At 45.4% G+C, this 144,179-nt stretch overlaps 1 protein-coding gene across 1 annotated transcript; it reads right to left on the bottom strand.

The window, feature by feature from the left end:
* Positions 1-24,519: 24,519 nt before the first annotated feature.
* Positions 24,520-129,858, bottom strand: MON1A (MON1 vesicular trafficking associated A). Its single transcript, XM_085625064.1, has 6 exons — positions 129,598-129,858; positions 112,240-112,395; positions 94,101-94,571; positions 77,992-78,757; positions 48,629-48,776; positions 24,520-31,249 (listed from the first exon to the last, which is right to left on the bottom strand). The coding sequence occupies exons 2-6, from the start codon at positions 112,364-112,366 to the stop codon at positions 31,109-31,111; spliced, it is 1,653 nt and encodes a 550-aa protein (XP_085481190.1). The 5' UTR covers positions 112,367-112,395; positions 129,598-129,858; the 3' UTR covers positions 24,520-31,108.
* Positions 129,859-144,179: the final 14,321 nt, after the last annotated feature.

Here is a 144,179-nt window from a genome sequence, read left to right as displayed (position 1 = left end):
AGGCTGATAGTGAGTATTTTCATACTGCTCCTGACCACGAATTGAGGTAATTTACGAGCACTTGCGCTAGGGATACCACGATCTCCCCATACCTCCTGATTATTTTACCGCACTAATAGATATCCCTCTTCATGACCACAGCGTCTGCCGGCACGGCCAATCATTTCGAACAAAGGGGTAGGCGGTTATGATTCTTAAGTGTGTTGCGAGTGTTTCAGATCGCGCTGAACAATGGACACATCACATTGTGCCGCGAATACCATCCAGTTGTCAACGAAAGTACTACGCACTCCTATTACGGCTAATACACTGCCATGAGCACCATGGCAATATTGCCTTGATTTTACTTGACTTATTAATACCCTGGGTTATAAACTTTTGACAGATGCATGCACCAATACCTGTCACCACTGGCTTTTGCCTAACGGAGGTGACACACTGCCTGTGTGAGGTTATCTTCACCGGATGCAATTGTGTGCAGTTTTCTGGCACACATAAATATGTATGAGTATGAAATTAAGGGCCTGTCACACTGTGCATGCTTCCGTTTGTGTGGATTTTTATACCACCTTCTCAGCATTCTACTGATTGCGAATGCTCCTACCTTCTTTTACCTGACGTATCTGTTTGTGTTCTATGTTTCTCCTCTTGTTTTACCATCACCAGGTTGGGCATTTGGAACGCGACCTGGACGTTCCATTCAGCACTTTGATGCTTTACACCTGATTATAGGTACCATGGGATTATAGGGGGTTCTTTTCCCTGATTCCCATTTGTTTCCATTTCACTTCACTTAAAGGTCATGCAGCACCGAATGCTTCGGTGCTGCAGGTGTCCCCTGATGGGGCAGATGGCACCGCTGACTCCGGGTGATGGGACAGATAATCCGCTGGGTTGTGAGCCCCAGGACGGTAGATTACTTTGAAGTTATAGGCTTGTAACTGCATCGACCATCTTTCGATCCTCGGGGGTGCTAGCCTAGACGAGCCAGCAAACAGCGGGAGCAACGGTTTGTGGTCAGTCACAACATTGAATTCTTGTCCACACAGATACAGGTGGAAATGTTGGCATGCCCATTTGATGGCCAGCGCCTCCCTTTCGATTTGGGCATACCTGCTCTCAGAATCCCTGAGTGCTTTGCTGGCATATGCGACGGGCTTCCACACTTCCGGGCCGTGTTCTTGCAGGAGGACGGCCCCTAGGCCCACCGGGCTGGCGTCAACGACTAGTTCTGTTCGTTGTCGGGGGTGGAAGTACGCCATGACCATCTTGTCTAGTAGCCCTGCTCTAATGTCTTGGAACGCCTTGTTGGCAGCTGGCGTCCATTCCCACTTGTGATCGTGACGCGTGAGGGTGCTCAACGGCTCGGACATGGCTGCAAGATTGGGGATGAACCGTCCACAGTTAGTGGCCATGCCGAGGAAGCTCCTCACTTCGGTGGGGCTTTGAGGTGTGCTGGCCGCCCTGATAGCTTCAGCCTTCTTCGGGTCTACCAGGAGTCCTTCACGGGTGAACGTGTACCCAAAGAAATCTATGCTTTCTTGATAAAAGGAGCACTTGGATTTGTGTAGAGTCAGTCCACAATCTGCCAGCCTCTTGAGCGTGGCCCGGAGGTGGGAGTGATGTTCCTCGAGCGTAGTGGAGAACACAAGGATATCGTCACTGAGGTTGATCACCCCTTGCAACCCTGACAGTGTCTTGTGGACCTCCGCGGCTGACGATACTCCGAAGCTGAGCCTTTTGTACCTCCGGAGGCCAACATGCGTTGAAAAGGTGGGAATATACCGGCTTTCCGGGTCCAGTTCCAGCTGGTGGTAGCCGGCATTCAGGTCCAGCTTAGAGAACCACTTCGCCCCATTAAGATCCGCCACAATGTCGTCCATCGTGGGAGTGATGTGACGTTCCCTCTTCACCGCGGTGTTGGGCAGTCGCATGTCGACACAGAGCCTAATGGCCCCCGGTTGTTTGGGCTTGGGTGCCACGACCAGCGGGGACACCCAGGGAGTGGGGCCGAAGACCTTTTCAATTACGTCCAGCTCTTCGAGCTTTCGCAGCTCCTCCTCCACTTGCGGGCGTAAGTTGAAGGGCACCCTCCGGTGCCTGAGAGCCACCGGCCGTACTGAAAGGTCTATGTGGAGCTTGAACCTCTTGCCCTTGAGTTTCCCTAGGCCGGTGAAGAGCGCTGGGAATTCCTTTAGTATTGCTTCCGCATGTGAGTCATGGACCTGGTTGGCAAAGAAGACAAGTCCTAAGTCCTCTGCTGTGTGGCAGCTGAGTAGAGTTCCTTTCTTGCCTTCGGTGACGTAGAACTGTGCCTTGGTGGAGTAGCTCCCACTAGCAATGGTGGCTCGAATGACGCCACGGAGAGGGAGAGGATCAGTGCCTCCATACATGTATATTTGGTCCGTTGACGGTGCAAGGGGGGTTCGCGGTGACAGGCGGTCATACTGATCGGAGTCCATCACATTGACAGATGCACTGGTGTCAATGAGGGCTTGTACCTCCGTGCCCTCAACTGAGACTGAGCACATGGGAGGTGGTCTTCACCAGGAGACTGTCCGGCTGACATACGACGCTACGAACACATCATCGTCTTCGTCCTCATATATCGGGTGTCGTGCCTGTGGCTGGTCTTCCGGGATTGGAGACGGGTCGACGAGAGAGATCTGGCGAACCCACTGCGGCACGCTTCTGGGTCTTGACAATGGCTGCCTGAAACGCCCGCCACGGCACACTGGGGCATAGTGGTTTAGCCGTCCACAGCGGGAGCAGGTTTTCCCTTTCGCATCGCAGACGGCTGCTGCCGGGTGATCTTCGCCACAGTATCCACACGACCCACTTGGTGGTGGTTTGGATGCCTGGCGAGGCACTGCGGGGCGCCTTTGGATGGCCTCCACCTTTTCTTCTTTGATGTGTGGGGTCCTAAGCACCGACGCCGTGGCAACCGGAGTGTGTAAGGCCGCTTCCATCTCTTCCGGCCGGGCGTCCGATAGTTCATGAGAGCGAGCTAGGACCAGGATCTCGTCCAGCGAGATTCCGGGTTGTCGGAGGATCAGCATTCACTGGAGCTTTGAGCGGCAGCCTAAGATGATCTGGTCCCGGATTTCCTCCCTCTGGTCTGTGTAGGGGCACGTGCTAGCCTGCCGGTGTAGCCGCACGTAGAACATGTCAACCGATTCGGTTTCGTTCTGCCATGCCCTCCAGAACTTGAATTTTTCGAAGTCGGGGTTGAGCTGTGGGTCGAAATGTGTGTTGAGCGCGGCGACCGCCGCATCGTAGTCGTCATCATTTCCTGTGTTGGGGAGCGTCTCAAACAGGTCGTAAATCTCTGCTCCTCCATAGTAGATAAGGAGTGATCGTTTTATGGTTCTATCGGTTTCACGTGTCCCCTTAAAATAATGATTTAGCCGTCCTACCCAGGCCTTCCATCTTGGCGCAGCAGTGGCGGGATCCGACACCTCGCTGAATGGGGGTAGCGGTGCGACTGCGGTGTGGGTGACTACTGGTGGTGGTGGGTTGGCACCAGCGACTGGATTTCGCCCTCCACCTTGCTGGGCGGCCGCGCCTGCGGCTGGTGTGGTACTCATCGCGGCCAAGCAGGGATGCGCAGGCACAAGGGCGCAGCTTGCACGTCGACGTGCAGCTCTGGGGCGTGTGCTCTGGCCCGTGTCCTAGTTGTGCTGACGGTGCCGGGGTCCATGGGACCGCAGGTGGGGGCGCGGCTGATGTTGCAGTGCAGTTTTGTGCGTGGGGGAGAGTGTGCGCCAGGAGGGCCTAAGCGCCACAGCCCCCTTCGGTTGGTGCCCTGTCCTTTCACCTGGTCATAGACGCCCACGTGGCGTAGTCCTGCAGGTGATATCTGCTGCCCACCACTAGCCCAAGCTGCCCTTTGGATGGAGGATACCAAAGCTTGTTTAACTGGGCGAATGCTTGTCTGCGCTGAGTGGTTATCCAATGCTTGTTCGCATGTGTTAACAATGGGCGAATGTTCGTAGGCCTGGAGTAATCTTCTCTCCCTTTTTCCTCTGAGTGTCTTTTTTTTTTCAGGCAGCAGAGAGGGCAGCCTTGCTGAGGCCCCCACAGCACACCGGTCGATGCAGGCAGGGAGCCAGCGCCAGGCAGAGCAGGCGTGGGGACCTCACGCGCAGATCTGCAGCAGCAGTGCCGGTGAGGTCGCTCCACTTACCCCCCACAGCGCGCAGATTTGCCGCCAGCTGAACGCGCTCCCGTAGGAGAGGGAGACGTGTGGGTGGGCGCAGCACGGTCGGGCCAGGAAGCACCGGAGACAGCCAACGGGTCCAACGCACAGTCCAGGCAGCCAGGGGTGAGCGGAGCGGGTGGGCTCCGCGAGCTCAGATTAAGATCAGGTACACAGCGGGAAAGCAGGCGGCCAGGGTGGAGCGGTGCGGGTGGGCTCCGCGAGCTCCGATGAAGATCAGGTACACAGCGGGAGAGCAGGCAATGCGGGTGGGCTCCGCACGCTCTCTGGAGGGAGCCACAGGGACTAGAATGCACGCGTGTGGTGCGACCGGCCTCGTCGCCAATGTAGCGCGGCCGGGCCTGTGTCGCAGTTAGGTGTGACAGCACTCAATAAAAGGACACAGGACCACCAGTTACTCCTCGTGGCCGGAAGACCCCGAGCGGTCTTCGACCTAGTTTATTTATACCCTAGGGACGAGCCCATCCCGAGGGGTGCGTGTATGCGTGTGTAATGCAACATTGTAAGAGAGAGCCCGGATGGCTCTCTACATCACACAGAATCTCATGGTTCTGTTAAATAGCCATCCTTAAAGCGCCACTTCTCTGTGTTACTACATAAGAGAGGTGCTTCCATTGAGTCATTGTAGCGTCATATATCATCCAGAAATATTATTCAGGATAGATCTCTTATTCTCTTCTCAGTTCTCAGCACCCTTCCTTGTTTTAGCCAACGCATGAGGAACATATATTACTCATTTTATCTCAGTCAATTATACTGTATGCTGAGAAAACGACTACTTTCATGTACTCGACGTTCATTGCTCATATACATAACTCGGAGGCCTCATACTTCACACTGATTCTGATGTTTACATTAATGCTTTGGCTTTCGTTTCCTATTGTTTCCCAATTGTGGATTGCAGGTGCATTAAATTTTAATTGGAGATGCATGTAATACCAGTAATTTTAATATGTAATATATATAAGGATTTCCCAATCAAGGTGTTACACAACGTTTGTTTGGCATCTCTTATTTACACCGTGATGTACAATTCGTAAATCCAAACTTTTAGTTGCTAGAAAATACATGACTGCCATCTAGCGTTTAGGAAGATCAACAACACTTGAGGACTCCTATAGAAGTAAGTAGTAACTTAGCCACTGGACTACAGTGAATTCACTTTCTGTGGCTTATATCGTGACCATCATGTTCAATAGAACTGATAGGCCGAGCCACTGAGTCTATATTAAATATGTGATATCTCGCACAACAGAAGACTAGCTGGAAGCTGTATCTAAGTGGCATGAGCTTTTGCCTCTGGCCTCACAGGTCCTGGCAGGACAGGGATTCAAATTTTACCAAAAAGGGTCAGTGCAGAATTTACATCATATTAAAATGTTAAACATTTTTCAAATATAAATATAATTTCTACTTGGAAAAAACAGGAGCAATTTCAGCTATTCCATTTTGCACTAGTCTCTCAAACGCAGAAATGGGGCTCCTGCGGACTCCCTTTCCCCTTTCACTCATTTGTATGTGGCAGAGAAACACCATTATCTTCAATTATATATTTACTTCATTCTTTCCATTGTTTGTTCTTGTATAGGAAAATTACTTGGATGCTCTGTTGAATGTTGTTGTTTTCTCTTTTTGCTGTGACCCAGTGCCTCAGCTGGGTTGGCTCCTGCCCGTCTGTTCCGCTAAACACGAAGGATGAACCTGTGCTCTCTCCAAAAATTCTGGGAACACTTAGGAGCAGACCAAACTCCATTTATTAGGCAGAATAAGAAGTAGACATATTTTATTATTCAAGGAGGAGGAGGCATAAACATCCCCTGTCCTGACCTATGTATATACTCTGACAGGTTAAAGAGAGATTGGGCTGTGGCTTTGGTAGAACCCTTCCTCACTTTCAAGCCACATGGCAATATAATGGAAAGATTGCTACATTGACTTCCAATCCCAGAATATAGGCCTGTCCTGCCAGGACCTGTGAGGCCAGAGGCACAAGCTCATGCCACTTAGATACAGCAGAATATAGGGAAAGTGCACAGAGCTGGGCTGAACTATTTACACACGCCCTCACTTCCTGGTTCTGGAAGCCCATGAACGCTCAGGTTCTGTATAGAGTTTGGTTGCAGCCAATTAGAGTTCTTGCTAAAGGAGGGTGGCTTGACCTTTTGATTGCCAAAACCTGAGCCTAAGAGTAGCTGTCTTCTTTAGAATCCTGTAGAAGACCTTAAAATTGAGGCAGTATTGCAGAGGTAGCTAGTGACCACCTAAGGTCAACTTAAGCTTCTACAGACATCATTTTTATACAACAGCCCTAATCGGAATCCCTATATGATTCCACAGTTGACCTGTAGCATTTCAAGAGGGCAGCATTTTGAACTCCATAGAATAGAGAGGGGCTTATTTACAAGGCCATTGCGCCGCCGGTGTATCACTTTTCTTGACGCACAGGAAGTGCCAGGGGCTTCCCCATATTTACAAGGCCACGTAAAGTCACCCTGTGTGACTTTTCATGGCCTTGTAAATATGTTTCCCTTTCACGCATAACTCTGCATGAAAGGGGCGTTCCATGGGTGTTGCTGTGGGTGTTCCCACACAAAATCCATGGAACTTGACGCATTCCCAGATGAACAACATTTTGTAAACTTGGGAATGCGTCAGAATCCTATGCCTCCCACGGGAGGCATAAGGAGACACAACGAGGAGAAATACTTTTATTTCTCCTTGTTTTTTCCTCTTTGTATGCGTGCTGCATTCTACAGCATGAATGGAAGGAGGAAAATGCCTTTAGAGATTGTTTTTGTGCAGGAAGCAATTATCCCCTCTGCACAGGCACTCTTGCAAAATGCCGCAAGGGTGTATGCGCTGGAGTACAGCGGCTGTTAATGCGCCGGCGAGGACAGAAATGCGCCTTATCTTGTAGATATGCCACATTCCTGTCCTCTTATTTTAATGCATGGTGGCGCAGCAGGAAGGCTTGATGCGCTGCTGCGCATCAAGATATTGTAAATGAGGCCCAAAGCCTTTAAGCTTTTCTGTGGAGGCTTTTCCTGCCACAGTGCTCTGCCCTTTTTTGATGTATTGGGTATTTTGGGCTTAAGGCTTCAGAATGTTTTCCCACAAAAGATATCCAGTTCAAATTTGCAGCTTTTTTTCCCTCCAGATCATGGGGATTTTAAACGTATCCATGGTATGAATTAACAAAACAGGGTACGCTGTTACCACTACTCTATGTGCAAAACCCACGATATCGGCAGTAGTCCATTGTATGTCAATGAGGATGCTCTTGGTCCACCCCTTCAGGTCGCAGAGCAGGTCCAGAATCTCACTTATATCAAAGGACAGGGCTAGACCTCTCCTCACACACTAAATTATTGTGATGTTTGGTATAAAATCAATACCTGGTATGCCAGATGCACGCAAAGAGGCACTAACGGCTGGGGAAACAACTGTACACCAAGCAGAAGACATTCCTGTCCAAACACCTACCACTAAAACAAATAACACTATTCCAGCATGAAACTTTTTTCAGTTGAAAGCTGGCTTAGTTACATCCCTGTAATTTCATTACATGACCGGAGGCTACCATTATGCAAATACTTTTATTTGCTGGCCAACATGCAGCCCTTTAAAGAATGTTAATGCATCACAATAAGTAGAACTTTAACAGGACTGTGTACACTCTAATCTTCCTCTTTTATTCGCTGCTCCTGACACAGTTAAGTACTCCCTTTTGTTATGACAGTTACTTACTTAATTATATTTTGAAACAATACTACTATCTTTATTTTGTAATTAATTCTATAGATATTATGTTTACAGTAATGCTTTACTTGATTTACTTGTATATTTCGCCTTGTTAATTAACCCATTAATGTTTTTTTTCAGGTACCTTTTCCCCTGTCCAATTTATGGCAGGGAATGGCTTATTCATATTTCCCCTTTTGATCGCTATCCGATCGAGTCACTCCCTCCTACGCGCTGATATTATTTAAATAAAGGAAGCCAGTTTTACCTCCTTTCATTGAGGCTCGCCCCGATGCAAGAATTAATGCGCGCCAAAGAGAAAGCGCAACATATATAGAAGTCGCTTCCCAAATCAACAGGAAGCTATTTCTACTAAAATACACCCCTTGCCACTCTCGCGTCTCCTAGCAACCGGTTAGCAACCGGACCGGAGACGCGAGAGCGAGGTTTTATTTCTTAACGCATGTCCCTGACAACGCGTCCTTTTCCTTCCGACTCGGCAGGTTACCATAGTTACGAATCGAATCGCGTAACGGTGCCTGTCGAGTCGGAGCCTCTCTTGCTTATTATTTTTTAACTTCAGCTTACTTGAGATTGCTACACCACCCGGTGGCCTCTTTACATATCGCAGGCAATACTTATTTAAAGGGAGCTTAACATTGGCTAATATATTAATTTAAACTTACCTGAAAACGTGAGTAAAAGGTCATTATACCTTACTGTATCTACTTTTATATATTTCAAGAGATATATATATATATTGAAAGATCCTCATTATAAAATGGAGATTGATGCTTTACTCCCCCAACAGCCCCCTAAGGAGCTAATGGGTGAAACCTTAAAGAAATTTTTGGGGCAAGAACTTAAGTCTTCTGTCAAAGAAGCTGTCAATGCCGCACTAACCAAAAGAAAGAGGACTTCTCCTGTAGAAGAACTTTATTTCTCTCTTTCAGATGGCGACTCACCCTCTAACTCTAAACATAAAAAAGTTTCGCAAAAAAGGAAACATGAATGAAGCATTAACTCATGCCAATGAATGGTAGCCCTTGCGCTACGATAGATCTGGGTGTTCTTAGCAACACAAAAGAGAGATCCCATTCTCTTGGGACTGAGAGAAGAGTTGCCCATAGCGGCATGAGAGATTTGGGTAACCTTTACGGTACAAATGATTTTGACAATCCTCAAATTACTCACTATAATTTTCAAGATTTTGAAAACTCAGACTTTGATGAATTTATTTTTGACCCTCATGATAACCTGGAAGATCTTGATGAGGATCTGGAACAACCATCTACGTCATCTTGCATTGTTAAAGACCCCCTTGGAGGAGAGATGTTTAACCCATCTTCTATTCGCCATCCCCAGAGCACTGAATGGTGGCCTATGGACCACGTGGAGCAATATTTGTCTCAAAGAGTTAAAAAACCATTAGATAGGGAAACTCGTAATTTATTACTTAACGAATGCCCTCGTCCCTCTTCGGAGGATGAAGTTTGCAACACCCCCAATCTGGATCCAGAGTTAATTACCTTCCTATTTAAATCTGGAAGGGACCCAAGAAAAGGGATCGAAAAATGCCTGAAACAATGCCAGGACAAATTACTGGATGTACTTGGACCTCTATCCAAGATCCTGGACATGACGGAAGAGGCTAGGACCAGCAATACTCCAGTGAACATCGAACTACTTAGAGGCTGGTCTCAAAGAGCAATCTGCTTCGTAGGCATTGCTAATGCCAACCTAATCGCTGAACGTAAAAAAGCGGTTCTTTTAAAAATGAACCCTAAACTTGCAGACTTATCTGCTAAGGAAGACTTGAGTGATACCAAAGGCCTCCTCTTTGGAGACATTTTTGTAAAATCATTGGGAAACTGCGTTTCAACTTTTAACGCCTTTAGCAGAGCTCAATCTAGCATGCGCAGAGTCTTCGGAGGACGACCACTTTTTGGAAGGGCTGACAGAAGGGGACAGTCTGTCAGCCGTGGCTTCTATCAGTCCCAATTCTATCCCCAAGATGACAGAGGCTCCTTTCGTTCAAGAGGCTTCCCCTATAATTCAAACTTTTACCCCCAGAGGACAAGGGTGTAAGATCTCGTGGCAGATCCAGAGCCTCTAACCAATACTTGCAAGGTAAGTTCAATGCCTTCTCTCCCCTTAAATGTGTCCGGAAGACTAAAACACTCTGCTCACAATTGGGTGAGGGTTACTCAAGATCCCTGGGTCCTAGAAACTATTGTTGGGTTCAAGATAGATTTCTGACAACAACCATCCCAAAAAAGAATTCCAAGAGAATTATCACTAGACTCGGAAAATACCAAAATTATAGAGTTAGAGATTTGCCAAATGCTAGACAAAGGCGCTATCCGGAAGATCCCCTCTTCCAATATCACAGAAGGGTTTTTAAGCAATATCTTTCTGGCCAAAAAGAAAGAGAAAGGTTGGAGACCTGTAATAAACCTGAAATATTTAAACAACTTCCTAACCTACAGACATTTCAAGATGGAAGGCATCCATCTCTTAAGGGATATTTTACAAGCCAAGGATTGGCTAGTAAAATTGGACCTAAAAGACGCCTATTTTACTATTCCTATGCACGTAGACTCTCAAAAATACCTTTGCTTTACTTGGAAAGGGACTCTCAATCAGTTCCAATGTCTCCCCTTCGGCCTGTTCTCAGCTCCCTGGTGTTTCCCCAAGGTCCTCAGACCTGTGGTCAGTTATCTCAGGGAAAGAGGGGTTCATCTGATTGTATACCTAGACGATATCCTCATTATGTTTATGTTTATGTTTGGGGGGATTTTATATAGCGCTCTATCGCTCCGAGGAGCATCTTGGCGCTAGGTTCAATTTGTGTGGTTCGTAGGCAGAAGGGAGATGTAATAGACCCTAAAGTAGATATTAGACCAGGGTTTTGCAGGTGGAGGCAGTTAGGTTATAAATCCAGGTTTTAATGGCTTTCCTGAATTTGCTCTCACAGGAGATTTCACGAATTTGAGGTGGAAGTGTGTTCCAGGCTCTAGAGCCTTTGACCGCCAGGGACTTTCCCCCTCTAGTGGCCAATCGAAACTTTGGAATGGTCATTAGGTTGGCCGTAGCAGATCTTAGATGACGTCCGGGGTGGTAGCGATTAAATTTGTTAGTCAGGTAGGTAGGGCCTCTTTTATGGAATGCTCTGAAAGAGATGATCAGTAGTTTGAATAGGATTCTCTTTTGGATAGGGAGCCAGTGGAGGGTGTCAAGTGCTGCGGATGCTGAGGATTTTCTTGGCATTTTTAGCACCAGCCTTGCTGCAGTATTTTGCACCATCTGCAGCTTATGTAGGAGGGCCTTGTTGGCACCCACATACAGTCCGTTCCAATAGTCCAACCTAGATGTAATCAATGCTACCGCTACCGTTTTCCTTGCTGGTAGGGGGAGGAAGTCAAAGAATTTCCGAAGGCTTTTGATGATATTGAAACAGGAGCCAGCCACTTCACTGGTCTGTTGCTTGAAGGATAGTGCCTCGTCAATTTTAATTCCTAAATTTCGGGCACTCTTTATGGTGCTCGGCGGGGCTTCAGCATTAGGTGGCCAGCAGGTTTGGGGGGAGAACAGATTATTTTTCCCAAAGGGTAAAATTTCCGTCTTTGCAGTGTTGCATCTCAGGTGGTTTGTGTTCATCCACTCGAAAGTGGCCTTCAGACAATCTCTGAGGGAACGTTCAGCAATTGCCGCGTCCTCATCTAGGATTACAACTAGTTGAGTATCATCGGCGTAGGCTATTGAGCTGATAGCAAAAGAGGAGATAAGTTTCATTAGGGGGACCATATATAGGTTAAACAATATGGGGCTTAAGCTAGAGCCCTGAGGTACCCCAGATTGAACTTCTCTTGCCTCAGAGTAATGTGGACCTAGGAGAATAGTCTGTTTTCTTTGTCTGAGGAAGTTGGTAAACCATTTCAACACGGTGCCCCCTATGCCTGCACTACTCAGACGATGAAGTAGAATATCATGGGACACCGTGTCGAACGCCGCAGAGAGATCCAGTAGGATCAGGACGGCTCTTTTGCCCTGATCCAAAGCGGCCCTGATAGTTTCCGTTGAGAAAATAAGGGCAGATTCAGTTGAGTGGTGAGAGCGAAAACCTGCTTGATTGGGATGTAACAAATTGTTGTTCTCGAGATATGCTGTGAGTTGTTTGTTTACACATGTCTCTGTGAGTTTGCATAGTGCTGGAAGAAGTGATATGGGTCGGAGGTTTGATAGTGTCGTAGGGTCCTGAATAGTTTTTTTCTGAAGGGGTTTGACTACCGCGACCTTCCAGCATGCGGGGATATCTCCTGTTTGTAGGGAGGAGTTCAGGATTGAGTTTATAATTGGGTTGACCTCATCTTTTATAGCCTTGAGCAGTAGGGGTGGACAGGGGTCAAGAGGGGAGCCTGAGTTCAATTTAGAGATAGCTTGAGCAGACTCGGTAGAATTAATCAAAGTAAAATTATCCCATGTGGTAGTACAAGGTGAGTCTATTTGGATGGTAGGGTCAGCTGTATTTAATGCTGGTTGACTGATCTGTGGAAACTCTTTTGTAAAGTTTGTAATTTTCTGTTCGAAATATTCCGCTATTTTGTCGCAGAGGGCTTGGGACGGTGGAATTTCCTGTGATAGTATTTTGGGTTTTCTGAAGCCATTGACTATTTGGAATATTTCTTTTTGATTGTTGTTGGTCGATTCTATCAAGTTGGTGTAATAGTTAGTTTTCGCCAACTTGATGGAGGTATGGTAATTCCTCCTAACATTCTTATAGATTTCCCTATCTTCCTTTTTATAATGGCGGCGCCATTTTCTTTCCAGGAGTTTCACTTCTCTTAGCGTGGCTTTTAGGGATTTAGTGTACCAGGGGGCGGATTTTTTCCTTTGTATTTTGTTAGATTTGGCTCCTCCTGTTGTCAGTTTTTCCCCAATGGATTTCACCCAGTTGTTATAGTTTGCGTAATCAGTGCACACATTTCCCACTGGTGTTGGTTTTGCTGTCTGTACCCAGTTCATTAATTCCGGGTGCTCGATGATTTTTTTCCAGCAGGGGGTGGGATTTGTGGTGGTGGAAATTGACTTAGTTTCTTTATTGTTGTCTATTTTTAGATTAAAACTCATAAGTTTATGGTCTGACCATATTTGGGTCAGAGGAGGATCAACAGTTAGTGTATTGATATTCGAGCATATGCAATCTAATATATGCCCGGCATTATGAGTAGGCTCCTGAGTTAGAATCGTCAAGCCTAGTATGGTCAATATGTCTTTAAAGTAAACCGTGTTGGGGTCATTGGGGTTATCCAAATGTATATTTATATCTCCTAGTAGAGTGAAATTGGCCGAGCGTAGAATTAGGTTAGCGAGAGCTTCCCCAAAGCTGTCCAAGAAGCGGGTAGCTTGTCCGGGGGGTCGATATATTAATAGACCAGAAAAAGTGAAAGAGTCATGGGCTTGCAGACTGAAACTGAGGCATTCAGCTTCTTTTATTTCAGATATTTCCGCAGTGGTGCATTTAAAGGAGTCACGATAAATTATGGCTAATCCTCCTCCACGTTGATGAGGTCGGTCCAATCTCTGAATTAGAAAGCCCGAGGGGAGGGCATTAACTATATCGGGATTGGTCCAGTCTTTGAGCCACGTCTCAGTTACCATTAGGCAGTCGAGATCCATTTCAGTAATGAGGTCATATATATGTTGAGCGTTCTTGCACATGGAGCGTGCATTTATAAGTGCTCCCTTAAGGGTCCTCCCAGTATTTTTAAGGCGTTGTGTCGTGGAGGGTAATATGTGTTGCTTGCATTGTGGGCAAGAAAAGGGTTCAGTCCATTTTTCTACCACGATGGTTTGGGGACAGTTCAAAGAATGGGTGTTCAATGATAATAGGTAATCTTTAGTGGGTGACATGGGGGTAAATGGGACGTAATTTATGGCCCTAGGCCCGGACTTAGCGCGGACGGGCGCAGACGGGCGCAGACGGGCGCAGACGGGCGCAGACGGGCGCAGACGGGCAGGACTTTGGCTTGACTTCGGCGCCACTCCGGCGCCGCTGTTCGCGTCCGCTGCGCGGAGGTGTGCCTATCTCCTTTTGTAGTCTCGGCGCTGGGGACTAGAGCGCTGGGACTGGCTACTTACTCCAATATGGCCGCCACTGATCTAGTATAGCGTCAGGGTCTATGGCAATGTATCCGAGGGTCAGGGGAGTGCAGAGATGCTAGGTTCGCTATTAAAATACGGCGCTAAACAGAAATAACGGGAACTTTCGGATTTGTATTAAAAAGAGAATGCTGCGAGTGGCCTAACACCCGGCTTTCCGCCTCAGGTGTAAACACAAAGAACACAAGTCTCGCGAGTGCTCGCGATGCCTCCTTTTGTAGTCTCGGCGCTGGGGACTAGAGCGCTGGGACTGGCTACTTACTCCAATATGGCCGCCACTGATCTAGTATAGCGTCAGGGTCTATGGCAATGTATCCGAGGGTCAGGGGAGTGCAGAGATGCTAGGTTCGCTATTAAAATACGGCGCTAAACAGAAATAACGGGAACTTTCGGATTTGTATTAAAAAGAGAATGCTGCGAGTGGCCTAACACCCGGCTTTCCGCCTCAGGTGTAAACACAAAGAACACAAGTCTCGCGAGTGCTCGCGATGCCTCCTTTTGTAGTCTCGGCGCTGGGGACTAGAGCGCTGGGACTGGCTACTTACTCCAATATGGCCGCCACTGATCTAGTATAGCGTCAGGGTCTATGGCAATGTATCCGAGGGTCAGGGGAGTGCAGAGATGCTAGGTTCGCTATTAAAATACGGCGCTAAACAGAAATAACGGGAACTTTCGGATTTGTATTAAAAAGAGAATGCTGCGAGTGGCCTAACACCCGGCTTTCCGCCTCAGGTGTAAACACAAAGAACACAAGTCTCGCGAGTGCTCGCGATGCCTCCTTTTGTAGTCTCGGCGCTGGGGACTAGAGCGCTGGGACTGGCTACTTACTCCAATATGGCCGCCACTGATCTAGTATAGCGTCAGGGTCTATGGCAATGTATCCGAGGGTCAGGGGAGTGCAGAGATGCTAGGTTCGCTATTAAAATACGGCGCTAAACAGAAATAACGGGAACTTTCGGATTTGTATTAAAAAGAGAATGCTGCGAGTGGCCTAACACCCGGCTTTCCGCCTCAGGTGTAAACACAAAGAACACAAGTCTCGCGAGTGCTCGCGATGCCTCCTTTTGTAGTCTCGGCGCTGGGGACTAGAGCGCTGGGACTGGCTACTTACTCCAATATGGCCGCCACTGATCTAGTATAGCGTCAGGGTCTATGGCAATGTATCCGAGGGTCAGGGGAGTGCAGAGATGCTAGGTTCGCTATTAAAATACGGCGCTAAACAGAAATAACGGGAACTTTTGGATTTGTATTAAAAAGAGAATGCTGCGAGTGGCCTAACACCCGGCTTTCCGCCTCAGGTGTAAACACAAAGAACACAAGTCTCAAGACAAAGAAGAGATTTTGAATCATCTCCAAATGACCGTAGACCTCTTACAGGATCTAGGCTTTATCATAAATACAGAGAAATCTCTCATGGTCCTCCCTCCAGAACTGGAATTTCTTGGATTTCAAGTAAATACAATCCTTACCAACCTAATCCTCCCTCACAAAAAAGTTACAAAGCTAAAGAAACTTGTCTCTCTTATCTTATCAAAGGATCTTATTTGCCTGAAAGACCTGGCCAGGGTTTTAGGTCTGCTATCTTCTTCTATCCAGGCTATTTCTCCCAGTCCTCTCCACTACAGAGGCCTTCAGAGATTGAAAGCTCATGGGTTGAGAAAAGGTCTCTGGTACGAGGACTCAATTCCCCTATCGAAAGACACTCGAGATAATCTTTTCTGGTGGTTGAAGAACCTCCAGGCATGGAATGGGAAAGCTATTTTCGGGAACATCCCAGACTTTACTCTAGAATCGGATGCGAGCAACCAAGGGTGGGTTGCTCGCCTAAACAATTTAGAGACCGGCGGGAGATGGTCCTTAGAGGAACAATCCCTCCACATAAATTCTCTGGAAATGTTGGCAGCTCTGAACGCTCTTATGAGCTTCAAAGATCTTCTAAAGAATTCCAATATCCTAATCCGCCTAGACAATTTTTCAGCGGTTTCATATATTAATCGCCTAGGTGGCGCGAGATCAAAGAATCTCTCGGATATCCCCAAACGAATTTGGTCCCTTTGTTGGGATCAAAAGATTACCCTCAGAGCAGAATTCATTCCGGGGATTCAGAATTTAAGAGCAGATTGGAATTCCCGCTTCCTTCACGATTCCAGCGACTGGAAATTGAATCCAACCTTTTTTGCTCTAATACAAGAGTTATGGGGTCCGATTCAGATAGATCTTTTCGCAAGCAGATTGACTCATCAGGTTCAGAGATATTTCACTTGGAGACTGGACCCACTTGTATCAGGGGTAGATGCCTTTCTCCAATCTTGGGAGGGGTTCAGAGGTTATGCCTTCCCCCTTTCTCGGTGATTCAGAGACTCCTCTGGAAAGTGAGACTGGAGCACTACTCCATCATTCTAGTAACTCCCTTCTGGAAATCTCAGGTTTGGTTCCCAGGAGTTATGGAACTAACTGTAGATTTCCGCGCCTGATCCCTTCCTCTCTAGGGCTTCTGCTAGGTCCGGATGGAGAAGAACATCCTCTGGTTCTAGAGGGCAAGATGAACCTTCTTGTCTGGAGGATTTCAGGGGTTCAGACAGATATTCTGACCTTTCAGGAGAAGCTAAAAGCCTTCTGGAAGACTCATGGGCACCTGGAACCAGAAAAAGATACAAGGGTGCCTGGAGAAAATGGTCTTGTTGGTGCATGGAAAGGAGTTTGGATCCCGTACATAGCTCTTTAGAACAAATAGCTAACTATCTTGCTCAGCTTTGCGAATTAGGCCTCTCTTATAGAACCATCAACTGTTACAGGTCTGCAATCTCTTCAGGCCATGCCTTGTTTAATAATCTTGCTATTGGCAGCAACCCCTTAATTAAAAGGGTTATGAAAGGTATCCGATTGAAGAGACCTCCCAAGGCTCGTTACGAATCTCTTTGGAACGTTAACTTAATATTCAATCTCTTCATTTCCTGGCCAGTTAATGATTTACTTCACTTAAAAAGATCTCTATGAAATTAACAACTCTTTTGTGCCTGATCTCCTTCCGTAGGGTTTCTGATATTAAAGCTCTAGAAATTTTTAATAGATTCTACTCCTCCAATGGTGTTCACTTCGATATTTGGAAAAGAACTAAGACTATGTCCAAATCTATTTTCTATCCCTTTTTTCATGACTGTGAGAAGTTATGTGTTGTGAACTGTATGAAATGCTATGACAAAAAAATTGAAGGGTTTAGACCTCCTGGTTCTGATCAACTTATCCTTTCTTATGTTAGTCCTTTTAGACCTGTTTCTTCTGCCACCCTTGCCAGATGGGTCAGACTGAATATGTCTGAGGCCGGTGTTGATCTTTCCAGATTCGGTGCTCACTCCTCGAGAGGAGCAATGGCTAGCAAAGTATTTCTGGCTGGGGGATCCCTACCTGAAATACTTAAAAGCCGCAGATTGGTCTAATGCAGACACCTTCTCAAAATTCTATCTGAGACCAACTGAGCATGTTAGCAGTGTAGCTCTACATGGCATTAAACATGCATAATGGTAGCCTCCGGTCTTGTAATGAAATGGCGATTCTCCAATTTTCATGCAGAGAGAATCTTGATTTCATTAAAGACATACGGAGGCTAACATTATCCCACCCGCCTCTCCCTGAGGTTTTGGGTTTGGGAATATTTGTTTAAGTATATTTACCTATGTTGTTATTTTGATACATTGTTCTTGCAAATCTTTATATTTATCAAGAAGTTCTTTCTTTTTTCACTATACAGTTTTTGTTTTGATTTTTTCTCAGATAACAACGTCTAAGAAAAAGTGTAATTTATCGTTTCATTCCTGTGTCATCGCAGCCTAAGAGGAAGATTAGAGTGTACACAGTCCTGTTATCTTACTGTTAAAGTTCTACTTATTGTGATGTATTAACATTCTTTAAAGGGCTGCATGTTGTGCAGCAAATAAAAGTATTTGCATAATGTTAGCCTCCGTATGTCTTTAATGAAATCAAGATTCTCTCTGCATGAAAATTGGAGAATCGTCATTCTTTTATCACTCTGAACTCTGCAAGCTACCTATGAACTACACCTAAATATCACTTCATCTCTGTCAAGTCAACTTTTCCATGGAATAGACTCCAGTTTCATCCTAGATAGATTCACTTAAGCCTTTCTCATAAAACTTTATAGTGCATTTTCCGTTATGTATCCCTAACATTAACATTTCCTTTGCTGCCTTGGGAGTTTTGTGTTTATTTTACTGTTTGACACCTTTCTGGGAGCATCAGCCTTTGCTCTGTTTTTGGCAGGTTGGAGATTTGGCAAAAAGCAGGCAGTGCTGGAATCTACCCTCTGTGTTCCGGAGCCATTTCTCATGTCTCCTTTGAGGATGATGAATTGGCGTATTCCCTGATACGAACAAGCATTCCGCCATCTTTCAGTAGTCCATTGAACAGATGCTTAAGGTTGCTTGTAACTACGCCCTGTGATATCTTGATAACACTGCTGTGTCCATAAGTGATTGAGACTTGCATATGGACATAAGTTGATGGATTTCTAGCAGCCCACTTCTTAAACATAAAACATCAAAATAAATGTTTGGGGTTGTTTACAGACTTCCACAAAAATATTCCCCAGCACACGTCGAGTATAAGTAAAGTTTTCCAGTTAGTCAATGTACATTGTTAGCAATGCATATCAAATAAACAAGATTCTTTCTTCTTTCATATTGGATGTTTATTAGCATGGATCTCCCAACAGCCAACACGTGTTTCGTCGCACATAAGGAGGTATCCCGCGACTTCCTCAAGGCTATAACTCCTCAGTAGAAAACCTTCGATTTGCGGTGATACTTCCAACCCACAAAGGGTTTCTGTCCTAGCGGACGTCACAATCAAAGCTCCTATCGGTATCCCAACTTTCCTCGGTATGGCCCGTATTCAAAAGGCTCAGTTCCTGTTTTTCAGTATCTTTATCCAACGACGCCACTCGTGTCAAACCGAATACGGTGACACAACAAAAACTATCTGTTCTCCCATAAGGCGTGCACATCATCCAGTCCACATAGGCATGGAACGAGGAACATCAAGTCTCAAAGGTAACTATAGCCCTATCTGGTAAACCACTCCACTGGATTTAAGGGGATAATCCTGATTGGGGAACACTGCTCTCTGGATTTTTCTTGGGATGGGAGTCTTTAGAAAGCATTAGTTCTGCAAACACACATGCACCAGAAATGTATAAATGTACAATAAGTGTAAGAAGGGAGTAGTTGAGCTGGTAAAGCTGCGTGAGATTCGATCCAGCTCTTGTAATTTATGGAGAACAAGCACTGTCACCATACAAGCTTCATAATGATAGTCTATCACTCAGTCATTCTATTCAGCTATGTATTTAGGATTATTCTGGCCGGGATTCCTCTGTCTCTTACCTTCTGGCACAGGTGTTGAATCAGTGTTGTGTTTTCCACATTCTTTTCCCTTGAATTGGCCAAATGGCGTTTATTTCATAGAATATAAAGAATGTATAAAAATATAGACACTCAAAAGTGTGTTTTTCAAAAAGTCAACCTTTATTTCTATATATGTATATTCATTGCATCTCCTGGAATACATATATTTGTGAAGCATAGCCATAGTGCCTTTCGGGGAACCATTATCATCTGGTAATGCAGTGCAATTCCTGGTTTAATGGCCTGACCAAGCATCAGTCGGCGTCTAGCACAGACGGATATTCCTCAATCTAGGTTTAACAAATGTATGTATTCAAGAAGATTTAGCAAATATAAATATATGGAAAATACTGAATTAATGAAGGAAACACCTACAGTACTTATATTTTTCTATATTGTTAAATAAACTTTTTTTCCAATTAAACGCTGTACTTACTGCAAGATAGGTGCTCTCTGAAAAGAGTGCGTAAAACCACAATTGTTCCAATCGAGCCCTCAGACTGGAGGGAGCAGTTCTTGCACACAAGTGTTTTAAAATATTTGGGATCAAACACTGGTCGTAGTTAAGCGTGTGCACTGGAAAGCTATCACTCAGGTGATCAAAAGACAGGTGTTGACTCCTCAGGCCTAAGGTCGCAACAGTCTAGTTATCTTTATGTCAGCGAAGTAATTTGGTAAAACAGAAATACAATTATTTATTTCTTTACTTATCATTTATTTATTTACTCTGGTTACTGCTATGTGGTGTGTGACTGGTTCACTGGTGGGAAAGTGACGGAGGAAGGCGGAAGCTCTTTAGTGTTGGGCTGTGGGTGTGGGTAGGAGAAGCACCTCAAGGACCTTGAGGCCAGCCGCGCTGTTTGCGCTGAGGAGGCCTTGCCCATCATCGAGCCCATCAAGCCTGTTTACAAGTCCTACAACAGCCTCAAGGAGAGGTGAGGTCTGTGTGGCCACCCGCGTGACCCGCGCTGAGGCGGTGCAGTGTGCTGTTCCACCATTGAACCTGGTTTCTAGTCCAGTAAGCTCACAGAAGTGAAGTGCAGGTTGAGCGCTTAACTCTGCGTTTAACCCCCCTTCCTTTTTGGACCGCTATCAGATTCCTGCCTCGTTCTTCCTCTTGCCTCTCACTCTGCTGCCCCCGTACCGCCTCTAGGAAGGCCATTCCGTGAAGCTGCGAGCGAGGCTGACACTGGAACACCTGCAGGATGCTCTCTCTGGACTGCAGTGCCTTTTTACTTTGCTGCTTGTTTCTGCCATAGTAGCCCTTTGGACCAGCTGCCAACAAATTCCATTTGGGTTGTGGTGGCATGATATGTCTGGTGGCGAAAGGAGCAGGAAGGTGGAGGAAAGAATTAAGGAGGTGGGGGGCTCATCGAGCATGGTGTAAGCCCCCCATTAGAGGGGAGCAACGTGCGTGGCAGCGGAGGCGGCTGAGCTAGGTCTTGGTGCGGCTTGCGGCCTCGTGTACTCACCCCTATCCACTGCAACCTCGCCTTAGCTGTCTCAGACAACTGTCAAACCTCTGAAAAATAAGCCTCCTGGCAAGATCACTGTGGCTATACTCTTTCCCTCTCCAATGAGCTTTTCTTAAATAATTGGACCTAGCTTGGAGGGATTTCCTAGTGCGCTTGAATTTGTCAGTTAAATGACATATTTTTAGGTGGAGAAGGATCAAAATGACAGCAAGGATACTTCACTCTAGCCACCTAATTATGCCAAGGGCTTGCGTCAAAACTAAATCTAACCCTTTGAGGAACAGATCGACACACATTAATACGATCAAGGGAGAGAATCAGATCTTCTGTTTTGGGGCAAGAGAAAATGACCAAAGGTGATACGAACCTCAACTTGGAAATGCCCATTGGAAAAAGTGCAAGTAATCTTTCTGCCTATTCTCAGCCTCCAAGGATCCCTGCAGGGAAAAGTGGAGTAAAAACCCAAGACGTAGCACCCTGCCTTTTGAAAGAGGACATTACCCTTCTGTGCATAGATCTGGAGTTTAGTCGCAGGTGCAAGGCGCAAGAGAAGGATAATAATTGAAATGCTCTGTTTAAGCCTTCATTGACAACTGGCCTTCGACTTTTCTATCCAAATCTCCGATTCATTACACTGTTTGGAGATCATTTTATCCTCCATTCTAGCCCTTCTAGAAACTTTTGTAGTGGGGTCCGACTCTATTCAAGACACAGTTGTCATGATGCTGAAGGTACTAATTAGTACCAAAGAAGATAGGGAAAAGGGAAATCAAGCGAAATCAAGTGTTCCTTGCCAAGGGACAGCTAATGGGGCTACTCCTGAAGACAAGAATAACGTTTTGCCTCCTCGTGTCCCAAGTCTTTATTTTTGCTTGCAAGAAGGAAAGAACCTTCTTAAGGCACCTGGGAGTTTTCGTAAAATAGGTTCTAAGGTTGAAAGCCCCACCCACACTTTCGATAAGATATCTTTTCTATCTTTAAGACTAAATCTCTGCCAGAGTCAAGCGTGGTGGCTACCCCATCTAGGAAACGTCAAGCAAAAGGGGGGATAGCAATCCTCCAGACCAGTAAAACAAATTGGAACTATGAGAGTTTTAAGGATCCGGGATACCTCTTCTTAGCAATAACATTGTTCCCTTATGGCAGGTGGAATGTATCTGCCCCAATTTTAGTGGTGAATGCCTATATCCCGCCCCATGCCTCATATGTAAGGCTCCCCGTTTTCCGTTTTTACTGATTTTTACAGATAAATACAGTCAGAAAACATGAATTTTCTTGTCTGTATTTATTTTTAAATGTGGATAAAAACAGAAAGTGAGTTGGTTTTCGAGTAATTCTAAATACTGTCTGCCAGGCCAATAGATGCGTGGATTGATAGATAAGTGGGTTAGAAAAGAAAGGAATTTTAGTAATGAGGCTGTAACAGCAGTAGATATGCACAAGTTTGCTACAATTTGCATTTTTTCATATAAGTGCACTGATTTATCTTCTGCGGGTGCTCACAGCACTGAAACCTGGCAGACCTTCAAGCATGAGTGCATATTTAGGCCACACTGTTGTTCCCGGTCTTTAAATTCTAGGACAGTTCCAACCTCTCGTACTGGAAGTATTATTGTCCTCTACAAAAAGGGGGACCGTAATATTTCTGTAAGCTATCACCACATTGCCTTATTAGATGGGGTAGGTAAAGTCTTCTCCAAATGTCTGTTGGCACAGTTATACACCTGGGTGGACGACAATAAAATCATAACTCTGGAGCAAACAGGTTTTAGGATAAAACATGGAACAGTAGATAATTTAGCTGCCCTACACTTAATCAATGAGAAGTATGTGGTCACTAGAGGTTGTGTGGTAAATCCCAATTTTATAGATTTGTGAACAGCTTTCAATAAAATAGATCGCTCTGTGGTGTGGAAAAAGCTGATCGATCTCGACGTGTCAGGTACCTTACTGCATCTAATCTTCGCCCTCCATTCTATCACTCGGTGCAAGATACTATTAGGGGACGATCGTGGTCTTTCAAGGGTAATTCCATAGAAGAATGGCTTAAAACAGGGCTGACTCTATGCCTGCTGCTTTTTTTCTTTATATATCTTGGACCTGCCCTTTTCCCTTTCACAAAGTATAGGCTTATCAGGATTATTGGGGTACTGTCAGTCTCATGTCTCCTTTAAGAGGATAACATAGTGATATAAGAACTTATCCCTAAGATCAACTGGGGGCACTGCCAGATTATGCTGATGCACACTATTTGAAAATTAACACCACTAAAAGAAAAATACTCTGCTTCCATGGTAACAAAAAATCTAAATATGCCAATTTCCCCTGGCATTTGGGTTCTCAAACATTGGAAGTGTTGAAGACTTGTACCTTTTTAGGGAAAATAATGTGCAGCAATCTGAGAGACACTGATCATATTTTAAACAATGCTAGTAAAGTTCAGTCTCAGGCTAAGGGTCTGGGTGCATATTATGGAGCCACAGGTAGAAGACAGTTTTCCCACCTTTTAGCTGTCTATAGGGCTAAAATCCCTGCCACCCGGTTATATGCAGTGGGGTTTATAGATATTGCTTGATGGGTTTTTACAAAAATAAAATTATGGGGCAGGTCTTGAGATAACTCACTTCTTGTAACACCTCAATATCTATGGCAGCACTAGGGTTGGAAATGGGAGTTAAAAGTGGCTATGTCCAAGGTCTGTCGATATCGTTTGCTGAGCTGCTGTCTTGAGGAGAGTGAAGGGGTATGTAAGGCATTACATGAGAAATGAAATCTTTGTGGATAAGAAGGATAAGACTCTATTATACAGGAGTTTCAAGTATGCCGCAGCCCAACTTGGGCTGGACCACAGTTTAGTACTTTCACTCCTGCCTTTCAATTAAAGGACTATTTAAAAAAGCATTGCAGGCCTTAAGCTTTCGCTTGGAAAGAGAGGGTTGTGATAGGAAGAGGAGTTTAAAAAAATAAGAGCTACTATCTCAATAAAAAAGTACAACCATACATAACATAGAATATGCCCCATGGGGTCAGACATCTCTGGATATTGTTGTGTTTGGATTTGCTGCCTTTAAATGGTGTCACATCCAAATGGTATGGTACTTCTTAGGCTTGTAGTTTTTTCCAGAATGGTATTTAACACTTGAAGCATGTTTCATTTGTCTGTCCTGCTCGCATATTGCACCGCTGAAAATGGCTGAGACCTATTTTCCTGAAACTGTCGGCAAATATCATCTTTCGAAGTCTTACAGCTATTAATGACAATCCTAATAAATTGTATTTGTTGTTGAATGTTTAATGTTTTAACATATTTTCTAGATCTATATTGATCCTACTGTGAACACTGGGCTAGTGATGCTAATATTTATTAGTTATAAATAAATGTTATGATTTTTCCCGAAGGATTTTAAAGAAATAGAACGTAGTGTATTAGCTTGTATGAAATTGTTTTATGTGGACCTCTTTGGAGTTCCGAATCATGAATAAACAAACTTGAAACTTGAACTTGTAAGAATTGTTTTTATTAGTTATGACTGCATTGTTGCCAGCGTATATTTACAACAGTGTTGTCAGTACAATTCCTTGCTCACACTAAAGATATCTCAGAAGAAGGAAGAGCTGGTGGAGGGTATTCCACCCTACCTTAGTTTCAGAACAGTGTATTCATTATTCTAATAGAGCGATGACGAAACAGTAGCGTTTCCATATGCATGGTCTAACATTGACTTACAGGTTTGACGTAGTTAATATCCTGATTGAGTCTCATCATTTTACTACTGAGAGGAAATGGATTTCAAAGCTTAATCCTTGGTTCTCCATTCAGAACACCACCCAGGGTTGTGTAATGATTGTTATATTGCACCAAGTATTACAACATAATCTCAATGAATCAAATAATTGATATAACATTGACCGGTTGAATTGCTGCTTATTTTTTTGTTGCCCTTAGAACTATTAATGTAATAAGGAATTCAAGGTGTGTATCTGTCATGTTGTTTGACTAAACACATGAATAGCCACATTTCGACTGTGTAACTTGCATTCAAATAATATGTATACCTTATGTTCCCCTTTGCAGGCTACAATTGCTTCCCCTTCTCACCCACACAGAGGACTCCACTGTCCTGGGGCAGTTGAGTTGCACCTGGGAAATGGGGTTCAGCAAAAATAGTGCAGCTGCACTACAGGGAGGAGGGGTTCGGAACACTATATTTCTCTGTTGACTTTTGTGGCCTCACACAGCAGTGGGGTGGGGCATAGGGCACAACATGGCACTGCAGCTATTTTCAGACAAGCGCACCAGTTCTTCAATCACATCATCTGCAGCACAACCAGGAGGTGCAAAGTAGCAGCTGCTTTGCCTAGATTTACCCGTGCTCTCCATGCCACTGGAGTCAAGCTAGCCTGGCTGATGAGGGGTGAACCCCCGAAACCGGTCATAGGATACTTGTTTCCAGTCCAGGGAGGACCTGGCCTGGCAGTTTGGGCTGGACTGTTCCCATGATGCACAGGGTCAAGACTGATTTGCATATGGCTTGGTCCAAACTGGAATGGCATGGGGAGCAAAAAAACGATGGATTTAGGCCCAGATCTCTGTACTTGGGTGATTGTATGACGTTGTTTTGCATTCTGTTCATCAATTCTTTTTAGATTTATTTTTTAGCATATAATGTGCTGCCTATTTATGTGCTTGCTGTATCACAAATGCAGGTTCAAGTAAGATTGTGGACCTGCATGGTATTTTACCACAATATTGTATTTTAAACTTCACCCTACAAAAATATCTTCAAGGTATAAAGATGTGGAATTTTGAATACTAAATCTACGCTTATCATTATAGTTACCTTTATGATATTGTGGCAGTAGATGTGGGTGAGCTACTGAAGGCTTAAGCCAGATGCCTGGCTCGGCTCTACAGGTCCTCTTGGACACACAAGCCAAAAAGGAGCAAAAGGCTTCTTATGGCTTCTGCCACCCACACTGTTACATCATTCACCAAACACCCATGCTCCACCCTGCCATTTCTACAGAAATGGAGGTGCTGCCCATTGCTGTGGTCCTTTAGTGGATGGCCAGAGCGATGACGCCATGGGAGTGCTGTGAAAGGGCTCTGAGACGGATGTTATGCTAATCATTTGTCAAATAATTTGTTGAGAGACTGGTTGATTTGTAAATTCATTAACATTATCTCTTGAAGCACTTTCACAGCACTCTACAGTGTCTCAATAGCCAGCCCACACAAGCTGCCGCTCCCTAGCCCCAGAAGTAATGGCAACATTGCAAAAAGCCCAAATGCGTGAGCTGTGTGTGTATGTCTGCTACCGGCTTTGCACTTCATTTCTGCGGCGGCTCTGAGCGTCGCCCCACTGTAGAATGAAAAAGAAAACAATGGTATCGTTTTGTTGTTCACTGGCAGCCGATGCTGCAGAGTCTAGGGCGGGGCGGGGCCAGTCAATCCTCTGGTCACAGGCCAGGGACTCGCAGGAGAAGTGGAGGACACTTGTAAGTGTGCATGTCAGTTTGGCCGGCCAAACAGACATGCACACTTAGAATTTCTCAACCTAGCTGTATTGTACAGCCTGGTAGAGAAATGACACAGGCTCCCAGTCCCTTCATGAACACCTAACCATGCTGCTCAGACGGATGTATGATGTTACAACGCATGCTTTTACAACGCATGCTGTTACAACGAAATTTTTACAACGCAAATGCAGTGACAACGCAAGTCTTTACAACGCAAGTCTTTACATCGACTTGCACTAGATGGCGTGCTAACATTAAAAAAGTGTAATTTACTATTCTAACTCCAGTCCACGTAACAGTAGGGAAGGTGTTTGGATAGTAAACTACACTATTTTTAATGTTAGCACGCCATCTAGTTCAAGTCGATGTAAAGACTTGCGTTGTAATGGCATGTGTTGTCAATGCATTTCCGTTGTAACAGTTTCGTTGTAATGGCAGTGCGTTGTAAAAGTTGCGTTGTAAAGGTTGTTCCCCGCTCAGACCAATCCAGACGCTGCCCTCATGCTGTGAGAGTGGGGAGTCCGTGAGCTGTGCTGGCCCAAGGACTTTCGGAAGAGAGGTGAGCACCGAGCGGCCAGCAGACGGAGCGGCAGAAGTAGGTAAGTGGGTTTTTTTAATTTGCCCCAGCGATGTCCCACCACTTTATTTTGGCAGCAGCCGCTGCTGCTTCACTTGTGTCACACGAAAATCTGTAATTCTGTGCTGGACTGTCTCAGAACTTTGTTTTGTCAATGCGTCTGATTGCCATCAGCAAAGGTGTTCAGCCTCTCTCCAGTGTCTTTATTAAGTGGGGGGAAGCAGGTGGTATCAGCATTACAGTAGAGTATCCTGCATTCCCTAAACTTTAATACCTAATTTTGTTTAGAAAGACTTCTTGTTTCAGCGTGATTCAACATGTAATATGTGTTTTTATTTGATACATTGCATTGATGTGTTTGTTCAAAAAATTAAACACAACATTTTAATTGTTAATGTACCATGGGTCAGAGAGAGGAAATCCTGTCTGGTGAAGTAATTGCCCAATGTGAAACTAGGGAACATGGGCTGAATGCCAGCTTCCCTGCTCGACCACATTGTGTGATCCTAGGCAATTACTTTCGTTCACGGTGCCTTCATTTTCTTCAAACGCACATCTGAGATCACCTCGATATATATCAGTTCAGGGTGGGTTGCTCAACAAATTTCTCTTGTGTATATGGTTTAATACATTATATTGTTTATCTACAATAACAACATAGGACACAGAAAATGTACGAATGACAACTGACCTGCCTCTTGGTTCACTCATGGCAGCATCATCAGAGCACGTGGGTGGGGGTGATAATGAGTGTTTTTAAGTTCATGTTTAGAAACAAACACTTCTAATATATGCCACAGACTGTAGTGATATAATCTGATGTTCTAAAGTGAAATGCTTCTGCCTGTTAAAGAAATACATTGTTTTCAATCTGTATGTGTCTTAATCATCATATTTTTGCATGAATTTTGTAGCACGATTTACATGGCAAGTTTGTTAATATCTCTGTCATGTTTCGTCTCTGAGTCAAGTTAGACGGTTGGCTCTTCTGTGTGGTAGTCGATATTCTAGCTTCAATATTTTTGCAGGAGGAGATTTTAAAGATATTTTAAGATGCAAGAACCTGTACGTGTGATACATTACAGCAATGTCTGGGGAGTAAGTACATGGCTGACTGGACAGCGATAAATGCTCAACAGTCATTAAAAGGCAACTGGAACTGGGCACATCATCTTATACAACAATTCTGTCATAAAAAGTGTATGTCTTCTTTCCTTTCCTTTTACTCCGAACGAACAGAAAATGAAGCATTAGACTCAATCTCATACCGCAGTGTGCGACCTCTAGTGGCTTGGGACGGTAGCCTGTAAAAGGCCCAGAAGGGAAACACTTAACTTGAGAGGGACTGGTTTGGACATTTTTGTGTCTCCATCCAGGCATTAAAAATCCGCAAAGGAAGAACCAATTCAATTAACACCAAAGATTTTAGGTACTCCGCTTTTTTGTCAGCTTTCTGAACAAAATGATTTTAGGTTTGCTGGAAGACGCATATTAAAAGGCAACTTTTGCTACCAAGCAACTCAACAGCCTTCATGGAGACCAGTCTAAGTGCTATGAAAGGCATTTCGTTTTGTACCCTCGGCAGGGCCCTTGTTACTCCAGACTTCAAGGATCCTGAAGGAGAAGGACAAAGAAACAGGGCTCTATTGTCTTCCATTGGGCACACAGCCCCAGTCTGCACCGGGCACACCTAAAACGGCGACCCCAATGCAGACCCAGACTGTGGCTAGATTAGTGTCGCCCAGCCCCAAATGTACATTGGACACTATATGTACTTTTTGTGACTGCGTTGAAAATTACTTCTGGTATAAAAAGTTCATCTGTTGGGTCAATACAGCCTTATTTTGTTGAGCAAACCCCACATGAGAGTTTCAGCATTGACTTTCTTACAAAAAGGATTTTGGGAGAAAGTATATGTTCTCATTTCCAAGGGGCCGCAATATGTGCAACATATACTAGGTAGTCTTTCTGTCATTTTTAAGCACACACCCATAACTAAAAATATTACCAATAAACAGGGTCTGACTTGAAAATATTGCCACTTTTTTTAGAAATTATAATTATTTTTAAAATTGTTCATCTTTACAGTGATTTATACAGAATAGGAGCAAAGCTCTGCACAGGCTTGCAGTAGGTAGTTCAGAGGCTCGGCTCTGGAGCATTTCTACTCAGAATCTCCCATCCCTGTCAGAAACTCTACTTGTGAAACCCTCTGGTGGATAATTCGGATGGGCCACCACTTGACTGAGAGGTTCGGACTAAGTATAGGAATTTGGGTAGGGCGTGGAGAAGGGTCTATTGAGATGTCATTGTCTGGCGTTTATCTTGGATTCCTCCATAGGCTTGCAGGGATCTATTAAACAAGGGGCACAGACTCGAAGGCATGCAAGGAGTTGGGGATGTTATATTGATGATGTGTTGATGATTTGGACAGAGGGCAAGGCCCTATTAGGGGAACTTTGCACCTTATTGAACAGCAACCAATGCAATATTGTGTTCCCACATCAGTCCAGCCAGACAGAGATATTTTCTTCTCCTGCGCGCCTGCTGCTTATTGCCAATCCATGCCTGCTCAATCATGGCAAAGATCGACGAGTCAGGAGAGTCTGAAGGTCAAGCTAACACAATCATGAACACAAGGGGTGTAAGGTCTGAAGTGAAAAAGTAAGGATGAAAGGAACAAAGCTTATCAGGACTCATGGTTACCAGCCCCTCAACACTACCAATGTGCATTTTGTTATGTCTAAATAGACAATCTTCAGCCATCAACAGTACATAGAAACTGCAAGTGGCCCTAGAGGTCATGACATCATCATCCAGAGGGACATGCACAACCAAAGTTTGCTGGAGGAACCGGAAACCATGGAGGATTTCTCCAGCTCTGGTTTAATGATCATGAATCCTCTGGTGTTTGCAGGCTGTTCCTCTCGCGATAAACATAATGCACAAATCTTAAACTCTGTTTCCAGGATCCAAATTGAGATATACGAAGAAGGTCCCTGGGACTACTGAAGCTTGCTTCGAAGACTTCCCAGCACCATGGGTCACACTATGCCCAACTTCCTACCAACAATTTACCTTTGACGTATAAAGGAGCCACACTGTATCACTTGGTTGGTCCTTGCACGAGTCATTTTGACTAGGAAGCTATATGTCACTATCCGAGATCAAAATACAACACTCTTTGACACTTGTTTTCTGTTGTTGTCTTAGAGTTACTGCTACAGAATTAATTATTATCATAACACCCTGTTTAAAATATCCACAATGGGTTACAGTAGACACACTTAACTTCATCGTGTGATAAGTCTGCGAAATCCACAGTTTCAAATCCATTAATAATTCTACCAGGTGCCTTTGTACCATGTTTCCCCTACATTTTAACACAGTTCGACAAGGCTGTTTGGCATGGTCTATCACTGGTAGTTTTCACCTTGAAAATTATCCATCACTTGTGTTGTACTTTAAGAATACCTTCTCCGGCTGAGACTTGTTGTGACTCTGTTAATCCATACCAGTGTTCTTCTGGGCAGTTACAGTACTGCAGAGTGCGGACTTGTGGAATGTAGTGCTAAGACTCTGGTCTCCAGTGTAAGGATTGTGTCAGTTTGATTAAAATTTGAGGTCCATAGTACGCGGTTACACAAAACCCAGAACACTGCTGTACGTTGAAGACAAAATGAAGTTACTTTCACCAAATTACCACCTCCGACGGTTGTCCTCAGTTAGAATACAGAAGTGGCCACCAGCGAGGATGTATTCTCAAACCCGGAAGCATGAGCTTCTTCAGGGGGTTTGCAGTTTCATGGTCAAGAAAAAGGAACTCTCATTTTCTCCGGACGTATGTACACAGCAGGTCTAAGGAATGAGGATGAAGAGATGTTCATTGGTGCCTTGATGAAGCAAGAAGCTCTGTTCGTTCGCTCTGTGTACCTCCATTCCATCAAGAAATGAGAGGATTAAAAGGCAGACAACAGAAACAGAGCATCCTCCATCAGTAGGTCTGTGGTGTGAGAATGAAGAGGCGGTCTTCCTCCTTGCGGATCCATCTCATTAGTTTGCTAATGCCACTGACAGCTGAGGCTTTGTTCCCCAAGGGGCTATAACACATATAGAGCTCAAAGGCGTTGGTGACCTGTCGTGGAAAGTTGGGAAAAAGTCGTTATTTTCTCACAAACTCTGAAAAAGGCAAAAAATTTACATTTCACGTTATACTGGATGCTACCTAAAACATAACAGTCAAAAATAGTTCCCGTTGGAGGTCACTCCTCATTCATATGAGCCTACAAACATCAAATCACCTAACATACATTCACCCAGTCTTGAAAGAGCAGAGAACTCCACAGAATATTGAAATATTTATACCTCCAGATTTAATCTCCTTTAATCTCTGTTATCTCTCCTTTTTTATTATTGTATTCTTATGGATCTCATGTACCCGTTTGTATATTGATATTTATGCTCAATTTTAACAAATACATTGAAAAAGAAAAACAAGTTTTGTTAAATTTGGAGGTATAAATATGTCAATATTCCATGGTGTTCTCGGCTCTTTCAAGACTGGGTGAATGTATGTGAGGTAATTTGCTGTTTGTAGGCGGATCTGAACGATGAATGACCTCCAAGGGAACTATTTTTGACTGTTCGGTCTAGCACGGAGCCATGTCTCTTTGGTGTGTGGGGCTCCTCTCTTTGCATTTGATGTGCTACATAAAACAGCCAAATGCCTGCCATGTCCTTGTTTCAGATTAACTTGCTACTCTTAAATATAATTTCCCCTTAAAAAAAGATCACATTCTTGTTGAGAGCTTAGGCATGGCCTATGTTTATAGCACAGGACCAAACACAAGCACTTACTGTAGTTTGACATAAAGCACATTTACATGTCCAGCAATTCACTTAACCATCATCGGATCCAGTATACCCTTTTGTTATTGCATAAGTGAGATAAGGACCTCTGGAGCATCAAAACCATCTGAAGGCCACCGCCTCTACGACCTAGGCACATCTCAACTGAATGAACTGCTGACTCCTAACTGAGTGGTTTATCAGTGAGGCCTAATGCCTTTAATATTCCATTGACTAACTAGAGCAAATAACTCCACTCACCCAAATGTGTTCAAATTGAATAAAGCAAACACCTCAGCTAGAGCACATGCAAAATGGAATACAAATAAGAACGCTGCCACCACAGAGCAAGGTAGAACATCCACATGTACATATTTGTGTTCCCAACCAAAAATGAGCCTTCAGGGGAAAAGTTATGTCGGATTCAGAGAAAGCCATAAGAGATTTGAAATGCATTCACTGACTCCCAATCCCGCAGTATCCCATCAAAATGTACTTTATGCATTTGCACGCTACTTATCATGAAGGCCTTACTTACCCACACTCAGATGGGGAGAAGCAGGAAGAAAATGTCTGTCTGACTGATCTGAATCAGAACTATGCACTATCTGCCATTTTTTGTGAAGAGGACCCGTGTCACATAAAAATGAACTGCTTCCCGCTGGCAATTAGTTTTAAACTTACAAACTAAAACTTTCTGGCACTTAGTGATTTACAAAGAATATATGTAAACCTTCTTTCTACTAAGACAAAACCCATTGTAACGCTTTTCACTGAAAGACCCATCTGCCACGCTACAAAATAATTGTACTATTTTTGAGGGTGTGATTCATCTTGAAGATGAAAACCAATGTTGTAAATTCAGGTTAGGAGGCTCATTGCTGCGCTGGTGTGAGAGGAAATGCGCAGGACTATAGCTTAGTGGGGCATCGGATTGACTAATACCAATGACAAATATTACTTAAGAAGGTTGGACAGGAGGAGGAGCCTAGCGCGCAACCAAGATGCCCGCGTAGGTGCGAGGCTCCCGAGGACCTCCGCGACCTCCTATCACTATCCTGAACATATCCTGTCCCAGATGAGGGGACTGTGTTGGTGAGCCCGAGCTGAGGTGGCGCCCGTTTTCCGCTTCCAAATCGGACCTCGGACACCGACTTTAACACCGATTGAGGTTTGCGGCCTTCTCCTAGCCGAACCCCGGATTTGCGTTGTGGGGCGATCCAGTGACGAAGTGAATAACAGCGGCGGGCAGGGCTTGGTGGCTCGCGGAACCCGCACTTTCACTTTCGCTTTCGTACCCTCCTTGCTGTCTATGCGAGGTTGGGTCACGGGGCTTTGTGTGTTGGTGTGGCCTCGCTGGGGGACCCTGCCTGCCCGCCGGCTGTGATCCGCCCCGCAGATCTGGGGCGGCACCCCCCCGGAGCCCGTGGACCGGCTTGCCCGCCCTTCACGACGTGGCTGGTGCGATCGGGAGACTGGGACCATGGCCACGAAACAAGATGGCGATCGGGCAAAGGTAAAAAAGACCTGATCGTTACTCATCTCCAGCCACGGGGGCTGAGTAAATTCTTTGCTGTGGAGAGGGCCCACAGGGTTCCCGGGGGAAGGCCTAAGGTCGGAGCCGCTCCGAGACCTCTCATCGCCCGGATTTTTAATTTTCGGGACAGAGACGCTATCCTGCAATCCTCCAGACTACAGGGACCGATTAGACTTGATAATATGGACATTAATTTTTATCCTGATTTCACCCCTGCGGTCCAGAAGCAGAGACTGAGCTTCCTTGGTGTCAAGCGCCGTCGTCGGGACCTAAATCTCAAGTACGCCATGCTCTTCCCAGCTAAGCTGCGAGTGGAGGTGGAAGGTCGCACACACTTTTTTGATCGTCCCGAAGCGGCCGGGGACTGGCTGGATACTCTGTCTGGAGATCGGGATCGGGGTGGTGGGGGGGGAGCGGCCGGGGGAGAGGGCTCGCCGGATCAAGACTGAGGGACTAATATTAGGCCTCGCTCGGGACAAAAATGATGCCACTTTTGACTATACGTCGGATTGCTTAAGTTCCCCTCCTATGGAGGTTGTGTGGGGTCTCTTGGGGGTTCTCCCTCCTCCTCTGGGGGTCTAGTTAGTTTAACTATCTATGGGGCGACAGGCACACTGCACTTTGGGGGGGCTGTCTGGGCTCATGCAGGGGTGCAGGGAGGGGGGAGTTTTGTTGGGGTGGGTGGGCAGGGATGGGGCGTTGTTTGTTATTATCACAAGGCAACCCTTTTTTTGTGTAGGCTCTACTGTGCTCTCGGGGGGACGAATGATGGTTTTTGTGTATGATGGGGGGTAGGGAATTGACTTTGTTGTCTTGGAACGTCAATGGACTGGGGGACAGGATCAAACGAGGTGTGGTCCTACAGTATCTGAAGCGACTCTCGCCTGATGTGGTCTTCCTGCAGGAGACACACCTTATTGGCAATTCCTTCTGCGCCATGAATCGGCGTGGCTACCGCCTCGTGGCCCACTCGGGCTTCACGTCGGGCTCGAGGGGTGTGGGTATCATGGTAAAGAACTCGCTCCCGTTAGAAATTGATGAGGTGCTCCACGATGACAGGGGACGTTACACTGTCTTGGTGGGGAGAATGGAGGGCAAAGTGGTTGTCTTTGTGTCAGTGTACGTCCCACCGGGGTTGCAGTCAACCACCTTTGCAGATCTGGGGCGCCTCCTCCTTGGCCTTCCGGGGGGGCTTCTGGTGGTGGGGGGGGATTTCAACGCGGTGGTTTCTGGGACTGTGGATCGTCACCCCCCTAGGGACCTCCCCCGGGCACAGGCGTGGCTATCCGGCTTCTTGGATACACTGGGATTGGTGGACTGCTGGCGTTTAAAACATCCCACGCAGTTGCAATACACTTTCCACTCGGGGGCCCATGGTAGTCTCTCACGGCTTGATTATGTCCTTGTCCCGGCGGCCCATGTCGGGAGGGTGGGGGAGGTGCGCCATTTGGCACGGGGTATCTCGGACCACTCCCCGCTATTGTTGCATGTTGATGTCTTTCCGAGGGCTGAGAGCAGGGTGGTCCCAATCAATTCCTGGTACCTGCGCGACCCCACCATTCGCGCTGACTTGATTAAATCCCTCCAGCGCTATTTTGAGGAGAACGTGGGGTCAGTGCCTTCAGCTATCTCCCTGTGGGAGGCCTTCAAAACGGTACTTAGAGGGGAGGCCCTATCCCTTATTTCCCACGCCCGGAGGCGTGAGCGGGAGGAGGTGACCCGGGTGGAGGCTGAAATAGCGGAGCTGGAGGGTAATCTAGAAGATGGGGTGACGGACGCTGCACTACATGTCCTCCAGCTCAAGCAGGCGGCTTATAGGGCCCTCGTTACGGAGGCGGCCAGGGGCCTTAGTAGAGAGCAACAGGGGCGGCTGTATGATGTGGGTGATAAGGCTGGTAAACTGATAGCGTGGTTGGATAAAAAGGAAAGAGCGAATCGTGTGGTCCCGCTGATTGAGAAAACGAATGGTGTGTGTGTAACTGAGCCAGAAGAAATTGTCTCCTGCTTCGCGGAGTATTTCCGCGAGGTGTATTCCCCGGTCTCTTCTTGCTCGGAAGAGGATTCCCGTGCCCTGCTCAGAGATATCGCGCTGCCTTCCCTGTCCGGGGAGGACAGGGTGTCGCTGGACGCCGCTCCCACCTCCGACGAAATCGCCCTCGCCATACGCTCGGTCGCTTCTGGCAAGGCCATGGGCCCGAATGGTATCCCTATCGAGCTGTATAAGCTGCGACCGGATACATTGGCGCCTCACCTCCGCGCAATGTTCCTCGCGGCCCACTCGTTGGGCTCCCTCCCGCTTGACCAGCGTCTGGCTACAATCGTGGTGATTCACAAGGAAGGGAGACCTCGGGATCGGGTTACTTCTTATCGGCCTATCTCACTACTGAATGCGGAGCCCAAAATTCTCGCTAAGGTACTCGCCAATCGGCTGGTCGGTGTGGTGGGAGATCTGGTTCATCAGGACCAGTCTGGCTTCATTCCCCATCGCAATACAGCCCTTAATCTGCGGCGTTTGCATGGGGTGCTTGCGCGCGTCCCATTCATACAGGAACCGGCCATTTTGGCATCCTTAGACGCCACCATGGCGTTTGACACGCTTGAGTGGCCATACATCTGGGCGATGCTTGCTAAGTTCGGGTTTGGCCCAGGATTCATCAGTTGGGTCAAATTGTTGTATGCGGGCCCATTGGCACAGGTGGTCGTGAACGGAAGAGTATCGGCCCCGTTTGAGCTGGGCCGGGGCACGCGGCAGGGCTGTCCCCTGTCGCCGCTTCTTTTCGCGCTTGCCTTGGAGCCCCTGGCGGAGTGGCTGCGGTGGGAGCCTTCCATCCGTGGTCTCCGTTGGACCCCCGAGTATGAGGATCGCGTATCCCTATACGCTGATGACATCCTTCTGTACCTAGCCTCCCCACGCAAATCACTTATAGTCCTAGTTGATGTTTTACACTCGTTTGGTCGTAACTCCGGTCTCGTCATCAATTGGGCTAAATCGTGTGTGTATGTTCTCTCTGGGGAGGCTCCTATTCTCCCGCGGGGCTGTCCGATCCAGATCGCCCCGCTGGGATTTCGGTACCTGGGTGTCTTCATTACTCTGGACCCGGAGGCCCGGTATGAACGTAATCTGCTTCCCCCCCTCCAGCGTTTGCGGGTAGATGTCGCACGCTGGCGGCGCCTGCCGCTTTCGCCGCTCGGCCGGGCGGCACTGTTCAAAATGATGTCTCTGCCGCGTTTTCTGTACGCTCTGCAGAACACTATGGACTTGGTCCCGGCGCGCTACTTCCGTGAGGTGGAGAGTCTGCAGCGCCGCCTGTTCTGGGACGGGAGGCCGCGTATTGCTCTCGCTAAGCTGACGCTCCCATGGTTTGACGGGGGGATTGCCCTCCCGGATATTAAACGGTACTATTGGGCCTCCCAGCTCGCTGCCATTAACCATGGCCTCTACGGGCTCGCCTTAAACCCGGCATTTGAAATGGACAAGATGCTCCTGCCAGGTGGCGATTACAATCGAGCGCTCTACTCTAGCGCGCCCGACGCTCGTCTGACGGGCCCCACGCGTGTCATGGTGCAAGTCTGGCACGCGGCCAATGCAGCTATGGGGTGGAAGGACCGTTTGACCCGGGCGTCACCGTTATACGCGTCTGAGCGGTTGGGTTCCCTGTGGACCTCTAAGGGCTTCGAGAGGTGGGACATAATAAGTATCAGTAAAGTGGGGGATCTTTGGACGAGGGGAGGATTTAAAACGTTCGATATGCTGCAGACGGAATTCCAGTTGCAGGGCAGTGAATACTTCCGGTATTTGCAGGTCCGTCATGCGCTGGGCTCCGTCTTCACGGACGTTGCCTCCATCCCGGAATATTCCCCCCTGGAAGATAGAGTGCTGGATGGGCACGTCCCGGACAGCACGATCTCACTTATATACAAAAAGCTGATAAACGACCGCTCGGGCCTGTTGACTGCCCTTCGTGCGGCTTGGGTTGCCGACGGGCTGGAGTTGGACGACGAGGACTGGACCTCCGCGGTGGCCTCCCCGAAGGAGGTGGCCATACCGGCTCGCCTCCGCTTCGTCCAGCTCAAGATACTCCACCGGGTCTACATGACGGGGCCAAAGCTTCTGCGTATGGGCTATGCCGGAGATGGGTTATGTAAGCGTGGGTGTGGTGCTTTGGGGACCTTTATGCATATTTTGTGGGAGTGCCCGGAGGTAGAGGGGTTCTGGCGTGGTGTACATGAGGTGCTGCGTCTGGTTACGCATGTGGCGCTGTTGCCTGAAGCGAGGAGATGCCTGTTGAATGTGTGGGAACCGACTGATTACTCAGCGCCGCAGACGTGGTGGGTGACTCTGGGATATATGGTAGCCAAGCGTGATATTGCTCAACTGTGGGGATCCCAGAGGCCCCCGACGGTCTCGGCCTGGAAAGAACACATGGACTGGTGCATGTTTCGCGAAAAAGTGGTGTATGTGGCGAGGGGTAAGCCTGGGACATGGGTGAAAGTATGGGGCCCCTGGAACGCCTACCGAGGGGGTATCTGCGCGCCACCGCTGCTGCCTGATCCCTCGCCAGCCCCATCCCCTTAGCCGACTCATTCCCCCGCTGCCGGGCATTGGGTTCCCCCCAGTCCTCGCTTTGCTCTCTTCCCCCTCTTCACACTTCTGTGTATAGTTGGGATCCCCCCTCTTGGGGAGCACGTGCTGCTATTTTTGATTGTGGGTTGCCTTGTGGGTGTGGTTTTAATTTTTGTTGTTCTTAATTTAAAATGAAACCGCATAATGGGGCCTGGATGATGTGGTTTTTGACATTGTTATCTACTGAGAAATGCTCCTCATGTAATACCACGTGTTCCATGAATGTATGTCGTATGTTCCTACCATTGCTAGCGGCCGGCCGGAAGGTTGTGGGCCCATACTTGTATACTTTTAAGACCTGTAATAAACGGTTTCAAATAAAAAAAAATAATAATAAAAAAAAAAAGAAGGTTGGACAATTGTAAGTAGTTGGAGTTGTCATTATCTTCATCAAATGGTCGGTAACACCTTCACTAAGATCTCACACAGAGATTATGTGCAGATTTGAAGTTTGCATTGAGGAGATAATCAGTGCTCCAATAATCTAATGTCAGAAACATCCCTGTGCAAGAGGTTACAAACCCAGTGGAAATGAGGAATCAATAATTATGTCTGTAGTACACTCTGAGTATAGGGTACAGTCCATCTTTGCCCAACCCTGTAATTCACAAATTAGAAAACTGTGCTCCAGATTGAACTTGAAGCCGAATCTTGGCTACTGGACAGTTTTAGATAAAAGGATATGGCCGTACCACTTATTAGCGGCTCATCCAGACTTCTATAAAATTAGATCAATTGAGTTCCTTCTAATTTATAACCAATGTTGCAAGACTTTAAGGTTCATAAGAGCTTATCAGATCCACAAAGTAGGCTTTAGTAATATTTTGAAACTCAACATTTTTCTTGCCATTTCGATTTTGCTCTAAGAAGCATCTCATATAGATCACAAATAATAACATAAAAGATCATCCTGGGTCATGAGACCAATGGGATCATGTAAAGAAGAGAAAGTTTATAAATGGATTCTAAATTGACTCATTAATTTAGCATGGTAGTGAGAAGGGGAGAGGCAGATCCTTGCCTCTGGCAAATACACTGTGTACAGAGCAAATGCAGAAATCTAGCTCTAAAAGCTACCTATCTAGTAAGAGTCGGAATATACAGTTATGTCTGAGAAAGAAACTACTAGGGGGAGAACCATATAAATTAATATTTCATTTGTATATTCCTATAAGTGTCACAATCTGGTCTGGCTTCAGATGAAGGACCGTGTACTAATACTGTTCCTTTCACAACTTCTTTACATCCAGTCTTCTGGCTTAGAAAGCCACACCAATGCATTATGGTCATTGTAGTACAACAAATATATGTAGTGCAATTCCTGATAAGTATTTAACGTTTATTAGAGCTCTTCAAATATATCTATCAAAGCCATGTGTGAAAGCCGTTCAAATTGAAACATTTCACAAAATAATGTGAGTACCAGTTTAATAGCAGCCTCTCTGCATGGCATCACCTTTCCTGGTGCGCAGCCACATTTTGCCCCAGGAAGTCACAATGGGAAATACAAAAACAACAGAATGGGATATGCACACCATCAGGCCAGCAAATGCATCACAGGTGCACTTCACAGCTTTATTTCTAGTCTTGCTTTGGATTATGAACCATGTAGTTCTATAGTTAATTTTTATCAAGTCATTTGGGTCAGAAGCCTATGCCAGTGCATTATGATCATCACTGTAGTAGTAAAATTAATACAAGGCGTGCAATTTACGATACACAATTTACTCTTTTTGAAGCTCAGCAAAGGATCGTAGCAGAGCTGTTCTGAAAGCAATTCAAATTTCGACTTATCATAATGCCCCGGCATGGGTCACTGAGCCAAAAGGCTGGATGTAACGAAACTGTGAAAGATAATTTGTATGATCCTTAACCATATGGCCTACAATTCACGCAAGTCTAGAAAAAGAGAACGGCTATTTAAGCCACGAAGAGCACCTGTATGTGATAATGGTTGAAATGCTCCAGCGCACTGACAAGACTACATTGATGTTGAATGATGAATTCCATCCCATGCAAGAGACTTTCTTTAGTGATCCTGCTTAAGAGTCCCACAGCTTGAGGAATACTCACTGAAATCCCCACTGAATCAAAGAAAGTGATACTGATATTTACAAAGCGAGGAAGTAATAGTAAATGTTCTGAATCTCCCAAGTTATACAGGAAGATAGTTAGAACCGATGGAGAACTCCCACAGAGCTTGGAAAGTGAGGACACTTGATGTCCCAGAGGAACCTGGAGGTGAGGACCGGACAAGCATTTTGGTGACCTAGGTGGAGGAAGCTTTGGGTGTTCCCAACAAGGCACTCACAGAAGGAACTCAACAGTGTTTTCAGCTGTAGACTTAAAAAGTATCCTCATCTGAGAGGACTTCGAACAATACAATCATGTTTGCAAAATTAAGATTTGAGAGATGTAATACTAGAGGAAAGGCAAAGGGAAAAAACACAACTGTAACACAGTCTCATAAAACTCTTCCCCAGTGCTTTTTGAGCCACAAAGGCAAGGAGAAAATAACCTAAACCTGTATGAAAAGACTTTGTGGTCGAAGGGGACTAGTGAGAATATTTTCCCAGTTAAACTATCAGGAGTGGTAGATGGCAGGAGGTACCTGGTTTTGGACCTGAAAGAAGTAAGAGTCCCATAATTCGCACAAGAAAGTTCTCACAAGTGGCACATGTGACGGCCATCAAACAAAACTCCTCCAACTACACTTGAAGGAGCCCGAAGTAACGAGATGCAGATCTACTTGAAGTCTGTGTTACTTCAAGATAAGTAGCCTGATTGGATTCAAGCCGCTGGGAGCCACTCAATGGTACACACAGAGACTCACAGGTGGACTGAAGAATGTGATGAATACCCGCTGCTTCCTTCCATCCATCTTCTTCCCCTTTTTGACCTACCCTAATTTGTTCCCCTAACTTACCAGACTTACTCCAGTATTGAACCAATCCCTTTACTTTCATCCACACCCAAAAATGGAAATCAGCAAGACTCCAGGTATGGAAAGCTTAGAATGGACCGCCTCACCTCTTGCAGGAGGGATAGGAAACGGGAAAGAACCGCACTCATTTAGCTGAACGACAAGCAATCACAGAAAGAACGAAAATAAATAATGACTATGCATGTAACATGGTTGGCATAAATATATATCTACATTATATGTAAACTTGGTCCCCATCACGGTACTGCATTTCTGATGAAATATTTATTTTCGAAAGAGAAAAAATGTTTTGTAAAATAAATTCTGTCACCTGTAAAAGCATATCTATATACTACCTATAGCTGGCTGGTTTTGAAGAGAAGTACTACCAACAATCCATGTTAACGTTCAATAACTTTATATAGATTTTTAACATCCGTGCTAACCAAAAGGTAGTTTTCTTCCCATAGTAAATCATATATTGTTTCAGTAGACGTATGGAATCTCTGGCGTGAGAGGGTAAGATAACTACAAGGGGGAAGGAAGTGAAGTGGGGAGCTGAGGGTTTGATATTGGCCATGTTTAGAACACTAATTTGAACCAAACACAAACAATTATTAGTATTAACTTTGTAATTTTACAAATTGTAGTACACAGACACACACACACACACACATATATATTTTTGGACTATTGGATTAACTACAAACAAACAACATTTTGATGTTGGTGTAGCAAAATGATGCTAATAGAATTTGTTTATAATTTGTAAAGACTCATAGCATGCTTTGAGAGATACATATGTTAGAGAAGGTGTTGTTCTCGCAGGTAATGTAGCTAGATATTTATGCCAAAGAGATTACATCCATAGTCATTCTTTATTTTGCCCTTACTCAGATCTGTAAACGCGGACGATTCCACAAAACGCATGTTGGCTGGCTGTGCCATCAACTGTGATCTCTTGCCCTACATATGAATAGAATGACTGGTTGGCTGTGAAAATATTTGTGATCTAATGGCTATAACTGAGTGCAAGGACTCGAATAGAAGACACTAAACGTGGTGATAATCAAAGGAAATAGAAGAGGTGCAATTTAAAACAAATTATGCTCTGGAAAGTGAAACTATGTATAGCTGTTTGAAACTGATGAAAACAATTAATATAAAGCTGAGCTTTTAATGTTTTTGTGTCAAAAAACTGTTTTGCACTTTCGTAATATGAGAATAAATACATGTTTTTCATATGCAATTTGAACATTAGCAATTTTTGCTCCATGAAGTAAACCCCTTTCTTTTTGAGTGAATGGCTATATTCAACCACAGAAAGAACTTGAGGTCTACAATGACAGTGAGAATAGAGTGGTCCAGCAAAAACGAGGGAAATAAATGTTTTGTGTTGGAATCCTTCCTAGTTTCCCCACTTGAATTCTTACAAAAGTAAGAAAAGTTAATAAATGAGGTATAGTAGAGCTGGGATACGTGCCAGAAGTTTTTTATGAACTTAGAAAAATGAAGGTCCATGTACCAAAATGATATACATAATTTCTCCCTATACAGATGAGCGGCCAAAGTGTTGTGTAGAGAAGCAACATTCAGATGAAGACCCAACTCTGGATAAAGGGAAATATTGCAATATTAAATTCATGTTACAGTAGGTAAAAATAATTTACGGAGCACAAAAATACAACATAATAAATTTTAGAAACCAATGCAAAGGTGTATAGCTAGATATATAATTTTTAGATATTTATAAACATAGCAGACTTCATGGAATAGTAGTACATGTACTGTATTACGTTTTTTACCATTCCAAGATGGCTACTTCGTTTATAATCAATTCAGTGAATTGCACCACAGCATTCAGTGGCGGCTGGTCCATTAGGGGCGTTGGGGCAGCGCCCCACAAAAGAATCGGCCAGTGAACAGGATGGAATGTAAACAGACGAATTGACAGCTTACAATTCGTCTGTTTACATTTCCGGGCCGCCTGTGCGCTTCATTGCCGGTGAAAGTGCGCTGTGCGCATGTCACGCACAGCGCACGCAGGCAGAGACGAGCAGGAGTTAAAAAGATGGTCTGCGCATGTGAGAGAGGAGCAAAGCCCCTCACTCACATTCACAAACCATTAGGTTTGCTGCGCATGCCCTGTGTAGAGCAGGAGTTTGAAGATAGGCTCCTGCTCGGGCGGTGATGCGTTTTGCGCAAAGTCGCCCCATGCCCTATCAAATACCAGGAAAGTAAAGAAGGTTCAGCCGCCCGGCCCCCCAGTCTCCTCCTAATGGGCAAAAGAAAAGAGCGGGGAGAAGTTACTTCCACCATGTTGCAGAGCAGCAGACGTGATGCGACACGGGACCGGAGAAGATGGCTGGTAAGTTCTTTTATTATTGATTAAAAATAAATTAACTTCCCCCCCTACCCTCTCCAGTCATGCCGGCCGCGCCTGCTTATATTCTGTCCTTCTGTTTCTTCTATTGTATGTCACAAGGGCCCGCCCAGTCACTCTGAGCCCTACGGGAGGCCCCGACAGCTTCTCACGTGTGGGCCTGTGGGGCGATCCCCCGACCCGAGGGCCTGTCTCTTTTCCATATGGCGATGGTTTTACAAGCCAGGAGCTGGCAGCTCCCACCCCAGGCTGGCCCCACTGAGGAGCAGGCCGAGGTCCACGAGACCACAGCCAAACCCCACGCAGCTCACTTGTTTGCCGCAGACGGGGGCTGAGCTCACTTGGGCATCTGTGCAGCAGGGCCCGCCCAGGCATTCTCTCAGGCCAAGGTTCACAACAGGGGCTCATTACCTCAGGTCCCGGAGGCTCCCCTGTTCAGGCCAGGTGCAGGGCCGGCACCTAGGGCCTACAGGCTGCAGAGGTCCTCCCTCTGACCAGGAGCTCAACTGCCTCTTCAAAAGACAGGTCAAGCACTCAGCGACCTTCCATGCACAGGTCACGCTACCCCTCTCCACAGACCAGCTTGAGGCAGGCACCCCAGTCCATACTTTCCTGATCCTCTTTTGCAGCCCAGCAGGTCAGGTCACACCATGTCAGGGCCAGGCTGGGTCCTCTCCACTGCGTTCTTTCTTGTTTCTCCATATTTGCATGCAGGATCGCCGTTCAAAGGGTCAATCATCTGTCACCTGGCTTATAGTATTCGATCCCATGGCATCTACAGCTAACAGCTAATCAGGCCACCAGTCTCTTCAGGATGCTGCAGGATGTATTCAGTGGGGTGGGAGCACAATCGGAGCATGTTTACACAGCCATCTTGTTAGGCCACGCAGCCTTATAGTGCATAACATTGTCATTTTTGTTTTGACTTGGTGTATAATACTAATGTATACTAAGATTGTTATTTAAACATGTATATTACATTTATTTAATTTTTGTATTCATGAGTAACTCCCGCGAGTGAGTCAAGCACACAACCCCTTGCATGGAGTCTGAGGGGGCTGTAATTCCCATTTGTCGCTTACAAATGGCTTGTGAGATAGTATATTTTAAATTTTGTTGATAATAGCGTTTTACTACAATTTTGAATTAAGTATGACACTAGAGATTTTGTGAAACTAACAAAAATGTATTATGTATTGCACCATTAAAAACATACAATGATGTTTTTTAAGGTCCTGCGAGACACTCGCAAGCCCCTCGTGAGAGGTACCGGATAGCAACGACACACCCATGAAGCACATTATGATTGGTTCATACATTGCCATTACTTGAAAAATTAAGAATCCATCCTATGTGTCTCATTTGTGTTTTCGATTTTGGTGTGGGTACACCTTCCACTTTGGAAATCTATTTTTGGAAAACTTAGAATGTCTTTCTCTGACTCAGATAAGCAGACAGGAGCAGTTCCACCACGTCAAGCTGCTCAACCTGCCAAAGAAGCTCTCATTTGGCAATTTTTTAAAATGAGACAGGAGGGCATTCTCCTCCTTCACAGTATCGACCCACATGTAATGATACCGTGAAGGAGGCAGGACGCCATTCTAGAAAAACGTGGGCTTTCGTATCATGGTGATTGTATGAATACAAAGGGAGAACTTTTGTAGATGCTTGCAGTGACCTTACGTCTGATACCTGTTGACTGGATAAGATAAGATGAGGACCAGGGAGATTCTGAATATTTACTCTCTATGATTCCATCAGATGAATGAACCATTCATAGCCTCTCACTTGAGAAATTATTTGAAAGAAGATTGTCACTTTGCAATATCAGACGACTACAGGCTGGTCTGCCTGGAGTGGGACCAGACGAGGTTGCTCAGTGTTTGGCAAGAAGAGTTGGATTGGTTGGGTGTGTAGGCTCTGAGAACTGAAATCACTGTGGGGTTGTCACGCTTTCGATGGCACTTGTGGGTGCCTTTGAAATGTTGAAAAGTCTACATTTGGCGTTGGCTGGCTCATCTATTGGAGACTTGGAGGAGAAGGCGGGGGAGGCTGGGGGAGACCGGAGGCTTGGAAGGAGGGAGACAGACTGAGGGAGAGCAGAGGCTTGAGGGTGGAGAGGGAAGAGACTGAGAGGGAGCGGAGCCTTGGAGGTGGAAGAGAGAGAGAGAGGTTGAGACTTGAAGATGGAGAGAGAGAGAGACTGGAAGGAGAGTGGAGGCTTTTAGGTGGGGGAAGAGAGCGGCTGGGGGAGAGCAGAGTCTGAGGTGGATGAGAGAGGAGCTGTGGAGGAGTTGAAACTCAGAAGTGCATTGTTGACCTTCTTGCTTTCTCATGTTTGCTTGAAAGTGCACCATTTGCCCACTCTAAAAAAAGAGTTTTCTCAGGGTTGCTCTCTCGCCTCAGGGCACTCTTCCCGAGCTTTTACGCCTCACCACTTTCAAATGTTACCAGCCGCCACTGACAGCATTGGGTAGCAAACGCTGACTAAAGTGTCTGAAAAATGGATGCCACAAACAAATAAATCAACCTTTTTTTTTTGTACAATCAATTCATCATGCTTTGGTCTGCACTCAAGTACATCTGCAACAGCATACAGACACCTGATCCGCATATCACACAAACATCAAAACAACCTATGGCTCACATAGAAACTAAGGCTTTTCTTTCAATGGCGGAATAATGGCTTTCATGTAATCTTTATTTACAAAAGGTCTCCATGTTCTTTCTGTATTTGCACCTGCTCCTGTCCTAAACCCAAGAGCTCACATTAACTAAGGTTACACAGGTTCTTTCAAAACACAAGGCTTCAACGCAGGTGCCTCCGCAATCATCTTTCGCATGATCAATATGTTACTCTTCTCGCCGACTCTACACAGCCCCTTTATATAACAATTTCTTCAATGATTCTGTGAGGCCTGAATACCAAAGCATGAACTTGTTTTTAGCAAACTTCCAAAAACGACTGGAGCTGGTCTTTATTCCTGGAGAGATTCCATGCATGATGGCCTTCAATAGATGAGTTCTGGGTTCCACTCCTCCACGCATTAACAAGTAATACAAAGACTGCACTTCAGTAGAGTGAAAGGTGCACTTGTCTTTCAACAGTAATTTCTCGCTCCATATATAGCTAGCATTTTCTCTAATTCCATGTAGTGCTGAGAATCATTGGCCACAAATATTAAAATATCCTGGAATGCTGTTGCGCATAGAACCCTTTGGACCAAGTTGTAAATCCATTCCTAGAACATAAGAGGATGCAGATACCAGCCGAAATGGCAATCTCACATATCTAGATGCCCCCATCTGATGGTACAATCATGTAAGTGACCATAACTCCAGGATGCACTCCATCTGATGGTAATGCCATCCCTCAGTGGTTGGGAAATACTTAGATGATACCCACTTAAATCTTTAATTTTAGCTAATCAATGGCAATCCATATGAACGTTTTTGTTCACAGAGCACAAATCTTTGCAGATATGTAAATCATCACCAGGTTTTCCTTGCCTATGCCAACTGGGGAAACCCACAGAGAAGATTCAGCTTGCTCAATATTCTTGTCTTTTCACATTTGTTCTAAAGGGTCGGATAACTATCCTCTGATGATTCTGAGCGGTTCGATGCACACTTTAAGACAAATATGACAAAGCGGAATGCTATTTCTTTTAATAGATTTAATCATCGACAAGCCCATACAGCAAAACAGTGCAACGTCCAGCGAAGGACAAAATGCAAAAAGGTACTAAGTAGAGGACTATTATGGGGCGTAGAGGACCAGGAAGACGGTCACCCAGGCCCTCGTCATCAGCCGTCTGGACTACGGCAACTCCCTCTACGCCGGCACCACCGCCAAACTCCAGAAAAGACTTCAGCGGATCCAGAACGCCTCAGCACGACTCATCCTGGACATCCCCCGCCGCAGCCACATCTCCGGACACCTGAGAGACCTGCACTGGCTCCCGGTCAACAAAAGAATCACCTTCCGACTCCTCACCCACGCACACAAAGCCCTACACAACCAAGGACCAGGATACCTCAACAGCCGCCTCAACTTCTACCCTCCCAAACGCCAGCTTCGATCGACCGGCCACGCCCTCGCCACCGTCCCCCGCATCCGAAGAGCCACCACAGGGGGACGACCCTTCTCCTACCTCGCCGCCAAGACATGGAACTCCCTCCCGACTCACCTCCGCCTGACCCAGGACCACCTCGCCTTCAGGAAGCAACTCAAGACCTGGCTGTTCGAGCAGTAGCGGACCCCCCTCCCCAAGCGCCTTGAGACCCTCTGGATGAGTAGTGCGCTATATAAATGCTTTGATTGATTGATTGAGGAGGCCTGAGGAGAAAGCTCTGGGTGTGGCAGCCTGATCTAGTAGGTGAGTGGATGGAAGAGCTAATATTTCTGCACTCATGAGAATTATCCAGTGTGCTGTAGTAGGGACCTGCTGTTTGATTGGGTTCCAGGAGCCACCGTTGTGAGCAGCAACTTAATATTGGAGAGTAGTTCTTTCTCTCTACTGAAGTTTTATCCAGAGAGCGATGGGAGCTTTGTGTAATTGATGCTAACTCAAAGGCAAACAGGTGTAAGGCATACATGAGCTGACAAAGGTGTGGTGTTTAGTTTGGTCTGTGCTTGGGATACAGCAGGTTTGGCCTAAATACACAAAGCTGTGGCTGGCACTGGCTGCAGTAGTGGCAAAGTGTAACATTGCAGGAATTGAGAAAAGGATCTTGATTGGTGTTGGCAAGCAGAACACACAATGTATTCGAGTAGAGGTTGCCTGAAGAAATGGAGGAAGATTTGGGGGAATGGAGGAGAGGGGAATGAGCAAACACTGTTTCCCCACTAAGTGGACTTATCATTCACTACCTAATGCAAAACTAAATGTAAAACCAAGGTACGAAAGAAGATGCGTTGACATTGTATTTTGATATATTGTTGTTCAAATACACTGCAATAAAACGAATTTAAGAAAACGTTTTGCATCCCTGCTGTTCAGCACAAGCATGTTTCCTCAGGACTGTAGTACCTCAGCACTATTTGCTGGACGAGTTCCTTATTGTTAAAGTTTAAATATTTTAGGCAATCCTTAACTGCTTTAAAAATCTAGGTTTCTCTGACCATATAAAGAATTACTAGCATGCTTTAACAATAGATGGAACTGCTTGCTCCACAGCAGAAGGATTCATCCTTACCCATGCCAAGAGATTTTCACTGGGCCCTGTGTAGTAGATGTTCTTTAACGGATGTGAAGAACTGTGGGCTCGACTGTGCAAATACTGGTACAATCCCAGAAGCCTCTCCTTCTCTTCTTCGGTAACATATGGTGCCTCTATTTCAGGGCTGGTAAAACAAAAACGTAATCAAGTTATAATGATAGCCTCCACATTTTGAAACTCATGCAACCCATTTAGTTAGTCATTGCTTTCTCCCTGGTTGAATAACAGCTTGCTCAACAGAACCTTCCAATTATCACCATAAGAGTTACCCAGTGGCAAACGAACAGTTGAGTATAAATGCCCATTTAATATGATAACTCTTTATTGTGAATATACCCACTGTATTGAGACCATGTCCTGAATGATGGAATCTTTCACTCCTGAACAATTAAGTAGTGCAATAGTGAAGATGTATCTAAATCTAGCCACATCTCTTTGCATGCTTCATCAAAAGAGAAGACATGGGAGCTACTTCTTCACAGTCAATAGTTGACCTTCCAAGGTAATATCCTGCAAGAGACACAAAAATATAAAATATCCAATGCAAACACAAAACAATCATCCTTAGCTTCAAAGAGTTTAATTTAATGATAAAGCGCTGAGATGCATTGGTGACCGCTATAGCTTGGCCTACATTGAAAGTAAAACAAGTTGTCCAGGTGAACCACACAACTCTTTTAGGCATGAAATCACTTGATTTACAAGGTGCTTGAAAATGGCAGAAGCCTTCCTCAGGCCAGATGGCATAAACATTAAACGGGTAGAGGCCACCTGGGTTGAAGTGTACTGTTTTAACCATGGCACCAGATGTGAAGGCAATCTTTGCTGCACCTAACTTGTCTACCTGAGAGGGAGAACAGATGGGTAGCAACATTTTTTAGGACTTTCATTTATGCAACTCCAAAACGTGCTACGCCTTGTTGCTCATGACTGATCCCAATTACTGGGGATCTGGTTTAATTTAGCAGTTCTCTATGTCTTTACAAGCAGTTTCAAAAATTGCAAAATGCTGTGCTTCAAACTGAGTTTGGTCTCAGACACTGGTATGGCATTATGGAGGACTGGTAACATTCTCACTGTGTCCTAGCCGAGACATGAATTCACCTAACGGCATTGTGCTCCAAGCACCTTGCAATGTAGCCCCCTTTTGTGCCGTCACATTTTTGGTCCCTTCATGTCAGGACATCAACACTCCCTTCATTACAATTGAAACTCTTGGCATCCTAAACGTGTTCGTCACGCTTCACATTCTATTCAGATCTAGCTTTCTCATTAACCTTTTCCATCTTGGTTCATGATCGCCCAGATGATCACTGAAAAGTTCCTTCTATAGACACCCGTTTCCACCGGTGATAAGATTTACAGGATGCACTATATATGTTGAAGCCCTCACATGCATTAGCGTGTGAGTTCTGTAACATATGGTGTGTAGTAGTATGTAGAGGTGCTTCTGATTGGTTGTTCTCTGTGTGGCTACTTCACTGTGTTTTTATGTGGTGCTACATGTCAGGGTGAGACAACTTCAGACTCCTTGTTCCTTCACGATGACATGGGCAGCTTTCTTTGCTGGTAAGGTGACCACTACAGAGAAAAATCAATGATGTGGGTACCAACTTGTCAAGTCCAAGATCAATTAATAAATTCGTACACATCACTATACATCTGAAATAGCTGGTAATACCATAGATTAGCCGTGACATTGGCTTGGTATATACCAAGTAGGACAAATCCCACATGTAGCCTAAAATTTAAGGTTCTGTTTCAAATTGTCAACTACAAAACGACACCAACTCTTGCAAGACAGGTAAACCCACCAGTCAATCGTCTAGAAATTGAAATCCAATAGCCAATGAAACTATTGAGCCATCAAATAACACATACACTGACAACCTGTGTATGGATAACAAAAGTGCCTGGGTTGTCAATTTCCTCATATCTTAGTACTGTAGGCGGTAATTGAACGACCGTGCCTCATTGAGACATTCTGATCTAGATGTCATGGACTGTGTTTCTGTGCAAATACCAATCACTTAAGCATAGAAGCCACAGCCTCTGCATCTCTACCCCAGTTCCTGGAACCTATAATTACAAAAGTGAAAATGCTCTCTATATTTGTGTCAGTTGCATGGACCACCCACTTCTAGTGGCAATTATCATGTGCTCCTAAAGTCTTTCAAGGAAACAAATCAATCATCTTTGCCAGTCCACTCTGGCAACAAGACCCAGCATCTGTCCGCCTCGAGGAGTAGCGCCGGTTTGAAGAGGTCTCGGATCTCCATATAATCCTCGGGAAATCTAATCTGATCCCCATTGGATGACTAGCCAACGTGACGCATAGGGAGTTGCCACAGGTAGGGTTGCCATGGGTAGGAGAGGGAACATGTTATTTGGGGATAAGACTGGCAAATACAGCCCCAGTTTACTTAGATTTAAATATTGGGAGAGTGATCGAGGGAAGTAAAGGTTCCGTACGATTTGGCGTGAACGACCGCTCTCCTTAATGGGTCGAATAGCACTGGTGAAAATGATCATCCTACCTCGTTGCCTCTACACACAACAACACTCTATATATATGGTACCATGACATTAATGCAAAACATTAGATGCCATAGTGTCGGGCCTCTTATGGGGCAATCGATGTAAAAGAGTGAAACTAACAACACTGCAAAGAACATGGGCTAAGGGGGGGTTGGAGGTGCCTTGCTTGGAATTCTACTATATGGCTTCCCAACTACAACACGCAATACATTGGCTGGACAATAATGACAATTGGGAACGATGCCCGTTGGCGGGCACACATGAGAACCGCCCACTGCTAGAGATAACAATGCTTGGGCGGGGTGCCCACCCCTCAACCTCATACAGGGATGTGGAATTCCTATAGCTCGACGCCCAGGACATATTTTTAGGGCTCAAGGGCAACAACCCCCTGCAGCACAAACCATTTGGCTGCCAGTTTGCAGTACCACATTATGGATCAGGGAAGAGCACTGTCTGCTGTTACGTTAATATTTTTGTCCATATGTTAATGCTGTTCACACTTGTATTCATGGTTCATTACTTGAAAGTCTTTATTACTAGGGTGAGCGCTCTAAGTAAATGTTGAAAGCTCTGATTGCACTACTAACAGTGGTTCCAGTATAAAATTGTATACACACATTTTTAAAGGTTAGCAGTATGAGCCTATGTATAATGCTCTCAGAATGCTCTCTGGTTTGATGCAAATATTTGCAGAAGGTTGAAAGCAAGAATGATGAATCATTGCTTTATTAAAAAAAAAATCATAAAAAATGAAAGCAGGAAAAAAACATTTTGCTTTACTACTGTAAAATTTCAAGTACCATTTCTTTGCAGCATCATTTAGTAACATGTGTTGATCAATGCTAGTAGTTCCCAAAAATATTCATAATGGAAAATCAGTGTAACAAGTTTGAATAGGAATGTGGGAAACAAACATAAACAAGCATTGGCAAAGCCAGTAGGTCTGAAATTGGTGGTCAGCTTTTTAGTTTTGTGTGACTTGTTTTGGCACTGCTTCTTTAAAACCTTATTGGTATGAGAGCTGGAGGGCCCTCGCCATTATAACCAACATTGACAAAAGCAAAAAGTGTTTTTTGCTCATGGCAGTCTTTCAAGGCTTGATTATGTTCTGATGCCAGCGGCACAGGCGGGGAGGGTTGGGGAGGTACGACATTTGGCGCGGGGTGTTTCGGACCACTCCCCGCTCCTGCTGCACTTCGACATTGTCCCGAGGGGGGAGGGGAGGGTGGTCCCGGTCAATCCCTGGTACCTGCGTGACCCCACAATTCGCGCAGATTTGGTTAAATCTCTTGAGCGGTATTTTGAAGATAATGTGGGGTCTGTATCGTCTGCGGTCTCTCTGTGGGAGGCGTTTAAGACGGTAATCCGGGGGGAGGCCCTGTCCCTTATTTCCCATTCCCGAAGGCGCGGGCGGGAGGAGGTGACCCGTATTGAAACTGAGATAACTGAGTTGGAGGGTGATCTGGAATGTGGGGTGACGGATGACAAATTACATGCTCTCCGACTCAAGCAGGCGGACTATAAGGCCCTCGTCACGGAGGCAGCCAGGGGCCTCAGTAGAGAGCAGCAGGGGAGACTGTATGATGTGGGTGATAAGGCTGGTAAATTGATTGCGTGGCTGGATAAAAAGGAGAGAGCGAGTCGAGTTGTCCCGTCGATTGAGAAATTGGATGGTGTGTGTGTCACTGATCCGGGTTGAAATTGTTGATTGCTTCGCAGAATATTTCCGCGGGGTGTATTCCCCGGTATCTTCCCGCTCGGAAGAGGATTCCCATGCTCTGCTCAGGGACATTGCGCTGCCTTCCCTTTCGGAAGAGGATAAAGTGTCGTTGGACGCCGCCCCTACATCTGAGGAGATTGCCCTCACCATACGCTCAGTCGCTTCCGGCAAGGCCATGGGTCCTAATGGCCTTCCCATCGAATTGTACAAGCTGCGACCGGATACGCTGGCGCCACATCTCCGTGCTATGTTCCTCGCGGCCCGTTCGGCGGGTTCCCTCCCGCTGGACCAGCGTCTGGCCACTATCGTGGTTATTCATAAGGAGGGGAGGCCGCGGGATCGGGTCACGTCTTACAGGCCCATTTCTCTGTTGAATGCGGAGCCCAAAATTCTCGCCAAGGTGCTGGCTAATCGGCTGGTTAGCGTGGTGTGCGATCTGATTCACCAGGACCAGTCCGGCTTTATCCCTCATCGCAACACCGCGCTTAATCTGCGGCGTTTGCATGGGGTGCTCGCGCGGGTCCCGTTCATACGAGAGCCGGCCATTTTGGCGTCCTTGGACGCCACTATGGCGTTCGACACGCTTGAGTGGCCATATATTTGGGCGATGCTGGCGAAGTTTGGTTTTGGCCCGGGATTCATTGGTTGGGTGAAACTGTTATACTCCGGACCTCTGGCGCAGGTGGTGGTGAACGGTAGAGTTTCGGCTCCGTTTGAGCTGGGCAGGGGTACGCGGCAGGGCTGCCCGCTGTCGCCGCTCCTCTTCGCGCTTGCCTTGGAGCCCCTGGCGGAGTGGCTGCGGTGGGATCCTTCCATTCGTGGTCTCCGTTGGACCCCTGAGTATGAGGATCGCGTATCCCTTTACGCAGATGATATCCTTTTATACCTTGCTTCCCCGTGTAAATCACTGATTGTATTAGTGGATGTTTTGCATTCCTTTGGCCGCAATTCTGGCCTAGTCATCAACTGGGCTAAATCCTGTGTGCATGTCCTCTCCGGGGAGACTCCTATCCTACCGCGGGGCTGCCCTATCCAGGTCGCTCCGCAGGGATTTAAGTACCTGGGTATCTTTATTACCCTGGACGCTGAGGCCCGATATAAACAAAATTTGCTCCCCCCCCCTCCAGCGCCTGAAGGAGGACGTGGCGCGTTGGAGGCGCTTGCCGCTCTCATCGCTTGGCCGTGCGGCATTGTTTAAGATGATGTCGCTGCCACGTTTCCTATATGCTTTACAGAACACGATGGACGTTGTCCCGGCGCGCTACTTTCGCGAGGTGGAGAGTCTGCAGCGCCACCTATTCTGGGATGGGAGGCCGCGTATCGCCCTTGCGAAGCTGACACTCCCGTGGTATGACGGGGGTTCGCCCTCCCAGACATCAAACGGTACTACTGGGCCTCCCAGCTGGCCGCGATAAACCACGGCCTTTACGGGCCCGCTTTAAACCCGGCCTTTGAGATGGATAAGCTATTACTGCCGGGTGGTGACTTTAATCGGGCGCTTTATTCTCGATCGCTCGACGCGCGTCTGACGGGCCCTACGCGGGTCATGGTACGGGTGTGGCACGCGGCAAACTTGGCGATGGGGTGGAAGGATCGATTGACCCGGGCGACGCCACTGTATGCCTCTGAGCGGCTGGGCTCCCTGTGGACCTCGAAGGGCTTTGAGAAGTTGGACATTATAGGCATCAGCAGGGTGGGCGATCTCTGGACGAGGGGGGGATTCAAAACGTTCGATGTGCTGCAGACGGAATTCCAGTTGCAGGACAGGGAGTACTTTCGATATCTACAGGTCCGTCACGCGCTGGTCTCCGTATTCCCGGATGTTGCCTCCATCCCGGAGTACTCCCCTCTGGAAGATAGAGTGCTAGATGGGCATGTGCCGGATGGCACGATTTCCTTGATTTACAAAAAGCTCATCATTGATCGCTCGGGACTGTTGACTAGCCTTCGTGAGGCGTGGGTCGCCGATGGATTGGAGCTGGACGACGAGGACTGGGTGTCTGCGGTGGCCTCCCCGAAAGAGGTGGCCATACCGGCCCGCCTTCGCTTCGTCCAGCTCAAAATACTCCATAGGGTCTATGTTACGGGGCCGGGTCTGATGCGTATGGGATATTCCGTGGATGGGTTGTGTAAGCGTGGGTGTGGTTCATTAGGGACCTTCGTCCATATTTTGTGGGAATGTCCGGAGGTGGCGCGATTCTGGCGTGGTGTGCATGCGGTGTTGCAGGCGGTCACACATGTGCCGCTGCTTCCTGAGGCGAGGAGGTGTCTGCTAAATGTGTGGGAGCCGACTGATTACTCAGTGCCGCAGACGTGGTGGGTGACTCTGGGCTATATGGTAGCCAAGCGTGACATAGCGCAATTGTGGGGCTCCCAGAGGTCGCCAACAGTCTCGGCATGGAAGGACAACATGGATTGGTGTATGTTTCGGGAAAAAGTGGTGTATGTCGCGAGAGGTAAGCCTGGGAAATGGGTGAAAGTGTGGGGCCCCTGGAACTCCTACCGTGGCGGAATTTGTACCCCGCCGCTGACGCCTGATCTGGCACTGGCCCCGTCTCCCTAGTCTCCTTGTCTCCTGGGTTCTGGGTACTGAGTCCACTTTGTCTCCGCTCCGGCCTGTCCCCCCCCCGCTTTTCCTGTGGATCGGTAGGGTCCTCCCCAGGGGAGCTCATACTGCTGCTTCGACTTCTTGCTGCCTTGTGGATTTGTTTGTTATTTCTTACATAAAAATGGAACCGCCATCTGGGGGGTCCGGACGGTGTGGCCGCCAACGTTTTTTCTTTCCAACTCCTGTGATCTCTCTCACGCTGCAGCGTGTGTTTCCCATTTGTATTCTATGCTCTTATTGTTTGCTAGCGGCCGGCCCGAAGGTTGTAGGCCCATTTTTGTATCTCTTTTGACTTCTGTAATAAAGGTTTCAAAAAAAAAAAAAAAAAAAAAGTGTTTTTTGGTGTCAGAAAGCACACACTGCCACAGTAGTTACTGGCACTGAACAAAACTACTTTGTGTGCCGATTTGCTCCTTGTGAAAGAACAGAATGCTGTCACTCAGTGAAGCCAGCCGATACAGAGAAAGAGAGAGACAGAATTTTAATAAACACAAAAGGTTGCAGTCAACGCCAGACCACATTAGGGTGCCCAATTATTAAAGAAAGTCCCAAAAGTGCACCCATAGTATATGTCCTTGCCTTAGGTGCAGCTATACGGCTTTCGTGAATTCCAAAGAATTTACAGTAGTAGGACAAGAAATAGTACTCCTTGAAAATATTTGTGAGCTGCATTTTAGGTTGAGCACATATACATGTGTAGATTTGCTCACGCGAAAATCTGAGTGTTTGCAAGTTCACTTTCCCCTCCAACCACTTTTTTCCGAGCTCTGGAAGAAGGTTTACGTCTGCTATTGTCGGGAGTAAATTTATAACATTGCTCAGTATGGGAAAAGATTACAGAAGAGGTGTTGAAAACGCTTACAACATGCATGTTAGGTTTGCACAGACTCAAAATGACATTCTAACCCTGGAACTATTGCTTACCACTACCTTCAGCCCAGTATGTAGATCTGCGGAAACGTGGCAACATAAGGGGATTGCAAGTATTCAAACACTACTATGGTATGAGCCCTGGCATAATCAGAAAGGTTATATCAGAGCTCCTATATAATGAGATTGCTGCCATAATGTGTCGCTGCACTACATGGAACCAAAGGGACAAGTGAATTTTGTTAGAATACAAGTAGCTAAATGAAGCAACCTGCCCCATGGACAAGTAGATATTTTATTAAATTCCACACCCCTGCCCATATATCGTGCGTCATGTGGCCACGGTATGGGACACTGTTGTGTGACGTGTGGTACGACGGGCACATTTTGCACAGCATATGCCCGTGTGAACTTTGCGTCCTTTCGCCTGTATAGCTGTCTCTATGTCGGTGAGACGGCAGAAGGAGGAGGGCTGCGATACGCTAGGTGACTTGTATGTAGAGGGAAGATTCATCACACATGCAGAAGCAGAGGTTGCCTTTAACTTGGGGACAGGTCAATTCCTACAGTACGAAAAAATCTCGAGTGTGGCGATAGAGATCTGGCCAACATTCCCCAACGAACATCCTAAGACTAACACGCTGAAAGTGATGCTATACATGGCACAGGGCAGAAGACTGATATTGCACCTTTATAAAGCCATAAGGGAAGAACTGCTGGGAGGGAAGCTTCCGATAAAAGAAAAATGGCCCTGGTTCTTGGAGGAGCCTCAGGGAATGGGAGAAAATACATGAGGGGCCGCGAACAGTGAGCTTCAATGCACGCTTTAAACTCCTTCAATATAATATGGTCCACCAGATGTATCTCTGCCCTCGCACCATCCCTTTAATATATCCCGCTCGTGCTGATGAATGCCCAAGATGCAAAGAGAGTGCAGCAGACTTCCTACATACGGTCTCGGCCTGTCAGATGTTTCGCACCTACTGCTGCGACTTGCTGACATGTCTTCAAAGAGCCACGGGATGGACGATACTTGGGAAGGCTGTCAGATACTGTTAGGTTTACTACCCTCACCCAAGAGAAAGAAGTAGACGGTTTCTTATGCTGGGACTCGTGCTAGCAAAAAGGCGAATTGCTATAGCATGGCCCTGTCTTAGACCCCCACAGAGTGAAAGCTGGATGAGAGATATGCACGAATGGGCCACAGCGGAGAGGGTTTGAATGAAGTTTGTAAGAAGGGATTAATAAAATCGAGGATGACCTACAGGCATAGTCCCAAATGATTGCAGAGATAAAGGTGGACATGTCGAGCACCTCAGGTAGCAGAGAGGCCGATGCCGAGCCGCCTAGTGTCCATTAAGTAAGTGTGAAGAGTAACAGATGGGGAATACTACGTGACCTCAAAAGACCATGTGAATTGGTATAGAGCCCTCTTATTATTCTTGGATTCAGCACACGACACGGAGGAGGGGTGAGGTGGGAGGGGAGGTAGTTAACAGTTTTTTATGGCATAATAATGGGAAACATCCATTACCACGGGGGGAATTGCATCGCAATGCCTTTACATCGCGGGTATTACAAAGCAAGTCGTTACAACGACTAGCACTGGATGGCACTCTAACCTAAGGAATAGTATGATTTACTAGTCCAACACCGTCCCTACTGTACGTAGACTGGTGTTGGAATAGTAAATCATACTATTCCTAAGTCCAGCGCCCTCCAGCGCAAGTCGTTGTAAAAACTGCAATGTAACGTTCCGCAATCATTTTGATCGCGTTGTGACGTCACATATTCCATAATAATCGTTGGCAGTCTATGGCAGGGGGCGTGTTGTCCTAAATGCTATTAATAGGAGAAATGACAGTAATTTGGTTTTGGTGCACATGTCAAAACTTATGTAAAGCTTTAAAATGTCAATATAACTGTTAAAAAAAACAACAACAAAAAAACAAGACCTAGCATCGAGAAACTCAGAATCGCTGTGCCAAAACCTTAAGCATCTCAGTCCTACAGAAGATAAGCTCTATAAACCCCCCTACTTGTTCCCTGAGCTTTCCAATATGAGAAGGGGCAGGCTTTGTAACCTGTGCTAGTTCTTAAGGCCAATGGTTTCTTGGAGTAACAGTTTTGAGTACAGTGCAAGCCCAGAAACCATCCATTCCTAAAGGTCACAAGCTCTAAAAACTGAGCTACTACCTTGAGCACATTCATTCCCAGAGGTGACAAGCTCTGTGTACTGAGCCAATTCCCAGACCATTTCAGTCCTACAGACGTCACGCTTTGTTTCCTGTGCTTGTTCTCCGCACCTTACAGGCTTTGAATGCTTCTGTCAAGCCACTGCTTCCCTGTAATAATAGAGACCAAAACCTGATTTGAGCCACCACTGCCGGTGTTAAAATATGACAACATTTACACAACATGCACTTTTAATACCAGCAGCAGACTTCCGTGGTGAGCAGTAGCTTTACTACAGTGATCTAATGAGCAACTAGAGTGCTAACATTCAGAATTTATGGCAAATGTGTGACATATCTGAATACCTTCTTGATGGAATCAAAGTAAAAAACTGAAAGCATTTCCTACTGAGGAGACTGCAGTAAATGAGGAAATTAGGAAACTTCATAACAAATCTCCCAAGATGGCCACCAGAGACAAAAGAGCCCAAATGCAGCACAAGTATCACCCAGATGTAGCCCAATGACAGAAGTGTGCAAAACACTTTTTATTTTTTGTGTTTTTGCAGTTTTGCAGGTTTATATAGTGCAGACTTGTCAAGTATTGGAGTGCTTTACATGAGCATTGGTTACATCACACAAGAACAAATTCATTTTGGTTGTAGACATGAGATTAAGTGATTTGACCAGAATCACAGAATGTCGAGCTGAAGCAGAAACTCCAACCTGGTTCCCCAGTCGCAAAGTCTGCAGCTCTGGAAGTAACACCACATCCTCTCCCCTAAGTGCAACATTTAATCAAGTGGTCAACTGGATAAAAAAACATAAAGATAACAAATAATTTAAAAGTGCTTTGTCGCAATTTGAAAACTCAGAAAATATGTCATCATTTTAGTTTTTTAGAGCACTAACGATCATTTTGATGCAAATAAGACCCTCTCATATATGTAAATTCTAAAGGAAATGCTCTAGGAATTACAGTTTTGATTACATCAAGATGATGCCAGGCGTTCCACACTTTTGTAAAAAATATAGAATGTTAGCAATCTAGTTGCTCATGAGGATACTGTTGAGAGGCAGAGGCCAGGGGCACAGACTCTGAAAATTGAAGGCAGGTAGGAGGGTGCAGAGGCAACAATTTGACCACACTGGGCAGGCAGGAAGGGCAGTGGCAGCACAACAGACTATGGATGGAAGTGGAAAGGGGTGCAGGGGCAACAAACCAACAATACAGGACTGGCAAGAGAGGCTGTGGCAATATAATAGACCATTGTGGGCAGAAGGAAGAGGCAGTGGTAGTACATACATGCCAACAGACCCAATTCAGCCAGGAAACGTCCAATGTTTTTAAGCTCAAATGGGCTTTATTCAATCTGTCTCCTGTCTACAATCTTTTTCACATGTAACTCAAAGGGGAAAATCAATACCCCAGTTTTTTTTCCAAATCTCCCTCTTACCAAGTTCAAAATGTTCGCAAGTATGGTACATTGGATCATGGAAGGCAGGAGGAACTGGGGTAGGGACACGGATAACAGAGGACAGGAGGGACATGGAGAGGTGTACCAAACTGACCCTACAGGGCAGACATCAGGGTTTGCAGCAGCACAATACACCACACAGGGCATGCGGGACGGGAGTGCAGCACAACAATCCATAGAAAGCAATAGGGAGGGGACAGAACCATGAACATGGACAACAGAGAACAGAGGGGAAAGAGGCAATGGTTGCTAGCTGACCATAATGGACAGACTGGAGAGAAAGCTGCAGCATAACACACCATAAAGGGCAGGAGGGATGGATCAGGGGCATTACAATGGAACAGACAAGCCAGGAGGGAGGGAGTAGGGGTCTGCACATGGAAACAGAGGGCTGGGGGCAAGGGGGCAGGGCAGGAGCAGCAAGATGACCATGGAGGTCAGGCAGGATGGGTACTAGAAACAAGACACACCATGGAGAGCAACAATGAGACTATGATGGCATACACACAGACCATGGAGGGAAGGTGGGAGGGGGTCAGGGGCAGCTAGCTGACCACACAGGGAAGGTGGGAGGGGCCATGGCAGCACAGAAGACCATGCATGGCAAGCGGGAGGGTTAGTGGCAGCACAATCTCTATGATGGGCAAGAAGGAGGGTGCAGGGGCATGCACAAAGGACCATGGAGGATAGAAGGGAGGGGCAGGACCTGGGCACAGACAAGAGAGTTCAGAGGAAGGGGCCTCACAACAGACCGCACGGGGCAGGCAGGAGGGGCAGATGCAGCACAACAGACCAGGGAAGGCAGAAGGGTGTGGCAGTAAAATGGACCATGGAGGACAGGAGGAAGGGGATAGGGGCATGGCATGTGGACAGGCAGGGTGGAGGTGGCAGGGACAGGTTACAGTCATCTGACAATGCTAGGCAGGTGGGAGGGGAGTGGCAGCTCAACAGAACACTCAGAGTAGATAGGAGTGGCAGGTCCATGGAACATGGTGGGCAAAAAGGATGGAGCAGAGGCATGCACAAAGACATCGGAGGGCAGGGGGAAGGAGAATAGGGGCAGCAAGCTAAGCACAGAGGCTAAGCAGGAGGTCAATGATGGGCCATAGAATTGGGCAATGGAGGGCAGGAGGAGTGGATTGGTACATCATGCTAAATGGAGGGCAGTGGCAGCACATCAGACCATGCATGGCAGGAGGGAGGAGGCTAGGCCATGGTTTCAAACAACAGAGGATAGGGAGGAAGGGGATGGGGCAGCAAGCTAACTGTTCAGAGAAGGTAGGTATTAGGAACTTTATTGTTTTTAAAATGTGTGTCTGTGCGAACTACTTAAAATATGAACAAGTATGCAGCATAATCTCACTTTTATTGAGGTAGAAGGGGACGTTTGTGACTGTGACTCTGGGCTCACTTGGCAGAAACACCCCCTGACCCTCCACCCCATCGCAAAATGTAATGCCCGTGAAAAGGGTAGGTGGAAGCAGTGTTATATAGAACATAGTCCTGAGAGCACGATTGAAAATGAAAACTAGATATAGTATATGGTATAAACTATGCACCAAAAAGTGTGATATAAGATGAACTGGGCGTGAAATAGAATATGCAATACATTGTGTGCAATGACAGATTCATTGGAGAGCGCGAGATAGCACAGGCACTAGCGCGTGCTATGCGATATGCGCCTTGGAGTGTAATATGCACAGGGCAGTGTTGTGTAACCTAACTAGTCTCTAAAGTTTTAATATAAAATATGTGCTGGGGAGTGTAACGTTGCATATGCACTGTGACAAAGATATGGATCCCAGATTGTAATATGTATGGCATAGCGCTGTGCGTTATAACATAGGCATCGAGGAAGGCACGTTAGATGGGGCAATATAACCCGTGCGAAGGCAAGTGTGGCATGACATATTCACGGGGTGGTGTTACAGTGCACATGGGCTAGAGAGTGTCATAGCATACGCACTAGCTGGTGGAATACAACACAAAGGTGTGTGGCACTCGGCGGGCACTGGTGGGTGTAACACAGCATTGGGCTCAGCCAGGAGCACGCTGTGACTCTCAAGTGAGGTTTGTCTCCTTTCCAGAGAGTAAAATAAAAAGTATTACACGTCTGGTGGTGGATGTGTGTTTTATTAACCGTGAGGGGGGGTTTCTTGCATAGTTTGGTCGCATTTTTTGTCGAATCCCCTTTGAATGGCTTGGTGTGCGTGTGTATTAAATGTGCCCGTCAATAGCTACCCATGCTTGTATAAATAAACGACAAGGGTGTCTACTTGGAGAGTACCCACCGGCAGGGGCGCTGGGATTAGGCACGGTAGGGCGTCAGACACGTCAGAGCTTCACTAGCGGTGTAAATACATTCCACATGGATTCATTGTATGCAAAGTCGCCTTTTAATGAATATCACGCAAATCGTCATGGTTATAGGTACATACGGTTTGTCCATCATGTCCTAGGTGTTTCTATAAATATATATTTTTTTTAAATAGTAAAAAACAAAGGCCGGCCCCGGGGGATGTGGTCCCCGGGGCCATAAGTGGCCTGAGGAGGGGGGCAACGCAGCCCCCCTCCTCCGGTCCCCGGGGCCGATTAAGGCCTTGGAAGGGCCAAATTAATTTTTTTCAACAAAAAAAATTAGGGTGCAGGCCCTTGGGGATGGGGTGCCCTGGGCCAATTAATTAGAAAAAGAAGGGGGGCCACACAGTCCTCCTTCTTAAAAAAATAAAAGACCAGCATCACGCCGGAGGCCACGCCCCCTCCTTGCAGCACTCTGCAAATGCGCCCCCTGGCCAGTTGTAAGTTGGGGAATTAATGCCCCTTCAATACTGAGGGTCCCTGAGGGCCAACTAGCCCAACAGGTATCTCCAGTATGCGCCAGGGAGCTGCGTTGCAGACAGGTCTTCTGAGGCCATGCCACTTTTTACACCTCTATGCAACACAGCTCTGTGGCACTTACTGGAGGTGCCTAGTGGGCTAGTTTGACCCTAGGGACCCTTAGGATTCAAGGGGACTTAATCTCTCAACTTAGAACGGCCACAGGGCGCGTTTACACAGTGGTGAAGGGAGCGGACGGGGCCTGAGGTGACGTGTGCAAACACGCCCTATGGCGCGTTTTAAGTTGTGGAAATAATTCCCCTTCAATCCTGAGGGCCCCAGGGGGCTAACTAGCCCACCAGGTGCTTCCAGTAAGCACCACTGAGCTGCATTGCAGAGAGGTGGTCCAGGCCGTGCCACTTTTTACACCTCTCTGCAACGCAGCTCTGTGGCGCTTACTGGAGGTACCTAGTGGGCTAGTTGGACCCTAGGGACCCTCAGGATTCAAATGAACTTAATCTTCCAACTAAAAACGGCCACAGGGCGTGTTTACACAGTGGTGAAGGGAGGGGACGTGGCCTGAGTTAACGTGTGCAAACAAGCCCTGTGGCGAGTTTTAAGTTGGGGAAATAATTCCCCTTCAATCCTGAGGGACCCTGAGGGCCAACTAGCCCACCAGGTGCTTCCAGTAAGCGCCACTGCACTGCGTTGCAGAGAGGTGGTCTAGGTTGTGCCCCTTTTTATATCTCTCTGCAACGCAGCTCTGTGGCGCTTACTGGAGGTACCTAGTGGTCTAGCTGGACCCTAGGGACCCTCAGGATTCAAGGGGACTTAATCTCCCAACATTAAAATGGCCACAGGGCGTGTTTACACAGTGGGGAAGGGAGGCGACGGGGCCTGAGGTGACGTGTGCAAACACGCCCTGTGGCGCGTTTTAAGAGGTAGTTTTAATCCCCTGCCCTATTATATAGTAGGGGCTTACAGAGGAGGTCATGCTAATCACAGGGGGACCCCAACGCATAGTGTTCCCTAGTGTATGTAGGTGTTTTCACTGTATTCTGAGTGTCTTTTAACATAGCACTGGCTCTAGGACTGGTTAGTCAGACTCAGTTACCACCAGTATCCGTCTGAAAAAGTTGAGGGTACTGGATGATTTTGCAACAAGGCTTCTTTCTGCTCTTCTGTTTGTTCTTTCTGCACGTTATCCTTCTTCCTGCACTGTTCTTCGTCTTTGAGGACTTCTGTTGCTTCTTTCTGCATTTCTTTTTTTTTTTCTGTGCGTTTTTTCATCTTTCTTCACATGTCCTATCACCCTAAAATACAGACTACCATTCTCGAAACCATAGACACACCAATACTAGTAGAGCTACAATATTCTGTGCACTATGCATGCAGACCTCTAACCAGCTACATAGCTTTGATACAGTCTTTTAATTACTCAGTTAGTATCTATGCAGTCTAGGAATCCTTCTGTCTGTCCCATGCACTTCGCTATTCAACCACCCAGCACTATCTACGTATCCTATCACTCTGCCAATACCTATGCATTAATACATTTAGCATGCACTCTCTTTGCAGGCCTGAAATTACTCCAGTTATTAGTCATATACTTAAGGAATGGCCTAGCCACTAACACAAGTGCAGGTACAATATTTTGTACACTATGCATACAGACCTCTAACCAGCTACATACTATTGATACGCTCTTCTAAATAACCAGTTAGTACCTATGCAGTGTAGGAATCCTCCTGTCTGTCCCATGCATTTCTCCAATCACCCATCCAGCACTATCTACTTATCCTATCACTCCACCAATACCTAAGCACTTATAAATACACTATACACTCTGTTTGTAATTCTGTAATTATTCTAGTTACTAGTCATGAACTTATGGAATGGCCTAGCTACTAACACAAGTACATCTATAATATTTTGTGCACTATCCAAGCAGACCTCTAACTAGCTACATACTATTGATACACTCTTCTAAATACCCAGTTAGTACTCATGCAGTGTAGGAATCGTCCAGTCTGTCCTATACACTTCTTTAATCACTTATCTACCACTGTCTACTTATCCTATCACTCCACCATACGTAAGCACTTATAAATTAAGTGTTCACTCTGTTTGCAGCACTGTCATCATTCCAGTTACTAGTGGTATTCTTATAAAATGACCTAGGCACCAACACAAGTACACATAAAATATTCTGTGCATAATCCCTACAAATCTCTAGGCAGATACATACTATTGGTCCACTCCATTAAATACTGAAGTAGTACCCATGCAGCGTAGGATACCTCCTGTCAGTCTCATGCAATTCTTCAATCACCCATCCAGCACTATGTTCTTATTGTATCAGTCTGCCAATACCCAAGCACCGAGTGCTCACGAAAGCATATAAGTTTCTTACACTTCACGCAGTGTTGCTCGAGAAAGGCGAATTCTGGCCTAATGTCCATTGCAGGTGATCCTGAGGACGCTCCAGATGTACTTGCCACAGCAGGTGAGGGGTTCAAAGCAGCTCGCCTCATTTCCTCCCGAGCAAGATTGAGAAGATGTGTGGTCCGGAGATGCTTGTACATAGAAGCAGTGCCACAAGAGTATTTTTTTTCACTGCCTCTTGACAGGACTCGGTCACAAATTTTGCACGTCACCTTTCTCGCATTTACTTTCTTCTCTCCAGGTGGAAAAGTGAAGAATTTCCACACAACAGATTCCGGCCTCTGTGGACGTGGTGCCTCCTGCAAGAATTCTTCTTCAGAAGATACTTCCTCCGGCTGCTGCTGCTGTCCAGATGCCATTTTGTTTGATATCTTTTGAAAAACACCAAAAAAAAACAAGCAAAAAGGGTTCTTGTAGGAAAAGAGATGTCTCTATAAAGATGCTCCAACAAGAATGATTAAAATAGGTGGGGTCCTTCAATAGTTACAGTGGGAAATGTTATGAACCAATGAAATCTTTTTTTTTTTAGGTCACATGGGATCCGCACACTCTGCGCTCACGAAGCACGCACCCGACGTGACTTTGCAAAAATATATTTAAAAATAATATACGTTTATATAAGTACAAATATATTATTTTTATGAATATCTTAGATAGTCTCTTGCCCTAATATGTATATTAAACACACATACATATCATTTTAGAACATAAAAAAATTTCGCGGGAGTCGCGCACCCAGCGCACCCCAGCACGTATATGACGTCACGCGGGACCTGCCACCGCGCAAGCTTCGCGTACCGTAATGCGCATTTGTCGCGAATGCGCGGGAGAAGGAGTTGTGGACTGGTCGCATACCAATCACGGACATAACATAATATTAAATGTTTATGATGTAACTGAAAAACACGCAGCCATCGCACAACGTACCCGGATCCTTCATGACGTTTCTAAAATGGCGGCTAGAATCCGCGTACCCACCGTGATGTGTATGCTTTGGGTGCACGACTCCGGAAAAAAATTGGAATTTTGTTTTTTTTAAAGAAAATAATATAAATATATTAAAATAAAACAAAAAAATTAAACAATATTTCAGTTTTAATTAAAAAAAAAAATTGTTGCAAGTTTCAGAAAAATATATGTTATTTAATGAATAAAATATTTATAAATGAACAGTTAAAAAACTGTAGAAAATCAGTACAAAAAAAAGGTATAACTACTATTACACTTAAAAATTAGCATTTAAAAAACCTTTGAAATTCACTGAAAAAACCATAGGTTTCAGAGACGTTATAGTTAAAAATTAGCATTTAAAAAAGCTTAGAAATTCACAGAAATAAACATAGGTTTCAGGGGTGTTATAGTTAGCTGGACATTTCACTCGTACAAAACCATAGAAATTCCTCCGTTATAGTTAGTTCTGCTAACTATAACTCGCGCGCCCGCAATGCACTGCTGATGATGTCACATATTACATCATTCATGACATGGTCAGTGACATCACTGATGACATCTCAAATGACATCACTGATGATGTTGTAATTCATATAAATCGGACAAACATTCCACTGGTTAGCAGCTTATTACCAATAAGACATCAGATGCAAAACATTGACGAGAATGAGAGCATGGCTAAAAGTCAGCATTCAGAAACAGATACATCATGGTAAGGTGTTTATTTCTTGGTGGAATTCCCAGAAGCTGCTGGAATAAGTGATCATTTACTGGATCAGCCAATACCACTTTAAAGAGAACTCTCTCCATGTTTGATTTGTAAATAGTGAACATCCACTGTAGCCAATTGTTAGAAATGGTATTGCTGGTTGGCTGAGATATGCACCCAGACAGAGTCTTTCCATCAAAGTCAGGGAGCAGCAAGCAGCTGGGTAACAAGCAGAAAAGCAGTCTTTCCAGAAAATCAGTCCAGCTGAGTCCTTTAAGCAGCACAGCAGTCCTAACAGAGGTTTAATTCAAGATCTAGAAGTGTCTGATTTTAGGGGTCAGAGACCCAGTACTTATAATCAAAAGAGCTTTTGATGTAGGGGGTGACTTCAAAAGATCTCTCTGAAGTTCACAAGGATCCCTTTTAACCCACTCCAAAATACCAGGCTACTTGTGGGAGGTATATCAGCAATTTCTGTGTGGACAGAACACTACCCATTGAAGTGTGTTAGCACCTCCCATTCTTCCCTGCCCAGGAAGACCCATCAGAATACAGATGGATGTAGACGGGTGCTCAGAATGCAGATGAGCATCACCTGCCTGTGTTTGTGACTTTCTACAAGGAACGCACAAAGTGTAGCTGTCATCCAATCCAGACATATATTGGAGACAGCCTGGCAGGCACAAAGAGCAGTAAATACAGAGAAATGTCCCCTTTCTAAAAGTGATATTTCTAAAACAGTAATGTTAAATCCAACTTCGTCAGTAAGGACGATTTATCATTACCATTCAAATATATCAAACATGAAAAAGCTACTCCACTGAAAAGGAATTACAGCTTAGAAGTGTATTAAGGAATTCCCAATGTTGGCCTATGAAAGGGGTAGGCCTCACAGTAGTAAGAAACAAAATAGGCTGTTTATCACTACCAGGACATGTAAAACAAAAAGGTACATATCCTACCTTTTACTTACATAGCACCCTGTCCTTAGGGTTACTTAGGGCCTACCAATGGGGTGACTTATATGTAATAAAAGGGGAATGTAAGGCTTTGAAAGTAGTTTAAATGCCGAGTCGAAGTTGCAGTAAACTGCACACGCAAGCACTGCAGTGGCAGGCCTGAGGCAGGTTTGAAAGGCTGAAACCGGTCCTAGGATGCTTGTTTCCGGTCCAGGGAGGACCTGGCTTGGCCGTTTGGGCTGGACTGTTCCCATGAGGCACAGGGTCAAGACTGATTTGCATATGGCCAGGCCTAAACTGGGGTGGCATGGTGAGCAAAGGAATGATGGATTTAACCCAGATCTCGACTGGGGGTGAATGTTTTGTTTTGTTCTGCATTCCGTCTATCAATTGTGTGTCTTTTGCTTTCTCGCTCTAAGTGCGCCAGGCATGCCCAGACATGGCTCCTGGGCTGACTGTGCCACTGGAATCAAGCTATCCTGGCTGAAGAGGGGTGAAACCCCGAAACCGGTCCTAGGATGCTTGTTTACGGTTCAGGGAGGACATGGCTTGGCAGTTCAGGCTGGACTGTTCCCATGAGGCACAGGGTCAAGACTGATTTGCATATGGCCAGGTCTAAACTAGGGTGGCATGGTGAGCAAAAGAATGATGGATTTAACCCAGATCTCTTGACTGGGGGTGAATGTTTTGATTTGTTCTGCATTCCGTCCATCAATAGTGTGTCTTTTACTTCTGTGCTCAATCAGTGCTGCAGCCCACTAGTAGCATTTGAAGTACAGGCCCTGGGTATATGGTTCACCACTTTACAAGGGATTTACCACACCAGTACAACAAATATTTCTAATCAGGTATACACCAATGTCATCATGTTTAGGGAAGAAGCACATGCACTTTAGCACTGGTTAGAAGTGGTAAAATGCTCAGAGTCCTAAGGCCAACAGAAAGAATCAGCAAAAATGAGAGGCAAAACTCAAAAAGTTGGGGGAAAGACCACTCTAAGGATGACAGGTCTAACACCTATGTAGCTTTGAGACCTCATGGTCTAATCGACATGTAGGGAGAGAGACCAACCATTTATGAGAAACGTCCAGCAAACTATGGCAGTTATAGGATATGGTGGTTTAACTCTTTGAGAAAGGCTAGCTTTCACTGCAGGCACACAGTATGTCTGAAGTTTCAGTATTAAACCCTAGTCAGCCCAACCCTATATGGAGACCATCTAGGGCCCACTGAGCAGGTTCTTGTATTAACGTCTTATACTATCCACTGCCCAGTCGATTTGTGTTGGGGCAGCATGCCATCTATTTCACCACAAGTCCATCTTCCTATGGATATCATATACTGCACAAGAGGTCATTGACATAAATAGTGTATGGGGGTAGTCACTTGCTATTCGCAGCCCAACAAGCTAATCCTTTTCGGTATGCCAATCACCATCTACATACAGCGAGCCGATCTTGCACAGGCTGAAGAAGCTATGAAAGCACATATCATCTAATGCGAGTGATTTGACTTTTCTATAGATCACAGATGCAACCCCTGTGTAGTCAAGAGATCCATGTACGACAGCCACATATAATTCAATGCCCAGTGAATGCATACCAGATGCCATTTACTCCCAAGCAACTTGATTCTTGTATCAATGTCCGATGGAGAATAAATAAAGATCTTTTGACGGCAATGATCCAAGGACAGAAGCAATCCGTCAAGACATCACTACAGTTCCCAATATGATTGTCAAGTAATTATTGTGCTCTTAGACACCCCTATTTCAAGCATTACACATACTAGAGACTCTGAATCATAACAAGAACATATAGCTTAAGGCCTCTGGTCCGCACCCAGAAGATTCCAGAGCACACTGAAAAAGACTGTTCATGATGTGTTGCTTGATGGAGTTGATTCTCAGTTGTAGTTATTGCTCCAGTACCCAAAGAAGTGTGGAAATGCCTTGATTAGGGGCTCATCAATGGACATGTACAAATCAGAGTTCGACTCACATCAGATCACGAAGCTTGAGTGCGCACTGAGTCATTGTTTGCCTCTGCAAGACCAGATTTATAAGACCAGAGGTAATCACATGCTTAGAGTAGAAGTGTTATCTTGAAAGTATGTTAAATGGCCTTTTACTCCCTTCAAATCTAAACATGGCTTACTACCTTTGCTGGTAAGACTTTGATGCGTTGGCAGATAATGACCAGCTGACAGTGTTGTTTATAATAATACTGATCAATTCTACAGCGCACAAAAGAGACTGAAGTGCCTCCTGGTGCTCAAATATCAGAAGCTCTTATTAGCCCACTGAGGGGTATTCATATACTGAGCTTGACACCATTTTCCGACAGACCTGGTAAGGTCAAAGGTGTTTTTCAAGCAAATGGGTAGCTCTAAAACACACAGAGGAGGTTTCAGGGGGCGGCAGAAGTGTACGACCACGGAGAAGTGGGGCTTTGAATCCTTAGATGTCAGTAATCACTACCAACAGGAGTCGTCAAGTGAAGGATGCTGGTCTCTGTTCCTTCCATTTCCCGGTTTCAGTTTTGAGAGAGCCAGCACCTTCATCCTGGAATCTTTATTGTGCAGTCTGCTTATAGCAGGCGGAACTGTGGCACATGGTTCTTTATAGCCTTTAAGAAAGGATCTGTAGAATATCAAAGCAGGACCATGGAGACCATCACTAAAGAAGCTTATCTTCGTTTAGCACATTTTAAGGAAGACGCTTCTTATATCATATTATTCTATGGGCATATTTATGTGATACAATAATAGAAATATGTTACATTCATGGCTATAATATAGCAATATTTTGGTTAATTGTGAAAATGTACACCAACCAATGGAGAAGAATAGTTCTGATTGAGGAAACAGGAGAAATGTCTTCTAGCCTCAACCATATTCTAACATAAACTTCCCATGTATCTTCATCTTTAACGTTTTTTCAATGGGTGGGCATATTTCCACAATACCAAACACCAACAAAGAACACAGATGATGCTATTTAGAAGTCTCTATGAAACCTTTCACTTATTAGTCAAAGATGTTTGGAAAAATATCCTTAAAAAAATTCACATTTTCTCCTTTGTTACCAACCATCAGGGAAAACCCAAAAAAGCCCTCCTCAGAATGTTCAGAATCACTGCAACTAGGAATATTCATAGCTCATATGAATTTGCATAATTATTCCTACATTAGGTATATCTGTTTTTTGAGTCAAATCTGGATTGCAAACAATTAAAATTCTGCAGTAAAATAATTTGATAACAACCGGTTAGCTGGGACAGGCTCTACACCCCACTGGAACAATGTTTCATTGGGAAGAACTGCACCCATTCATTACGTATTCGGATTACTCGAACAAAATAATTGTGACGTGGACATGTTAATGTGGTACTATGGAAAAATTTTAAGCACTAGTAAATTCTCAGCCTCCCACTCTGAACATTTTAGCCATTTTTATTTTGAAAAACGCACTTCAGATAAATACGAAGGCCAATTTTTAGTGACAATGGTTTGTTTGTCATTTGTTTAAAGTTTATACGACACATGCGAGCCAGCCTTGTGGTGCTGGATTTCAACTAGCCTGACTATGAGACAACTAAATAAAATAATTAGATACACAAAGATAGCCATCCCAGAGTAAAAACATGGATGCCATACCAAATACCTTGGACCACCAATTATTCAAGGGTAGTGTACCATGTTAATTATTACTTTGCCAAAATTGGAAATTACTTACTAGCAAGTCTAGTCCATACACTATTTTTAAATTATATGATATGAAAAACGAATAACGTTTTGTAATCCCAATTCTATCCTTAAAATATGATTAATTAAAAAGCAATTAAATAAACTTTATTAAATTAATCCTTATCCTAGCTCTAAATTAAATTCATTATAAACCTTAATGTAACCCTAAAGTCAATACTAGCATTACACTTTAGTAAACACATTTCATTTTGATTCAATAGTATTATTTTAATACAAACTCTAAATGTAACAGAATTAATTTAACATTGTTCCCACTTGCACACAATGTACATTGATGGCTCTTTACATGATGTTAAAGTCTGGATGACTGTCGACTTGCCAACGACAGATCTGGAGACAGGCTGTGCGTAAAGACTAACAGGTTTGTTCATTAATGTCCATGCACAGATTTCACCCCTTCATGCCTATCCCATTATCATGAGTCATTTCCTTGCACTGTTAATTTTCACATTCGGGGTTGTCACTGTTTTCTTGCTTATGAGTCCCAGTTCATAACTCTCATATTCTTAGCTTGGGCTTCCTTGGGGTTAATGATTACCCTGCACTTGAATTGCAGTTCCACTCCTCCTAACCCAAAGGAATTGGGATCCTCCTCCTGGCTTCTCATTTTCTGTATTCCTCCAATTCCTGGCAGGCTCTACCATCTTTCTCCTGGAAGGAAATAGGACTTATGGTAAAGGACAAACAATTTCCCCCCCACCCTTCTCTTGTACTGGCCTGGAAAGAAGAAGGGCCTATGGTAAGGAAGGGTATTGCTGTGTAGGCAATCGCGATCTCTACCGATAGAAACATGGCTTTTATAGTCCCGGGCACAGCCCCCCCTCCCCTTCCATATTGCTAGGTAGAGGAACTTTTTGGCAAATTCCTGCCCCTCCTCTATTGTCCTGCTCTCATGAGACTCCACCCCTACAAAATTCCAGCCCTGCCCCTTTCTCCTCACCAACAGTCCAAGACTTTCTCAGCATTTTGATGCTTCCCCGCTGTGGGGATTATTACGCTCTCATTAACATGCCTGCTCTACCTTTGCAGGTAAGTATGTTTGCTCTCCTCCTTCTGGAACAGGAGTTCAGGTGAAAAATTAACATAGCTATTTTGTTTTGACATAACTAAGGGGCTCTTAAGCTGTCGGGCGGGGAAATTGAAACGCCTGACCTTAGGTCGGCGATTTCGAATGAACTATTACGATGCAACCACCCATAGGGCAGTCACAAGCCTCCATTTGTCATTGGAAGCTTGTGCGGCGGGTGGAAAAGGCCCACAGCACAAGCTTCCACTTACAATTGGAGACTTTGAAACATCCCTGCACCATGTGGCAGGCACCGTGCGGTGCCTGCCACACAGTGCAGGGACGTTGAGGGGGGCACCATAGGTGCCCCCCAGGCCCCAGAGCAGAGGTGCGGAGGGATGGGGGCCTTTCTAGGGGCCCCCAAAGACACTTTCCAACAGCAGTTCCATGTTGGAAAGGCCGACACTGAACTGCTGTCGGAAAGTGCCAGCATAATCCGGACAGCGGAGCTGAGGTTGGCTGCACCATAATTGTGGATTATGGATGGCTTCCAACGCACCAACGGGCCCCTTGAGCCCATCGGAATCACCACAGATGATCCCAAGGCCCAATGCCTCCGCCTGCAGCATCTTAATCCGGCGGGCGGACCACTGTGTGAGATGTTGGTGAGGCCGACACCCACTTGGCATCGGTGACGGACTCACCGACATCATAATTAGGCCATTAATGTTCTCGTTAGTTGATGGTAATCTACTATCCTCCCACTATACAGTGGCGGCTGGTGCATAGGGGCGAATGGGGCGTTGCCCCACTAGCCTCGAGACGAGGATCGGGGAGGAAGACAAGAAAGACACCACACGCAATGCAGCAGCCTCAAAAGAAGTGCTCACTGCCCCGTGCGTCGATCACAATAGACAATACAAATTACATTCTGTCTGACTCTGACTCTGTTTTGTTTTCTTCAAGGGACGGACGACGACGAGGTCACAGCAGGTCAAAGACCTCCTGCGCATGTGCTGGCCGGGACGAGGAAGCACATGCGGAAAGAGTGATGTCATCAAGAAGGGAGTGGCCAAAGAAAGCGGAAAATGCCTGGTTTCAAATGGGGCGCATATGCTGCGCCCCAGGCGTCTTCAGCATCGCGCCACTGATATCAATGGCAAGGGGCAGGGCAGTGGGTGGCCACAACCAGAGCACTCCCCTTGCCTTCGCGCTAGTCCCAGGCCTCCTGATTGGACAATGGGAGGCGGGAGCTTGTGCATTGCTCAGGACGGACACAGGCACCGGCCACAGTCACAGCACCGAACTGCAGAACACTCTCCCTCCAACCTTTCACACGCCACAGGCCCGGATGTGTTTCTTGAGCAGAGGTCGATGCCAATTGTTAAGTGGATCGTGCAAAATAAACAGTGCAGTGGGTGGCGCTCATGAACATTCATGAACGATGCAGGTTGTGTTGAAAAATGATTAATCGATTCGGCAGCTAGGAAAGCACAAGCAGAGTGACGCCAGGTAGGCACAAAATTAAATACTCCATGTTTCTGTAAAATATTATCTCAATAAAACCTTTTTGTGCTATTTTTATTATGTTTTTATAAGCAGGAAGGTGATAAAAATTGGTATTACGAACAACAGTTGAAACTTTCTTGGAATTATGGCTTTAAATGTAATCGCCGGTACCTGTTTGGGAGCTGTAACTTACCTGCACATTATGCAACAAACGGGTCATAAATGAATTGCCAGCACAGTCTCTCTCTACCTAATCACAGATTGCAGCATACAATCTCCCATGAAGGCCAATATTTCTCTCCACCGCCACCTCCAATTAAACTCCTGCTTCGCTGAGGGGCTGGCGGTGTTGATTGGATCATCATGTCATCCTCGAGCCTTGGGGAATGGCGATCCATAATTCAGCTGGAGTAAATTATCTTTCTTTATTTTCTGGGCTACCTATATAATAATCAATTGCAGAGTTGTCACTTGGCAAAAAGCGAGCTCGTTCCAGGCTTCCCTCCCTGCCTGGATTGGCTTCACATTGCAATCAGCGTGCTCCTCATGGGAATAGAAACATTTTCTTGTTTTTTACGGAAGTCCGTGGCACATTAATAAAGAGACATTTTAATACAATGCTTTCCTGTCAAGGCTGTAATAATATTCTTTCCGCCTAAAAAATGCTTACGGGGCGATGGGTAAAATTTGAGCCAAAGAGAATTCTAAAATGTTGGGTTCCTCTTGAGGGAAAGCGTCATAACATTAATGTAGAGGTGCTGTCAACACTCGAAACAACAGTATTGATGTGGCATAACATTCACAGTTTCAATTATGTTTTAACAGACATGGCATGCCTGCATGGGGAAAATTACAGCCTCAATGCCAAGCATGCCCTCTTCTCTCATTAAATTACGATTTATATGATTTACTTCCTCTGCGCTATTACATTCTCGCGCTAGTCAGGCTTTAATTAGAGTTTTGAGAGGAGGTGCGAATGTGAAAGATCGACTGTGGTGGTGACTGCAGTGCAGAAGTCTTAGAGTAGCGCGCGTGTACAGTACTTGCAGAAATTCCCGAATGTGGCTTGGGTGGTTTAATTTATAGATTTGTGTGCGCGCGGAGTTGAGCTTTGGCTGCCGAAAGGAGGCATCAGGCATTGTTTCTGTTTGGCATAAGTCAGTTGAACCCTCCCGAGCCCCCCTCCCACCACCGGGCACTCAACTCGGACCTCCACGCCTCACCACCTTCTAATGTCACCAGCCGCCCCTGCCACTATGGGTCCCCTTCCCAACCACAGAGGTTTCTGGCTTGGACACTTCTGCCTTTAGGGGTTATCTCATCCTTCTCACAACCACAACAACTATTTATATTTTAATACGGGATAGACACAAAACAGTTTAATTGGATATGTTAATACAATGCGACTTGGTTTCTATTAGCGGCAGTAGCTGAAAGATCACCAAATGGCTGGATAATCAATCAGGGGTCATATTTGATTCAACCTTCTTTGCAACAGTTAAAACTGCTAACTTTCCTCTTTCTTTATTATATCCAACATAAACCCAGACCCTCTTCTGACTACGATATCCTTAATTCAACTGACTCAGGCAGTTGTATTTTATAGATTATTTCACGGTGCTGTGGTGTAACTGAATATTCCCGAGCTATATTCGAAACAATAGTCTCTTGAGTAAATATTGTGGAATACCAAGTCATTAACAAAGGGCAGTTCACAATAGATACCTATCATATCACAGGGCTACAGTCCATTACAGAAAAAGGGAGAAAACTACAGAAAATTGGAATAAATAGTTCAATTTTAATTATTCTATAAAAAAAAATGATAGTCTCAAGTATATTGTGCCAATGTGCTGGAATCAGCTAGCTCCTCTGACGTTGTCAAAGGAGATTGCTATGCTCCAGGAAGTTTAAAAGTAGGCCAGAAGAATTATATTCGGATTAAAGAAAATAATCATATCTCTGCCCTTTTGCACTCACTATAAAGGAGCTTATAAAAATTATATCTTTAAGTGCGGTGCATACATTGATATAGGGCTTTTCTCTATATAATTATCAAACCAGTTTCACATTCTGTAGCACAACATGACCCTGTCTTCTGTTGCAGATCCAAAATGACTTATCCCAAAATGGCATCTTGAAAGCATTGGTGGTAAATTACACAGGGTATTGGGAGTACAGCATATGTACCAATATGTGTCTACCACATGGTACACAATGATTTTTCAAAGTTTTAACTTTAATCAGAAAACATATTTACTGAGCTTATTAGAAAACATTTCATTGTGTTCTTAGTTTACTATTGGTATCTCTTTCAAGCTGGACTCCTTGTAATTAAATGGTTTGTGATGTGTTATGTTTTTATCTTTACGACAATAGTTTTAATTTTATTATATCGTTTGTACTTTAGCGCCTTGAAACTGCATATTCTCTGGCACAATTTGCACAGCAACAAATATTTATACTTACACACAATTCAGAGTTTTTAAACCTTACTACTGACACATAATTAAATTTTAAGCTTTTTTCCAGATGTTTGGGCAACATGATGCTGTAACTCCGTAAATGCACAACAGTACTCTTGAAATAATGGCAGGAAAGTGAATTTCAGAAGAAAAGGGGCAAGGTGAAGGACAACCTCAATAGAGAACAGTACAAAAAGCCCAGTTCTCATACACCCTTTCTAAATCTTGAATCTGACAAAATGGCATCAGAAAAGGTAACCACTTATGATACGGTTTTCATCCAGGTAACTATTCCAACCCTCTACCCTTTAAGTCCAATCTCCATATGGAGGTGTGTGGAAAAGAGATTATTAAACCTCAAAGCAGCCATGTTACCAGCCAGGGTACAGCATTCAGTGTGCAATCCAGTGGTCACACACACTTCAAAGGAAGGGAGTCATTTTGATGCAGGAGTTTTAATGCCGGCAAACTCAATGCCGTGGGACTGCCTTGAAAGCCACCACGGGCCTGTCGTCTGTTAAGTAGCATCGGGTCCCATGGACCACCTTTTCAAAACCTAACAGTTCTTGACACGTTAACATGTCCCCCAACATTTCCCATCATTGCCCACTCACTGTACTGTAAATTGTCCCTTCACCACCCTGTCCCTACACCTCCCTTTCCCATCACAGGGTCTACCATGCTTCCCCAATGCACCTTTGTCCCATCAAACACCTCTCTCTTCCCTCAATATGATTGTATTGTTTTCCTTTCTATCACTGCCTCATGTTTCTCTTTCTCCTCTCTGCTCACAAGGTAAAGGAAGCTTTAAGCCTCCTCTATCCCTCACTTCCAATGCTCCCCGGCTCTCCTCCCATTACTGTGTGCCTTTCTCACAGCGGACTATGTGGCAGCTACACCCTAAAGACTTGCTTATATTGCAAGTCGTAGATAGAGTTGTCCAAACAACAATGCCAAGAATTCTCATTCCCACTGTACATGAGAAAACTATTTATTTTGCCTTCTTGAAATGCCCCTCTAAGGGATTTTATCACTGAGTCATAACACAATGGCTAGTACCTTTAATGACATATTTGTAGAGGTATCTATTTTCCACATTACATTTGCCTATTTAAAACATGAATGGGCAGCATAGTTTTCGTCGCCTTTCCTTTTTCAGGAAACACCTTCATATCGCAGTAAGTACACGTCCATAGTTGCCCACTTAGAGAAAGCAACCCTTAGATGTACTACTAGTTTTCAAACAAGTACTTGCATGCAGACAACATGAAATAATTACACATTTTCAAAGTTCTTTTTTTTTCGAGAATACATCTTACCATGTAAAGAGCCCAGAGCTCTTGGATTTGTAGATGAAGTGCCTAAGTTCTGGGATGCCCACCAAGGAGACACTGTAAAAGGGGCTCTGCAGTGCCTCTTGTAGAGGATTGTATGCCCCTCGCTTCTTCATGCGCTCCAGGAATCTCTGCTTGCAGTCCGAGACGGTGAAAAAGTCCTCCCGGTCCGTGGAGATCAGAAGCAGGCAGAGGTCAGTCTTTTGCTCGAGGTAGGAGATGTGGGCATGAAAGAAGCCACTGGAGTTGAACTTGGGCAGGCAGATGGGTGTCCAGGCCTCACCTTCCCGGAAAGATGTTGATGAGCTTATGAGGTTAAAGAGTAAATGAAGGTCAATGGGGTGAAGGAATTGGTCCTTTTTCCTCACCAAGGTAACCAGCTGATTCTTAGACAGTAAAATTGAGAAGACTAAGTTCTTGGCTTTGGCCTGCTGAAGGCTGGTGCTCACAACGTCCCTAATGCTGGCGGAAAGTGGAAGGCAACGCACGGCCCCCATCAAAAAGCTGGGGTCATGGGACATCAGATCCAGTAGGTTGTCCGTGATTCGCTCAGACCCTACCAAGAGTCGCCGGAGGTCATAATTCTGCTTCTGCTGGAAGATATGGTTCAGCTGTGTCCAAGTTAGCAGGCTGACAATCTGGTAGTAGATATAGAGGAGCTCCTGTGCAATCTCTTGCTCAGACTGCCGCGTACGAGCCACAGCCACCAGCACCAAAGGACTCCTGCGAACAAAGACGACCTTATACCCATCTGTTCCCAAAAGGGAAAAAAATGAAACATCAAATGAGCATTAACATAATAAAGATGTTAGATTAATAATGCAAAGATATCCATCTTAAGGCAAGACCAACAGTTACAACTCAAAGTTAAATTAAACAGCATCATGTGTAGTTCAAATAACAATACAACATGTGATAAGATTGCTGGCTCTTTGCTGTATAATTTTCACCCTTGATAGGAAACTAGGAGACTGCCCTTGAAGGTATCATGGCTGTAATTGGCTCCATTTTTCATTGACAGGAGCAGTTTGTCATAAATCTCTTGCATTGTTTTCCCTCGTGAAAGTAAAAATTCAAGCAAAAAGTGCTTAAAAATCCATCCAGAAGTAAGATATAAATAGTACTTATTTATCGGTGACAGAAATGCAGAATATTAAGTAAACAGTGCAAGGAAAAAGACAAGAGTTGTAAAGAAAGGTTGCTTGGAAAAAAAAAGGGCACAAACAGAAAATTCAAATACAATGAGACCTAATGAGCAGAAAAACAACAGAGGTAAGATGAGCATTGTTCAGACATCCCCCTTTGGGGAAAGAAAAAGGGATCAAAGGTGGGCCAATGATTTCCAATCTCCGAGACATTAACCCCTTCAGTGCCCATGACGAGCTGGACTCGTCATGGGCCGCGGTGGCGCTGTGCCCATGACGAGTCCAGCTCGTCATAGACCCCGCCCGCTAATACAACGGCCGGCACAGGGCGGGGAAAGGGGCGGGCACTGAAGGGGTTAAGATGGGAAGCAAATGTTTAGTGTCCAATGACATGTTGGGGTAACACATGTAGACAATTACAATCACATAGCACAATATCAGAATGTCACCTGCTGACCTTTGAAGCTTTCTAAAATACTGGGAGAGGTAGGGCAGGAAACCACCTATTGTTCTTCACTTACAACAGCGTGTATTGTAACTTATTAATGCCACATGGATTAGTCGTTAAAATGCACAGTCATGAATCACCACTTGGTTAGTCGTCATCCCTTCACCCTCACAAAGCGGGCAAAGCAGAAAATGAGCAGACAAGCCCTCACTCCTATACATTTCCCATCAGAAAGTTGTAGGTTATGGCCAACAAGAGACAGTAATAGTGTTGCATCTAGCCAAATGAGAGGAACTTACAGAATGTACCTTTAGTGATGAGGCAGCGTCCTACGTGAGGTGTGGTTTTTGTTTTGAAGAAGTGAGGAAGGAGGACCTAAGCTTTGGGAGTTAGGCAATATCTGGCTGTGGATGAGATGGTAGAGGGGACCATACTGTTAGTGAGATAAGGCTGGTTTGCAGATCATGGGAGTTAATATCCCTCTGCACACTATTGGTAACTCAGGGCATCAGGCTCAAGTTTGACAATGGAAAGAAAAATATGGTATCAAGTGGAAATAGTTTAACAATGGCTTCTATTTATGTTAAAAAGATGCTTGTTGACAAGAGTACTGTTGCCATTTGGAGCTTGCTTAACACCTAGGAATACACCCTCCACACACTCAATGTTTAGGCAGTTATCGTCATGTTATTTCATGTTCAATAAAAGGGGAAGACCTGTTAAAGATGCAGGGCCTTACAATGTGGACTCTTTTTAGGACCCGATTACGATGACGTTTGAAAACTGTCCCGAACAAATCGATTTCGGACTAGTTTACCTACTAATCAGGTCCTGTGAGTCCGGACGACCAGTTACGATGCTTTCCAACATCGTTCGGTCAGACTCACATTGACTTCAATGGGAGCCTGTGTTCTGAACGAGAACAATAGCTCCCATTGAAAAAAGGGGTTGTTGAGGACAACCTTGCACCCAGTGGCGGGCACCCAATGGTGCCTGCCACACTGTACATGGTTGGGTAGAGGGGTCCCTTGGGTACCCCACGGGCCACAATCAGACGCCTCCCGATGAAAGGGGGCCCGCAACGGTCCCCCAAAGACTAATTCCGGTAGCCATTTCATCACAGTCAAACCAAATCGGAATAGCTGTCTGAATCAGTGATCGTCATCGCTCATCCGGAAACTGTGTCCATAGAGCTGCATGATCTGGCTCAGAAAAACTAGGGTTCCGAATCGGACTCTGCAAAACGGTATCCCATCCAGAGCCCCTCCTGACAACATCGTAATCGGGCCCTAAATGTTGAATTTGACTTATGTTGTCGCAGTGAAGTTTCATCAGATGTTTTGTTGATGATCCTGTAGGGAGACTTTGCAGGAAGAGGATATGCTTTTGCTTTAAAAACATTAGACTAGTGACAGCTTCCCACTATCCAGATCATTCACCACAAAAAAGTCTTCAGGCCACCTATTGTTGTTATCTTGATGGAATATCAAGGATATGGGATCCAACCTTCAAGTCGGCGACCTCATAACCAGTATACCCAACTTGGAAAGTGCAATAGTAGGTTTAAGGAGATCCATCCGTTTTTATGGGCCTTGACACAAGACATTAAACTTCAAATCCCCCCAATTCTGCCTTTTGCCCTAAGAAGCATGGAGACTATGGGCTTGATATGCACCGTCTGTGATATGCTACCGCCTGAGATTGCAAAGCACAGCTATTTCTGCAGCCAGCACAGGTGTATTGGAAAAAAAAGACAGCTCATCCTCAATTTGAGTAAATTCAGAACAACTAAGCAAATAAAAATATTTTGTTCTAAAACATTTTAGAATTAAAGTGCTACTACAGTCCTCATGTTAAGAAATATTGAGTATATAATCAGAATAATCAGTCTGTCAATCGTAATTATTAGTGTTAAATTATCAAATGAATCACACTTTTGAAGATGTAAGTATACATTGAAATGCAAGATATACAACAGTATGCTGCATTTTTTATATGGTTATATTACATGTTTTAAAATACAGTTGTTGAAAATAAAAAAAACAATATTTATCAAAAAGCTTTGTGTCATTGTGTCAGATGGTAAAATATGAATGCCTTTGACCCCACATAGATCCCTTATTTGCAAGCAGGTGAAGATAGAGACAGAAAAAGACCAAGCCTGATGCAAAGTACTAGACAGAGATGATTGACAAAGTAGTAGATTTAGCAGATTAGTTGCCCCACATACAATTGGAGAAGTACAAGCTTCATTCCAAGCCGAACATGACAGGGGAATAATGGCCTACCATAAGGAAGATATGTCTTTTGGAGAAACTGGGTACAATTCAGAGTGGCAGATACTCCCAGAACACTAAAGCAGAGTTTAAGAAAGAAAATCCGGACGATGTCTCAAACGGAGAAGAGCATCATCAGTGAAATAACATAAAAAGTCATGGGTCAGACCTAAAATCAAGGAGAATAAAAACAAGACACCCCTTGTTCTTTGGTCAGTCCAATGGGTCAAGTGAAGTAGAAGAGGCGGAACCAGTAAAAAGTGTTTAAAAAACCATGTACGGCCATATCACTTGTTAGCAAAGGGTAGATAGTAACAGTCATATGCATGTACAAAAGAGAGAAATGTATATTCTATAGAACAAATTGACAATGAATAGGAGCACAGTGAATGCATTTCTGGATTCCCAAATACCATGATTCTGATCAACACCATTCGGGTTGTCAAATGGGTCACAAACTCCTCCTCGCACCTATGTGCATTGAAGAATATTCTCTAGGTGTGTCCAGAAGTTGACTTACTTAATTTACACCCTGTGAAAAACTGAAATCTTGAGGTACCAGGGTATGAGAGGTTACAGGGCTCCTACTGTAATAACTAGAGTAGTTTACATTGGTGTCCTAGGGTAACAGAAATATGGGGCCAACAATGAAACGGCCAAATAACTCCTTTTAGCACTTGATTCTAAATAGTAATGCAGCTGATCAGCCGAAAACTAACCTCATGTTGTGATGTAGTTTAGGGCATTCAGAATACAGGAAGACACTTCAGTAGCCATACTAATTGTCCAATCTTTCCTTAACCCAATAAAATAAAAGTATGAAAAAGTACTATACACATAACAATCACTAACGAAGAAAACCAGAATTCTCTAGCCCCTTACTGCTGAGAGATTCAATATCAAAGAACTTCAAAGGGCTTGCATGCTTAGTGCAACAAAGCAATTTAACTTGTGGGCCTAGGGACACATTTATCACATGCAATGTATTTGTGAAGCTGAAGTCCAAGACCTCAGAACATCACAGTCAACAGGTCTTGCAAAAGATCAGGTAAACAAATTCCTATCAACAGCTTGACAGTGGATGGGACCTTAGGTAGGATGCCGGGGAATGCCTAGAGTAGACGAAGACAACCTAGTAGTAAATACCAGCCCAAATACGTAATGGCTATCAACACTGATTAACCTCTTGGAACATTTCCAGTTACAGAAACAAGACTGTACAATGACAGATATCCTGAGCTTCTGCTAAACGCAAATGATCACACTCTTGTCCAAGACTTTTGGCTTGACCAGTGACAGATGAAATATTCATTACTCAATTGGTGCATATCTTTGTGTTGCCTTTTGTCAATGTTTCAAATCCAGTTTAAACAAGCTAGATTTTCCTGCATTCATCTTCAGTTTTCGTCTACAAATTATGAGAGCTACCATGATAATCCAATGCAGGGCCTTTTTAACTTGGCAAAAGGCACACTCATCCATGACATTTTATCTCCGTGCATAGACTAATCCCTTTCATTGCAGATCCCGCTACTACATAATTCATTACCTCTTTGTGTGACATTATCGTGCAATAAATATTTTATCTTAAATCAGCCATGATGCAGTCTTTAGAAGTCTGGATCCAGCTTAGCATTCAAATACTACTAAAGCAATCAACCATGCGTTCTAAAAGATCCCTTGGTGGCATGTTACTTATATAACAAAGAGGGTGTGAGCCATTGGAGTGGTGCGAGCTTTGTGGCACTCCACACTGCAGTGAAAAGAATGGTTAATTACAGGGCCATCAGCCCAAAAGGCCTTGAAACAGCCAGCCACGGGCCTCTCAAAACCATTGATGATCGTCTTTCAGCTTCCAATGCAACACTCCCTGAGCAAATGTGTCAACAACAAAGCAACCAAAATGAGTAACATAACTAAGCCTGTCATATTTGGGATGCAATGCAGGAAGCTCCTTTCACAAAGGCTGTTCAAAGGTTCAACTGTAGTTGGTTCTCCTTAGCTAATTTTGCAAGTGTGGACCAAGACCTAACCCTACTTCTTAAATACTATGACTTGGAGATATAGCTGCACCCGGCTGGGGGTTCTCACTGAGTCTCTCTGTAGAACAATTGAAACGAAGAGACAGGGTTAATACAAATAGGAAGCACCGAAGGTGCACGGTAAACACGCAATCTTGGAAAGATCCTCTTGCAATACAAGTGATGCTAAAACTCATTAGTGAGACATAATTTTACAGCCATTAGTTATAGGCAGGGAACTCGGTTTGGGTAAAGCAGACAGATGCTTAACATAATTAAATGCATCATTAAGGACATTTGGATAGGGGCATATAGCAGGCAAGACTCAGTAGAATGGTTGGCTCTGGCTCACCTTTAGCAATAATCAGGAATAATATTCTAGGAAATTGTAAGTATTCGACTGCAGACCTCCTAGTTTGACTTTGAATACTACAGGAGAAAACCCTTAAATCTACTACTTTGTGTTCATCACTAAACTTTGTCAGCTGTCTCTTTCTAACCAGACTGCTGTCTAAGGAATTACATTCAGAGAAAAATCACCAGGTAACAAATGTCACCTGGGTAGTAACTTTATTTAATTTAACCAATGGCAAGTGGAGTCACTGTAGGAGACATGTTACCCTTCTTGACCAGATAAATGCAAATCTAAGTCTCCAGTTTGTTTACAGATCCTACTAACGGTATACGGGCAACTGTAAGTGTTCTCACAGTGGGCGGATACCCAAACTATTGAACAAGTGGAGACTTTCTGGGGATCATCAAACAATACGATAAAGTGGAGATGCTGGCATCAGAACTCTGGTCACCTGCGCCATAGTCATTAACGAGGACAAAACTCTACAGTTCCCCCGAACTTTGAATTGCCACATGAGAATCCAATAGTTGAAGAAATTTGTCAGAGGTAATTCCATTTCAAGTTGTAGCCTCAATGGACTCGGCCACAACACCACCTTTGGTCACCTTGAATGAGAGAAGGTTAAGTACAATCTCAAGGACCTTAAGACCACTAGAAATAAATAAACCAATGTTCTGCTCGAGACAATGTGAACCCTGAGCACTTTATAACCCCTTTAAATCGAATGCACCACCAAAGGGTGCTATAAAACATGTGTTGTAGTGTAGTGTTCAGAGACACCCAGAAGACACAGACACAGGACTGGTCTGATTTTGTGGATTGTGCCACTAAGGCTTTGGAAGGTTGGTTAACTGGCAGCAAGGTGCAGGACTATACAGGATTGTACAACTTGATTATGAGGGAGCAGATCCTTTTTAAGTAATTGTCAGAACCAGCTTCTCCATCAACACCTGGTAGACTCAGATTTGACCTCTCCCCAAGAATTGGGAAAGAGGGCAGATAAATGGGTCAGGACCAGGATTAGGCCTAAAAATCAGGGTGGTGACCAAAGGAAAGATACCACCAAGCCTCAAGAGAAGGGTGGGGATAAAACAAAAGAGAAATCTTCCTCAGGGCCCCAAAACTCCACACAGGGTGGTGGGTCCCAAGCTCCCTCCTCTACCACAGTTAAAAAGCCTTACTGCCATGAGTGTAAAACTCCTGGGCATTGGAAAACTGACAGCAGTTGCCCAAAGGCTAAAAACAAAACTGTTCCTCCAATTACTCCTGTCACACCACCTATTACTGTCAGCAGTAATCCCCCAGGTGGTGGGAGTGCCCCCAAAAAATTGGTTGGGTTTTCTTGGGGAACACAGGGGGACCCTGGCTTAGCCAATTCCCCTACAGCAGCTACTCTTGTCTGTGATGGTGGCATGGGGTTTGCCAACTTCACTGCCTGTCCCAACACTTTGGGTAGGTACAGACAGGAGCCCTACATTAATGGTAGAAAAGCTGAGGCCTACAGAGACACTGGAGCTAGCATCACTATGGTGGCCCATAGGCTAGTTCCCTCTGAGCAGCTTTTGCCTGGTTTCTCATACCAGGTAACTAACATTGATGGCAAACAGAACAGTCATCCCATGGCAGAGGTATGTCTCAGCTGGGGAGGTGTCACTGGCCCTAAAAGGGTGGCAGGGTCTCCAACCTTGCCTGTAGACTGCTTATGGGGAATGACTTAGAACTCTCAGCTTGGGCTGGAGTTGAACAAGACACCCATTCTAAAATGGTAGGCCTTTAAAAAAAGGTAGTGGGGTTGTGCCAGCCACAACCCATGTCCAAGTAGATTTCCTCCCTGAAAAGGTTGGAAGGGCAGTGGTAGCCACAGCCCAGGCAAAGACAGACTTTCTTGTAGAGATTGGCAGAGCTGTGACAGTCACAGCTCAAACCCAAACTGAGTGCCTCCCTGAAAAGTTTGGCAGGACTGTAATGGTCTCAGTCCATACTCAGACTGACATAGGTGTAGTGAAGCCTGAAACTATGGATCACTCCACACAAACAGAGAGTAGTGGGGAGGAAGAAAAGTCTCCCATTCCCCAGATATTAGGAAACGGTCAGTCTCCTCAGGGATCTGACCTCACCCCTTGTGAAGGAACTGCCCCAGAGGTAGCCAGGCCTGGCCTGGCAGAGCCTCTGATGTCAGTGGCCCCTTCCAAGGTGGGACCCAGTCTGGTGCAGGTAGCCTGCCTCTCTCTACCCTGCCTCAGTCAGCCCAGGGCTGCAGAGGTCAGGGTGGCCAGTGGACCCCAAGAGGGCCCCTGTCCACAAGAACCCCCCATCAAAAGAATGAGGATTGCCTGGCTAGTAGCCCTAGCCAGGTGATGGTTAAAAACATTCCTGAGGGATCCCCTTTACAGGTAGTTAGGGACCTCCCTCAGAGGGATTCTGTTGGGCACAGGCAAACATGGGACCTTAGGGCCCCAAACCTGACCTGTCCCTCCAGTAAGCCCACAAAAGGGACCCAGCCTCCAGCTTTAGGTAGCCAGAGGCTGACCCTGAGAGCACAGTGCAACTCAGTTAAAGAAAGAAAGGCATCCATGGTGGAGGATGATTGGAGGAAGCTGAGGCCTCACTTTGAGGACACTCACTTTAGTACTCCATCTCAACACCAGCCTTTTACTTTGCAAAGACACACCAAAGGTAGAGATTCCCTATGGTGGAGACCCTATGATACCTTTAGGGTGAGGGATTGCTTAGTGGACCATGAGACAGGGGGTAACCATGCCAGTGCTGGTTCTTCCTTATATGGCCACTTAGGCAATAGAGGCTTACCTTGTCAAGGACAGCCTTATCTCCTTTCGTTTGGGGGGGGGGGGGTTGTGTAGGAAGGTGGATATCTGACTATGGTTACCCCCAACCTTTTGCCTAGTGTCTAGCTGGTTTTTCGACTTAGTTGGCCTGAGATCCTGCCATTCAGGGTCTCAGGCTGTCTGCTCTCTCTTTAAAATGGACTCCATGTACCCTAGGTACATACCCAATTGGTAAGGATCACTTTATTGGACCCTGTACAGTGTACCCTAGGTACCCAGGGCATAGGTGTACCCTAGGCCTCCCAGGGGCTGCAGCATGTATTATGCCACCCCTGGTCTGGCCTTCCAATCAGACACAACTGGCTGATCACTCAGCTGGGGCAAGGTCGTGTAATCACCCCTTGCTTAGGTGTAGTATTCCTATACCTACCTTATATATAGACACATGTGTACCTATCAGCCACTCCTATGGCAGGCCTTAACAATCCTGGAGGCAGAGTGCTTGGTAACATGTGAGATGGTGCTCTAGCATGAGCTGAGCCTGTCTGCAGCTTTCGGAACCATGTCCTTATAGCTGTTCTATGATATAGCCTACCATATACTCTTAAAGTGCCTTATAATCTTAAACGGTTATGGTAACTATGGTTTGGCTTTATCAAAACATGTCGTGTAAGGTGTCTAACACTTTGGAATAATACCCCCATACCATTTCTGGTAATGAGGATATTATTCCCCCCTTCTAGAGGGAGAGACATGTTAAAATCCTACTTTGCTGTTTAACTCTCACCAAAGCCTCAGCATCACAAAATGGATGCTGCTGCCACAGACACGAGTCTGACCTCCAGCTGCTAGGAGCCCTCCCAGCCAGGGAGGCCTGGACAATAGGTTTCCTGCTTGGGGAGGTGCTAGCACCTCCCCAGACAGACTTTAGTGTATTGGGGCAGGGAGGGCTGAAAGGAATGAGACATGCCTGGGGCACACCAGGTGCTCCATGCATAGTCCAGTTCAAACCGGTGCTGGGGCACTCCAGCCCCAGCTCTGGCGCGAAACTGGACAAAGGAAAGGGGGTGTAGCCACTCCCCTTCCTGGTCCCAGCCATAGGAGGGACCTTGCAGGTAGCCCAGCCCACTAGCCCAGTGTATTAGTAGCTAGTTGGGCCCTGCTAAATTGGATTATCCTGAACCTGCAACTTGAACAGAAACTCTGGACCTTCCACATTCGACAAAAGAAGAAGACTGAAGAATCTCCCTTGTGGCCAAGGAGTGGCCACCCTGTGCGAACAGGCACCATCAAGAGACTTACCCTTTGCTTTGCTGAAGTTCTACGAGGGACTGACTGCAGAGCCTGACCAGAGCCTTGACTTCCAGACTTCTCCGACCCTGATCCACATCCACAGCCGAGCTGAGATCCATGGAGGCGACGAGAGACGTGGGACCGGCTACCTGGGAAAAGTGGCGAGTATCTTCCATCGCAGCTTCTGAGGCACCCTCGAGGTTGTGCACCGGGGATTGAGAAGCCCCAACCCCAAGCACCATCTGCACCGAAGATCAGCCCCCCACACTCCACGAGTCCTGCGTGGGGCCCTTCTGCATTTTCCTGCTTGCCGCATCTGTCCGTTTGCTTGCCCGTTGGCTAGTAACCTTTGCGACGACACACCTTCAATTTTCCACTGCTGGTTTGGCTCCTCCAGACTGGCTCCTGCTCCTCTGTAAAAGAGAAGCACCCCAGACCTTCCTGTCTGCACCAGAAGCAAGTCCTCCATTCTTCGTGGGTTCCGCTTGCCAAGGCTTGGTGAGTCCTAGTTCGACTTCGACGCCGCCGACAGCACGAGCCTTCGTGGGACAGCTTGCCACCTGGTCCTGGTCGTCCTCGACGTCTCCTGGTACCCGTGGCTGCTGCGACAAGCTTCACCTCTTCACCTGCAATCTCCCGACATCGCCTGGTTCCTTCCTGGTTCCACGTGGTCACTGGCTAGTGACCCAGACTCTGTCCCTTCTGCTTGCAGGTATCCTTCCTTCTTGATCCCGGCCTTGGGATCCACCGGACACTCTTCACTGACTGCCTGTCAGCATCTTTCCTTCAGGCATCCATAGGAGTCGGCGACGAAACCCGACGCAAGTTCACACCTATGCACCCGCAGCCCGTGGGCTAGGTAACTTGGGTACTCCGGTGCTCATCAGGGTATTGACTATCCTAGTGTCTAGTTCTCAAGTCTCGACTTCCTAGTTACTCCAGAAGTGTCCTAAATCTTATTAATTCTAAACTGTACTATTTCTATCGATTATACACATTACGCGTGAGTGTTTCCACTCTGCACCTGAATCCCGTGGGCCTCCCACTTCCTAACCTTGGGTAGTATAGTGTAGCCCCAGCGATTCCCTTAGCCTAGGCCTATCCTATTTCCGTGACAGTGGTCCTTATACCACTTACTTAGTATATGGTTTGCGTGGCCCCTAGGGCCTAACTGTATTACTTACCTGTGTGACTTAATGTATGCTTGAATAAGACTGTGTTGTACTTACCTCGAATCGCATAAAGAGTGCTGAGAGTTTGACTAGAATAAATGCACTTTATTTTATATATATATCTGTTGTGGTGTCCTTTCATTTGGTATTCAAGGGATTACATATGGTATAACAGCTGGCTTCACATGCCATTCAGAGTTTAGCCTAAGACTGCTCTTGTCCATGCTCCACTAGGATAGCTGGTCTATAAGGTTGACTTTACAACCAATCACCATAAGGGTTGTTTGGACTGATACAAGGTGTACACTAGAATTAGTGACATCATATATCAGGCCAACTTCTCACATTCTAGACCTATTTGTAAATTGTAGGAGGAGGACTTCTACTAATGGGCTTTGGGGCTCTAAAAATATCAACTTTAATCAGCACGACTTCTTTCTTTCACATTTTGGCGACAAAACCTTTCGAGAGTCCCCAGTGACCACAAATCTTCCTCTGCTTCAGCAACCACACCCCACACCCCAGCTGGTCGAGCACCCTGTGCTGATTCCAGTCTCTCATCATTTGTCCAACTGATGTAATCTGAGATCGCAGAGCATCAACCCTTACAATACCATCTGCTGACTTCCGTATCCAAGGTGCTTAGTGATGTGTTGTGCAACCAACTGGCTCTGTGTTATCATGCTCTATAAGGCCAACATAATCCTCACCTGCTAAGCAACACCGTCAGCTTGCTGCTGATCTAAGACCAGAAGACGGTAAGTACAATCACCTTGACTTTCCTCCCTATGCTCACAACAGAAGGCTTGAAGCAGGTGTGTTGCAAATTTTGCTTCAGTAGCTTGTTAATGGATTTCCTTATCTTCCATTAACTGTTTTAGATTAAAAAAATAAAAAAATGAATGTGTCCTCATGTCACGCAACTGGTGCTCGTGTAAAGCGCTCTGATACCCGCCACCTTCGGGTCAAGTTCGCGCTATATAAAACTGTTAAAAAAAAAAAGCGACTGACAAATATTGCTTGCAGCAAACGTCTAGTCAGCTACTATTTTTGTCTGGAACATGACCTTTCCTAGCAATCCTATTTGATGTAGCCAAATTTATAATCCGTTCTGGGCAATTTCTGCTTTCTTTTTACCATCTGCAACTAGCGAGACACTCATTATGCAATGGCGTAATCACACTCCAGCAAAGGCTATCAAACAAAGTATTGCAGTGCCTATTTATTGTACTTGAGAGGAGAGTCAGAGTGATGATTTATCTCAAGTTCTATATCAGTATAGTTAGGGCAAAAGCCAAAGGTTTTGCCCAAGAGGTCAAGATAAAAATAATGCTGTTTCAGCGAAACAAAAGTTAAGATATGTTCTCTTAAGAATTACAAAGGAGCTCTCTTAAATGCTAAAATAAATGTGCAGAGAAGGTTTGATTGATCCGGTGGAATAATCTCACTAGGTCTTGCCTATTGCCCTTATGAGAAAAAAATCTGTCAATTTGAGACTGCGTGCCTCCGCAGCCCTTCAGATAAACAAATTCTGGTAGAATACCACCTAAAAATCCCCAAAATCCCAAATGTATTTGCAGCAACGGGAAAAGGTAAGTATTTTACTATGCCCAACCTTTGCACTGCATATCACCTGATTTAACTCACAGTTTTGAACATTTGCGTATTTGTTTTACCTCAGATTGCGCAGATTTTTAACTGAGCATGCAGATTGGTCTGTCTGTCTTCATGTTACAGAGGCTTATGGGTAACTTGTTCAGGAACCCAAAAAAGATTTCTGCTTTCCAGGATGACATTTTAGTATCTAGGACATACAACTTTTAAGGGTGGGATACAATTTGAACAGTCCCTTCTAAGAGCCATATGAGAAGAACCGACCGATACCCACTACCAGGGAACAATAATCTTACTTTCTGTGCTTATTTGAGTATTACTCTCAACTTGTTTATGGTTTCTACACAGTTACTTCATCAATGCTTGTTTTCATTAAAAAAAGTATAACATTTGAATAGACGCAGAAAATGATGCAGGATTTCTTAAAGTTTTTAGATAGGACTGTTAAAGCTCCAGCATTTGCTCTATTTAATGAAAACACAGATTGGTCCTGTTGGTGCCGGCAGTGTCATTTTTGGGGCAATTTCATTGCAGAAATCTGATGAGAAAGGTTGGGAAGACAATGATGTTGCCTTCGCTTCTAAAGCTTTGACTGAAGCAGAGAAAATATATTTTACTTGGACTGTGTTTTGGGGAAGGCACTTTACTATTAAACCTTAGTTTATTGGCTTCCTGAGAATAGTACAGGTTAGGCAACTTCCAGACGTATGTATGAAGGCAATTTCAACACAGAGTTCACCTAAGGCAAGGGCAACTCAAGAATTGATTGTCTGCCAGTATTACTAGGCAATTTGCTGGAACCGCACGAGCATGCCAGATTAAAACATTGTACAGTAGTGGCTGTTTCAGATACCGTGCCTCCAGCGAAGGAGGAAGTTAATGAGGAGGACTGGTAAAGCGGGGTGAGTTCTGACTGACAGTAAAACAAACCAGGATATTTATTGTAGGGGGGCAGTCAAGGATGAGCAGGCACTTGAGGGTACTCTGATTTTTAGAGGACACAAATATTTACCTCCTGAGAGGATAAGAGAGAAAACAATCAAGGTGACCCACAAAGGTCAGTCAGGAGACACATCTACCAAGAAGTTGGTCAGATCTTTGCTTTTGTGGCTTTACATGGATGATGGAATTTTTTGCTTTGTCAAGGATTGCGCACTTTGTTCCTGCTTAGATTGGTCTCTGAATTTGAAACGCAAACCCTTGAATACTGCACAGCCTTCCAATAGACTGTCGAAACTGGTTGGATTCAATTTATTAGGACCCTGCCATGGTGTGAAAGAAGAAGTGAAGAACAATAGTCTGCTAATTGACTACTACTCCAAGTGGCACTACAGAAGTTGTTTTATATAAGTTGTATTGGAGTTTTTTTAAGTAACGGTTTTATAGAGAAACCACCCATCATCTGTAATCTCTGAGAATGGAGTACAAGTTACCTCTTTATGGCAAGGATGTTACAAATGAGTTGCAGGACATAATTTGGAGTTACTATCTAACCCCACAATGCTCCCCAGGATTTGTTCTTTTTGAGCTGATTAGGAACTGTATTCCTTGTTGTTATCTAAACCTCAGTTAGCTATCTAAATATCATGCATGGAAAGTTCTGAGCAACGTGCATGAGAGAATTACTAAAAATGGTAAGTGCATGCAATAAAAAATTGAATATTGGTATGATACCAAACATGGGACTAGGGAGTCCAAGTTTAATGCTAGAGTTTGGATTAGGATCAATAATTATATTTGGTGGGAAAGGGCTTCCCCAAGTGTTTAAGTCTGAGTAATGTGTTAACCAGGTCGAGCTTTTCTGTTAAGTTAGATGGTGGGAGTTTGAACAGTTTGACCCATTGTGGGAAAGAATTATTCGGATCGGGGGGAAGCCTTTGCCGATGTCTGAGCAGACTTTGGTATTGGAAAGAACGCGCCTTGTTCCTCTTGAGAATCATGTTGTTCTTCTTCTGCATTACCTCGGAATTAACTGGAAAAGCAGGTAGACAAGGAGGTAAGAAAAAATTGCAGAATTGTCAAAATAGCTTGACATTTTTGTGTTAACATAAATATTTTACATTCCTGTTTCGTTTATACAGCAGAATTCACTTTCTATGCAAAAGAGGAAGATGTATTGTTCTTTGTGTCTTTCCCTTGTGCAAATGTCTTTTGCAGGGGGTCCTATGGTTTCATCTTCATCACTAAGTTTTCCATGAGTTTGTGCCCACATCCCACTTGCATACAAACACTGTTTTCTTTCTCAGTTTACAGTTAGGGGCCGATTTCGATGCCGGACGGACCTGAGTCTGTCCAACATCGTTCTGGGACTAGGACCGACCGACCGACCTCCTGTCGGCGGTCCCAAACCAGCAATTAAGATGCGACCAAACACTGTTCAGTCGCACTCCTATTCTTGACAATGGGAGTATGCATTCAGACGAAATGCATGCTCTCATTGTAAAGAGCTGAGGTGCAGGTCATCCCTGCACCACGTGGCAGGCACCTCAAGGTGTCTGCCACAGGGTGCAGGAATCAACAGGGGGGCACCATAGGTTCCTCAGCCGCCATCCAGATGCCTAGCACCCATAGGGGCCCTGCAGGGGGACCCCAAAGTCAGATTCCGACAGCCTTTCTGTGCTAGAAACGCCGGGACAGAAAGGCTGTTGGAATCCATCATCGTAATCCGTCTGGCAGAAACAGCCGTCCTTGGGATTACTGGCCCCTTTCCGAATGGCAGACAGGCTTTCTGAGCCCATTGAAAGCCATTCGGAAAGCCCGTTCCGAATCCGAACGGGACATTTTGATGCGGTCGGAACGGCTCTAACCGATGGTCGGAGCCGTTTCCAACCGCATCAAAATCGGCCCCTTAGTGTTGATTTAGGTTCTGAAACAGTTTATCTAATGTACAGCGCTTTGGGCCTCTAATAAAGCAATCAACTTTTACCTACATGGCCTCTTTGATACACAACTGGCTAATGTGCTTTCAAGTAAATTAATTTTACCTGCATGAATGGACCTGATTGCATTCTTTTCTGCTTCCAAGAAGGACACCAAAGCCATCATTACACCAATGGTGCTGGAGAGCGACTCCTCAGAGCCATAACGGGAATAGACCGGCTTGCCTGCTTCACTCAGTACAAAGACATGCTTCTGGTGCAGGCGCCAGGCCTCCATGGTCATATCCTCATCTTCCTTTTCCATTGAGAGGGCCGAGTGTCGACGTGAGTTTTGTGAAGGGAGCTTCAGCTCATTTTCAGAGCACTCCCACATCTCCTCCTCCATATCCATAGGTACGCCAGTAAGCTGGGTGCTCAGCTCACTGAAGTCCTTGCTGATCTGTCGCATGTTGGCGAAGTTTGCTCTCCTCTGTTCCCCTTCCTCAGACAGGTTCTCCACTGCTGAGCCTTCATCATCTGCAGTTAGGTCTTCATAGGATTTTGTGTGAGCGAACATGGTTCCATCCTGTCCAGCACCTACAATGCAAACAACATAGGGGAAATGTTTCAATTCACTAGTCAAATACACACAACAGAAAGTGAAAAGTTCGATGTGTGAAGGGAGTGAGAAAGGGAGAAAACAAAAAGGCAAACAAATAATCTGAACAAAAATACAAGGAGATTGGTGGAGTCCTGTGAACATATGTAAAAGAGACAAAGACAGAACAGGAAGATAATTTAAAAAGTCTCCCAGATGAAGAGGATACAACAGGAAGGAGTCTAAAGATTTGGGGCAACATAAAAATATGGAACAAAACAACTACATTGAAAACAAAGGCCAGACAAAAATAATTAATAGATGTGAAAATAGAGAGCTGTGGAACTGCAAAGCAAGAGAAAAAAAAGAGTGAGAGACAAAACAGAGAGGAAGTGGTGGTGCCAAGGTCTGTCCAGGTTAAAACGTCATCCACACCAAAACCTCCAGACTAGGCTCTTTGTGACCACATTATACACTATTTTATAAATACAAAATATTGGCTCCCAATTGATTGTGTCACCTCACATCATGTGATCACTTTGAACACTGAGCACTAATCTAACTTCACATGCCTGTCCAATCAAATTTTACTGTATACAGAATAAAACTGTATTTACGTACTAGGTTCTACTGCTTTATGATGTGCATTCAAATTTTTTTGAAATGCAGCAGGTCATAAAATGTGTCTTTCTGATAAATGAATCCATTTAGACCCATTGTTCTAATATAAAACGTTTACCGAGGTTTCTGTTAGGCATAGAGGGTGGCCTGTGCATTCTGTAATGCTTTTTTGGGAGACCTCACTGATGATGCTTTTTGCAGTTTCTTGCATTCGCTTGAGCAGTGCGTGAGAGGCGGAGTCATGCCAAGGAGGTGAGGTCCTCTTGCAGATGTGCACATCTTGCTTTCTTTTCCTCGTTATGCTGGCATGTTTTCAGTCAGTGAGATTATGGCTGTTCCAGTACCTATTCAGTGGTGAATGGGTGCCTGCTATCAGATAGAGGGAGTTTCTCGAGACTTGTAGGAGGATCTAAACACCCGTGTTGTGATTGGATGAGACAGACAAGCCTCTTACACCTTCAAGGAGGATGTCATGAGATGAGGAAGATTCACAGAGGATCTGATCATTATAGTTGTCCTCATTTCCTATGCAACATGGGTTAGAGAGGAACAGTTCACGTTTAGGGTTTGACTGCAGAGGCAGTCCTCTTGAGGTGCAGTTCGTAGTTGCAGTTATCAATTTCAGTGATTTACGGATGAGTTCCAGAGCGTTACCTTGCCTCGAGTTGGCGGAGTAACAAGCTTTGTGATGTCAGCGGTGGCCATCAAGAAGGGGCCCCTTCAAGATCTTTATTGAAGAATTACCATTGAGTGTGGAATGGCCAAGGAAGAGTATATTGTCACAACTATTATAAGCTACATGTAATTAATCAATCATAATGGTTCTCATGTGGCGTTCGTCTGGGTTATCAATGAGCGATACACAACTTGAAAGTTTCTGTGGCAGAGAAAGGTGGCCAGGATTGTAGTTTGAAAGTGTTGAGCATAGGTTGCTGCTGAGGTATACAGAGCACGAAGTTTGGTAGATGACTGTGACCCCTTTCTCCACGTCGATTTCTCCAGACACTGTCCTCGTCACGGTAGCCTTGCAAGATCAGGACATCATGGATGTTGACTAAAGGTCAGGAGGATCCAGGTTTCCGTAACGAGTATTGTGGTGTGGTCTGTACTTACACACGTGTAAAACGTCTCAATATGCATTGGATAGCAGAGGTTTTTGGGAGTGTTCGGAGTGCTTGCTGTGGATGGTGATGAGCTGGATGCTTATATGGTTACATGGATTACTGACTGACATGTGGTGTGCCAGTGTGTGTGAGCTGTGATGCAGCATGGTGAGGTGGGTAGAATACACCCCTAAAGGAGCACGGTTATGTTGCAAGTGGACTGAGGAGTAGGTGTCCTCGCCCGTGGCCCCTACCTTGGCCGAACAAGCCCAAATTGGAATTGTTCTCCTTTAGCCAAAGACAATTGGATGAGTGATGCTTTCAGAAAGACGGTTAGGAACTGGCACATGTAATCTCGGTGTAGAGGTTGGAGCAGCTTTATGATACTTCTCCAGCGTTTTCTTTCAAGGCTTCTTCCATGAGTAAGAATATGCAAGCAATTAGGACACATCAGATGGAGATGAAAAAAGTCCTAGACTCTGATGGCAGAAAAACAATCATGGGCATAAGCGATAGAACACTTACAGAACCTTTTCTCATAGTCCTCAAGATACATTCATACAAACCAAAAAAATGATGCCACGCGAAACATGGTTGGCAATTTCAAGAGATGGGTAGAATCAGGGACGCAAAAGCCTAGATCTCCTGTCTCTCAAAGAACATGGACGTTTCCAGAAGTTAACATTGTAATCTAAAAGCTGCACTAGTAATGGTAAAATTACTAAATAAGGGATTGGTTAGGTTTGATTGCACCACATGCAGTAGGGTCTACGGTTTACTGTTAGAAACTGACCCCAAGCACCTCATATTTACACAAATTCAGAACTCTTGTGCCAACTCTCCTAAAAAGAAATTCTTCTTGTGTTATATATGTGTAAATAAACACTCCCAGATCCTGCCAGCAAATGTTATTTATTAGAGTGTAAGTGAGAGCTATAGACCGAGGCAAGGGTGGTGCATTCTACAAAGGCTCACAGGAGTACCTTTGACCTAGGCGTATCTGAACTGATAAAAAGAGCAAGGGAATGCAACTCAGCCAATGAGAAACACGGCGAGTCAGCAGAAAGAGAAGCGAGAGAGTAAAAGTGAAATAACAGAGTGTGAGGAAAAAGGGCAATAGACAGAAAAAAGAGTGAGGAAGAAAGAGACATGAAAGCAAAGAATGAGAAAAACTCGACAAAACCCTGAAGCAGATGAAAGCGGAGAAAAACAAAAGGGAAACAAAGAAACAGTAAGAGAGAAAAGACAGAATGAAGACAGGGAAGGGACTAATTAAGAGGAATTAGTGAGAAAGGGCTAATTAATGTAACAGAGTGAGACAGCGAGTAAGAAATACAGAAGAGAAAGAGTGAGATCTGTGTACATATACCAGATTCTTTAATATTATGAAGGACACACTGCAGGGTCCTTTGGTCCATCATGCAAAATCGAGGCTAGGCTTCCAGTCCGGTGCATTTGATAAGGAACTCGAGCAAAGTAGCCTGCCTTGAACTAAGGAACTCCATCATCTCCATCATCCATGTTTAGATCTGTTGCAGTTTTGGTAAACATAGGTGCAGCCTTCGCTATCAGTTAAAGGGACAGAAATGTGATATTAACATTTTCTGTCCACTTTCAACTTCTAACTCTAAGGAGAAACATGCCTTTTAACTTTGTCCTACACTCAGAAAATTTAGCTAGTGTAATGATTTGACAATTTATTGATCCACAAATGCAACTTTCCTCTTCTTTCGCAGGGATATTGACAATGTGTAGTATTCCCAATTTGTATTTGCTATTTTCTTGACTATTGCTGTAACGTGCTCTATATTTTATTTCTCCAGGATTCGTAAGCTTGAAATTACTTTTAGTGTACATTTTGTGTTAGAATGTATTAAGTTGATTGTGTATGAAAATTCCAGTGAGATATATTGAGAGGCTGAGCTTCTGGTTGAACTGGCTCATCTGGGGTGGTTGCGTACAGTGGAATCAGAAATAAACTTGGAGTTCTAGGCTACGATTTCCCTTTTCGTTTGTGACTATTACAAAGTTTCAATGGCGACAAGTTAGTGAGCCACTTTTTCATTGCAAACCCACCCATGGGGCATATTCTTTATTACCTTGACAGTCATCTTGTATATTGACACTTGACAGGTTCAATCTGATTGGTGGATAGCATAATGCGGCGTATTTTCTCATATTTGTATAATTTTCTCCAAGTTTTTTTCTTTTGCCAGCAAAGGACACGGTGAAATGCTTGTTGCGTCAAAGAAAACTGACATATATATCAGTAGGTGTTTCCCCAAAAGAATCAGCGTCCACAGTGGAATGCATTTGTGTTTCAGCACACTCAACAAACCAGCAGTGTAGCTCATTGTGCAGTCCAACACAAGTTTAGAGCGCCACTGCATCATCTCCATGCCACAGGTCCCGGGAAAGACAATTAAATATACATTTCACCTGTGACACATGCTCTTCTGCATAGTGTGTTTGCTCAGCTTGCGTTTGACACGCACCTATTACTTGTAGGTGACACTTATTCACCACTGTCTTTTCAAAAGCCTATGGTCCCAGTAAAGGTTCATCGCCTAGGTGGAGACACACTCACCAATATTGGCATGTCACAGTAAAAAACTTATTGAAACCAAATTGGGAGCAATAGGTGCATTCAGATTGAAACCAAAAAGGAAGAGGTATCTAAGGTTACATTAGTTGGAGTTTGAAGGAAGAGTTATATTTAAACATCTGCCAGCTATTGCTTTAGGTGAAGATGAATTTCAAGATGAATATGAAGAGAAATTTAAAATCCGACTTCACCATAAGTTACAATTTTAAATAGTGATTACAGAGACACCAAACTTGAAGGAGTTCTCTTCCCATTCGGAAATTACTTTAATAAGATGTAATACGGTAGCTCCAATGTTATCCTAAGGGGGAAAATAGGCCCTGCAGTAGTAAAAAACTCATTTAAGAGTTTTTCTCTTACAGCACATGTAAGACTTCAAAGTACATGTTTAACATTTTAAATACACTGCACCCAGCCCTTGGGTTGTTCAGGGCCTACCTTAGGGGTGACTTATATTAATAAAAAACAAGCATTTACAATGCAATGGTCTCAGCATTGTAAAGTTAGAGCTATTGGCATTGCTCATGACATTATTTTTGTTTATGTTTTTGTTTTTAAAACATTTAAAGAAACGGCATTGTCATGAGCAATGCCAATAGCTCTAACTTTACCAATGCCGAGACCATTGCATTGTAAATGCTTGTTTCAAGTAGGGGTGCAAAGAAAAACGTATCAGATTTAGAAAAGAAGTTGCTTGCTTACTCCCCCAATGTGCACGCATTCCAAATATACAGTGACCTGCACATGAAGCATGGTTTGTGTTCTTTAAAACACCTGATCTATAGAAAACATACTGCCCCAAAGAGAAAACCGGTCTACAAATATGTACGAACAGCTTTGTAACGTGTGATTTAGCATAGTAAACGTAAGCTGCCAAAAGTAAGACATATAGGTAGAGTTGCAAGTCTTTTTCTTACAGACTCGCCTAGAGGATCACCCAATGGAGAAAACAGCGCTACATCAAACATGAATAAAGTGACACAAAATAATCGAATCATAGCAAAAAAGACTACATATCATGTCGAGTTTCTGAAAACATGAGCCACACGCAAATAAGAAAAAAAGATGCGCCCTTTATTCTAGTTAAAAAAAATACATTTATTTACACAGCAGAGGACGATTTTTAAAGAACGGAAGAAATCATACAGGTATAAAGAATTGTTCATTAAATTAGCCATAGATGCACTTTGTTATAACACAGTTTAATATGCCTGACCAATTCCCTTTGCTTAAGGGTATATGTAGTACGTTTTTTTTCTTGATGATGTCTGCCGTAGTGAGGGAGTGGTGGATCACTCCCTCGACCTAAAAAGGCAATTTAGTGAACACACATAATGTGAATAAAAGTTGCATTTAATTCCCCCGCAAGTGCCTCACGGTCAGTGTTTTACTATGTAGGAGAGGTCTGGAAATAAACCATTCTGCGCCCTTTGGTCATTTCGAAGTGGTCCTATTTCTAGGTTTGTGAAATGTCATCATTTTTGGTTCGCAGACTGTCCCCCCCCCCCCTACAACTACTTCAGAAGCAATGAAGAGCGGTGCACACTCCGCTGATCCTTATTATGGGGGGGGGGGGGGGTTACATTCGAAGAATCCAGTGGGTTTGCACAAATCTTAATCAAGCATCGGCTGCCGGCTCGCCATGAACTCAAGGGAGGTGCTGCCTCGGTGGGGGGTGTCCTGTCCCTCATGCACTGTGTGCACCGGAGGGAAGGCCTGTCCGTCCTACCTCCCCTCCCCCCCCCCCAATATCAGCCGGAGGTTCGTGCAGCCTGGAGGCCAGCAGGGGGAGGGACGGGCCCCTGAGGGCTGGAGGAGGGATCCACTCAGAAGTGCAGGATCACACGTGGTGAAAGGGAGCATCGGCAAACTTGTGACCTGCAGCTCCTGGAATGTACCCGCGCGTCTGAGGGGTGGCGTCACCCAGCCTGAGGGCACCTGAGACTGCCCGACTCCCTGGCAGGCCTGTTTTCAAAGGCATGTAGGGGTGGGGCAGAGTCAGTCACAAGCCCCGGGAGCTTAACACGTGCCCAAGCTGGCAGCCTTCCTTGGGCGAGCTAAACATGGAACCTACTCTGCTCCAGCCCCACTAGCCCCGCAGCGGCACCAGCATGTAACCGGCTCTGCAGCACAGGGAGAGAGAAATAAAGTAAGATCGGAGGAGGGTACCGGCGCTCAGGAAAGGGCAGAAAGACTCAGGCCCCATAGGCATCGGATTATGGCTGCGCTCAGGGTTTCTGGGCAGGAGGATATACAGCTCGAGGCTCAGTAAATATCTGTTCTGAATCCCGCAGGACAGCTCAGTCTAGCAGGCCTTGACGTGTTTTGTGTAGTAAGGTCCGCCCCTACAGTGTGACTCGCCCGAGGTTAATCTCGGGCCAGCCATACCTGTGTTCACTCAGCGCCCTGCCAGCTCACGCCGCCTCTCCATCCCGTCTGCCTGCTCTCCTAATCCACACCTAGGACCGGAGATTAACGCTCCCTGCAGGCCCGAGCTGTGGGGGGTATTCCCATTCACTCAGGGAGGTTTAGATTGAATGCAGGCTCAGTCTTGATATGTTTGGTGTCTGGGGGCTGGGAGCCAATCACTCTAACGCCTTTGAGGTGCATACAATTCCAGGTGACCTTCGTCCTGTGTGGAAAAACCCACACGTCTTAGAGTTGCGACTCTGATTTACACACATTTAGCTTTTTGTAGATGCTTGAATTTTCGGGCGTGCTCCTGTAGTCACCGATGTAGGAGGTCTGAAGAACTGGAAGAACTGTGGGCAGAGAATCAGAGGGAGAGGACGAGCACGCCACCGCCTTTCTCCGAGGCGAAGCAGAAATGCCTCGGAGAAACGCAGTGGCGTTTTCGGATTCGGGGGCGTGTCTTTCTTTTTCTCTCCTCTTGCCTGGAGGAGATAATTAGAAAAGTAACGAAAAAATACGCCCCCGAATCCGAAAAGGACGGGGCCTGTTCGGAGTGACAAAGCCTCTTCTCCAATGGCTGGCCAGCATTCAAGAGGCCAGCCAATGGAGAAGAGGGGAGAAGAGGGGCGGGTTCAAGCCCCTCTTCTCCAAAACATTAAATCTCCGACTTCCGCGGCAGACCGGACGGTCCTCGACCTAAAAAGGTTTGGGCCGGGCAAAAGGTTTATTTTAACAGATCAACATGGCAGTAAACGACTGCACACACAGGCTGTAAAATAGCAGGTCTGAGATGTTTAGAGGGCTACTTAAGTGGGTGACACAATCAGTGCTACAAGCCCACTAGTGGTATTTAATTTACAGGCCCTGGGCACATGTAGTGCACTTTACCAGGGACTACTAAGCAAATTAAATATGCCAATTGGTTATAAGCAAATGTTACCATGTTTTAGGGAACAAGCACAAACATTTTAGCATTGATTAGAAGAGGTAAAGTGTACAGAGTCCTACGGTTGGATAATTGACCTAGCATTTCCGGCCATCAAGATTTGGCCCAAATGGATGGTTGACTACCGAAGATCAGGACCTCAGTTTTATCACCATTGAGTGTGTGGTAGTTATTTACCATACAGATGGCCACTGCCTGCATGCAGTTCTTAAATTTGGTGGCCGATGCCTCTATGTCCTTTATGATAGACACCATCATTTGTGTGTTGTATGCGTAGGACAAGAAAACCTATAAGTTGAACAATGTGGAAATCAGGGAAGAACCCTGAGGAACTCCACATGGGGTAGCTATGAGCTCTGCATAGAACTGATCCACAACCAGTGTTTGTGACCTATCCATCAGAAAGGATTACTTAGGCTTCAGGGTCAATTCAGCGACCCCAATTTCCCACAAGTGGCCAACAAGCCAGGTGGGGAAGATGGTATCAAAGACTGTGGATAGATCCAGAAATATCAGCACCACAGCCTGTCCGGCATCCATCATGGACAGGATGCTATTGACCGCTGATAAAAATGCGGTCTTGGTCCCACGGTTACTCCTGAATCCAAACTAAGAAACATCCAACAGATGTTGTTCCAGATAGGTCATCAGCTGGATGTTCAGGTGTTTCTCCAAGATCTTAGTGGGTATAGGCAGCAGAGAAATGGGCTGATAGTTTTTTTTTTTTTTTAATCAGAAGGGTCTAGGTTGAGCTTTTTAAGGAGAGGCTTAACAACTGCTTTTTTCCAATTTTTGGGGTAACAGCCAGAAGTAATAGTGTAATAGCCTTATTAAGAGTTGATGTGAGGTGAAGAATAATAATATCAGCTTCCAGCTGTATCGCTTTAGGCGAGCACGGTTCCAGCTGGGAGCCTGATTTCACGCAGAGAAGATACTTCTCAGTCAATTAATAAGTCAAGGGGGAGAAAGAAGAGTCCAGGCTCTCGCTAATGCTCTTGGACTGTGAGGAGCCAGGGGTTGCACAGATATCCATTTGAGCAGAAATAGAGGGCTCAGAGTGGAGACAATACAACATTGTATAAATATCAGAAATTTTGGTATGGAACAAATTTGCCATATGATTACAGAAGGCTTGAGAGCTCTCAGTACTGGGGAAGCTGTGGGTGTGGATAAGAGGTTAATCAACTTAAAATGATCTCTAGAGGAGTTGGCTGATGCAAGCTTATTATCACAGTAGAGAGATTTCTCTTGCCTAATGGCCGCTTAGTATTCTGCCAGGATGGCCTTATAACTGGTTCTTTAGTGCGGTTCATAGCGTTTATGCCAGGTACGTTCTTGGCAGCGGCGGGCTTGTCTATGTATTCTAAGTCTTTCAGAAAACCAAGGAGAGGTTGGCTTTTTCCTCAGTTTGTAGGATTCGTTAAGCAGGGCCAGAGAGTGAATGGCTGAAATGAGCCATGTAGAAAACTCGATCACTGACAATTCTGTATTATCGTGGTCTGTCCAATTACAGTCCTTCAAAGCCCGGGAAAATGATGCCTTTCCAATTCCTTTTGAGAACCTTTATTACTTCCCCAGGGGCAATCTTGTATGTGGTGGACAAAGAGAGGGAAAAGGGAACAGCATAGTGATCAGACCAAATGAGGGGAAGGAGCCTGAGACCCGGAGATGGTAGTCATTGGAAAAAATGCAGTCAAGGAAATGGCCTGCTTCGTGGGTAGAAGTCCTTACTAATGGCGAGAGTTTACAGTATAACATCGTGTCTTTAAAGGCCTGAGAGTCTTTACACAACTCACTGTCCAGATGGAAGTTAAAGTCTCCCAAAAGGGTGAAGTTTAGTCTCCCAAGATCGGGTTCTATTAAGTGAGCAAACTCCGAAGTAAAAACAGACCTAGGCCCAGAAAGCCGATAAACAAGAATCCCTGCAAATGATTCAGTCAGGCAGACTTTTAGAGAGAGGTATAATGCTTCACAAGGTGACGTAAAGTTGTGTAATGGCTCCATGAAATATGTATACAAGGTTTCATATAGAATTGCCAGTCCCCCCGCCCCCTACTCTGTCAGTTCGATCGAGTAATGGTACAGGCTGGAGGAAAGGCATCCGCCAAGTCAGGGCCAGAGGAGTACTTAGCCCAGGTCTCAGTGACAAAGATCTAGTCCGGCTCATGGGTAGTGATAAAAGTGGCCACCTCAATTCCTGCACAGACAAAGTGAGAAAGGATATGGGGTCTTGGATAGGGACGATAATGCTACAGAAACTGAGATGTGAGGCAGGGAGGTGAGAAATCTACACAAAACATGTAGGATACACATGTTAGCTTTTCTGGGAGCCAAGAAAACTAAACAGGTCTTATATCACTTAGTTATGAAATGCCTAATGGACACCGTCATGGTGAGATATACAGAATAAACAGCGACTAGCAGAAGAAACATGACACAGGGATGTATAGATGTGGGGTGGCAGGGAGTACAGCACCCAGTGCTGATTGAAGTTGGGCACACCACTATGGGAGTCTGGCATTACGAGGGTATGGAGAATCCTCCCCTCCATATTAAGTCCTCAATTAATGCAGTATACCAGTATACTTATTTATTGTTATGAGGGTTCAAGAGGAGTTATTGAAGATTGGAGAAGTCAGAAATTGCTGGGTGGATCTTCGCAATTTACAATTAAACATGACTGCTGTGATGGGGAGAGAGTGGGAAGGATAGTTACAGAGGTTCCTAAAGAAGACTTCAGAGCATGGTAGACTTATCCAAACATCAAGCATTGCAGCGGCACACCATGACATCCAAGCAGCGAGACACCCGTGGCCCACCAAAAGGTAGGACAAAGGCAGACAAGTTCATGCACAACTTACTGAGAATATGGTAGGTGAAGCAATTAGGATACTTAATTAGAAGTGGCCTTAAGAGTGATCCCAAACACTCATACTTAAGGCAACACAACATTGGCATTGTTGCCCTACAAATACCACATGTAACTGAAGCAGAAAAGGTCAAAATGTAATTGAACATGTATTCCACATTCGTGATGGGAGTAACAACATGGGTCACACCAGGGGTACCATTTCAACACATTAAACAAAGGCAGCTCTAGATGAACGATTTGTACTAACATACGGCCTGATTGTTGGGAAAGATATATGTATTGTAAATATTTATTTACTGAATGCTGATACCAAATATTTTTCTGGTCTGTTCGGACACCGTTGTGCAATATCTTGATGCATCCATGTTATTCATGGAGGGATATGAATTGTTTATTAGTTGGGGAATGTCAAAACATCCTTGCAAAAAGGCCATGGGGCAAGCAGGAGCTACTGGACCCAAATGTGGTCAACTCTGACACTAATTTAAAGTCAACAGCTTTCCAGCACTACCGCGCTAACTTAAGCAACAAGTGCCCCTGGGCCTGAGACCAGTCTTACCCACACCAGCAGGCGTGAAGAGTCTGGAGCTCCTGAGAGCCCCTTGTCCACAGGCACTAAGCAGCCGGTGCAGCTAATTTCAGGTGAGTCGGCCACACGCAGTCCAGACGACTACACTCAATTGGTACAGAGTCTCTCAAATGTGCTCTCGAAGCGACTGGAGGCTTTCTACGGCTTCTGTTGCAAGGTAATTGTATGGTTCTTCTCCCGGAGGGGTTGGATGGGACGGTCTGGTCTTTGGTCCTTTGTCTGGGTGATGGAGCACAGATGCTCCCTCAGCGTCCCCACTTTTTCAACAGGCGATGGCAGATCAGATCTCAGTACCCGATGATCCCGGTTACCCCCCTGGAAAAATGTTTCACTGGGTCTCACAGCACAGGGATGGCCTAATGCCCAACCGGCACAGTGACATTTTCACGGCGGCCCATCCTGGCATACGGCGTTGCCATCTGATACCGCACAAGGCTACGGCCATTATTTCCAGCGGCTGGCATTTCTGGCATATGGAGTCGCCACCTCAACACTACAAACTGGCTTTGGCCCGATCGACGCAGCACAAGACACGGCTCAATTCACAGGGGTCCTCTCCTGGCATACTGAAGTTACCGACTCTGTCCTGCATACGGGCAATGACCCAATCGGTGCAGCAGCTGTTTCCTCACACAGGGTGTTCTCTCGACAGGCCTCTGCACTGGACCTCAATCCCTTAAACGGTCTCCTGTTCTTCACAGGGTACACTTGTCTTGGCAAGCAGACAGGCGCTGGTGCTCCATGGCATGTGGTCTTGGAATCCCTGGTTGATGGCCTCTCACCCAGCAGGGAGAACTGCAGGCCTTGGCCCCAGTCCTGGTCATAGGCAGAAGTCGTACAGAGCCTCCCCTCCTCACACAGCCCATCTGGATGCTTGCCAGATTACAATTTTTGGCGTCTCGCACTCCACTTTTTATAGTCCATTCCCAGACACCAAATGTGATTTAGGGTGTGGGTCTTTTTATGTTGGGATTCTACTCCTCTGCTCCCTCACGAAAAGCAGTCCATCACAGCAGGAGTGTCTCCAAGGTTGATAACGCCACAACACAGGTCATTGGTGTGACTGAAGTTCACACCTGGATATCAGCCACAGTGATATGTGCATCAAAAGATTAGCCCAAGGCTCCGGCTCTCAGCCCTACTCTTTATGACTCTCTTTTCAGCCCCATCTCCTCTTCCTGAGATGTGCCCTCGCATTTTCCTGTGACCTCTCACTGAATCAATGAGCACCTTTTGAAGTTTACAGGGAAAGCCTGGTCTTCCTTCCCCACTGTGTCCCACCCAGCTTATAGGAATGCAGCAATTCACAAATCTCTCTGGGGAAATCTCTCCACCTCCTGTTCATGTTTCACCATACAGGTCTGGGCCTCCCAAAATGGAACCCAGGGCCCTCCATGTATTGTGCCATCCACAAGCACACACACACCCAGTGCATGTATACAATCTACACACACTGCACAGCACTGTATCCGTCATGTACTGGATTACTCCCAGGCACAGATATATCCAGCACATATATGTGATGTGCATGCACTGCACAGCACTGTATCCTTCATATACTGTACCACTCATAGGCACACATACATCCAGCACATGCATTTAGCATGCATGAGCTGAACAGCACTACATCCTCCATGTACTAAGCCACTCATAGGCACATATACACCTAGCACATGCATTTACCATGCACTCACTGTTCAGTACTGCATTATCCCTGAATTGTAACCTTCCGAGGCACACATACACCCAGCCGAAATACACCACTTCTGCGCTGCATAGCACTTCACTCCAAACAGATGTCGGCCAAGGGTGAGTTAAACCCACAGCACCAGTCTACTCCTAGTGATCATTATACAGTATGCTGCCACCACAGCGCTCATGCTGCCTAACTCCTGTTGAAGGCGGTAGCCTTCTACCACTATGAGGTAAGCACTTTGGGCGCACCTCCCGGTCCAACAAAACCTCAATCTGTGAGACAGGCCTCGGTCATGGAGCACACATGTGATTCATATTTGCCTATGACAAAAAAAAAAATCAGCATTAGGGAGCCAGACATCAGTACAGTTGGGCACTCAGGGCAGGGGTGTACGTATATCACCATGTAGAGGACTTTTCCGTCCCAACAGGGAAAAATTAAGGAATCCTACCAAGGCCCAATCCAAATGAAGTATGGCTGACTAACTATGGGAAGGGATGTTTAGAGTGGACATAGTGGATACCTGTTAGCCCAGAAATCTTCTGTTTTTTAGCTATACAAGAAATCCCTAGTAGGCTGGATCACATCCTGGTGACATAGGAAGACTATTTCAATACGAAGACATAAAATACTTGGGAAGGTACTTGTTTGATGTTTTTTCTTTTTTACAGGCACTTAACACAGGAGGATATTGCCATCCAAGCAAAGCCACATGGCACCTACATTCAGAGGCACTACAAGATAGTGTGTTTTCAAGCAATATCAGGGAAGTGATCAAGCAATATTTTGAGAGCAAGAAACACTGGGATCTTTCCACTTTCGATGAGACAGGCAGTCATCGCTATGATTCCTATGCAGAATACATAGCCTTCTGAGCAGGAATCAGATCACCCACAATTCATAATCAAAATATTGAATAGGGCCCTGGCAAACAGAATTGCAAAGATGGTAGAAACCCTGATGCATCTTAACAATGTGGTTTTAGACTGACCAGAACCTACAACAACTGGCATATCCTGCACTAATTGGCATTGGCAGAAGGACACTACGCACTCGTGGTGACAGCTGTAGAGAAAGTTTTTGACTCCACTGGATGTGCCAATTACAAGTAATAGAGAAAATAATATATGGATCTGGATTCTTAGGTTGTGTAAAGTCACTGTACTGACAACCAATGTCAACAGTGAAGACTGATCATGATGACCAGGCAGCTGGAGGGTGGAGAGAAGGACAAGACATGGTTGTACCCTTTCACCTTTAGTGTTTGTACTCATGGTCGATCCATTGGCTTTTACACTTAGATTAGTGTTGTGGGATTAGGGCATCATCTTGGAAACAGCCACTTGATATAGGGTCTACACGCAGATGATACAGTTATTGATGAGCAAGCCTGACAGACCTGCACCACTGCTTTGGTAGAATTAGAAAGATTTATCAGGGTTGCTCTGTGTATTATACCGTTTTTATATAAGATTAAATAACTTTTTTTAACTAAAGGATGAGCAATGAGCTGGACAATATAATATTGTGTCTGTTGTTATACTACTGGGTTCTGAGCCCTACTCCCCACACTACCTTCTTGAGAATGCTTTGAATGCTTGCCCTGACTACCTTGAGTCAAGTGTGGGCAAGGTGTGCTTAGGCCAATTTGCAGAGATATAGTAGGACAGGTCCCAGGAAACCAGTGCCGCATGACCTCAACCGACACAATTGGGATCCAGTATCTCTGTGCCTTCGGTTGTCTGCCAGGGTGGGATACTGGAAAGTATTCCTCGCGAAAACAGTTTTCCTTCTGCAGTATTTTTATATAGTATAGGATTTCATGTTAATACTTCTCTTTTAGAAACTGGACAGAATATTGGTACCCCAGTACGAGCTGGAAAGCACAGGAGACTGAAGCTGTGCTGGGAAACGGGGAGATTGGGACTGCCAGACTTGGACACATTTTATATAGTGATGCAACTAAACACACAGTTTAATGATTGGATAAAGATTACAGTCAGAAGACTTAACTGCTAGAAGGAGCTCATGGGCAGATTACCTAGCAAGAGCTACTCATGATGTGAGGTAACGTACCCTCACGGTACCCCTATACAATACGGCAAGCTGGGAAATCACGGGTAGAGAACGTTGAGGAAGATCATGAAAAAGCCCTCTTTTGTTCCAGGCATGGATCTGTACAGGCCTGCACCCATTCAGTTGGATAGACCCACACATGGCAATGGCACAATGAAGAGAGGGTGTTAGGGCAGGTGATTTATACCCTAATAACAGAATTATTACTTTGACAGAGGTGCAAGTTAGCAATGGAGTGGGACCCGGTCAGTTCTTGCAGTATACCATACTAAAACCAACGCGTAAAAAACATATGGCCTGAGTTCCAAGAGGCTCCACAGACAACCTGGGGTGCACCTGAACTTAGCGTGAGGAGGCAAAGGTGTTCCTAATCTCTATAGAGCACTGACAAGTGATTAGGAATAGGAGTGGAGTGCCCTTACTGGTCTGAGCACAGTGAGAGGAAGACTGTCCTGAACCCATCACATACAAGGAGTGGAGAATGGCATGCATAGATGTCAAGAAAATCTTGAATATCGCAAAGCTCAAGCTAGTGCAATTGAATTATCTACGTAAAACATACCTTACTCCATTGAAATTTGGTTGTATTTGCCTGGGCGGACCAGTGGCGTAACAAAACGTGAGGGGTCCCCAGCAAGATATGCTGAAGGGGCCCCTCACACTCACATCAGTAGGGGCCGACGGGGCTCCCTCCAGTATGGGTAAGCCTGCCCCCCCCCCCGCACCGTGGGAGCTGCGGGGGTCCTTTGAAACACCCATGGGGCGGACCCACAGTCTGCCCAAGATGCAGGAAGGTAAGTGCAGACTTTCTTCAACAGGATTTGTCCAGATGTAGAGGGGTTATGGAAGATGGTGCTGGCAGAATGGCATCCTGTAGGTATGCCTATACGCACAGTTAAGCAGTGTCCGTTGGGTGTGGTCTCCGCACAGAAGAAATGAAAAATGTGCTGCTATGGGAAGAGAAGTTCTTAAAAGATGGATAGTAATTCACTGGTTAAGACCACAGAGCCCACAGCTGCAGGAATGGGCTAAAGATATGACTGAGTGGGCATTGCAGAAGAGGGGGAATGTAAAAAACAAGAGCAGATGAGAATTTAGCAAGAGACTTGATAGACTGGGCAGCAATGTCATTATGTAGGCTGAATGATCTGCCAGACACAAGACTGCTCTGAGCGGGAGAGTTTCATTGCAAGAGGTGCACGGGTTAATAAACACAGACTGGGAAAGGATACTACTAGAACTGCTAGGACCAGATGATGCCTGACAAGACCACACCCAAGGGATCAGTGGTGTACAGGGCAGAGACTGTTGCCTGAAGAGAATGACAGGTTTCAAATATACCAAGGTGCTGGTAAAAAAGTCATAGTAACAGGGAGCTCAGAGTTTTGCTTCAGGCTCTGAGGTGCTGCTGAGCTGGCACGGTACACAAGCATGCAATTAATTGTTGCAAGATGTGGCACAAATATGTCAAAATGCTCTTCACGCATGCCTGGATGAGACACAAATATGGCACTGAGCAGCTCAGATGTGTCAGGGTGCTACTCAGTCACACCAGGTTGCATCTCAAAAATGCCAGAATGCACCCGATAGGCTGCTGAAAGATGCTGAAATGCTTCAGAATGTGCCATATACTTCTTTAAATTAAACATGTTGCTATCTGTTTTAGTCACAAAACGGACTTATATAATAGGATTGTTGCTTTAAAAAAGTGCACCATATAAAATCCCAATAAAATAAAAAATATCACAGTTGTGAGTATACGCAAGTTAGTTTACTAAAGTATGAAATTATATATATGTATGTCTTTGTGCACTGGCACATCGAACATTGGAATAAAATGTTAATATTCAGTGAATATTCATATACAATTATTACGAATAAATAGGACTGTACCCGCACTGAACTTTTAGTAAATGGCGGTGGACGTTTGGGCCAATTCACCAAGGTATGTAGGAGTGTGTAAAGAGTGCTCCTGTAGTATTACTTTGTGTCCTCAAAAATGCTTTTGTGAATCATCTCCAAAGAAATTAACTTGTATCAAATGTTGCTGTTTCAAACTAACTTTCCATGCATAGTATCTGCCTCAGTATTCCCCTCTTTCCTCCGTATTTGCCAATGGCAGACCCTTTTAAAGAACAGCCGTAACGCCCACTTAATAACCAGTCCCTTGTAAAGATTTATTATCTGCATCATTTAATGTTCTCACAATTCAGGCCCCATATCCAACCATGTCTCCGCTGTCACTTATCAACACAAATTTAGGAGCAATCGGCTGACATCACCCTGTGCTGTAAGGTGACCTGGTGGATATTAGTCACGGACAGAAATGGATGGGTGGGTCACCTTGGTACTAGTGTCAACCAAAAAGCAGTGCTCTGTTGGGCGCGGATGAGCACAGTGCTACAGTTTTGTTTGTTTTGTTTTTCAAAGAAAACTAGGGCTCTGCTAGATTTAAGTGCACTGATCCACAAAGAGTAGGCATCATGGGTATTCCTATCATTTCATTATTGAGCAAGCAATTAGTTACTTCTTTTCACAATTTCCACAAGCTGGTGAAAGATCAAGGCATGTGTCAATCCATTCATGCCATCTTTTAATATTAAAGCATATGCCCGCCTCAACAGTATGCCTAGTAGTATTCACGGGAAGCAGTGGGTGCGGTCAAGTGCTGGTGCAACTACGTTCCTGTCTAACACCCTCCTCATGAAAGGATTCCCCCAAGGAGTGAAAAACACTGTTCTCTGTACCTGGTTCGGTGCCCTGGGCCAGTGCTGGGGTGGGGCTCTCCGACCTCTCTGAAAACCGCGCCTCCACCGGAGCCAATGAGCAATCAGACAACGCGGAAGACATCTTCTTTTGGACATCGGCAGCCATTTCAGCAAGACGGTTCCAATGTGAAGGCCCTGTACAAAAGTCAGAAAATACTCTATGTGAAGAGGTCAAAGGGCTTTGGAATGTCCAAACGCATCTCATAAACTTGCATACACATATTTACTATTGTTGGCCCGGCAGGCAGTAGAGTTTGGCACTTACTGTCGCTATCGAGGAGGAAGGGCTAAAACTCACAAGTATTTAGGCAGAAAAGTGCTTATTCTTAACTAGTGCCATTTAAAATAGCACAACTCTATAATGAGTGGCATCCAGGGTCTCATAAAACACACAATACATAAATATTCTAGTAAATATGTGTCCCTTTTATCGATAGCTGCAAAATGGGGGACGAAAGCAAAACAACTGATGATGTCACGCATAGGTTAGCATGGTGTTCCTCAATGAACATCGGAATAATGGAAAAATAACAGGCTACGGCTTTCAAGACAGGAGTTGGATGTAGAATCCGTAAGCAAGTTTTGGGTAATTGGACTAAATTAGTATTCCTGTATTACATCTGTGCGCTGTACTAATAGCAATCATTATTATGCAGTATCTAAAAACACAATCTGGGCAACTTTGTAGACACTCACTTGATTTAAACAGATGTCTGGATTACTAAACAGTTTAACATAGTGCTATAGAGATTCTCCTTCATGTCACCTTTAAAAATGGCCTGAGGTTGGTATCAAACAAGTCATTTTTGCAACAGAGTGCCCTTCCCACTGACTTGATTGGGATCTTAGCTTCAAGAGTAGTCTGCAGCACAGATTATAAAGAGTATACTCTGGCCTCAAAAGGCAAAGAAATGAACACCCTCTTTATCCTACTTTACATACTCCGTATCCCCACACCTATATTTGAAAATACACATATCCCAGACAGTTTCCAAGGACCCCCTCCCTCTTTTTGTCAGTGGGCCACAAAGACCCCACATGGAAGGAGAGGACAGTTCATTATCAGCATCCTTTAGTGAACTCTAGGCAGGTTAGATCAAGGTACATCCTACAAGATGAACGCTGGAAATGGGGTGGAATATACAAGAACTATGGAAGGCCTATTTTTAAATAAAATAGTTTTATGATGAGATCAAGAGGGAAATTCCATGAGATGCACTTTGAATAGTAATGGTTTGCTGCTGAATCCAGCTCAGTTGCACTTTTTTGATAGTATTCCAAAGTATTTATTGTTGTAATAGTTTGTTCCTAAATCTAGCACAGCCGCGCTTAATTCAAAGTATACCAAAGTATTTATTGAATACTATAGTGATATAACTACATTTGAGTGTTTTTTTCCATGGCACATTCATACTTTTTTGGAGCAAGTAAGGATCTATTGTGATGATGAAATAACGATTATTAATATTGTGTGTTATGGTAAGCCCTATGTATCTGCTTGATAAAAAATAAGAATATACAAGAACTAGAGTTTGCACAAAGTGTATATGGTGACAACGGGTGGGAGGTTATCGTCCCAGTTGCTGGATGATTTCAGTATCAAAAGAACCCATTTCAGATGTGCAGTGTTTGCAGTGGTACAGAACAGTCCTTTTGCGCAAAGTAAACACCAAATATCCAATACCGCTTCAATAACTCGAATAAATCTTGCAAATTATGTGAAAAACTATGGAAAACTACTTTACATGTAATGTTGATAAAGCAATGCGTATGTCCAATGTTTCATATAAGCCTTTACCTTTCAATATGGAAAATGGAACTGGAATTGTAATCATAATGGAAAGGATTTGAATATTATGTATGTGCATAAAACCCCAATAAAATATGTTTAAAAAAAAAAGAAATAAGACATTACCTTTCAGATATCGACAAATATTTTTGCTGGATAAACTCAAAGTGATCCTTTGAATTATGAAGACCTAGTGGAATAGGCAGAAATGTTAATGCGAAAAATTGACCCCTCTGTTAATACCAGACCTCCCCGAAGGGACTTGGGGCATACTTACGCATAGACGGTGGGTGTGGGGTTCCTTTCTCTGTTTCTGCAACTGTTGTTTACTAATGTGATACCTACTTGACCATAACAAAAAAGAAAATATATATGGAAGATGTAATTGCGTAAGGATGTACTTGGCCAGATAGTTGTGATACTGTTTATGAGTGCTGACTTAAAATCAATTAAGAGATTACATTTTAAGAAAAGTTGAAGAGAGAATATATATATATATATATATATATATATATATATATATATATATATATATATATATCAAAGCTCAAATCCCCTCCAGTCGCAAAGGAAATAGGCACTCACGGGAGACGTTTAGAAGATAGTTTATTCCGATAAACCAAACAGACGCGTTTCGGCGGATTGCCTTCCTCGGTGTTTGATCGCACACCGGGAGGACGCCATTTTAAGTGCACGCGAAAGCTGTCATCATGAAAACAACAATCATAGAAAGCGGACTTGCACATCAACTAAATAAGCGTCCGCCATTGTTAAATTTGCAATAATAACATTTTCAAATAGTAAATACACAACAATATACAACATTTGATTGTTGAATACGTTTTGAAAACAAATTATATACATGCTCGCACGTACTTGGCCATTTAACAAAATTACGCCATAGATTGGCTACGGCTCCTATGCAACGTTGCTATACACAGATTCTACAATTGATTTAAAGAATCCGTCATCAATGCACGAACAAGGCTGTAAAGAATTGTTACTCAGGTGATATTCAAACTGCGAGATGGTGCATTGTAACGTGAGTATCACGGGTCCCAGTACGAGTAGGAAAATGGACATTAAAACCTTATCCTATGCGTGGTAGGTATTTCACCATATTCAGCCATGTATTGGCTGTCATTGCCACCTCATCACAAATAATTATTAGGGTACCCAGTAAAAGTCACATTATCTAACTGCTCATAACGCCGTGTATCGGCTTTGGTGCAACATACTAAATGCAATTTCTAAAACCTTGTCGTCATGTAATATCTATATATTACATTTATCAGGTTAGTTGGTTGGAGATAACTCAACTATCAATATATTGATAGTTGAGTTTTAGAAATTGCATTTACTCACGTTACAATGCACCATCTCGCAGTTTGAATATCACCTGAGTAACAATTCTTTACAGCCTTGTTCGTGCATTGATGACGGATTCTTTAAATCAATTGTAGAATCTGTGTATAGCAACGTTGCATAGGAGCCGTAGCCAATCTATGGCGTAATTTTGTTAAATGGCCAAGTACGTGCGAGCATGTATATAATTTGTTTTCAAAACGTATTCAACAATCAAATGTTGTATATTGTTGTGTATTTACTATTTGAAAATGTTATTATTGCAAATTTAGCAATGGCGGACGCTTATTTAGTTGATGTGCAAGTCCGCTTTCTATGATTGTTGTTTTCATGATGACAGCTTTCGCGTGCACTTAAAATGGCGTCCTCCCGGTGTGCGATCAAACACCGAGGAAGGCAATCCGCCGAAACGCGTCTGTTTGGTTTATCGGAATAAACTATCTTCTAAACGTCTCCCGTGAGTGCCTATTTCCTTTGCGACTGGAGGGGATTTGAGCTTTGATTATTTGTGGATTGCATCGCCACATTGAGGGCACCCACCCGCGAGTGTATTCCCGCATTTGAAAGGGTGCAAGCCGAGCTGCCATATATATATATATATATATATATATATTACATATTTACAGAGTATGATCATCTCGCCGTTGCTGGGGTTTTTGCAATGCTCATTCAGCCAGGCCTGCAGGGTGCAGGTGCACTCCCGGACAGTGTCCAGAGCTGGTGCTGGCCATATGGGTAGAAGGCTGGGTGGTGGTGGGCGAAGGCGGCATGCAGTAGTCTGCAGGTAGATCTTGCGCTGCACAGGGGTATCAAGCCAGGTTATAGACATCTTGCCCTGAGATGAGTCCACAACTTTTCCTGCAGAACAGTCTTGAGAGGCAATCTGTTCTCCAGAGCATTTTGCACACTGGCCCTTACAAGTTGGTTCGTCTTCTCAACTATGGCATTCGCTTGAGGGGCATACAGAGCGGTGCGAAAGTGAGAAATTGATAAAATACCAAGAAAATCCTTCATCTACTGAAGAGGTCTTCAAACTTTTTAATGCCGAGACCCTCTTGTCAAATTATTTTAGGCGTAAGAACCCCCTTCTGATAAGACTTTCTAGAACCTTGTACTCCTCATCATCGACAAATATCAACAATCATAAACGCCCTAAATTCCCACAGCAAATACATTTTACAGTGGGGAAATAATATTAAACAGTGTTAGGCAAACCAAATGCCAGTAAGCGTGGGGGTGTAGTCAAAAGGTGTAGCTAAATATAAAGGGCCTCATTTATGAGGAATTGGCGTAGGGCAGCGCTGTAAGTCTTCTTGCTGTGCTGCCCTATGCCAAATGATTGTTTTAGGTCTTTCACAATCAATAATAATGGGCAGTGTAATGAAAAATAAATTTAAATAGTTCGTACTTAGCGGAAAATGCACTGAAGGACATTATGAATAGGCCTGGACGGTAAATTCCGTTCCGCTCGCGGAATTTGGGTAATTTCGTGTTCCGCGGAGAACACGGAATTGCCAAAAATGCAGCGATACGCGACTTTGCGGAAGTTTTTGCTTGTTTGCGCTTTCAAAATGCGTGTTCGTGAGATATTTCCCCCCCGAGCACGCAAACAGCGTTCGCAAACAGGAAAAAAGCATTGCAAATGGGCAGAACAAGCAAGTCCGCGTGTTCGCGGAACCTTGTGTGGTCGCGGAGATTTTTTACTGTTTCGCGGAGCTTTGCCTAGCGCAATTACGCAAATTCCACCCACCTCTAATTATGAAACCTTTATTAGTTAATGCACTGCAGAGGTCTATGTGTAACCAGAGAGCCACAGAATCAAATCTTGATTGGTGCATTGGATAACAGCGACGTGTATTTTTACTGCTACGAGGTCACAGGCCATGACAGAAAACACTGTGAATATGTAAGTCATTATTTTATACTTGCATTACACACAATGTAAGAGAGTGCTGCAAAGCGTACAAATAGTTTTACAATAAAATAGTGCTTCCAAAATGTAGATTTTAGTAATACCAGAGCATAAGTAATGCCATTTGTTTTCTTACATAACTGTCCCTTCAACACCTCTTCAGGAGTACTAAGGGCAGTGTACATGCAGTCAAAATTAAAAGCAAGCACTTCACAGCCCAGTTGTTAACTCTTTGCACTATCACTCAAAAAAACAAATCTTTGTCATCACAAAGCTTGGAGTGATTTGAACAATTAAAGCCAGAACTGGCTCCCAAGCACCATTTACAGATTAACTGATAGGCACATTTGCATTTCCTTCAGGCAAGCAGGTACTCTGGCATGCAGGCTTTTCCAGCACTAGAGACTCAGTTGATAAAACTTTAGCTCATGACGATCTAAATTAGCCATCCCAGGTCAGCTGTCTATTTCCAAAATGAAAGCAAATGTTTTTTATTGCAGTCACAAGTGAAGCTGGGGAATGCGCAACCCCCTTCTCAGGACTCCAGGGCCCCCCTGGGCGTCGCGCCCCACAGATTGAAGACCTCTGATCTAATGCAAGGTAAATTGGACACCATTATCCGTAATTATTGTTTTGGGGATTCCATCACATGCAAAAACATCTTTCAGAAATTCCACAACAGTCATAATGTTAATTGAGTGCACACAACTTGACGTCACCCACTTAGCGGTGTAGTCCACCAGAACAATGACAAACCTCTTAGATGGCAACAAATCAAAAGGTCCTACCAGATCCAATCCTAATTTACACCAAGGTTCATCCGGCACAGGAATGGGGGACAGGGAGCTGTTCTCACTACCCTAGATTTGTCATTGCCCACACATTGCAACAGTCTTTCGCCACCTCCTCAACTTTATTGTCAAGGCCCGGCCACCAGTAGTACTCTCTTATACTAGCCGTTGGAAGGTTCTTACCCAGATGTTTTTCATGAGCCAAGTTGCTTAACTTCACAACCAACCCAGCCAGTGGAATAATCCTGTAATTTCTGTACAAATCGCCTTCAACAATACTCAATTCCTCTCTGACACTCCAGAAAGCCTTAACTCCCTCTGAACAATCACACAAGTTAAGCCACCCTTCAAGCACGTATCGAGACACTAACTGGTGAACAGCATCTCTTTCTGCCTCCAACCACCATTCATCCTTATCAAGGGAAGACTCCTAGACCCCACAAAACAGGAAACTTGTCATCTGATGCACAGTCTTTCTCTTGCTATGACCTGGAGAGAAAATCTGCTAGGATATTCTTCTTCCCAGGAAAATATACTACCTGGAAATTAAACTCCATAAAACTTTCCACCCAAAGTTTGATGCGAAGAGTAGTGTTCTTAACCATTCTACAGGCGAACATCTGTACCAAAGGCATGTGATCACTCCTGAGAACAAAGGCAGACTCCACAGATAGTACTTGAAATGGCCGAGGCAGAAGCCAATGCCTCACGATCCACCAACCACAGAGTTTCGGTCCTCCGCACCCTTAAGAGAGTGGGAGGCAAATGCCACCACTCTTTCTTCACCATCAGCCCCCAAGCCTTTCATACTAGCATCCATTGTGAGCAGGGTCTTACGTTTAACTTTGAAATGACCTAAAGTAGGCATGCTTCCAATCTCTCTTTCACCACCCCGAAGGCTCCTTCACACTCTGAGAACCATTCAAAATGCGTACCCATCTTCAACGGTAATCTTAAGGGTTGAACCACACTTGCAAAATTGGGGATACATTTTTAGTAATATTCTGCAAGACCAAGGAACGACCTTACTTGATCCTTGTCACTAGGCGTCGGTACCAATATGATGGGCTCTGCCAAATGCAAATTTGGTCTAATCCCATCCTCGTCGCCACTTGACACAAAGTGAACAGGCACATGTAATTTTCAAGTCTTTATTGGCATCCCCCTCCAGCCAGTATAATTACAGCTTCATAGTCTCGTCTCTCAATACAACTGTCACCAGGTGGAATCAACGGATGACCAGGTAACTTAAATGGACCTTGACGTAACAGGAATAGGCCACAACAATATCAAAGAAAGAAGTGACTCAAACAGATGGACTCACAAAAGAACAAAAATATATATGGTTTTCTCAGTAACTGTCACATAATCACATAACTAATACATGTGGAGCAACATGTAAGATGTGGTCTTATTCCAAAGGTCCTTCTCGTAACAGAGCTAGTTATTGATGATGTTGTGGCATCTAATTGGTATTGGTGTGCCTCACTCAGTTTTCAGTTCTGCATCCAGGTACATTTTTTTACTGATACACAGGACCCTGTTTTGTGGAGAAGCAGCGGGTGTGTAGATTTTTATGGGGAATGCTGATAGAGCTCGAGCTCCTCGTTAGTCCATGAAACCCTGGCCTCCACTGGCCGCAACACCCGGCATCTATAGCCGACCTGGGTGCCCCCGGAGAGCAGGAGACACGGGAACAACAGCAAACACAGGGAGGATCCGGATTTGTGCTGTCAGCCTCGGGGACAAGCAGAGACAAGCTCACACCCAACATGGTGGCTCCGTAGTTGGGCTTGGACTGCGGAGCTTGCTGAACAGGCACATGGAGCGGGCGCAGTCCTAGCGGTGATCTCGACAACGGTGCTCCTGGATGGAGTGGCAGCCACGTGGGTGCCCTCCACTTCCCCTCTGCATTTTCATCAGAGGGGGCCCAGTCTTGGCTCGTGGAGATGCCGCGTGAAGGAGGCTGGGCCCTCCCTGATTCTCGGCCAAAGCTGCTTTCCAGTGCTCTCATGATCTAAAGCACAGGCCCTTGTGGACTTGGGCCAGCCCTGGGAAAGCATAGTTTGCCACTGCGGCAGTCGTGGAGTCCGCTCTCACAGAGAATAAGGCTGTGGTGCGGATTCTGTGATGCAGCCTTTGGTATTGGCCACAGACGTTGTGGCACAGGAACGGAGGACCAACGGAGAAGAAGGGGCAGGGTCAACCTGCTGCCCCGACACAGCTGCTTTGAGGAGGACTGACGGACACTTCTTTGTGCTATGGCCCAGTTGGTAAGCCACCATCCCAACAAGCGTGGAGGACATCTGGACATCACCAGCTCGGGCATCCCTCCAGACCTAAGATCACCATCCATGAATGCAACAACACCCTGAAGGCCGGGCTGAAAGCAAGAACCGCAGCAATGGCGAGAAGATCATGCTGTGTAAATATGTAATATATATTTGTCCAACCCTAATCGCTTCAACTTTTCTTATAATGGAACATTGAGTGAATTTGCATCTTATATATATATGTAACTCTAACCACTAATATCTGAAGTAGACTTATGTACTTACTACTATTCTTATGTTAATTTAGAGTTTATCTGTTTGAATCTTTTATGCAATACATGTACTCTCAAGTCAGTATGTAATGTAACGTGTTCTATTATAAAGCGCTCTATCACCTTCGGATAAAGTTTGCGCTATATAAAAACGCATAAATAAATCGTGTTTGTAAAAAACATGATATATATATACACACACACATACATACACATATATACATGAAAAGTTTATACTCATCTGTAAAATACGTACATTATCGTAGTTTTTCGTCGTAAAGGCATGCATGGTGAAGGCATATGAGTAATTAACTGGTAAGTCTAATCCAAATATTATATATATATATATATATCACGCAAATCTCTCTCCTCACAGAAAGAAATGAAATGAGCCGCACTCACCACGGTAAGAAGAAGATTTCAATAATTCATTTTGCAATGCTGGCAGTTCTAATGCATTTCGGTCACGTTTGACCTTTTTCAAAGATAAGCCAGGACATCATAGAAATCACAAAACGCACCAACCAAGTGATTGCTGATTTTATAGTTCTTGCCCCCTGGTGGACGCCTCGATGGGTTGAACTCAAGCATGATGGTACTTGTGGTTCATTTTGGTTTACAAGCGGATTTTACCTCCAGTAGGTGATGCCGATTAACTTGCTTTTGATTACCGTGGCTCCATTGCATGTCCTTTTAAACATGCAGGAGTCCTGACCAAAGTCCAGTCCTTGGCGGCGCCATATGCCCCGTATTTATATATATATCTCCACCCAAAAACCCATACCCACCCAAAACAATTAAAATACCCTTGCCAACTAAAATTCCACACCCACCCTAAATGTTGAATGTTTTGAGGTGATCCGTCAAGCGGGGGCAGAGAAAAAGGGGGGGGGGGCAAAACATGTTTTCTCTCATGCATTTTTCCATAGGGATTTTGAACACAACTACAGCCCAAACCGCTGAACGGAATAACACTAATTTGGCAGAAAGCTATAAGTTGGTCCAGAAAGGGTGCTTTTTGTGATCTGGTGAAAATCCGTTCAGTAGTTTTAGAGATATTTAAGTTTAAAAAAATATAGATATCTGGGTACACGGATCCTAGCAGTGGACTTGTGGATCCTGCTGAAATTTGATTGGCTGACATTACTTCAACCAGGAAGTATTGGCAGCCATATTGGAACTCGGCTTGAAGCCGAGTCCATAAAAAATGTAAAAAATAAAGAAAAGGAGGCAGGAATACCCTAACCTCCCAGATATGGTGGGGGGCCAACAGGGACCCTGCGGGGCATTAAAAGCATTTTTTTATTTAATTTTGATGTGAATTCGCGAGTGGACCTACCAATCCGCAGTAAAATGTTTTTAAAAAAATGACAGCACGGGCAGCCCCGCTTCCTTACTAATTGGTCCCCGGGTGGGCCAGGTCCCGGGAGCATTTTAATAAAGGAGGGGGGTGCACAACGCCCCTCCTGGGGCTCATTGATGCCCTAGGGACCACCACCTCCCTGGGCTTCTTTTACAAAAAATGCAGGGGAGGCCCATATGGCCCCCCACGCTGCCCCAGGAACCACCCCAAGGCTTATTTATTTATTAATGGGGGGGACTTTCAGACTCCCCCCCCCCGTCCCGAGGACCACCACCTCCCCGGGGCTTTAAAATTAAAGAATGCGAGGAGGCCGCACAAAACCACCTCCCAAGCCCTGGGGGCACCACCTCCACGGGGCAAATTCTAACAAAGAATGGGGGGCCACGCCCCCCCCTCCGGAAGCCATATTTGGCCCTGGGGACCGACACCCCCCAGGGACGGCTCCTAATATGTCCTGGGGTACCCACCCCCAGGACATAGCTTTAGCGCTCCCGCCAAGCCATACAAACTGTACTGGCTTTCAGCAAGCAGAGCACAATTGCTTTTACAGAGAGGAAGATTCATGTTAGGGGTGCTACCAGGGCACCCACAATTGAGGTTGGGCCCCGGGGAATGGGGTCCCCAGGGCCTAAATCGGCCAAAGATGGGGTCCACATGGCCCTCCTCCCATTATTATTATCTTTTTTAATAAAATAATTTTTTTTAAAAGATTCCTGGCCCCGGGGGAAGGGTCCCCGGGGCCGAAATCAGCCCCCCTCCCCCATTTTAAATAGACCTGACCCGGGCAATGGGATCTCCGGGGCCGGGATTGGCCCAGTGAAGGAGAGCCATGTGGCCCCCCCCTCCCCTAATAAATAAAAAAATGCTTTTAAAAAGACCAGAAATAACAAAAAAAATAAACAAAAAAAAGACCTGAGGCCCCCCCGCTCTTTCACCACCACTTTGCAAACACGCCTCCTGGCGCACAACTGGTTGTGGGATTTAGTCCCCTTGGCGGCAGAGGGTCCTTGGGGGCCAACAAGCCCTCCTGTTATCTTTAGTAAGTCCCACAGAGAGCTGTTGCTGAGAGGACTTCGGAGGCCATGCCCCCTTGCTCCAACACTCTGCAAACCCGCCTCCCGCGCATTGCTGGTAGTGGGATGACGTCCTCTTGGATGCTGAGGGTTCTTGGGGGACCAGAAACCATCTTTTTACGGACATACCAGGATTCCTGAGAGCTAGTCGGAGGCTCCGCCCCTTTTCTCCACCACTCTGCAAATGCCACTACTAGTTAAAAAAATCATACAAATTCACTTGAAAAAAACAAAAGTTACAGGGACATTAAAGTTAGGAAATAGAATTTGAAAAACCTTAGAAATTTGCTTAAAAAACCAAGGTTACAGGGTCATTAAATTTAGGAAATAAAATTTTAAAAACTTCAACATCTACTGAGAAAAACAAAGGTTACAGGGACTTTATAGTTAGGCTCAGATTTCACTTGTACAAAACCAGTGAAAATCCGCAGTTATAGTTACCTAAGCTAACTATATCTTACGTCCCTGCAATCACTGCTTAATGACCTTACATATTCCATCAATCATGAAATCGTTTTGGAAATATTAAGAGAAATCCAAATTTGTATATATAGGGACGCAGATCACCCACCGATCCAGCAGTCCCCTTGTTGAAATCTGATTGGCTGCCAACCCTTCAACCAGGAAGGGTTGGCAGCCATCTTGGGACTCGACTTGAGCTGAGTCCCACAAAAACATAAAAAATAAAGAAAGGGGGGCAGTAGGGATACCCTGACCCCCTAGGACTGGTGGAGAGTTCAAACAAGGAGCCTCCTGGGGGTTAGAAAAATTTTTGGGGGGTCAATTTTGCCACAAACTTGTGGGTGGATCTGCAGATTTGCAGCACAATTGGAAAAAAAAGAAGCTTGGGCTACTGCGCTACTTTTGAAGGAAGCCCCTGGGTGGGCCAAATCCAGCGGGCACTGCTTTTTAATTATACGGGGGTGCCCATGAGGCACCCCGCACTACGGGGACTGCCACCTCCCCGGGGTAAACAATAGTATAATAATGTGGGGTGCCCACATGGCCCCCCACAGACCTGAGGACCGCCACCTCCCCAGGGCAAACAATTGTAACTTGATGTGGGGGGGGCTAAACATCCACTGCAGTCCCTGGGGCCCCAGCCTCCCCAGGGTTTTATTTTCTTTGAATGCAGGGGGGCTATGCGGACCCACGCACAGTCCCGGGGACCGCCATCTCCCTGGGGCTTTCTTTGAAATCAATGCGGGTGGCGTGCACGGAGCCCCCCCCACCCCCCGCAGCCCCGAGGATAGCCACCTCCCGGGCTCTTTTCTGTAACTTAATGCGGGGGCACGCGGACTACCCTGCAGTTCCAGGGACCGCCACCTCCCCGGGGCACTTTAAAAATATGGATGTAGGCGGGTCCGCCTGGCTTGCACGCCCCCTGGAGACCACTACCTCCCTGGGGCCAAATCCAAGAAAGGAGGGGGCCGCGTGATCCCCTTTCTAGAGCCATAGATGGCCGAGGGGACCCCACCCAGCAGGGTCGGCTCCTGCTATGACCCAGGGTGCCCACTTCCGGGACATAGCTGTTTGCTTTGACTTGGCGGGAGCTCTACCGCTACCGCCAAGCCACAGTAAATGCTCCACTTCCAGCAAGCGAGAGTTCAGAAATGCTCTCGCTTGCTGGAAGCAGAACAGAATTATTTTCAGACACAGGGAGCTCCAAGTTAAGCAGCTCCCTCTCTCTGAAAGCAATGCCGGCTCCTGCAGGATGCGGGGAGCCGACAGGGATCGCAGGGGACTTCAGGCTCCTCCAGCTGTACAAATTCAAAGTGGGTGCCATGGAGGCACCCAGGACTAGTGGCCAGGCCCCGGCGGATAGGGTCCATTGGGCCGAAATTGCACCCATAGTGATTAATTTTAGAGATCCGGAGGTTGTTAATTATCTCTTAAAGAGTCTAAATTATGTGTCCCAAAAAAAGAGGGCAGTCAGGCCCATCCTCTTGGTTTCCTTTTATAAACCTGTACCTCTCCCTACAAATAATTGTACAAAATGCTCAGAAAGTTCCAAGACCTCATTCTAATACGCAGTTTCAGATCAATGTTCCTGTGAGTAATTGATTCGAGCTAATGAACAGATTGGATATGATAGACTGACTGGCTCCCCAGGACAGGCTGAAAGAAAATAATTGTGAGCTGAAAATTGCTACTGAACTTGAATTACAGACACAGGAGCCCATCAAACCGTGGAAGCAATGGAGCCATCTGTAGATCCAGAATCTCTAGCAGCATCAAAAGACATAATCTTATTTCCTGGAACATTGCTGGTGCACGCTCTAAGGTCACAAACCCAGATTGGATTGGGTTTGTGAGTTCATCAGATATTATTTTTGCCAAGAAATGTGGACGATAGGGATATTTCATATCGATGGCTATTATGCTTTTGTTCAGCCAGCCCCCCGTTGCCGGCAGGAAAGGCGAAGGGTGGCCTTGCTACTTTTATACCTGTCCAAATCGCTACTCTCCAAGCCTCAATAGTATGGTCTTCCCCTCTCTTTATGGTAACTTTTTTAATCTTTCCTCATTGATCCTGACATTTTATTGGTAAAATGTTATTATAATATTTTAAATCAGTGTGTGAGTAATGTGATAGATCAGGTTGACAGCTTCCTGGCAGATTTTCCATTTGAAAATTAAATGTACGGTTGTTTTAATTTGAGTAAGAGATTTTAATATCTCCTCCTGTCATCTCAGTGGTAAGCGCATCTGTGGTTTTATGAAGCAAAAAATGGAAATACAACATATTTTAAGCAAACAGTGTATGAGGAGGCACTAAACACTCTTCTATTGAAGTATAAGAAAACAAGTTACTTACCTGTAACTACAGTTATCCAGTATTGGTATCTTTCATAGATTCACATGCCTGAATCATTCCCCGTCGCCGAGGTGGGAGTCCCACGGTAAATCACAAAAGCAGTGCCATAAGTAAATAACAGTAGTATGCTAAAGGAAAAAGGCCTAGGGCCTAAATCTTAGAAGCCTATCTATATCATTAGGATTAAAAGAACCAAAAGTTAATTCCAACCAATCAGCTACCAGCACCCTCTAGAACACTCTCAGCTGAGTCAGTTCCCCTCAGATTTTCACCGCACGTCGTGTGGAAGGGAGTCTTCCTGAGTGCCTACTCAGTTCTACACTTCATCTCTACAGGATGTCTGACAAGAAAGATCTCTTTAAACCCTGGAAGACCTGTGATAAGAAGAGGGTCCATGTTGATGACCAGCATAAGGAATGCATTTATTGCCTTTATCTTAAGCATGTTGCGAAGGATTGTAGGATCTGCCGTACTTGCCCTACTAAGACTCTTAGGGATAGAGAGGCAAGACTGCTTTTATGGCTTGAATCTTCCTCAGCTGAGGATGATGACAGAGCCTCAACTTCTAGCAAAAGAGCTAGATCCCATGACAGCTCTTCAAGTGAGGGAAGAAAACATCATAAAACTTCCCATGATGTATCTGACCCTTCACAGAGGTCACCTAAACTTTCCTCTGGGTCAACGCTGTCTCCACCCTCTACTTCAGTCAAGGAATCTAAGAGGCTGTCCACTTCAAAAACCGTGAGTAAAAGCCAGGTTAAATCTCTTACTTTGACTCCATCGTCGACAATTTCTGTGACTTCTTCTGCCCCATCGTCGACTGTTACTGTCTCGACGACGGCCATTACTTTGCCTATTGTGTCGACAAAAAGCCTGTTCTGGAAGAACCGTCGACAAGAAAGTCGTCGACGAAGTCTCCGTCGACGTCGAGCCCATCGACGAAGGTTCCATCGACGAAGCCTCCACCGTCGACGAAGGTACTGTTATCTGTGAAGTCTACGTCTGCTGTGTCGACGATGTCATCGTCGACGACTGTCCCGTCGACGACTGCATCAGCGAAGACCCCTTCGACGACGATCCCGTCGACAACGTGTCCGTCGACGATGATCCCGTCGACAATGATCCTGACGACGACGAAGAGCTCGTCAACGAAGAACCTGTCGACGAAGAGCTCGTCGACAAAGAGCCCGTCGAAGAGGAGCCCATCGACGATGATCCCGTTGACGACGAAGAGCCCTATTAGAATGGCACTTGTAATTAGGAAACGACACGAAGAGCTATACATATGATCTTGTTGTGTTACTCCACTTGCCTTTGAAATTGAGGGTTTTTTCTGTAATAATTAGTTTGATTAGTGCATTGTAATATTTTTTTTATTATTTGACTTTCATGGCTTATGCCGAATAAAGATTTGAAGTGATTGAGTGCAATGCAGTACCCCAGTGGCTAGATACTTTGTGGATATAAAATCGAGAGGGCTACAGGGTTATTTGATTGAGGTGAAGAACACCTTTGACAGATTCTTGTTCACAAGATTCTGTCTTGAGATGATGCATCATTCCCCAAGTCACTTGCATGCCACCAGAATGTACCAAGGTGCTGTCTAAATGGACAGGTAACGCAGACAACTACGCATGTTTTACTGTTTTGTAGATCTTATAATGATATTAGGTCATTGACATTGTGCCCCCCTCTTTCTATCTCAAGGTATTATCTATCATGAGGTGGCACTTCGCTTTTTGAAAAACCTCTCAAACGTACCTAAATGTTGCGTCATTCTTGATTATATCAAAATCCCCCTTTGTAGAGGACATCCCTTAACCTACTGGGATGATTTGCGTTTTGAGGAAATCCATGATGACCTTTGAGGACTTTTCACATGGGTTTTTACAACCAAAAGATATAGGTTGAATTCAAATGAGAACCTCGGACATTATTGTAGAAATTTTATAAAAGGGTGATGGACATGCGAGTTGATTCATTCAATTTGTCGATTTGCCAGCCTATATCCTCTGATTAGTTCTTGAATGCGTAAATAAGTATGTTTTTAGACAAGTAATGTGTATTTTATATTTTTACTGAATGCTTTCAATTATGAAATTATGATCTTTTTATTGTTCTTTTATGGATGTGTTCATAAATCTGATTAAATAATTGAATTGAGTGCAATGCAGTACCCAAGTGTAATAAACTGGGTGTCATCAAAGTTCCTTTCACAGAAGATTAGAGTTGAGGGGTGCCAGTTCCACGCATACAGATCATCAAAACTACATCGAGAGTATTATTACACAGGGTATAATACTTCTAAAGGTATCAATACTGCACGGAGTGTCATAATCAAAGGCCAGTACCCTTCCTTAAAGTTAGCAACTCCCACCCAGAATATCTGAGCCCGTGCTGTCTGCGTGCCATCAATACTCTTATGCAGAGTATCAGAACCCATGCGGTGAGAGTCGTAGCAACACTGTCATCCAGAGTATCAGAACTCATACGGTCAGCATAGTAGCAATACTCAGAACCCAGAGTATCAGAACCAAATGTGTCAATACCCCCCGGACGAGTTATCAATACCTGATCCAGAGCATAATAAACCAAGGCATTAGTAGCCCCTGGAAGCAACTCAAGTAGCTTGCCCAGAGTATCCATGACTATTGAAGTGCCTTCCCAGTGTGTTTTTGTGGTTTGAGTGTCTGCCATTTATTGCAGTATTATACTTCTACTTGTATTTTGTACTCTTTTGTAACATGCACACGTCACTTTTCTTCTTGTAAGGTATCGTTTGCTACCTCTTGTATTGTATTTGCTTTTGATACATGCACAATTGTCACCATTGCCTCATGTAAGGTAACATTTGTTCTTGTGTTTTGAGTGTCTGCCATTTATTGCAGTATTATACCTATACTTGTACTTTGTACGCCTTTGTAACATGCACACGTGTCACTTTTTCCTCTTGTAACGTATCGTTTGCTACCTCTTGTATTTTGTTTGCTCTTGATACATGCACAATTGTCACTATTGCCTCATGTAACGTAACGTTTGCTTTTGTAACATGCTCACTTGTAATTTTCTCCTCATGTATCATTACTGTTCCTATTGTGAAGCGCTCTGACACCTTCGGGTAGAGTCCGCGCTATATAAAAACGCATTAAATAAATAAATCAAATCAAAATCCTGGGGTCCCGTCACATGGTAAAATACATATCAACTACCCTAGAGTATCAGAAACCTGGGTATCAATGAAAACGCACTACACAGAGACTCAAAACCTAGGATGTCTGTCAGTACCCTTTACCGAGGAAATCAGCACCTCGCCTACAAGTATTAGAACCCTGACTCGTAATAACCAGCAGTTTCATAAAGCACGGATGTTGCCCGCAGTATCGATCTCAGTGGACCCGCCCCTGAGAGCCAGGGTATCCGGTTCCCCGTGCACAGGGCATCTGTGTCCCCCCGCATCCTGTCACAGTATCAGTGCTCTCTCCCTGCAGGCAACCGTGTATCCGCATCTGCAAATTCAGGGGCACGGGATGTTTACTCTGCACGCTCCTCCATCTACAAACACACGCCATCCTTCTCTGCCCATGAGGAATACATAATATCGCCCTGCCCCCTCCCATGCTTCTCTGTGGCCCCTCCCACACACGGGCTGTCAAATGCAGGAAGGAGCTCCTCGCCACTGACCTTCCCCTCCGCTTCCTGGAGGGACCTTCTCGAGTTTGGGGGTACTCGGGGTGAGGGTCTCAGGCTTAGCGCGCGCCGCCTGAGCACTGCTGCGGCAGCGCCTGGCACCGTGCGGTGGGGTTGGAGGGGGTCGACGAAGACTACAGGAACCGGCGGCGCAGTGTCAGGAAGCAGTCCCTCCTCTCAGAGGTCTTCCTTCCCACCTAATCTCTTATGCAGGCTCCCTCTCCCCGCCTGCTTCCAGCAAGGAAAGCACCCGTTAGGTAGCTGTCATCTCAAAGGTCAGCGCTTTGGCAAAACTGCATTATGGGGATTGGAGTTTTTCTGTGATCGTATTATGCAACGTCCCTGCCTATTCTTTGCGAGTCCTGTGGGGAAAAAACTATTTACACGGGACAAAGCCGTCTCTGCTGGCCTTATTTTACACATTTAACCAAGAATTGAAACAGACAGGCGGTGGTAGCTGGGTGTGCATCTTTCATGGGAAATTACGGTCTTCCCTAATTGTCTAGTACCAGTACTAGAAACTACTTAAACACATGGAACGATTTGGGAACACATTACTAAAACCAAAAATTACCAGTGCTTTAAACGGAAATATTGAAGTGCAGGTACTCACTCTTTAGAATACATGCTTGCTCCTCAGAAGTACTGGTACTCTCCCTATAAATATATTGCAACAGTGCTGACAAGTGCAGGTACTCTCTCTTTCAAATTGAAGAAGTGCAGGTACTCAGTACCGAACATTACCTGACAATTTACAGCACTGATAATCACTGAATTAACCACCAACACTAAATTCAGAGTACTATTCGCCACAAGGTGCCACAACGTCTCATCAGGGATAATAAGCGCTATAAACACCAATATAATACTATTTAGTTTTGTTGTTTCCAAGCAAAAGCGCCGAACCCTCACTCAGTCAACAGTAATACTGTCAGTCAAGTCTTCTGTTCCTCAGCAGTAATATTGTCTTGACCCAAGCAACTTTCTAAATTCCTTTCTAAAAGAGACAAGAAATGCTAGCACGTGCGTAAATTGTTCATTTTGCAAACGCTGCTGATTTGGAAATGCACAAAGTATATTTATCAATAATGTTTCCGATGTCACTGCAGAACAGAGTGAAATTATTGTGCGTTCATGTAAACACATTATTCAAAATATAGCTTAGTTTGAATCACTGCGGAATTGGGAAAACAATTTCTCCAGGAACGCATAATAAATCACAAAAGGAAGAGTCTCACAGTGAACTGATACTTTTTTTTTTTTTTTAACTCTGCCACAAAGAAATTGGCAACAAGGAAAAACGTGACAGTACATCTGTTGAGGCTTATTGAATGGGTCACACAAGGGCTAATTTTAATATATTTCGTATGGGGTTAAGGCACCTGCTGCAGAGATCTTTGTGTGCCCAGAAAGTTTGAGGGGGTAATGGTAAGATAACTTTGGTCATTAATGCACTTGCTGGAGGGATCTGTGTTTTGTATAGTCACAGTTTTTACTAATAAAGTAGGTTAGCAGGTTAATGTGCCTGCTGCAAAGCACATCATTTAACATGGAGATAACAGATTTTATGTAGACAGGTATGTGGGTTAATAAAATCTTATTAGTAGAGACAAACCACAGCTGCTTTATGCTTTAAATCCTGACTTTGTGTTTCTCCTAACTTTGCACTCTTAACATACAATACCTTCCTGCAGGGCTTTAAGTGGGTTAAAAAAAAACTGCGGGGGGCGTTGTCTCAAATGGGCGTGTCTTAAACCACGTAAGCGAAAAATCTGTGTTTAGCATAGTGTGTCACCTGGCTGGTAATTTGCTGCACTGTCATTGAATCCAGCTATATATACAACAAGTAACATTACACCTACAACAAGCCAAAACTATTGACTTTGTCAATGGTTGTTAGTTTCATAAGCAACAACTATGACTTCGTTGAATATAATATGACTGTCCTTCAGTTCTGAAATGATGAGACTATGAACGAACTTTAACAAGTCTCTTCGAAGTTACCTCAAAGGCAGTAGAAGGGTGGTACTGCTGCAGAGTTAAGATTTTTTTTTCCACCCGGAGGGTGATGGCAAATATGGAGAGCCTGATGGGACCCGTCTCAACACCTGCTTTTTAGAACTGCCGGTATTCAGCACTGGCGGGACCCGGCCCTCTTAAAGCCCTGCCTTCCTACAAGGACGATATGGGCCTCCTGCACCTTGTGACCCCCATTGTCTTACGTAACATTTTCTGTACATTGATTTACATACTTGGACCTCAGACTGTGAAAACCCCCTTTATTAAACTGACATCAGACTAAAACATCTCTCCATAAAGCTGCTGTCAACTGGTACTATCACATTATTTTTTTTTTTTTTTTTTTTTTTAAACCTTTATTACAAAGTTCAAGAGATATACAAGTATGGGCCTACAACCTTCAGGCCGGCCGCTAGTAGACAGTGAGACCATAAAACACATTTATAAACACAAGCGGCAAGCAGTAAAAGTCCCACAGATCAAAAATATCATTTGCGGCTACATTTCCCAAACATCCCAAATGGCGGTTTCATTTTAAATGAAAAACGAAAAACAAACCCACAAGGCGGCAAAAATCTAGGCAACATTATGTGCTCCCCTCGGGAGGGCCCTACCAACCTACGAGAATAGGAAGGGGGGGAAGGGCAGGGGCAGAGACAAAGTGGTCACGATAACACAGAATCAAGGGAATGTGCAGACTAGGGAGACAGGGCCGCCGCCAAGTCGGGCGTCAGTGGCGGGGTACAGATCCCGCCGCGATAGGAGTTCCAGGGGCCCCACACCTTTACCCATTTCCCAGGCTTGCCTCTCGCCACATACACAACCTTTTCTCGGAACATACACCAATCCATATTTTCCTTCCGTACCGAAATCGTGGGTGACCTCTGGGAGCGCCACAATTGTGCTATGTCACGCTTGGCCACCATATATCCCAATGTCACCCACCACGTTTGCGTCACCGTGTAATCAGTCGGCTCCCACACATTCAACAAACACCTCCTAGCCTTGGGGAACAGCGCAACATGCGTGACCGCTTGCAACACCGCATGCACACCACGCCAGAATCGAGTCACCTCCGGACATTCCCACAAAATGTGGAAGAAGGTCCCTAACAAGCCACACCCACGCTTACACATCCCATCCACCACATATCCCATACGCATCAGGCCCGGTCCCGTAACGTAGACCCTGTGGAGTATTTTGAGCTGGACGAAACGAAGGCGGGCCGGTATGGCCACCTCTTTCGGGGAGGCCACCGCAGATACCCAATCCTCGTCGTCCAGCTCCAATCCATCAGCGACCCATGCCTCACGAAGGGCGGCCAGCAGTCCCGAGCGATCGTTGATGAGCTTTTTATAGATCAATGAGATAGTGCCATCCGGTACATGCCCGTCTAGCACTCTATCTTCCAAAGGGGAGCACTCCGGGATGGACGCGACCTCCGGGAACACGGAACACAACGCGTGACGAACCTGTACATACCGGAAGTACTCCCTGTCATGCAACTGGTATTCCGCTTTCAGCACATCAAACGTTTTAAATCCCCCCTTCGTCCAAAGATCGCCCACCCTGCTGATGCCAATCGTGTCCCACTTCTCGAAGCCTTTCGTCGTTGCTGATGCCAATCGTGTCCCACTTCTCGAAGCCTTTCGTCGTCCACAAACAACCCAGTCGCTCAGAAGCATACAATGGCGTCGCCCGGGTCAACCGATCCTTCCACCCCATCGCCGAGTTTGCCGCATGCCACACCCGTACCGCGACCCGTGTCGGACCCGTCAAACGTGCGTCGAGCGATCTAGAGTAGAGCGCACGATTGTAGTCGCCACCCGGCAACAACAATTTGTCCATTTCAAAAGCCGGATTAAGGGCGGGCCCATAAAGCCCGTGGTTTATCGCAGCCAGCTGGGAGGCCCAGTAATAACGTTTGATGTCGGGGAGGGCGACCCCCCCATCGTACCACGGGAGCGTCAGCTTCGCGAGGGCGATCCGCGGCCTCCCATCCCAAAACAGTTGGCGTTGCAGACCCTCCACCTCTCGAAAGTAACTAGCCGGAACAACATCCATCGTGTTTTGTAAGGCATATAAAAACCGTGGCAATGACATCATCTTAAACAGCGCCGCCCGGCCGAGCGGCGAGAGCGGCAAGCGCCTCCAACGCGCCACATCCGCCTTCAAACGTTGGAGGGGGGGGAGTAGGTTCTGTGTGTATCGGGCCGCAGAGTCCAGGGTAATAAAAATACCCAGATACTTGAATCCCTGTTGAGCAACCTGGATAGGACAACCCCGCGGGAGGATAGGAGCCTCCCCTGAGAGGACATATACACAGGACTTAGCCCAGTTGATGACTAGGCCTGAGTTCCGGCCAAAGGAATAGAGCACATCCACTAACACAATCAATGATTCACGCGGGGAAGCAAGATACAAAAGAATATCGTCCGCATAGAGAGAGACTCGATCCTCATACTCAGGAGTCCATCGAAGACCACGAATCGAAGGGTGCCACCGCAGCCACTCCGCCAGGGGCTCCAAGGCGAGAGCAAAGAGGAGAGGCGACAGCGGGCAACCCTGTCGCGTGCCCCTGCCCAATTCAAAAGGAGCCGATACTCTACCATTCACCACCACCTGCGCTAGCAGTCCGGAATACAACAATTTCACCCAGCCAATGAATCCCGGGCCAAACCCAAACTTCTCCAGCGTCGCCCAGATATATGGCCACTCAAGCGTGTCGAACGCCATAGTGGCGTCCAGGGACGCCAAAATGGCTGGCTCACGTATGAACGGAACCCTCGAGAGCACCCCATGCAGACGCCGCAGGTTAAGCGCGGTGTTGCGATGAGGGATAAAACTGGACTGGTCCTGATGGATCAGATCGCACACCACGCTGACCAGCCGATTAGCCAGCACCTTGGCCAGAATTTTCGGTTCCGCATTCAAAAGCGAAATGGGCCTATAAGACGTGACCCGATCACGCGGCCTCCCCTCCTTGTGAATAACCACAATAGTGGCTAGACGCTGGTCCAGCGGGAGGGAACCCGCCGCCCGGGCCGCGAGGAACATATCACGAAGATGCGGCGCCAATGTATCCGGCCGCAATTTGTACAATTCAATGGGAAGGCCATTAGGACCCATGGCCTTGCCAGAGGCGACTGAACGTATGGCCAGGGCGATCTCCTCAGATGTCGGAGTCTCGTCCATCAACGATTTATCCTCCTCCGAAAGGGAAGGCAACGCAATATCTTTAAGCAGGTCGCGGGAATCCTCTTCCGAGCGAGAAGATACCGGGGAATACACCCCGCGGAAATACTCTGCGAAGCAATCAACAATTTCCACCGGATCAGTAACACACACACCATCCACTCTCTCAACCAGCGGAACAACTCGACTCGCTCTCTCCTTTTTATCCAGCCACGCAATCAGTTTTCCAGCCTTATCACCCATATCATACAGTCGCCCCTGTTGCTCCCTACTCAGGCCCCTGGCCGCTTCGGTGACTAGGGCCTTGTAGTCCGCTTGTTTGATTCTGAGAGCATGCAGTTTGTCGTCCGTGACACCACAATCCAGGTCACCCTCCAACTCAGTTATCTCAGACTCGATACGGGTCACCTCCTCCCGCTCACACCTCTTGGAATGGGAAATAAGGGACAGGGCTTCCCCCCGGAGTACCGTTTTGAACGCCTCCCACAGAGAAACAGCAGACGACACCGATCCCACATTATCTCCAAAATATTGCTCAAGGGATTTAATCAAATCTGCACGAATTGCGGGATTATGCAGGTACCAGGGGTTGATCGGGACCACCCTCCCCTCCATCCCCGGGACAATATCAAAGTGTAACAAGAGCGGGGAGTGGTCTGAAATACCCCGAGCAAGATGTCGCACCTCCCCGACCCTCCCCGCCTGTGCCGCTGGCATCAGAACATAATCAAGTCTCGAAAGACTACCACGAGCCCCGGAATGAAAGGTGTATTGTACCTGCGCAGGGTATTTTAGCCGCCAACAATCCACCAGACCCAGGGTATCTAAGAGGCCAGACAACCAAGTTTGGGCCTGGGGGAGATCCCTGGGTGGGTGACGATCCTCAGTTCCGGAGACCACAGCATTAAAATCCCCTCCAACCACTAGAATCCCCTCCGGCAGCCCAAGAAGAAGGCGCCCCAAATCAGCAAAAGTAGTCGTCTGCAACCCCGGCGGGACATAAACAGAAACCAAAACAACCACTTTACCCTCCCATCTACCCACCAGAGCCGTATATCGCCCCCTGTCATCATGGAGCACCTCGTCAACCTCCAACGGGAGCGAGGTTTTAACCATAATGCCCACACCCCTCGAACCAGAGGTGAAGCCCGAATGAGCCACAAGGCGATAGCCCCGCCTATTCATAGCGCAGAAGGAATTACCAATAAGGTGTGTTTCCTGCAAGAACACAATATCAGGTGAAATCCGTTTTAAAAACTGCAGGACCACCCCCCGTTTTATCCTGTCCCCCAGTCCGTTAACATTCCAGGAAAGAAGTCTCAGTCCCCTACCCCCCATCACAGCCAAAACCAATCAGTCCCCTCCCAGAGAGCACCTTGAATATAACACAACAATATGTCTGCCTTGTGGTACAAACAAACAATACCCAACCCCAACCCAACATTCCAAACAAAACTCCCCCCTCCCTGCACCCCTGCATGAGCCCAAACAGCCCCCCCAACTTGCAGTGTGCCTGTCGCCCCTGCATGGACTAAACTACAAAGACCCCCTAGAGGAGGAAAGAGAACCCCCTCGAGACACACCACAACCTCCAAGGGAGGGGGAGCAAGGCACGACAGTCAAGAAACCCTGAGCACAGCCGAAAAGGGGCATCATCAGGAATTAGCCCCAGTGTCAATACCTCAGGCCCGATCCAGTGGGCACTCTCCTCCCGCGGCCCCCATACCCTCTCGATCATGTCCCCTAGGCAAAGTATCCAACCAGTCCCCGGCCGTCTCCGGACGGTCAAAGAAATGAGAGCGACCCTCGGACTCCACACGCAGCCTGGCCGGGAAAAGCATGGCGTATTTCAAGTTCATATCTCGGAGCCGCCGCTTGACGCCCATGAAACCCAGCCTCTGCTTCTGGACCGCTTGCGTAAAGTCAGGATAGAAGTTCACCTCCACGTTCTCCAGCTTAAGCGGCCCCTGCACTCTAGAAGCTTGTAAAATCGCATCCCTGTCCCGAAAGTTGAAGATACGGGCAATAAGAGGCCGCGGGGGAGCTCCGACCTTCGGCTTGCCACCAGGAACTCTATGGGCCCTCTCCACCGCAAAGAATTTACTCAAACCTCGAGGCTGCAGACGATTAGAAATCAGATCCTCCACAAAGAGATCCGCTGCCGAATCCTCCTGTCCCTCAGGCACCCCGATAATGCGAACGTTGTTCCTCCGGGCCCTACTCTCGGAATCCTCCAGTCGCCGATCCGTGAGCGCACTGGCCTGCGGGAGCCGACGTACCTCCGTCTGGAGGGCCGCCACCTCAGTCGTGAGGCCCGACGCGGTATGGGCCAAAGAGTCAACCCTATCATTTGTCTTGGAAAGATCTGCCCTAACAAGGTTAACATCGATGAGAACCGCGTCGAGTTTGTGCGCCAGGGTATCAAATTGTTGACCCACCGAGGTCTTCATCTCCGCTATGGCGCCCATGACGTCCTGCAAAGTCAGATCCGTCGGCAAATCCGGGGCATCCGCGGGGCACTCAGGAGACTTATGCGACCCGCCGGGAGACCCTTTCGGTAGGGTGTAGCGATCCATAATGTTGGCTTGAGTTGCAGCGCCACGCCGGGCCGATTTGGCCTTCAGCCTCTCTCCATCCTGCTTCGTCGCCATCGTCCTGTATCCCGTAAACCCACGAGTCCTGCCGCGGAGAGCGAACAATCGAGGCTAAGGACCCCAGAGGTCACCTCAGGAAGGCGGAGCAGGTCCCCGCAGGGCAGGCAGGGTCCCCCAGCGAGGCAACCACCACACAAAGAAGCGCCGTGATCCCACTTGCGATAATGGCAAGGGGGCTCAAAAGCGAAAGTGAAAGTGTGGGGTACGCGGCTCGCCAGGCTCGTCCCGCCGTTGTTATTCACTTCTCCACTGGATCACCCCCCAACTCAAGTCCGGGGTCAGGAGAGGAGCAGGCCGCAAACTTCAATCGATGCCCATCACGGCACACGGGGTCCGATTCAAAAACGGAAAACGGGCACCACCTCGGCTCAGGTTCACCAACACAGTCCCCTCAACCGAATCAGGATGAAGACAGGATAGATGTAGGAGGTCGCAGAGGTCCTCGGGAGCCTCGCACCTACGCGGCCATCTTGGTTACGCGCTAGGCTCCTCCCTACTATCACATTATTAACCATATCACAATTCCTATGCCAATTACCCCTGACTGTGACCCCATGCCAGGAATATGACAGACTTTGACATCTCAGTATGAATATGATGTCACACTGTGACGTGGTTTCAATAACTAGATGTCAACCTGTGTCATATCATAAACCATAAGCCAGATTGTAACATTAGTTTAGGCAGACCTCAGGCTGAAAACCTACAACAAGTCCAGTCTGCGCAAATGTGGAAAGTGATAGCTGTGCACATAGCAACCCAGAAGAAAACCAACCAGAAACAGAACATTGATGTAAGAAATGGTAAGCCCGCTTATAGAGCTCAAAGAAGCCCGGACGAACAGAGAAGGAGTGCAATTACAGGAGGAATTTGATCTCCTTTGGAGCTACAGCGGTGCAGCAATGTTGCAGCTCCAAGATGGTGGCGGATTAGCAGCGGTTCCCTGCGACAGGGTGCACGCGTCAAGAGGCTGCGAATCCCTATTCACCTTCTGTAACCATGAGCAAGGTCGCACGGAAGAAGGACCAGGAGATGGAGGGCCCATTGGCGGGGGACAACGCTGAATTCTTGCCTGACAGTGGCAGTCCCGCTCAGCCACCTGAACCTATTCTACAGGCCATAACGGTCACCCAAAAAGTGTTAGAAACCAAAATAGACACCCTGGGAGCAGACCTGGAACTCCTGAGGGATGATCATTACGCATAGTAGAGCGTGTTACCATGGCAGAAAGCGATCCAGCCGATGTACCTTCAGTCCTGGCATCGGTGAACAAGAAGCTGGCCAGTATGGAGGCTAAGGTCTGCACGCTTAAACTTTAGGCTGAAGACGCCAAAAAGCAGTCACTCTGAAACAACATAAGGGTGCTAGACCTGTCTGAGAGAATCGAAGGAACCAACATGGTGGCCTACCTGGAGGCGTGGAATCGAGAGAAAGTGGTGCCGGAGGGTTTATCCTCCTTTGTGTGCCCCGGAGCTGGCCCACAGTGTACCAACCTAACCTCTGCTTCTGGGGGCACCGCCTCCGCCTGTCGTGGCCTGACTCCTGTACTATTGATAGGGCTGGATTATTGACTACCTGATTATCTCCAAGAATCCTCTCAGGTCACCAGGATCTTTTTATCTGCTAAATAGTGTAGAGGGGAGGAAATCCAATTATTAGTACATATTCACCCAAATCAAATCTCATTTAGGAAGGACCACTGACTCAGAATCTAAAATTTATAAGATTTTATTCCAACCAAAAATAACTGCACATACAAACACCTTAGTATAAGGTGTAGAAGATAAATGGGCACTAAAACAAATGCAAGTCTGCGCAGGAGTCTCATACGACTCAGAACAAAAAGAATAACAAGCTCAAGAAGCATAAGAAATGCAATGGTCAATCCAATATCTACATTAGGAATCATTAGCCTAAAAGAAAACAGTTAGTCTTTCCCTACTCTATCTCTAAAGTGACATCCCTGCTTAGCATTTCCCATCCCAGGCAAGAGAATATAAGGTGTCAGAAGTGAAGACTTCCTAAGAAGTACATTCTCTTAGTCAGAGCTCTTTCAAAGATGCTCCTTCTAGCTCCCCATCTAAACCTCAACTGCTCCACCCACGGGGCACTGTCCCTAACACAAAATCCCCAAAACGTAGAAGACGCCCTTCGGCACACCTCTTCGGTTAGGTCTTCTTCCAGTACTTTTCCAGCGAAACTTGTCTCTCATCCAACAACGGTTAGCTTGACCTTGGGTCCCAGGCACCTTCTCCGCTGAAAGTATCATCCTCACATTCCAATGTACTCCCCTCTTAGCTTCTCGTACCATCCTAACTTCTAAAACAAAGCGCTAGTCTCACTAACAAACTAAATGTCCTTGCACCTGCAACAGAAACATGGGAACGAAAGACTTTTCTCTTCTCTAAGATTTCCATTCTCCTGCATCCCAAAGCCTTTACCAAGGGAAATCATTTTCGACCTACAACGTTCAGCTAACATAAGAAAATGAACAGGCCTTTCTCTTCAAACGTATATGCGATCAGGCCTTTACACTGTTAAACACATTACTGAATCACATTCTAAGCTTTAGTTCATCACTTTTATACGTACTTGCACGTGTAACTTTAACATGACACACGTTTAACCTAATACATTGCATTACGTAAAACTAATCATTACGCTTTTACTAAAATACATTCACGATAATCTGCAACGTTATTTGTCACGAAAAGCATGGTTACATTTCCCAATCACCTCTATGTTAAATGAGTCTAGTAATACATTTCTATGACACCCTTAACCTACATCGATTAATATGCGGGTGCTGACTAACAGTGAATATGGTGCACCCCTACAAATTTCAGAATAACATGACACTCTATCAGTTCCCCCCTTTGATGACAAATGTCATCACACCATTAACTCCCTTGGAGAAAGAACCGACCTAAACAGTACTTGTTGCCATCCTCCCCTGTCGGAACCTCTCCATATTCTTGATATTCTGATACTGACTGTCCTGCAGTCTAGCCATTCGCACTTAACTCGCTCTGAGAGCTCTTTCAATTCTGTTTCCTCTGTACCACTTGTAGGCTCTGATGAGACCCCACAAGCAGATCACAAAAAACACAACAATGATGAAGGGTTTTAGCACAAACCCAAGGAAACCTTTTCCCAAATTCGCAAACCATCTTCCCACACAACCAAATCCTTTACCAACCTTTTCCCACACACCTTCTTCAGTCAAGTCCTCAATCTCTTGATGAATCGTGGTAATGTTATCTATATATCTCTCCAGGTCCTTGCTATTGTCTGGAATATACGTACAACATTCCTGAACTTTCAATAATTTACAGACTCCGCCCTCTTTTGCCAATAATACGATTCTGCAAAACCATCGTCCTTATCGATAACATCTCTCCATCCACCAGTATCAATGACCTCGCGATCTTCATTGACAACTCATCAACCACAGTTGACAACCTTCTTATCTTCACATCATTCAGAATCACACCCACACTTGGTATCATCGCTCCAAAAACATCACCAATCACTGCTCTCGCACTCACAGCTCTCCGTACTTTAGAATGATGTCCAGTTTCCAAAAACTCCAAATCTTCCGCATGATAGATTTTCGGAAAAATGGTAGCTAAATAACATGTACCATATCAATTCGCAGGCAACCTCACATAGGCATTTCTTCCACACACATAATACAACGTTGGAATCACTTGCACCGAACCTTGCAAAAAGTTCTTAGCAGAATCTTCCATTGTAAAGGTATGGTCACACGTACTTTGTCCTACCGAAACCTTTTCATAGTAGGTCTGAGGACGTCTCACACACAACTTCCCCTTTTGCACCTGGTCCAATGCTATGGAACCATAACTCCCCTTAGATCTGTGTAATCTCTCCTCGTCAGTCCAATCTACTGGACTATCTCCTGTATTTCGTGTCTGTGTTCGTTTTCTATATCTATCTTCTACTTGACCTACAAACTTCTTTTCTGTATCTGACAATGAACATGTCAAATTATGTTGGTGAGCATAAGCCGTATCCAATTCCAAAGACGGCATGAAGTACTTCCGGAGTCTGTCCTCTGACTTGTAATAATCATACTTATTCAAATGCTTGTAAGCTGGAACTTCGGGAAGTACTGCATCGTAATTGGAAAAGAAATACTCAAACTGTCTTCTCTCATAAAAGATACTAAGCAACAAACTACAAGAAATTCCATACGTTAGTGGAAGGTAACTGCATGCACACATAGCAATCTTTCACATCCATAGCATCCACATATTCATACAACAGTTTTGCATAAGCATTAAGCTTAAAATCACTTCTAGATATATCTATGTGAAATCTATGACTCTCTTTGAGTAGCAAAGCTCTTTTAGCTCCTATAGTAACCCCCTTTGGCTAGAAGTGGTGGATGTAGGTGTCCCCTGTACCTCTCCCTCCTGCTCATGTGAAACGATATATGAGACTACAACTATTCCAACTATATAAACTATCACCAATCCTAAGAGTGTACCTATCACTAATTTAGCTCTACGGTGAGTATTTCCAGCATCTGCCGTCTTTGCAAAGTTCTCAAAGTTCTTGGCTCTACAGCAACAAGTGAGAGTCTCTTTCTCCTCCAAATATCGCTTGTCAACCAGTTCAAACGACACTTCAAAAGCTGGAAATCCCCTTACAATTTTCAGTTCCTTGTTTACACAGTCCACAAAAAGACTTCCCTAGCCCTCTTTTGTCGACTTGACGGAAAGTCCCTAAATGTATTCTTCTTCCACTCGGGCCTAGGTTATCTTCTTCTTTGGACTTTTATATACAGCAAGGTTTTTACCTTCAGTCCAGGATAAGATCAGCTCCCAAAATCTCCAAGACACCTTGCAAAAGTTCAAGACGAAGCACCACTAACTCTTGATGCGGTGGTACAATACCAAAAGTTGGAAAAACCAGCGTCTTCAACATCAGTTCACGAATCTTGCTCAGAAGTGGTGGATTTGGAATATTGAGAGTCAGTATTCCTTCGATTTCCACCCCTGGAACCAGTAACAGCACGACTACTTTCAGGTTCGGTGAATCGCTGACCAGCGTCAAGGAACTCAGCCTCCCCGTGCTCAATACACCTGGCACCAGTCACAGCGTATGTCCACTCTTGTTCTCCTGGACCTCCTAAGGTTAGCTCGAGCTCGCTCTTCGTCACTTAGTTCAGATTCAGACGTTTCAGAAACTGGGGCAAGATCTCTTTCAGGTGCCAATCTCAAGTTCAGCCGCCTCTGACTCACGGGCCAAACTCTTTCTGCTTCTGTGGCACTTCTGCTGTCCCTTCGAGTATCCTGTGCACTACTTCCTTCTTCAGCAGAATTTGACTCTACTCCACCCACAGCGACACTTTCTCCGTCTGAGTCAAATTCGGGGCTTCGATTTGCACAACCCCTTTCATTTCAATCTAGTGCACAACCAACTCCAACAGCAACCCTCACAGCTTGGCTCTCAGGTGACCCTGCCACCTCAGTTGCATTTTCATTTACGAGAGGGGCTGTATCTTCCAAGGGTGCTGGAACTCTGTGGGTATGGGAGACATGCACCCAGTTCATCAGTCCTCCACACTTCACTGCCGTGTTCGTGACCAGTATTACCTGGTACGGGCCACGCCAACGAACATCCAGGCAACTCTTCCTCACGTGTTTACGCACAAGCACCCAGTCTCCCGGGCACAAGTCGTGGCACAGGTCACTTGCGGCTGGAACAGTTGCTGCTTGCACCTGCTGGGACACAGAACGGACTACGTCAGCCAGTCCCTTACAGTAGTCGAGAATCAAGTCATCAGTGATGTTAATCAAAGCAGTGGCAGGTATTGCTGGTACTCGCATTGCCCTCCCCATTAAGATCTCATGTGGTGACAACCCCGTTCTCCTATCAGGAACACTACGAAGGCTCATGAGGGCCAAGGGCAGTGCGTCAGGCCATTACAGGGAGGTCGAAGAACACACTTTCGCCATCCGCGCTTTCAAAGTCCCATTAACTTGTTCCACAATCCCAGAAGCCTCTGGTCGGTAACTGCAATGCAATCTCTGATCCACATTCAAGGCAGCACAGAGCAATTTCATGATTTCGCTATGGAAGTGTGTCCCTCTGTCTGACTCCAAAGAGGTCGGAAAACTGAACCTCGGGATAAGCTCCTTCAACAACAGCTTAGCTACAGAGAGTGTGTCACACCTACGTGTTGGGTAAGCCTCCACCCATCTTGAAAAGACACATACCACCACTAAGATGTACCTCAACCCATTACACTTCGGCATCTCAATAAAGTCCAACTGCATCCTATTGAAAGGCCCTCCTGACCTTCCAATGTGACTTAAAGTCACGGCAGTTCTTTTTCCTGCATTCATCTGCTGACATGTAACACACCTCTGGCATACAGCTTCGGCGACCGCACAAAACTTCGGATTGTACCATGTCTGTCTGAACACTCGCTCCATCGCATCTCTGCCAAGGTGTACTGCACCATATATCAGTCTTGCCATTGGACTCGACAGACATTCCGGCAGCACAGCTCGTCCATCACTCGAAACCCAGACATCCACATCTCCCTTCTCACATCCCAATCTTATCCAGCCATCCCTTTTTTGATAAGGAACCTCATCCTGCAATCGTTTTAGCTCCTCCCATGTATCGGCCATGGCTAACATCATGCTGAGATCAGTTCTTTCTTGGCTTTCT

This window comes from Triturus cristatus, chromosome 9, assembly GCF_964204655.1.
Source record: "Triturus cristatus chromosome 9, aTriCri1.1, whole genome shotgun sequence".
Classification (NCBI taxonomy): Eukaryota; Metazoa; Chordata; class Amphibia; order Caudata; family Salamandridae; genus Triturus; species Triturus cristatus.
Note: the sequence above shows the minus strand (reverse complement) of the source record. Positions and strands in the feature narration are given on the sequence as shown.

Excerpts from the sequence above, each read along its gene's own strand:
- MON1A (XM_085625064.1), bottom strand. The coding sequence starts at position 112,366 with ATGGCTGCCGATGTCCAAAAGAAGATGTCTTCCGCGTTGTCTGATTGC. Across the intron at positions 78,758-94,100 it reads AATCAGGTCCATTCATGCAG|ATGGGTATAAGGTCGTCTTT; the intron begins GTAAAATTAATT and ends TTTTGGGAACAG. Across the intron at positions 48,777-77,991 it reads AGCTCTGGGCTCTTTACATG|CCCTGAAATAGAGGCACCAT; the intron begins GTAAGATGTATT and ends TTGTTTTACCAG.